Source organism: Heliconius melpomene, chromosome 12, assembly GCF_056956725.1.
Source record: "Heliconius melpomene rosina isolate 202511_hmr_F chromosome 12, ASM5695672v1, whole genome shotgun sequence".
In the NCBI taxonomy this organism is placed as follows: domain Eukaryota; kingdom Metazoa; phylum Arthropoda; class Insecta; order Lepidoptera; family Nymphalidae; genus Heliconius; species Heliconius melpomene.
In genome coordinates this window covers 4,137,662-4,249,738 of record NC_140400.1, presented here as the reverse complement: position 1 = coordinate 4,249,738, position 112,077 = coordinate 4,137,662, and the positions used below count along the sequence as shown (strand labels likewise).

The 112,077-nt window shown below is 32.9% G+C and overlaps 8 protein-coding genes across 14 annotated transcripts; 4 read left to right on the top strand and 4 right to left on the bottom strand.

Annotated features, from left to right (window-relative positions):
• Nucleotides 1–718: 718 nt before the first annotated feature.
• iav (transient receptor potential cation channel subfamily V iav) lies at nucleotides 719–11,381 on the bottom strand. Of its 2 annotated transcripts, XM_085194350.1 has the most exons (24): nucleotides 11,234–11,381; nucleotides 11,002–11,156; nucleotides 10,588–10,728; nucleotides 10,413–10,494; nucleotides 10,229–10,324; nucleotides 8,910–9,127; nucleotides 8,502–8,727; nucleotides 8,083–8,198; nucleotides 7,759–8,007; nucleotides 7,444–7,595; nucleotides 6,977–7,107; nucleotides 6,654–6,739; nucleotides 6,263–6,424; nucleotides 5,720–5,908; nucleotides 5,346–5,461; nucleotides 5,002–5,117; nucleotides 4,565–4,846; nucleotides 4,011–4,156; nucleotides 3,548–3,680; nucleotides 3,284–3,380; nucleotides 2,926–3,009; nucleotides 2,315–2,418; nucleotides 1,496–1,595; nucleotides 719–1,023 (listed from the first exon to the last, which is right to left on the bottom strand). In XM_085194350.1, the coding sequence occupies exons 1-24, from the start codon at nucleotides 11,364–11,366 to the stop codon at nucleotides 870–872; spliced, it is 3,468 nt and encodes a 1,155-aa protein (XP_085050476.1). In that variant the 5' UTR covers nucleotides 11,367–11,381; the 3' UTR covers nucleotides 719–869. The 2 variants fall into 2 exon arrangements, 1 of the variants encoding a protein (XP_085050476.1); XR_014878547.1 differs by lacking the exon at nucleotides 3,284–3,380.
• A 407-nt stretch (nucleotides 11,382–11,788) lies between these two features.
• LOC146533490 (uncharacterized) lies at nucleotides 11,789–15,058 on the top strand. Its single transcript, XM_085194346.1, has 2 exons — nucleotides 11,789–12,008; nucleotides 13,033–15,058. The coding sequence occupies exon 2, from the start codon at nucleotides 13,201–13,203 to the stop codon at nucleotides 14,563–14,565; it is 1,365 nt and encodes a 454-aa protein (XP_085050472.1). The 5' UTR covers nucleotides 11,789–12,008; nucleotides 13,033–13,200; the 3' UTR covers nucleotides 14,566–15,058.
• Nucleotides 15,059–16,691: 1,633 nt separating this feature from the next.
• On the top strand, nucleotides 16,692–38,952 carry LOC146533489 (uncharacterized). Of its 4 annotated transcripts, none has more exons than XM_085194338.1 (11): nucleotides 16,692–16,869; nucleotides 18,552–18,884; nucleotides 18,964–19,222; nucleotides 25,920–26,262; nucleotides 26,498–26,654; nucleotides 26,886–27,031; nucleotides 27,421–27,588; nucleotides 32,743–32,824; nucleotides 33,427–33,472; nucleotides 33,798–34,688; nucleotides 34,974–38,952. In XM_085194338.1, exons 2-11 carry the CDS (start codon nucleotides 18,612–18,614, stop codon nucleotides 38,777–38,779), a joined length of 6,171 nt encoding a protein of 2,056 aa, XP_085050464.1. In that variant the 5' UTR covers nucleotides 16,692–16,869; nucleotides 18,552–18,611; the 3' UTR covers nucleotides 38,780–38,952. The 4 variants fall into 4 exon arrangements, with proteins under 4 accessions (XP_085050464.1, XP_085050466.1, XP_085050467.1 ...); XM_085194339.1 differs by lacking the exon at nucleotides 16,692–16,869 and adding an exon at nucleotides 22,453–22,612 and having other exon boundaries at nucleotides 18,643–18,884; XM_085194340.1 differs by lacking the exons at nucleotides 18,552–18,884; nucleotides 18,964–19,222 and adding an exon at nucleotides 22,453–22,612 and having other exon boundaries at nucleotides 16,695–16,869.
• A 4,258-nt stretch (nucleotides 38,953–43,210) lies between these two features.
• On the bottom strand, nucleotides 43,211–45,295 carry PheRS-m (Phenylalanyl-tRNA synthetase, mitochondrial). Its single transcript, XM_085194347.1, has 3 exons — nucleotides 44,609–45,295; nucleotides 43,630–44,274; nucleotides 43,211–43,400 (listed from the first exon to the last, which is right to left on the bottom strand). The coding sequence occupies exons 1-3, from the start codon at nucleotides 45,119–45,121 to the stop codon at nucleotides 43,233–43,235; spliced, it is 1,326 nt and encodes a 441-aa protein (XP_085050473.1). The 5' UTR covers nucleotides 45,122–45,295; the 3' UTR covers nucleotides 43,211–43,232.
• Nucleotides 45,296–45,545: 250 nt separating this feature from the next.
• On the top strand, nucleotides 45,546–48,771 carry EndoG (endonuclease G, mitochondrial). Its single transcript, XM_085194349.1, has 6 exons — nucleotides 45,546–45,903; nucleotides 46,084–46,286; nucleotides 46,639–46,762; nucleotides 47,199–47,311; nucleotides 47,554–47,734; nucleotides 48,536–48,771. Exons 1-6 carry the CDS (start codon nucleotides 45,694–45,696, stop codon nucleotides 48,629–48,631), a joined length of 927 nt encoding a protein of 308 aa, XP_085050475.1. The 5' UTR covers nucleotides 45,546–45,693; the 3' UTR covers nucleotides 48,632–48,771.
• A 442-nt stretch (nucleotides 48,772–49,213) lies between these two features.
• On the bottom strand, nucleotides 49,214–52,334 carry eIF2alpha (eukaryotic translation initiation factor 2 subunit alpha). Its single transcript, XM_085194348.1, has 7 exons — nucleotides 52,180–52,334; nucleotides 51,851–52,088; nucleotides 51,547–51,775; nucleotides 50,918–51,150; nucleotides 50,646–50,761; nucleotides 50,025–50,136; nucleotides 49,214–49,364 (listed from the first exon to the last, which is right to left on the bottom strand). Exons 2-7 carry the CDS (start codon nucleotides 52,086–52,088, stop codon nucleotides 49,294–49,296), a joined length of 999 nt encoding a protein of 332 aa, XP_085050474.1. The 5' UTR covers nucleotides 52,180–52,334; the 3' UTR covers nucleotides 49,214–49,293.
• Nucleotides 52,335–52,803: 469 nt separating this feature from the next.
• LOC146533485 (uncharacterized) lies at nucleotides 52,804–77,083 on the top strand. Of its 3 annotated transcripts, none has more exons than XM_085194343.1 (23): nucleotides 61,305–61,329; nucleotides 67,781–67,839; nucleotides 68,264–68,468; nucleotides 68,750–68,942; nucleotides 69,534–69,611; nucleotides 70,081–70,167; nucleotides 70,406–70,480; nucleotides 71,038–71,073; nucleotides 71,333–71,386; nucleotides 71,658–71,720; nucleotides 71,991–72,086; nucleotides 72,202–72,280; nucleotides 72,391–72,452; nucleotides 72,814–72,913; nucleotides 73,084–73,172; nucleotides 73,405–73,512; nucleotides 73,793–73,906; nucleotides 74,300–74,416; nucleotides 74,515–74,569; nucleotides 75,523–75,621; nucleotides 75,836–76,003; nucleotides 76,184–76,246; nucleotides 76,540–77,083. In XM_085194343.1, the coding sequence occupies exons 1-23, from the start codon at nucleotides 61,325–61,327 to the stop codon at nucleotides 76,641–76,643; spliced, it is 2,109 nt and encodes a 702-aa protein (XP_085050469.1). In that variant the 5' UTR covers nucleotides 61,305–61,324; the 3' UTR covers nucleotides 76,644–77,083. The 3 variants fall into 3 exon arrangements, with proteins under 3 accessions (XP_085050470.1, XP_085050469.1, XP_085050468.1); XM_085194342.1 differs by lacking the exon at nucleotides 61,305–61,329 and adding an exon at nucleotides 65,319–65,472; XM_085194344.1 differs by lacking the exons at nucleotides 67,781–67,839; nucleotides 68,264–68,468; nucleotides 68,750–68,942; ... (17 more) ...; nucleotides 76,184–76,246; nucleotides 76,540–77,083 and adding exons at nucleotides 52,804–52,890; nucleotides 52,975–53,088; nucleotides 53,466–53,625; ... (10 more) ...; nucleotides 60,529–60,669; nucleotides 61,755–62,021 and having other exon boundaries at nucleotides 61,204–61,329.
• A 319-nt stretch (nucleotides 77,084–77,402) lies between these two features.
• Nucleotides 77,403–108,864, bottom strand: LOC146533484 (E3 ubiquitin-protein ligase RNF123-like). The gene is given in 35 exon segments (XM_085195333.1): nucleotides 77,403–77,697; nucleotides 78,489–78,681; nucleotides 79,111–79,219; nucleotides 80,411–80,581; nucleotides 83,052–83,237; nucleotides 84,198–84,337; nucleotides 84,692–84,765; nucleotides 88,798–88,935; nucleotides 90,790–90,952; nucleotides 91,606–91,735; nucleotides 92,086–92,158; nucleotides 93,300–93,397; nucleotides 94,312–94,461; nucleotides 95,036–95,127; nucleotides 95,543–95,642; nucleotides 95,966–96,113; nucleotides 96,438–96,543; nucleotides 96,804–96,892; nucleotides 97,491–97,598; nucleotides 98,344–98,453; nucleotides 98,750–98,869; nucleotides 99,120–99,232; nucleotides 99,356–99,409; nucleotides 99,840–99,958; nucleotides 100,446–100,555; nucleotides 100,750–100,902; nucleotides 101,218–101,400; nucleotides 102,226–102,363; nucleotides 103,025–103,175; nucleotides 103,668–103,793; nucleotides 105,410–105,603; nucleotides 107,373–107,515; nucleotides 107,980–108,049; nucleotides 108,276–108,387; nucleotides 108,710–108,864. Coding segments are annotated over 35 exon segments (4,392 nt in total). The 5' UTR covers nucleotides 108,841–108,864; the 3' UTR covers nucleotides 77,403–77,600.
• Between the last annotated feature and the right edge of the window lie 3,213 nt (nucleotides 108,865–112,077).

The window sequence follows — 112,077 nt, the reverse complement described above, 5'->3', positions numbered from 1 at the left end:
GGTGACAGAAGCTATAATATATAAAAAGCATGTTTGCTAAAAGAAGTTTGAGTCGATACTCGGAATGCCGATCGAGGACTATTGAGAGAATGCATAAGTATATGACAGCGGCGACACGAGGTATTGGTAAGTTCCGAATGACAGAGAACTTGAAACTGTTTGGTCACAATAAAAATAATTAAATATTCGAATGAGAGACGAATATTATTAAGTTATTAAAGTCTGTTTAATATTTATTTATTATATGCATAATTTTATTTTGACCAAAATTAGAACTATTAAATAATAACTAACATAAAAATAAATTGAGAATATTCAATATGGCGTTTTAAGTACTTATATTTTAAACAAGATTTAAAATAATAAATTGCATTCTATATATTTAAATAAATACAAAATTTAGAACGGTTATAAATTTAGCGCCATTTAAAACCACAGATAATTATTTTCTTAAGTTGCAAATATACAATCGGAGATATTAATTGAAAACACTAAATATTCATAATATAACATTAAGCATTAAAAATAACCAATGTCTAATTTATTTGGTAAAGTTTCAATTGCTTAGTGAAGGTATTTACTTTACTAAACTTAATTTCAGAAAAAAGCTATTTCACCTATATATTTTTTTCTTCATCTTTCATTTATTTCTTTAATTTGTGCTAAACAATGATATTTATTTCTCTACGCCGAATAAACGAAGATCTCAAATAAAAAATGCCAAATAAAACGTAGTTTTATTTATATATTATTATTATGAGATTACATGCGAACAAATTGTGTGTAAATATTAAAAAATGTGTGAATATATCACATAAACTATATAATATAGAAAACATTTTTTCTTCTACGATAAAAGTTTACTTAAATTAATATTTTTGTAATGAACCGTCTTCTGCCTCGCGCGAAGATACTGACATTGAGGAGCTGCTGGAAGATCTTATCAATTTCGATAGTTGAGATAAGGATGCTGTAGCCCAGGGCACTAATGGGCTGCCAGTCTCTACTAAAACTGGGGAAACTCTAAAATGAACAAATGTGCAAGTTAAAAACGCATATTAAATTATACACATTGTAAATTCATATTGGTTTACTAAGATAAATTAAACAGGATTTGAACCCGCATTCTCTTGAACAAGCATTATAGATGCTTGCTTAATAGTCAAATGGTGATCATTTTCTTTAAATTTATAGAAATAAAATTATATAAACTTTAAATTTCACTACGGAAATATGACCGCCAATTTGTTCATTTTCTAATTTCGTAGTATGAATCATGTATCAAAAATTAAATACCTTCATCATCAATACAATTACAAAAATGTTGCCATATGGTGAAAATTTGTACTAAAACTTATTCATATATAAAATATGAATAAAATTGTGCAATGCATAAATGGTAAAGCACCAAACAAATGAATAAAATTAAACATATATATATAGGTATGTGTTCTTTTTTAACATTTAATTGCATAAAGTAAATTAAAAGTTGAACCTATTGCGACGAGGTCTAGCAGTTTTTGGTCGTTTCCTCTTTTCCATTGATTTCCGAATTGGTGGTGCGCTTTCTACTTCTCCGCCGCTTCCTGGGCCTTCTTCATGGAATTAAAATTTTATTATTTAAAAATATATATATTAAAACTGTTTATAATTCGTAAATTAACGCCATGTTCATTTGTTATACATAAATAGTTTTAAATTTGCATGCAATTATAGTTTACGTTAATTTGTTTTTACTAACTTATAACCTGTTATTTTTATTTACGTTAACTGTTACATTTATTTGCTTTCATAGGATTTTAATAATAATTTTTCAAAAACCATAACGGATTTTAAATCTCTTCACTATTATTACAAATATTTGTAAATTGTTAACATTTAAAATATGTTTTTTTTTAGAAGTACTTAGAAATTTGTCATCTCGAAATGAGCATTAATTTTTTAAGACAATTACACTGGGGGCAAATACATTTTTACATATTTATGAAATATGTTTTAATCAGAATGAACTTGAGACCAGTCGTGGCGCAGGGTCACAAAGTGTTGATCCCCACTCGAGGAAATTAAAATAGTATTTTAGATTAATATTTTATTAAGGTAAAGCGCGGCGTTGAGTTCCGCCACTCACCACGCAATGCCTCCAGAATTCGACGGAAAGTGGGGATCGGAGTGTCTTAATACTAGGTTCCCTCAACCTACCCTGCTGTGTCCGGGATATGGCGTGAAACTGTTTTAATTTTTTTTAGAATGAAATTATTTTCTAAAAGAAAATAAATCCAGAAATTATAAATTGAGATAGAAAAATGATTCTTACCAACAAAGAAAAGGGAGTGTTCAACCTGTGCTTGCCCTGTTGCATGTTGGATACACAGTGGTCTAGCTGCCCGCATTCTGTTGTCGCGCCGTCCGTCGTTAGCACTAAAATAAGTCATAAATATTAGTTTGAACTGAACTTAATATCTACTTACAATTAATATTATATTTTGCAAACACTACTAGTACCTACTACTAAAATATAAAATAATATAAGCATTCTCGCTCTGGTAAAAACAAAATGCATCTTTGAGTTTAACTACTCGACCCGTACCCGTATCTCTAAAATTGGGCGTGGGGAATTGGGGAACGGAGTGTTTCATCATTAGGGTTCCTTATAGTATATGCGGGATACAGTGATAATTAACAACATGTTTATCATATCGTATCTTAGAGGTTTACTTCTGGTGACCTTTGAAAACACAGTACCTAAGTATCAATGATACTCGAGAAAGGTCACGTAAAAAGCATGATGTCACCACGCATCAGCGGTTGATGACAGTAGTCGAGACTAGCGTTTCGCACGCCGTTCTCTCTGTCTACCACGCTAGGGAACCTAAAAATTTTTTATCGTAAATATAATAATTATAAAAAAAGTGTAAAATGACTTACGAGCTATTTCCAGAACTAAAATTATCCTCCAGAGGAACATCGCTTTCAACTGCACTGCTCTCAGAAGCAACCAAGTACATGGATCTGTAAATAATTAACATTACATTATTAGATATCATTCAATATGTATCTTGGTGAACGACTAAATGAGATGTTGTGGTTTCGGTGCCCTCTTGGTGACACATGAGAAAGTAAGATAAAAAGCGCGGCGTTTAGTTCCACATTTATGCAATTTAATAAGCAATATCTCAAAGTCTGAAAACGAAGTGGCTGATGTTCTCTATGACTATGTCTTACTCTTATGCAATATTGGAATAACCACAAAGGCAAAAAATATATATTAGGTATGATAATTAACCTGGCAGGCACGTAAAGATGAGGTGGTGGGGGTGGTGCACGTCGCGATGCAGAGCGTGCTCTCCGAGCTCGCGCCGCTCTGCCCAGCACCACTGTGTCTATAACACATACTTAATATAATTTAATATGCCATTTTCACATTCAGATTTAATGGAAAGTATAGATTCCAATTTTTTATATTAATTTCATAATACAAATTTATTATGATACTTATTTTTTCTTTAAAACTTTTATCTAAAAACCTTAGGAATAGTAAGTTTCTTACCTGGTACAGGATCGCTGTCGGTGTGCTCTTGCCGCTCTCGCCGCCACGAGTCCGGCGGTGGGACGTCAGCGGCCACACCAAACAATCCGGACACAGCACCCGCTACCACTAAACGTGCTGACTTGGCTACCGTCTTAGTAAAAAAATAAAGTTAAATTTATGAAATAGAATTTTTAATAATAAATATTTTGCAGCTTATAATAAATATTCTTTATGTCCTCATTCGCGTTCAATATCAAATACCTATATCAAATCTAATTAAAATTTGTAACAAAGACGAAAAAAAAAACTGAAATTAAAGTCGTGTGTAGCTTCATCTATAATATACAGATTTTAATATTATATAGGTAAGTATCTACTTAGGTAGTATTTCTTTGAACTTAAATTCAAAAATTAATTATAAAAATCTCAATTGGTAAATTGTGGTAACATCCTAAGCGAAAAAAATCAAAAGTTAACTCACCGATACATTTATATCAATTTCTGGTACATCGTTTAGGTCAGCTGCCTGTTCTGCTAATCTCTTCACTTCGGGACTATCCGGACCAAGCGTCTGTTCAACCGTGACGAGCTCATGAAGATAATCCCTATATATTTTATCGATGATTTCTATAAAATGAACAATAATTATTATAGAAAATTGGAAATGTAGGCGACACGATAAATGAAATATATATTCATAAAATATTTAAAAAAAAAACAAAATAAACAGCTTTACGCTATTTCCTACATTGCAGATGTCAAATAGGGGAGGGTATTGTTAAAACACTCTATTCTTTCAGTCCACACACTTCTTCTTCCACACTTTCCGTCCAATTTTCGAGACTCAATGTCTCGATGTGTTGAGTGGCTGAGAGAAGTAGCGTTGAGCACCTCCAGTGGAAATTGAATCCACTTTCCACGTTTATAGACGTAGTCTCACTGCACCACGACGGCCGAAAACATGATTGTATAAATTACAAGCACATTTTTTAAATATAAGCAATGAATTAAGTATATCGACAGTGATATTATTACCTAGAGGCTTAACATTTTGTGTTCTTTGAAAGTCTTGCGACGACAAACTGATACCTAAAACATCAATATTCTGTGATGGTGGAATAAGAACGTTATCTCCAGTCATTTTGACTTGTCCTGATATTGGAACATTCTGTGGTAATCTAACTTCTAAGTCAGTTTTAGTAGTTGTTAGAAGATTTGGTGAAGCTTGATTTAGTGTCTGATTCTGTGTTGATAGGACCTTTGGTGTTTGTCCGTTCACGAGTAAATCTGGAGTTGGTTGTTTTTTAGTCTCTGTTGCTAAAGAAAAACAAAAAGAACATTAACTAAATCAATCATTAATTCATGATCTATGGTAATGGGTAATATATTTAAACTAGTATCTATAGGTAATTAATTTCAAAATTTTAATACTCGATAGAATATGTGCATGATTTTCATGTTAAACTACTTACTTTTAGTGAGATCAAGATCGTGTGTAAAGGCCATAACATTGAGAGCAGATGACAGCGCCGGCCCAACTCCCGCACTAGGGCCCTCTGTTGCCACTAGTTCAGGAGGAGGTACACAGCTATAATGTGAAAGACAGTTTTAATAATTCTTTTCAAATTAAACAATTCTTCTAAACATTTTCAATATACCTAAATATATATGTAAATGTAAATAAAGTGGTTATCTGTAAACATCGAGGTCATAAAAAAACATTGATGAAAAATTGCATACTTTTTATATACAACTTCTATATATAGCTTTAAATATAAATATGTAATATATGTTTACAGGTAAATTCTTCACTTACGGCAGAGGTGCTTTTGTGGGCGTAGAAATGGACACGCGTCCCCACATGAGGCGTCGCAGCTCTTCCCCACTTATACCACGTTTGCGCAATTCTGTAATGGTCACTTTTCCTACACGCTACAAATATTTATATGAGAATTAATAATGGTAGTGGTTTAAATATCAATCGAAAACAACTACTCATTTATCGAAGAAAACAACATTTATTTATTTCCTTTACTAGGATAAATTTAAATTTTAAAAATTTAAGAGAATTTGAAATACATTGTACTCACAATACAAATTAGAACGTTAAATCGATAAATTCAATACGTTAAAAGTGAATGTGTAGAAAAACACAAAAATAAATATCTCCAAAAAACATTTTACACTTACCTTCCAATTAGAGAGTGCTCCTTTCCTTTGCTTCGCCCTGGTCTTAGCCTTACTCTTGATTACCATTACCCCACGTTGCTCATATCGAGGGTCATCAGAGGGTCCGAGGCCTATAGAATACTCTTGGAGGTATCTGTGTGCGTCTTCCTGGGACACTGATCTTTCTAATGACACTACAATTTTGGCCCACTAAAATATTTATAATCAAAGTAAAAGTTAATAGTTGTCATAACAATGGTTTTTGGTTAGTGATTTATCACTATAATTTTTTTTTTTAATTTATTATCTATGTGGGTATCTTGTCTAGTAGGTACCCCACGGTTTTATATCTATATAAATATTATACCTAGTGACAATTAAATGTTTATCACTTCTTTAATTTTTTTAATACATTCCGAATTAAAATTTTGATGTAGGTAAGTTAAGGTACATTGATATTGTAAAATCTCATTAATAAAAAGAAACTACCTCCTCTGCATATCCTGCTATGTGCGGGATAGAACGTGAAGCTAATTTATTTTATTTATTTGATTATTCTTGTACCTGTTTCACCCATTCCTTTTCAGATTGTTCGATGACATGAGCGTACGTGTTGCCCATCATAGCTATCAACATGTTCAACAGCAATATGGGGACAAACACCATGAACAGTGCGAACACCGTCTTTGCAAGATTCGGATATGTTGTTTGCCCTAAATCTGAGTACTGTAACAAATTGTTAATTTTAAATGTCATGTCATTTTAAATGTCATGCACAACAGAGTAGACAGAGGAAACCTGGAAAAATGGGGAACGGAGTGTTAAGACACTTTCCGCCGAATTCTGGAGGCATTGCGAGTTAGTCACGGAAATCAACGCCGCGCTTTCCCTCGACACCAGAGCTAAGAAATGAAAATATAATGAAAACAATATAAATGTTTAAGTGAATACTTACACTGTAATCTCCCAAAGTAATTTGAAACAGAGCCATCCATGTGCTGTAATAGCTAGAGTATAAAGTTGACTGTACGTTTGGAAACCCTGTAAAAATATATCTACCTATAAAATCTAAATATAAAAAACTAATTAAAAAAATCAGCTTCACGCTGTATCCCGCACACAGCAGGGTAGACAGAGGGCATCTAGTGTTAAGACACTCCGATCCCCACTTTCCACCGAATTCTGGAGTTCTGAGTGGCCTCGTCACCAGAGCGAATAATGAAAATATAAATATAAATAAATAATAATAAAAAATAATATAATCATTATTGGTATTACCTTTGTATAAAAAGTAAAATGACTGTGAGAATCCAAAGAGTACGATGCAGTATATAATACCGAAAGTAAACATATCGCCAGTAATCATGCTGTATATCATCGTTACAAAGGGGCCAGTTAATTTTACTGCCCTGAAAACAAAATATATTTTTGTCGAGTATAGTGTGTTTGTCTTCACCAATTTAAATGATAGCACGGTTTTAACTACTCTATAATAACCTAATACACGAAAGAGAAATACTTTTTAGAGAACATATAACAATTTGGACGTATCGGGATATGAACCCGCGCCTCTTGGAAATCGTCCAAGCGCTCTGACCACTAATTCCTTCCTCATCCACCTGTATAATATACTTTTGTTTATTCTTTCGGTATAGGTATACCTAACGAAATAACTAATAAAAAAAGAAAGAAAGAAAAAAGTATAAAGAGCCATAATACTTAAATGTTAAGGACTAATGCCTTACCCAGCAAAGAACATGAGCAAAAACCAAGAACCTGGTAGCAAAAATATTAAAATTCCTTCTTCGAGCGACGTCTGTGTGCTCAAACGCGCTGGAATACACGCGAGGAGCAAAATGTTCGAAGCGAGGAATATAAATTTTGCAGGTTCGTGGATCTAAAATGAACATAATTAATTATATAATATACAGATGCAAAAACATTTAAGTAATTTTGATATCAAGCTATAGTTTTCGGTACTTTAATGAATTTTAAACTTAAATCTATAATTTAATATTTAGTAATTAAATGGAAAACACAGGGAAATCCTATGAGCTTACCAACTGCTTAATATAAGCAATGACTCCTTGATTTTTAATTTCATCCCCTTGCTGCAATATAATATAGCACAATGTACTTATTATGGTGCCCAATTCCGTAGATAATCGTATACCACTCCTTGCATCATCCACTTCGAGGCCCCAGTTAGGGTGAGCGTCTGCCTCCAAGCTACTATGCCGTAGGTATACGGATACAGAGAGTAACAGAAGATGAAGCATGAGTATAAGAAGACGCTTCAGGAATTTAGTCTGAAAATTATGAATGCAAATATCATGTGGATTGTGTGTTTGAAATAAATAGATATGTAATAAAGAAAAGCATACCCTTGCAAATGTTTTCCATTTCTCTTCCAGCAACCTTTGTATGATACCTCCATCTAACATGTTCAAATGTTCTTGTTTTGTTCCATTCAGAATAATAAATAGCGCAGAATTCCAATCTGGTGAATATTTTAAATATTAGTAAAATATGGTAGGTATATCACCATGTTTTGTCTATGTACCTAATTACTAAAAGAAGAATGAAGTAAAATATTGAAATATGATTGATATATTAAATATGGTACAGTAAGTATGTACATATTCAAATACTAGAGATTTCCAGCACGGTCGACGAGTCCTAGCCACCCTGCCGTTAGACTTCCTGAACTTTTGCATATTATAATATTATTATATTACTGTAGGGAAGAAAGTAATCAAATGTAAGAAAAATCCATCTACGAACTGCACAATTTAAAACTTACTAGTTCGACCGTCTGGTAACAACGTGTCTAAAGCATTCAAAGGATACGCCGAGCAAGTAATATTAGAGTATCTCCAGAATTCTCTAGACGACAGCTCCAACATTTCTCTAAAAACTGAGGCTCTACCCAGCTGACATGCTAACGTCAGGGGTGTGAAGCCAGCCTTATTTTGCCTGCCATTGCTCGCTGGTAGCTTAGGATGTCGGAGAGCATACCCAAACATATCCTTAAAACAAAAACTAAACCATATACTTACTTATGTATATTTTAAAAGTTATGTTTAATACAAATAGGAGTTAAGTACGTTAGTAAATATAGATATATAAATAGTTTCGTTATTTATCTTCAAGGGATTAGGGAAACTACAGAGAAAAGAAAAAATATATAATACTTTCCTAATGAACCTACCAATTTATCGCACACTACAACCATATGAAGTATCATATTTCCAAAAGAATCTTGAGCATCGGGATCTGCTCCAGAATCGAGAAGTAGATTATACACCGCCTCATTAGCACAACAGGCGGCCCAAGCTAACGGATATTCTCCCAAATACGCAAGACCTTCGTAATTTGTCTGTCGAGCAGGAGGCACTCGCTGTTGGTCCCTTGGGAGAAAAAAGCTCCCTAAACAAAAACATAGTAATTAATAAAATAATATGATTATATGATACATTACAATTCAACACATAGGTGCAGTGAGTTACATTGAAATTATTAACATGATATAATATAGCCTATATTCTCCTTCCAGAAATGCACTATCAAATACTAAATGAACCTAGTTATTAGGTTCATTTTTGGACTAATGAAGTTTGATCACATCAGTCAGCATCGCGTTAGGCTTCAGTGGCTTTCTGTAAAAGACCGACGGAATCTCCACACTGTCACGCTGCTCTACTCTATCCTTTTTCATCCTGATACTCCTATTTACCTTAAGGAGCGCTTTTCCTTCCTAGGCTCCAATTCCCGTCCTCCGCTCACCCTCCGCTCGAAAAGTGACAATGTTTTAGAAACACCATTGTGCCATACCCACTGTTACAGCAAATCGTTTACTGTTGAAGCAGTAAAATTGTGGAACGCGTTACCACGAAATATTAGGCAATCTACCTCTATAAACATTTTTAAAAAAGAGTCAAAAATTATTATCTTGGCATGGAGAGTAGTAACTAATGTGTCCTAATTTATTTTCCTTTTATTTATTTATTTACGTATATCATCAGTGTATGTACCTATAATATTTCTTACGTATATAATCAGTGTATGTGTAAGAATTTGTGTATGTTTGTGTGTATATGTATGTATGTATATATATGTGTATGTATGTGTGTGTGTATGTATGTATATATTGTATAATTTATTTATTTATTTTATTTCTTTGTTTTCTTATTTATTTATTTAGTTATTTTTCGCGTCACTTTGCACCGCATTATGCCCGCACTTTTAATTATATCCTTCCGGAATTTGGTTGCCTGGAAGAGATCACTTGTAGTGATAAGGCCGCCTTTGTGCATTTTGTTTTAAGTATTTATTGTATTGTATCTTTTTAAGTGTGCAATAAAGATTTTTATCTATCTATCTATCTATCTAAATGAACTTGTCCATTCGCACCAATAGTTCATGAGATTAGCGCGTTCAACTAAATAAACTTTTCAGCTATATTTTATTAGTATCAAGTTTACATATAGATAAAAGTATTTGAAATTTAAAAATACGAAGAAATTATACCGATGGCTTTTTGACTGACATCTGCTCCAGCCTCGACTAAATCTTGGACCAATTCATTGTTACTGTATGCTATGGCTAAATGCAAAGAACTTGCGCCTGGAATCAAAAAATAATAATAAAAAACGTTAGTACGATCTGATTCCACTATTTTATTATTTTAAATATACATATATATTTCACATACCAAGATATTCTTCACCTTCGACAACATCTAGTGACAGTTTTGGAAAACACTTCACAAGAGTCCTTGCTAGACGAGTGTGGATCTAAAATAAATATAAGTAAATACTATACAATCCAAAATCCAACCCATAAAAATATTATATAGATAACATATACATTTATTGATATAAATTTACCTTTGTATCACAAATGATAAGAACGTGTAACAAGGATTCCCCGAGTGCACCGCGATACGTCATTTGCCAGCAAGCAGTATGATCTTCCCATTTCGCTAGAGGATCATGAGGGGATAGCGATGCTTCTATGGGAAGAACTACCTAAAAGTAAGTCCATATTATCATGTACCTAATATAGGTTTTTTATTTCCCTCATTATATTGCTATAATGAATAGTAGGTACTATTTATTACTACTGACTGGTTTTGTATTTTCATTTCCTCGCAAAAGCAAAGCGCGCCGTTGAGTTCCGTTAACGTAATTCTATTAACGTTAATACGTTCTCCTTTAACACTACTTTCTACTCTAAACACTAGGTTCCCAGGTTCCCTCTGCCTATCGTGCAATGTGCGTGAAGCTAAGAAAAATATCTACCTGTTCTTGGTCCCTAAATTTCCATCGCAAATATTCAGCCCTGTTAATAACACGACCTCGACCTCCTGCATACATATATGCTGAAAATTCTTCTCGTATTAATTTTTCCGCTGATGCCATACCACCTTTTGTATATGTTTCTAGCAATAATCCTCCTAAAATTGTACACATATAATGGTCATACTGATGATACCGAAATTGTTTTTTTAATTTTTAAGCTTTTCTTTTGTACCTTTTTTATAATCTGCTAACTTATAAAGTACAGTATGATCTTCGCTACTTGGTTGTGAAATAACTCTGTCAAGCACTGAACCAACAGCCTGTACGCCTGATGCTGAACAGAGCTTGCCTAATGCTTCACCCATTTCAATAAAATAAGTTCTGAAATAAATTCGTTTTCTTAATAAAGCATTACCAACGATATTATATTATAGTAGGGACCCGCTCGCGGCTTCACCTGCCTGAAATACACAATTATTTGTTTACGAATTTAAACTACCGTCGTATTCTAATAACATTATAATTTTAAATGCAATATACGTATACTATATATTATATACGAAAAAAATAAAATATTTCAGACAGCGATCCAAAGTCCAAGCATATGCTAACTTGGTAATATACCAGTATCATATCTAAAATCACGTTAAATTCGTGTGAAAATAATGGGTATACTGCTGTAATTCTCTAGAATCATACAGTATGACATTAAAATAAAATAAAAAAAATATATATTGCATAATTTTTATCCTGTCTTAGAAATATTATCTGTTCAAATTTAATTGACGTTTTATTTGCTAATTTGTTTTGACATTTAATGTAAAGGGAAAAATATTTCAATTGTCAAAACCTATATATTTTTTAATATAACAAAGAACTGTAAAGAACTGAATTGATTATAAAATTGAAAGCCATGTTATTGGAAAATATCAATAATTGGCTTTATATTTCCTAACTATACGGCTGAATAGTATATTTATAATATGACAAATATAAATTTTGTAAACGTGAGTAATCAAATTTTGTAATCAAAATAAGTTTATTTTAGTAATTAGTCAAAAATGTTTATATTTCCATTTCTACGCTGTGCTGAAAAAAACGAGCCAAAGCGCGGCGTTGGCGTTCTGCTACTCAACACACAATCCCTCCAGAATTCGGCTGAAAGTGGGGAACAGTCCCTCTAGGTGCCCTCTGCCTACCCTGCTATGTGCGGGATACAGCGTGAAGCTGATATGATAGTCATTAATATAAGCGGATTATACAGCAAAATATTATACAATTAAAACAAAATATCAAATAACACTTACTTTCAACACTACTAGGACATCCTTCTAAAAGATAATAACAATTGTAATTGTATTATTAAAAATATATTTTTCTTTATACAATTTTTCTTATTGGTCTTAAGAGTAATTCAATGTAGGCCACAATTAGAAATTAGGACACTATCATTTCTATGTAATTTGTAAAACATTTTAAATTTAGTGCAGGCTTATTGCGGTATATTTTTGTTAACATATGCAAAATAATCAAGTATATTACATCATAAACAAATAATTTGTTTTAGCCTTATATTATAATTGTTAAATAGATCTGTTGCTATAGTAACAACCTTGGATACTAGTATGATGGGGGATATTTAGAAATTACTTGACATTTATTGTTACACAGCTTAGGTAGTTTGTAAGTCTATGGTTTATTGTTAGCTTCACTCTGTATCTCATATATAGCATGTTAGGCAGAGGGAACCTTGTGTTAGGACACTGTTAGTACTACTTAATTTACAAGACTGCATATTTATTAGTATAATTCAAAGCAAAGTTTTGTCTTGTTACCAGAGATCAGAGAGATTCTTTAAAATCATTTTTAAACTATAAAAAATATTTTTTATTGTCAACATGTTTTATGTCTTTTAGACATAAACGGTTTTATGTCTTTTGTAAGAAATTGGCATAAAATAATTATCAGGTACATAAATTAAAACTTATTAAAATTAACATCTTTTTAATATTAACTCTCAATTTTTTTAAGATTGTGGGTGGACAACATACATCCTTTATGTATATACAATATGAAAAACAATTAACATATCACATACAAGATTATTGAAATTGAAATATAATAACAATTATATGAACAAAAAGAAAAACAAATTGTTAAAGAAGTCTTCTCTTAATAATAAAACACATCCACTTTGAAATGGGACAATCATATAAAAATAGTAACGATATGCCTCAATGTGTTTCAAATGTAAATAAGAAAACTGAGTACCATAATGATATAATTCCTGAAGATTCACAGATCTTTCAAAATGTTGTAATATTCATGGAAAACAGAACAAGTAAATTGCTTGATATATACAATGTTGATGAAAATGGAACTGTAGAAGAAAATTTTCGTTTTGATTTTTTAAAAGGTCATTTAAAACGGCTGCAGGAGATCTGTAGATGCAAGCCAATAATTCAAGTCCCTTACTGCTGCTGGTATAATAGAACAAAAATTATAAGCAGTGTTTGGGCTAAAAATATACATGGACTACAAAAATATTTGCATGTTGCCCATGTTTGCCCAAAAGATGACTGTTTATGCTGTTGCAAAGGAACAAACTTATTTAATAGTCCCCAAATAAGTAAAGATGTAACGTCAGTATTAAATAGTACTATTAATAATGAAGATATAAAAGATAAAAACGATTCACTAAATAAGGCTCAATCTGAAATATCATCAGGGTTTCAGCAACAGAACAAAAAGGTATCAAAAAAAATGGAAAACTTTAAAGGAACTTTGACCACAGAAAGTGATGATGATATTATTTCACTAATTGAAGTTGAGAATGCAGAAACACTGCAATGTTTTAAACGAAATGTATCTGATAGCGACGCTCCCTTTATTATATCGGATGTAAGAAGTTTAAAAGAAAATGATAATAATAAATTATCGCCATTGGAAACTGTGGTGGGATCTTCAAGCAAAAATTTTAATAAAAATATATATCTAACAATAAAATGCTTGCAAGTGCCTGGACTATGCGTTACTATAGACAATTTAACAATATGGCTAGCCGAAAGTATTATCAACAAAACTCCTTTTATAGATTTTTATATGCAAAATAAAAAACTTTTGGCAACACCAAATACAGACTTAAAAGTAACAGTAAAGGAAATGGCTATATTTGTACAAATATTGAAGAAAGTGGAAGATGAAATAAAAGATATTGTGGCATCTGAAACAAAAGTCAATCTTGTCATACAGAAAATGGAATCGTCTAATTTAAATGGCAGCGGCGTAGATGTGTTTCAAAACGAATTTCTTTCTTTTGTCAATAATCAACATTTAGATACAGTTAGTCAAGACATTTTTTGTGGCAAAGTGAAAGAAAAAAATAATTTTTCTATTTTAACATCTGGAGACTTACGAGAACCTGTTGATGTAGTGAAAGAAGACTGTAGTAGTAGTTTATTACCACCAACATCATGTGAACAAATTGAACCGACTGCTAAAGATGAGATTTTTAAAAATTTCCGTAAAGATATTCCTGTTCAGCGTACAATTTTTTTTAACTGAAATTTATAGTTTTAAACTAGATGTAAGGTTATTATTTTTTAAAATTTTTGATTTATTGTTTTTAGTGCTATGTTTTTTTTTTGTTTTTGAAGTCTTTGAAGCTAAAGAAATTATGGTTATTGTAACAATTATTATGAACACTTTAAATATACATACATATAAATACATACTTACATTTACATACACCTATACACCAAAGCATACTAATTCTAATATCTAAATATAATATAAGGTATATATAAATATACTTATACACCTAAACAATAAGAATGCTATAGGTATAGTTATATAATGCTAGGTAATATTTAGTTCTTTAATTAAATATTTTTAAAGAACACTTAAATGACATAATTGATTTATTATTAATTTATTAAAAAAATAATAATAAATTACTTAAGAGCTAAAATGAAAAATATTGTTGTTTGTAAATATTTTGCACATGTACTCTTTTGACTGTGATTAGAAAATATAACGCCGTACATTTACATAAGTATTTGTGTGTGTTTTTTTTATTTCACGCTGTATCCTGCACATAGTATAGTAGGCAGAAGGAATTTGAGATTCTAGTTGTAAAACACTCCGGTTCCATTAAGACGCTTCTCTTCCGCCGAATTCTTTAGGCGTTGCGTGTTGAGTCGAGGAACTCAACGCCGCGCTTTGCTGCGAAACAAGAGCAAAGAAATGAAAATATTAAATATTTCATTGCTCCGAGTGAGAATCGAACCCAAAGCCTGTCGCCTTTACTACCTTAATAGAATAGAGTGAAAAAATGGTCTTGTTTTTTTCATTATTTTAAATAATTACATATATTTTCAATACATAAATTATAGTTATTATAAATTATAATAGTAAATGTTGATTATAATAATAAATTATTAATTTATTATAATACTTTACAATCTTGGAAGGAATATTAGGTTTATCTTTACTAAAGTTACATAGTTCTTCCATTGATACAATTTCTTTGCATATCAAAGAAATTGTATCTAAGAAAGTTGGTACCTTCCATTTATCATTTTGTGCTAAAAATAAAATATTGATACGCCTTATATACATCTGTTTCTATTTTCTATGTTAATATTTTTAAAAAGAATATTCGAAAGTGTTTCGATAAAATATTACGCAAGTTTAACATTTCGTCAAGCAATTCAACAAAGTGTTGACTCCTACTATGAAAACGTTACTCACTTAAGTAAATGTTGATTGTAATTTGGAACATAGTTTTGTTTCAGGTTCAAGCTGTATACTGCATATAGCAGAGTTGAAGAAACCTAGTGTAAAGACACTCCGGTCCCCATTTTCCAACGAATTCTGGAGGTATTGCATATGGAGAGGCGGACTCATACTGTAATTTATGCAAGGGCGAGTGCCTGGTGATCTGTAAAACATACCTAGTACATACCAAGTCTCTCACATTAGCTTTTCACTGTTCGCCAAATCTCTTTGTTAAATGTATATTCATAAAGACGAGATGAAAATAAGGATTTATTATTATTATCAATTGTTTTAATGTTCATTGTTATAATTTGTAGAATATTTTTGGCCTCAAATTAATTCAGTGAGAGTGATTCAGTGAGTTGACGCATGTCCAACAAGTAGTGGATGAATTGGTCACGGTTATATGACATTTTGATGAAAAAAAACAGAAAATATATATAATTTAATTAGTTTTAGCAAAACTGAATTTAAGAATAAACCAAAAATAATATTAGTAAGGCGTATTTAAATAATTTAGTATTCAAAAGTGAAACGTAAATATCTACCATAGCGAAAACTAATAGTAATAAGGTATCGATAACTTAAAAATACCGACGTTATGTCAAGGTCGTTTCGATAAACCAAAGGATTTTTCATTATATTGATAATAAAAATATTAATTACTAATAAAATAACATTAATTTCTAAACTTTAAATAAATATATACAAACAAATTAACGTAATTATAACAAAACTTGTTTCAACAACAAAATCGCCGTCTACGCTGAAAGCGGTCCGAGTTCAAAATAACAAGTAAATCGATGAGGCACTATCACCTCGACATTCCGCATACTAGCAACAAGAGTGAGCAGGGCAAAAGAAATCTTCCGTCTCACTCGCGCGTTTCCTTCGGGTTGCGACTTGCGCCCCATCTGCTGCCAAAGAGCGTTCTTTCGCCATTTTGTTTTATAACGTCACAGTGTACACGACTCCGCGAGTATTTTGTGATGATTAACATTTTCTGTGATAGTTGCTTGTTTAATATAGTGTTGTTTAGTGTAAAGTGAGTTAAAAACATACGCACGTTTGAAGTGAAACGGAATATAGGTAATCATTTTTATAAAGTCGTGTGGTACTTGTATTTCCGAATCATGTCACTGTTACTTGAGCGTTCGTTGTGTGCAGACGTGGTGATGTCGTAATGAAAATGTTAAATCATTTTGTTATTTCCTTTTTTTTCTTAAATATTAAATATGAGGTTTTCATTAATATTATAATAAGAAAGTATTAAATTAAATAATTTTATAAAACGAAAGCGTCCGACAACTGCCACGAGTCATTTAATTCTGAAACTTAACCGACTGCGTTTGGAAATTTAAAAGACTTTAAATCATGAATATAAAGAAATCTCATTTTAATACTAAATAAATGTCAACTCAATACTCAAAAGCGGAAGTATTAGAATTTTATATACTGCTTATTTATATTTAATGTAAACATTTGAATATAATTAATATCTTTTAATTCTTAGTTATAAGGTATCTCTTTACACAAAATTAAACTTGTTCCTTTGGATATTGTAACTTTTAAGTACCTCTATTAAATTTCAATTATTCCATTTATTACTATTTTCTTTTTAACTTATTGTCTTTTTTAAGGCAACATTTGTATATTTTCATTATATTTTGTAAACGGAACTGCCTTCGTGAAAAAGATATATTTTACATCTGTATAGATAATAGATATAGTAAAATTGCTGTCTGTACATTAAATATAGATAAAAAAACTATCATTGGGGGTACTTACAAACGTAAACGTTCTCAAATAATAATTTTGTCTGCGTGTTTGTGCACTTTAATCTCAGAAACGGCTAAACTTAAATATAGTTGTCACTATTATATTTTGGTAAAGTTTGCTTAACATTTAGTGATTATTTTACTGGAATCTGTTTGTAAATACAAAGTTATCTTATATATAACTAGCCGAACTGGGCGGCTTCGCCCGCTTGTACATACGAATATTTATTAAATATGTTTATGAAATTATTTTCTATTTAGGGGGGAATTATAAAAAAACACGACGTGAAACACGTGTTCAATTAAATATTTTTATGAGTCTCAATTTCAAATTTTATAAAAATCGGTGCCAATTTAAAAAAAATCATACAAACTTTCAATCCCTATTTCATCCCTTTAATTTACTAGAACTTTGCTACCTTAACATTATGAAAATAAACGTCTGACCATAAAGAATTCGGTGGAAAGTGGGGAACGGAATGTCTTAACACAGAGTTCCCTCTACCTACCCGGCTGTGTGCAGGAAACAGCGTGAAGCTGATTTAAATTTGATTTGATTTTTATTTATGACCAACTATGTCATCTGCCTTCCTTGCTATTTGTGGAATGAAGAAAAAAATATAAATAAAAAAAAATGTTTAATAAAACATATATTTTTTCATACAGCAGCATATAACCGCTTATCGAACTGGGAATAACAACAATTGTAACTGGAAACAATATAATACAATACATATATTTTTCATACTCCATTTTCATCCACATCGATCGATAATTTGTGTTTGTTTTTTGTTATTTAAGCACTCTCTTTGAGAGTAATAAATGCGCATGCACGTTGATGCCACTCAGGAAGAGTATTTTCGAGAAACTACTTAAACATATTTTTTGGCAGAATAAGGCTTTACACGATTTTTTGTATAAACACATCCCACATATGTATACAAATTAAAAAACTAGAAATAAATATAGTTTTATAAATTTCCTTTTAAAAAGCCAGCACTATCATGGCACTGCTGGGACGTACCTAACACCCCGCTAAACTCTAATATAGTGATGTGTATATGGAGTACGGACGCTATTCAAGGTTTTTCAAAAGCATTATATTTGGTCAACGGCATGGCATATAATAAGTCAACAAAAACGCATCGTAAGTTCTATAAAAAATGCGCAGTGCCCTTGTGTCATAACACAACTACTAAAACCCCACAAAAACTATTTATATATGTGCCAATTCAAAAAGAAAGACGAAATGAATGGTTTCAAGTTGCGGGTTTTGACAAACCACCAACATCGAAAAATGTTTGTTATTGTGAAGATCATTTTGATGTAAGTACTATGTTGATGTAAATCTTTGACTATATAATCGATGTGTTATTTTGTTTAACGTCACACTTTATTATTTCAGATGCCAAATGACATGAGAAATTTTACGGAATATGACATAAAGGGTTCAGTGTCTCATATACGGATGAATCTAGATTGCGTACCTTCTAAATTCGACTGTCAACTCAACAGAAAATGTTTATCGGACTTGAATAGACCTTCGACTGAGAAAAGACAAGGAAAATCTTTGATTGGAGATTGCGTAAAAGATGAAGATCAAAATCAGGACTTAGTAGGCCAAAGATGTGAAGAAGACAATGAAGTGCCTAATGGGTGTTCAGGTACTAAGAAAATACCCATTTTTTTTGTTTATTCTTAACTGGACCAGTTAAAAGAGTATGAATAAAATATACACATTACACAACTAAAAAAGATGGTTTCCAACTAGTTTCTTACTCTTTTTTTACTCTTTTGCTCGTAATAAAACGGAACACAAGCTTTTATGATCATATAAATTGTGTACAATGAGGTTATGAGTTGATAGTTAAAATTTAAAAGATAAATTTTATTTTCTCCTTTTTAGAGCGTTTAAATATGATTTTTTGCTTATTCTAAAAGTGATTTTTTGCTTATAATTTATTTTTTACTTTTTAGTTACCACTGGCTAGGTTTCTCACACTAGATGTCACATTATTTTTCTAATTATTCGCGGCAAGCCCTTTCATTTGATACCCGTATTGCAGATGTGCATAAATAATAACTATTCCGCCATCTTAGATGTTCCACCATATTGGATTTAGAAAAACGTCACATTATTTTTCGAGTTACTCTCAACGAGTCCTTTCAATAGATATCCATATTGTAGAAGTAGGCTAAAAATAAGTATTCGGCTATCTTGAATGATTCGCCATATTAGATTTAGAATAATGTCACATCATTTTTCCAGTTGCTCTCAAGAGTCCCTTTCATTTGATACCCATAATGTACAAGTGCATCAAAAATAACTATTCTGTTACTTTGAATGGTCCGCCATATTGGATTTAGAATGACTTCACATATTTTATCATGCATTGTCACCCAAATTAAACGTGTATACAAAATTTCAGCTCAATCGGTTGAAGATATCTACTTCAAAACTGAGCTCATATTTCACCCGAAGCCACATACATACATTGCAAGTTAAATAAAAGCTTTTAATAACAAGCATTTAAAAATAAATAATCTACTCGTATATAATATAAAAAACCAGTAAAAATATTTTGTCTGTACTATTAGTATTTGTGACTGAAATGGATAGAGAGAAACTTAAATATAGTATTAGAAAGCAAATTTTTTTTTAAATTTCTGGTCTGTCTGTCTGTCTGTATGTATGATCACGCTAATCTCTGAAAGTACTGAACAGATTTATTTAAAACTTTCACCAATTGCTTTGTTTTAACTCAACTTAACATCTAAAGTTTGTTTCATTAAAATCGGTTCATTAAAAAAAGTTATCGACATTTAAATGAACTCAAGGCATGAGTTTGCCTGCAAATATATAGCAATCCATATCTATACTTATACTTATAATAAATCTGTATTTGTTTGTAATTAATCTATATTTTTAGCCGACTTTCAAAACAAGGAGGAAGTTTTCAACTAATTATTTTCGATTCATTTATTCGCGTAATTATTATGGATTCGAATTCGATATTGGATTATTCGATTCGATTTGGGTATTTTTTGTGATATGCAATCATTACAGTTATTTTACAAAAAATATCCTTACCCAAATCAATAATTTAACATTTAAGACTGTTTCTGAACGAGTACAGTAATTTATTCATTGACATCAACACATTTGACTGTCAGTCAATTCTGTTTAATAAATGAATCATCATGTAGTTCAAGAGGGCGAAGCCGCGGGCGGGTCGCTAGTAGTAGTTATATAAAAGGACATGTTCCCAATGACAGGTAAGACGCATGCACAGCCGTAACCGCTGATGGTAGAAACGTGATATTTGGACAGATGTTTATTTTCGTAATCTGAACATCACTAAGAAGGGCTTTTGAAAAATTATAACCCTGAAGGAGTGAAATAGGGGGTTGAAAGTTTGTATGGGAAAAATTGTAAATCGGCACCGTTTTTCATAAAATTTGAAATATCGACTGTTAAAATTATATCAGTGAACATGTGTTTCGTGGTTGTTTAGAATTCACCTCTAAGGGTGCAAATAAGCAGGCGAAGCTGCGCGCGTTCACTAGTTTCCTATATTAGGCTAAGCGGGTCTAATTTAATGCGATAAACGAATATTTCGGTAAGAAAAAATATATATAAATTTTAATTAAATAAATCAAATCAAAATCTCAGCTTCACACTGTATCCCGCACCCCTACTGTTAAGACAGTCCGTTCCTGACTTTCTGCCGAATTCTGGAGGCATTGCGTGTTGAGTGGAAGAACTCAACACCGCGCTTTGCCTCGACACCAGAGCAAAGAAATGGAAATATAAACGTAAATAAATATTTCATTTCCTCAAGTGGGGATCGAACCCACAACCGTCGCGTTACAGTCACACCTTGTGCCGCTGCGCCACGACGGCTTCATTAATTACTAAAATATTATACAAACCATATAAAATTTAATTATAAAAACTCAGGATTAAATAAAAAGGAGTTGAGGCCAGCCGTGCTCAGCTTAGACCTCGCGGTCTGCACCTATTTACATACATATAATATGTACTTACGAATCTATAATAGTAAAATACTTAAATACTTACTTGTTGTCTATAACGTAAAACTTCCGATCTGATTTCATTTTGTTTAATTCTTTAAACATAAAATGCTGATGAAAAAAAAACAAAATGTTGCACAAAGTAGAGTAGTAGTAGTATCTCGTATCTATCAGTAGAATCTCGATTATCCGAATTAATCTCTTGAGAAAATTCTCGAAAACCGCGGTCAGCACTGATTGACATGGCTCTAATAGAAAGTCTAATTGTCGACCGTCACTGACCGACATGGCCTGAACAGGAAGATGCATATTTTTTCTTGGCATTGAACGTAATTTATTATAAACGTTGATTTTCGTTAATATGTACTTGTTGCTTTTAACAGATATATAGCAATTTTGTGCTACATATGCACAAAACTACCTTTTATTTATAGATCGGATTATCTGGATTTTCGATTATCCGAATGACCAACGACAATAATTAGTACGGTTGATCGAGTTTCTACTGTATTATCACCGCTGGCGACTTACTATTAACCGAAGCGTTGTAAAATTACACCACATGTGTTAAGTTAAAGCGGCAAGTTGATATATCGGTAAAATCCAAATTACTAGATATTTTTGGCAAAAACTAGTGTATTTTTAACATGTTTAAAGTGCTGTGCCACACTCAGTAAAGAAAAATACTTATTAAGAAGTGTATTTGTTTACAAATGCAAAAGTGCAAAAGAACAACATAATTATTTAGTTCATATTTCTTTGATTAGATTCTTTCTTTACGTTTAGTTCGTAGTTTGAATTTTTTCGCTTAAACTTAATTCTCTTTATTTATTTAATCGATTGTTTCAATGTTTTCTAGAAAATGCCTTCGAAACGAAAATCAGACCTTTCGAGAAAAACTCGAAATGCTATAAGCAAGCAACTAAGTAGGTCTAAAAAATTGGAGGAAGAGCGAAAAGTGATGCTAAATGAAATAAGAGCTAACCTCATCAAAAATCTTGCATCAAAAACACCTTCATGTGAGTCTAAGTTTTGAATACAGCGTGCCCTTACAGCGGCTACTCGCTTTCAAGAGAGTATCGGGAAATGTGAATTGGAGTTATCACCTGACCTAGAGCGCCATGCCCTTTTACGCGAGTCTGAGGCTTTCACTGAAAGGGGGTGGCGTTTATGTTAGTAAAGAATTCTGCCATCGACTTTGTGTTCCAAAAGAACATCCAGGAAAAACGAATCTATACACTGACATAAAACGCCTCACACTTTAACGTGAATCCTCTTGTTTCTCAGGGAGTCAGAGATTGTGATGTACGCACCCGGATGAACGATGCACGTTACTTAACATTCGAAAAGGAAAAAACAGATTTACAGATTTGACTAGTAAAAACAGTGAGCAGAACAGCGCTATTCTCGCCGAAAAACTTGTAGGGCTCGATAACCGCCGCCACGGTTGGGCGAGTCAACAAAATAACAACTGGCTAGGCTGATGAGTCCTTCGTACATAGTGTTGCAAAATTATTCTGCATTTCTGTCTATAAAGAAAACTAAGAATTGTCTAAGGCCTGTGTGAGTCGTATGTCAGAAATCTGTAGTTTTTGTAATGCTCTGGAATAGAGGAAAGAGGCAATGGTATAGCAGAAAGGCACTTGGTACAGTACGAGACACCACCACTGCCGGTGCAGATTTAGTGGCAACTATCTCTCACAGTTACCACACCGATCTACCCTACGAGGACGTTTACATATAATACAAGCACAATATTAGAAATCGAGATTTTCATGTCTATCTATAGTAATATAATAAAGCGGAAGAGTTTGTTTGTTTGTTTGTTTGAACGCTAAGATCTCTGGATCTACTGGTCCGATTTACATTGTTTTTGTTTTGTATGAAAGCTGCATTCTTCAGAAGTGTTACAGGCTATATAACATTACATTACACATATAAACTAATATATTTTAAAGTACTTTCTAATTTGACATGCAATTTATTCTGCCATGTTAATAACAACCGTCGCGTCGCTACGCAACCGTTACCGCGACATTTTGATATTCATCCTTATGAAGTTTGATAATCCTTATGAAAATAAATGTAACAGTCACTTTTAGCATATTATATAGATGTAATTATAGTTTGCTGTATAACATTCTAATAAATAATTAAAGAGATGTCACTGATTCGCAATGACCTAGCCTTCGGGCGGCATAGTATGAGTATGACCGACGCGAAAATATTCTTATAGTTCAAGCAGGCGTAGCCGCGTCCGGGTCCACTAGTACTTATAATAAATCTGTATTTTTTTTTAATTAATCTGTACTCTTAATCGACTTTCAAAACAAGGAGGAGCTTTTCAATTAATTAGTTTCGATTCGATATTCGATTCATTTATTCGCTTAATTATTATGGATTCGATTTCGATATTGGATTATTCGATTCGAATTGGGTATTTTTTGTGATATGCAATCATTACAGTTATTTTACAAAGAATATTATAAATCCTTACCCAAATCAATAATTTAATATTTAAGGCTGTTTCTGAACGAGTACAGTAAATTCTTCATTGAAATCAGCACATTTGACTGTCAGTCAATTCTGTTTAATAAATGAATCATCATGTAGTTCAAGCGGGCGAAGCCGCGGGAGGGTCGCTAGTAGTTATATAAAAGGACATGTTCCCACTGACTGAGGTAAGACGCATGCACAGCCGTAACCGCTGATGGTAGAAACGTGAAATTTGGACAGATGTTTATTTTCGTAATCTGGACATCCATTAAGAAGGGCTTTTGAAAAATTATAACCCTGAAGGAGTGAAATAGGGGGTTGAAAGTTTGTATGGAAAAAATTGTAAATCGGCACCGTTTTTCATAAAATTTGAAATTTCGACTGTTAAAATTATTTCAGTGAACATGTGTTTCGTGGTTTTTTAGAATTCACCCCTAAGGGTGTAAATAAGCAGGCGAAGCTGCGCGCGTTCACTAGTTTTCTATATTAGGCTTTTCTATATAAACGAATATTTCGGTAAGAAAAAAAAATATATAAATTTTAATTAAATAAATTAAATCAAAATCTCAGCTTCACACTGTATCCCGCACACCTACTGTTAAGACACTCCGTTCCTGACTTTCTACCGAATTCTGGAGCCATTGCGTGTTGAGTGGCAGAACTCAACGCCGCGCTTTGCCTCGACACCAGAGCAAAGAAATGGAAATATAAACGTAAATAAATATTTCATTTCCTCAAGTGGGGATCGAATCCACAACCGTCGCGTTACAGTCACACCTTGTGCCTGCGCGGCCCGACGGCTTCACTAGTTACTAAAATATTATTCGAAACCATATAAAATTTAATTATAAAAACTCAGGATTAAATAAAAAGGAGTTGAGGCCAGTCGTGCTCAGCTTAGACCTCGCAGTCTGCACCTATTTACATACATATAATATATACTTACGAATCTATAATAGTAAAATACTTAAATACTTGTTGTCTATAACGTAAAACTTCCGATCTGATTTCATTTTTTTAAATTCTTTAAACATAAAATGCTGATGAAAAAAAAAACAAAATGTTGCACAAAGTACCTACAGTAGAACCTCGATTATCCGAATTAATTTCTTGAGAAAACTCTCGAAAACCGCGGTCAGCACTGAGTACGTAATCGCGACAATTGCTTGCAACACATTATTGAAGCTCAGTGTGTCTGTCATGGAGAACGTACGTACACAAGGTACCTAAAACAGTCAGATACGAAAGTCAAAAATTTGATCGGCGACATCAATTACGAAACGGAATTACGAAAATAGATAAGAAATAGAATTTTTGTGAATAACAAAAGTATGATAACGTAGGAAGGAAATCGCTAAGTTGCTAGATCACTCCCTAACTGCAGTATGCAGTCTTGGAACTTTTCTGCTGACCTTTGCAGTAGTACTGGTTAGATGATAAAGCAACTCGACAATCAAGAGACCGCATTTAGCAGTACCTACCAGTTGTACTATTATTTCGGCACTTAAACTTAAAAATTTTACTTCACAATGGCGCAATGTTGATTATACGTTATTGAGAGTGGGTGTGACGCTACATAGATATACTTGCAAACTAAACTGCTAAACCAACCAAAGTTGAGGGATTTCCATACTTTAGGTATTTGTTAAGTCGAGCGACGGTATATGAAATTTTCACTTGACATAGTAGTCGTGTTAGATGAAAACTGTATTCCAAAATTATCATTTTTATCAATCGTTTTAATTTAATCAGGAGGTACTGATGCGTGAGCCTCGGGCAATTAGATGTTAATTATTTGCATACTAGGTTTATTTGTTAAATATTTTGCAGATAAACTTATAGCTTCTAGAATGATGGAGGTAATAGATTTGGATTGTGATGATACTGTTTCTGGTAATAATGAAATTCAAAGTGGAATTAATACAAAAGAAAGTAATGTAAGCTCAACGTCAACATGCAATGCGGACATAGACACTGAAACGACATATAAAGAAAACACTGAAGATAAACAAGCTAATTTAACGCCTGGAACTAGTTCTAGTCTAGACTTAGATAAATTTAAAAGAAGGTTGATCAGAGTCATTGCCAGATCGTTGGTGATTGAGAAAAAACCAGAAAATACATTTTGGACAGAACTGAAGAAAGTCACTTCGTGTGATTGTCGATTACTATGGTAAATATATTTTTTTATTATTTTTATTTTTAAAACCCATAACACAAAATAGTTGTCTACAATACGAACAATATCTACAAGATTCTTATTTATATGCACCCGACACGCAATGTCTCTAACAACAACAACCTATTATCTAGCTCTGCGAGCTGAAGCGTGAATTAACATTTTTTTATCTATAATGTACCCGGCAATGATCATTGATTTGTTTATATCAATTTTTGTACAATTTTAGGACTCGCATGCGAGCTGTCACCATAAAGAAACTTAAAAGACTATTCGCGGTTGAAGATAAGGCACAGAATATAACTAAAATCGCCCGGCTCTCCGTAACAGACTGGCTATTGATCGATCTCGTTTTGGTGCATGAAAAAGTGGATGTTATTGGCCAGGTAAGCATTATAATTATATGTAGAACCAACTAGTTGTGGGTTCGTTCCCCACTCGAGGAGATGAAATATTTATTTACATTTATATTTTCATTTCTTTGCTCTGGTGTCGAGTATATGTATCCTCCAGAATTCGGCAGAAAGTGGGGAACGGCGTGTCACCACACTAGGTTCCCTTTGCCTACCTGAATAAGCTGATCTAATTTATTTAGTATTTTATTTTTATTAATACAGGATGATGAAGATAATAGTAAAGACAAAAATGAACCCAAGACTTTAGAATATTTATTCAAATTAGTTTTGAAGCATAATACAGAAAAGTTCAGCGGCGACAAATTAACTGAAGCCTGGTATAACGCCGCGAACGATTATAATAAACGGTAAGTTTTTTCTTTAATATTAATTAGCTTCACGCTGTATCCCGTTTATAGCAATGTAGGCAGAGGGGACCTGTTAAGTGGCGGAACTCTACGTCTTAACTCTAAACTGTTGAATCATGTTAAATTGTTTTTAGGTATGTTTGTAATATTTTACCTTATAAATATGCTGCTTCCGTAAAAGGAGCGCAGGCGCTTACTTCCTGTATATACCTTGATTCATGCTCTTTCCCTTAAAACCGGATAGGTGGCGATAGTCGGTTAATGGGGTAACACATATTTTGTTCGTGTATTTAACATATTTCCTTTCTATACCTAACTACAGGACGACAATGTCATTAAAAGGATCAGCCTATTTTATACTCTAGTTTCTATTAATATATAATTTTTAGTGGTCGCTTCTGTTCACCAATGCTGCTTCAGCGTCGGTGGTATCAATTGAAAGAGCTGGTTTGGTACAATTTCTACAATTTCTGGTTCTCATACCGCGGAGATATAAGGAACTTGCAAAGCGCCGGACGTTTCAAGCCGACTCCGCTTCAAATGGAAATAATAAAATAGTGAGTGTATATGTTTATATTGTAGAGTTTTTATCATATCCTTGTAAGTTTAAAAAAATAGTACAAGTTTTACATAACAATAAAACTTGTATTATTGTGGAGAGACGATGCACAGCATCTGTGAGAGGGCGCTGTATACTTCCCTTTGATTATCCAATGATTTTCACTTCCGGTTGCTGTCTTCGACCAATCAGCGATCGCCGGAAGTCACGTGGTCTCAGGTGGTAGGGCGCCGGAACGTATAATAGGCGACACTACGCTTCTTACCTCATAGCAGATTCTCACCAGGAGCCTTAAAATGATGCTGTGCATCGTCTCTCCACAATAATACAAGTTTTATTGTTATGTAAAACTTGTACTATTATTTGGGATGTGACGATGCACAGCATCTGTGAGAGACGTGTTTATAACTCCTGGTGACCACGCACGACGCTATGTGATCTAAATCAGAATGATTGTATAAACTGATTCTGATACATTCAGATAAATTGATCTGTAAAACCACAAAAAACATGAGTAACATTGTTTTATTTATAAGCAAATTGTTAATTGCTTAATTTTTTAATTCAATTAATAATCGCTCTGCCGGAAGCTGAGCCAAAATAATCTAACTTCAATTATTAGATTTACTTATAATTTGCATACAAACAAATTTTAAAAGATGATCCGTAACTCGCTGATAAGCATGGGTAGGAAAGGAAGCTCGCATAACCGTCTAAATAATAAAGCTAGACGTGCTCACTTCTTTTGATAATAATTTAATAACCTGTTTATATAAGTATTGATTATTATTCATGAAGCCCTTGCGTAGCCTCACCTCTAAGTTACACAACAAAATTGTTACCTTTTGTAGCCTGTTTCCGGTGGTCTAGCTAGTTTCTTAATGTAGAACCTAGAAAAACATTTTTCTTAGGATGACACCACCGTCTCTAGAGCGTAATTTTCGACAGGTCACCTGTTTCACCAAAATATTTCTAAACGAAATATGATGTTAGAAGTACGAGCAGGATCGAAATGACAATGAAAATGTCGTCCGGTCTATTGGAAACCATCTCCAGCTCAGACAGCGGGTCGTAGATAGAACCGGCAACCAACTCCATACTTCCTTTTTTTAACAACTATAATAAATTTATAGTAAGTAGACGCGTTCTAGAGTGGACACCACGCCTTGGCAAGCGTAATTAAAGACCGTCTTCCCGATAGATGGGGTGACAATGTCCGCAAGGTGGCGGCAACGGCCGGATGCAGAGAGCCGAAGATAGAGCCCAGCGGCGCGCCATTGGAGAGGCCCACGTCCAGCAGTGGACGAGGACAGGCTGATGATCATGATGATGAAGTAGTTACCCAAGTTAAAAATTACCTTGTAATTGATGCCATTAGTATAACATATTTATAACACTAGAGTATTCAATAGAATGCTCTATAAAATATTATGTACTTAGCCCAATAATATATTCTTATACTGGTCAAACCTTTGAACGCATTTGTAAAATTTAAGACTTGATTTCATTATCACATACTTTGAGTATTACAACTTCACAAAAGCATCAATGAATGCTTACCCGATCCGCAACCAGACCGACAATTCATGATATGAATGTCCTATCTGCTACTTAGGTACAGTTTTGAAGCAAACTGTACTTGATATACGATGCGTTAGAAAATGTGAGTTTATGAGCTCATTAGTTTTTCAACAAAATTCAGGCCGACTAATGATTATATCATTCTTCGAAGTGTAATAAAGGTTATTGATACTACTATACATTTACATATAAAGGTATCAATTTTATAATATTTCAATTATCGCTTCTTAGCTGTATTTTAGAACTACAATAGTTCACTCTCTTAAATTCGCTTTTAGGAGCAACTTCACAGTGTCAAAATATACGATTTAAATACAGATGCACTCAATTTAAACGTCCGACTTTCCCGGACTTAATGATGTCGTAGACACCAACATGCTCTCTGCCATATTGGAGTTGTGACTACGTGTATACCTCGCTAGCCAGGTTCAGTTTATGTAAAACTCATGGCAATATGCGGCGGAATATCTACGTTACGCACGTGGATATCGCCAAGGTATATATTATGTGACTACCTTTACACAGCCCTCATGTCCCATGAAGACGATTATTTTCATTAGCTTTCCCCAGCTTTGGAACCAAAGTTACAAAAAAACAAATGAAACTTCTTGATAGTCTTTTTGCAATATTATTGTGTATTATACTTTGTCGTATCCAACAACTTAGTAATAAAAGGTTGTCGTCTGTAATTCTCGCATTTCATATTTTGTCATATCTAACAACTTCAGTAATAAGCCGCTCAACTGGCGACTTTAATTTGGTCTTGATTTGCCTTCTGAATTATTTAGCTGCCTTCTTTTCCTCCTTCTCCTGCTTCTTACTCTTGCTAGATGCAAATTTTACTTCTTTTTCCAAATACTAACATCAGTCGCCGTCGCATTTTCTAGCTGGATTCTTTTCTTCTAGATGGATTATAGATTTCTTCCACTACATCAGCTTCAATTCTGATGGCTACTCGAATGCACCACAGGGATGTACGGTATCTATTATATAGTACGTCAGCTATAAAATACTTTTGCCGCGGCACTCGCGGGGATGTGCACTCACTTGCACGAGGGTAATGCCAAATTAGCCCAAAAAAACTTTCGGCGACTTTTTATAATACTTGAACCCGCTATTTTAGTCAGTTTTTTAATTTAGTTTTGACACATTGCTTCTTTTTATCCATTACTCAACCATCCATATCCTATTGGTTTGCTTTATCAGTTGTAGAACGTGAGTCGAACTATTTTCTATCCTTGCTTTCTCGAACCGCTTGAAAATTCTTATTGGATAAAGCCAGAGACGATATGGAGAATGCTCATTATTAAGTCGAAAAGAGTTTTCAGAGCCCCCAAACCATCTACACCCGTTTCCGATATACCCATAGGCAGCCTCCGTATTTCTTAACACCATGTATACAGGAAGATACGGTTACATTTAAATAAAATTTTTAACAATCATGCAACACCCTTGTACTAAGTTCTGGGCTTGTGTTACCCGTCGGCGGGTTCTCACTCCATACTTCCGATATCCGGTATGCACTGATACTTGACAATTGCTAATGTATAATTAAACGTGCTAGAGTTTCATACTCAACGCATGCTTCTCAATTTTTGATGCATGTACGGTTGACGAAGGTCTAACTGCTTCAAATAATCTTGGAAAAGGATTATTGGTGGCATGGAGGTAAATGGCTAGATGCATTCCCGCGATTAAACCGGGAAGGGCCTACGGAGCCCAAACCATCAGCCACTGCCTCCGATACGCTCAGAGGCAGCCTCCTTATAACTGCCCCCCTCCCGTACAATTGAGAGCATTAAAATAGTACCGAGCTTTTTTAAATTCTAATGTACGGATAAATGCACTTTAAATAGTTGGACATACCTTATGTCAAGTAATAGCCCGAGTCCCTCTTAAGGCAACTAATATAAGGTGACTGGCTAGAACTTTTGCCGAAGAGGCCATACAGAAGATCCCGTGATTGCTAAATACTATGGAGCCCATTGCTAAATGTTATGACGTTCACAGCGATGGCAGTAACCATGAATAAGCAGCAAATCCACAATTCTTTTATCCTCACTCCTCCAGGATTGAGAAAATGAACCTCCGATATTCCGTGTTTGAAACACTTTTCCTGCCAGGAGGCTTTGAAATTGTCTTCGAATCCTTGTGTCTAATTCTTCCGAGTGTTCGCCTGCAATTGTCAAAAGAAGCCAAAAGAAAGTCCCACGCAGATTTATCCATTGTTATTCGTTAACTCGCTTAGGATACGCTCCCAGCGATTATAACATTTCAACAACGTTAGTAATTATCCTATTACACATAAATAAAAAAGATTTATCTAAAAATAGACATACTTATATATGTCGCAGAATAAGGTGGTTGGGACCGGAGCTTGTTCCGATCACATTTCTGATTGTCATCGATCGGTGTCACGTCAGAGTGACAGGCAACGCCATCTGGTTTTGACAACTGGCAACTATCAAATAATCCGCTTCCCTGATATATATGAGGAGAACAGAATTTTTTATATATTTGATAACTCGCTCAGGATACGCTCCTAACGAATTTATCGTATTTAAACGAAGGTAGTATATTAATGGATCATACAACTAAGTAAACTCGGTGAAAACCGATTTATTTAGTAAACTCCGTTTACATCGCATGACATTATGCCGAGAGCGTTAAACAAGCGATGAGTCCTCTTGCTTTTTGCAATGCCCGTTAGTTGAATAAAATTGGGCCATAACTGCTGAAAATCTGAGATATAACCTTATTGTAGGTTATAACACAGCCGTGTTCGGTAAGCTCAGAATCCACTACAGTATTGGTATATATAATACCAAGCAATAGAACAGTATTACATGCATGTAGAAACTTGTTACACAAGAGATTCAAATGACTCACCCGTTGTCCATTTTGTTACCTTTGAATTTCACAAAAGCAAATTCTCTTGATGAGGATGAACATCTTTGCTGGAGGCCTTCCCAGGAGTAGGCCCGATATAGAAATCCGGTTCACGATGTGAAGAAATTCCACCTCCAACACTACACTTACCACAGCACTTTCACTTTTAAACGATGTTACTCTAATGGGAAATAACGACGCTATGAGGTAAGAAGCGTAGTGTCGCCTATTATACGTTCCGGCGCCCTACCACCTGAGACCACGTGACTTCCGGCGATCGCTGATTGGTCGAAGACAGCAACCGGAAGTGAAAATCATTGGATAATCAAAGGGAAGTATACAGCGCCCTCTCACAGATGCTGTGCATCGTCACATCCCAAATAATATAACATTTTTCGCATCGTTCTTAGAAATTGTTATGTAAGTATTATCGTTTCCAAATATTTTAAGCCAGGCTGCATCCTATATGCATGTTGAGTGGCGTAACTTAACACTGCGCTTTGTCTAGCCATAACAACGATGCGACAACAATTAATTCCAACAATTAAAGTGGGGAACGGACCACCATCCAACGCAGTTACAGTCGACGCTGTCCCACTGCGCCATAGTGGCCTTATTAAATAACTAATTAATTACCTAATATTAATCTATGGTTAATTATATGAATTTGTTTTTGTTATAGTTTTAATAAAATAGTAACAGAGCAATTTCAAACATGGGAAGAATTGATAGAACAAAAAAAAGTTGTCCTGCTTGAGGAATTTGTAAGTATCTCAACACTAAAATAAATATGAGATAACACATACACTCATAAATTATTTATCATATTAAATAATCGCTAATATATATTATTTGATTAAAAATATATTTATTCGATTTAAAAAAAATACAAAATACGGGAAAACAATACTATTATATGAGGAAAAAATTAAAAACAACTATTTTAATGTTTAAATAAAATCATGGGTAATTTGAAGCTTCAAGTGCGTACGTTACTGTTTTCATTTCTGACTGGGAGTCGCACCCAATACTACTGCGCCATACGGCTTCTAAATTATTTTTCTCATTACATATCAAAGAAATTGTTCAATATATTTTATAATTACGAGTATATGGTAACAAAAAAATCTATTGTTTCAGATTTTATTTGTTTTTTTGCCATATTTCTGCTTAAGATTATTTATTTCTTGTAAGAATAGTTTCATGAAACCATAATATATTACACTAAAAAAACAATTTGTTAGGTGACTATAAACTGAGTTAGGTTTTCATTGACAAATAAAATAAAGGGGAGATATTAGAAACATTTGTACTGAGTAAGATCAACTTGAAGTGCCATTTAATGTTTTTTTCATATTTTTTACAGGAACGTTATGAGCTAGCACTAAAGAAAGGAACTAATACTGGTCAAGGTAATTTTTTATTTAATTGGGTGATATATTCATTGTAGCACAAAAGTACTTGTATATAGGCTCTTTCTTTTAGTTTACATAAAAAATATAAATTTGATAAATAATTCGTCTCGTTTCGGAGACATGGTGGTACTTAACTTCGCACTTTGTTTTGACAACCAGGGCCGGAAAACGAAAATTACTTATTCCCTGAGTTAGGATAGAACTGACACACGTCGCGATCATAATCGCCGGATTATTTGCCATTGCGGTGGGAATACATAAATTATAATTCTTAGTTATATAGTATAACTCGTAAGTTATATAGTGTAATGTATACTTGCAGAAAATGAACCAGACCTAGTAGTCATAGAGCCTCATGTAGACACTATTGACTTAAGACTTGAACCGGATTCTGATAGTGACAGTGCTAATGCCACTAACGAGGTAGATAAGACAACAGAAAATTCGAAAATAAATTTATCTATTGTCAAAAATGAAACAATAGAGGAAATAAGCGATGGAGACGATGTAAGTATGTTGGAAGCTGTGGATATACCATTGAAATCTTTAAAACTATCTAATGTTACAATAAATGAAAATAATGATACAAATTACACAAAAAATGACAATGTTGTTAATATTAATGATAATACAACAATAAGTAAAAGTGACGAAATGATAAGTGATAGTGATGAAGAGACTATTGATCATGATGATGAAGACGCAGTAATATTAGATGATTCGAATGATACGACAACATCACTTGAGACTAAACATGCATTTAAAGAAGAAGCCGAAGGCAGTAACTCAACAGAGTATAAAAAAAATATTATATTAGATGTAGATGTAAATAAAAGTAATGAAAAAAATTATAATTATATAAATTCAGCAGGAAATAGTTATCATTACAACATAGCATCACAAAAAATCACAAATATTAGTGGTCTTAAATCTCATCAAAATAAAGAAGAACGTGTTATCCACGATATTAAAGATATTAAAACGGATGAAATAACGAAATTGCATCAAGATACGGCAGATATTACAAACGTACAAGGATTATTAACAAATTTAATATCCGATATTAAGAAAGAAACATCGAATTTACCAGAAAAACAAAATATTAATATTTTGTATGACGTTACTAGCAACTTAGGTGTTTATATGAATGGACTCGAATTAGAAGATGATGGCATTGAATATTTTGAAGAAGACGACGACGATGATGCAACAGGTATTTCGAAGTTTTATATATAATTTTTTTTAATATACCGTATATAGCGGAGTAAGCAGAGGGATCTTGGTGTTAAAAAGCTCACTCCTATAATTTATAGATATTGCCTGTCAAGTCAAAGTCAATGCCGCTCTAAGTCTAGCTCTAGCTCTAATAGAGATGCAATGAAAATAGTTCATTCTGTTTTCCAAAAATCGTTGCGTTTTCAATCAGTGTTGTATTTAAAATATCAGAATTTATACTCATAATAAAAGTGTTAATAATCATTTTGTGTTTCTGTTTCAGTAATGATTGATAATACAGAAAATAAGGTTGAAGAAAATTGTACAACCAATAAAAAAGATCCCCCCAAAATTGACCTCAAACTCTTGCTTCAAACTGTAGTATACACGAAAAGGCTTAACGATATGGACGTATTTCGTTTCATAGACTATAAATCAGTTAAAGATGCTCGTATAATAAATGAAGCTATTATAGAAAGTATACCAGTTCATAAAAAATCATTTAAAATGGAAGATATTTCAGAGTGTGAAAATAGTTGCAAAAGTTACATGTCAGATGCCGATGCTTCAAATGATGATGAGTTTCGAGAAAGAATCAATTATAAAAGTTGGTACTTTAAAAAACCTAAAATATCAACATATAATCCGATACAACTTTGCAAAAATCCAGATTTTAATACACGTTTGAAGAGACTGACTGCGGGTTTTTTTAGTTCCGAGAGGAATAGACGATTGCTTAAAGAGTGTAAGCCGTTGACTATAGACATTTATAAATCGTTTGAAACGAAGCTCACTAACAATAGTTTAATGCTCGATGGATTTTCTTCACAGACAATTAAAAAAGAAATTATTGAACCTGTTCCCGAACCTGTGGGTCCGACCGTATTGCCAACTGAGAGACTAGTTAGCATAGAAAATGTATTAGATTCTTCTAAGCAATGTATCCCAAAAATGTGTGACATACCAAACCAAAATATTGAAGTTGATCCGCAGATTGTAGGAAGAAATAAAATAATTAGCTTACCAGATATAGATCAAATTCGACGAGCCAATGAAAAGCTTCTAATTGCGGAAGTAACTCCTATACAGGTTTCCAGCACGACCAGTAAGCCGCCTGTAGAAATACTTCAACACACTGCAAATATACAAAGCATAAAAGAACAAGAGCGTCGAAATAAAAAAAATAATAAAATTCATAATATCGAACGAAGTTTACCACGAAATAATAATATTATTAACGTAGATATCCCACAACCGAGCGTAGCACAGAAAGGTTACAATATTCTGATGTTAGAACCCGAAACTGAACGTATGGACTTAGAAATCGAAACCTCTATAGAATCCCAACCTTCTGGTTTAAAAGTAAAGAAACGTAAAGGAATTTCGAAGACACCACCGGTAAAACCTAAACTCCATAAAAATTCAAGAAGAATTGCTGAATTTGTTCAAAAAGGAATTCCAACTGACAGACTATTAGCATTAGATACAATAGAAAGAATATTAGGTATTTGTCAATATAACGTAGATCCTATAAAACACGCAGAGATGACAATGAAAAATAAGACACAAAAATTAAGAAAAAATTTTCTTAAGAAAACAAATTCCTGTAAGCAAAATAAGAAAAATGATATGGAAACTGGTGACGTGCAAGACATATCTATCGAAAACAATGAAGATATTGTCGCAAAGGAAATTTCTGAGAAAGTAACAGACAATAAATGTATTGATAGGACGCCAATTGTGGCAGGAGGAAACGCGATGGAAAATATGAATGAATTTACAAATAATAATAACGGAAGAAAAAGGAGAAAGCGAAAAAATAAAAAACTTCCGCAAACAATTTATTGTTGCTGGGCTCGTGAGAAAACGTTGTCGCTTTCAAAGCCACATCAACGCTTAGTCAGTGCCCATACGTGCTCTTTACCATTATGCTCATGTTGCTGTAGAGATGATTATGTAAAAGCGCTTCGTAAATTACACGCTCGACGACAAAACTCACTCTCAGTAAATAATGAAAGGAGTGGCAAAGAGCAATCATGCGAACTACCAAAAATCATTGTTGAGAAAGTCTCACGGGGAATTAATACTGACGATAATCCAGAATATGCACTAAATTTACTGGAAGCTAGCAAAACTCCTTTCGATGCAGATGCAAATAAAAATCTACCCGAACAGACCTTAATTCAACAAAAATATTATCTTTCTTCTGAGACTTCTGTACAGACATTGGACAAGGTATCACAAGTTCAAGAAATGCAAACAAAAGACATGCATGTGGATATGAAAAGTGGTCTAAATCCTATAATTATGAGCGTACAAAGCTTATCCCATACGCAACCTGTAGTACTAGAGGATGTAAAACAAATAAATAATAATGAAACAAAAAATCCTTCATCAGTACAAGTTAAAACGAATTTACTATTTTCTGAAGGTCCATGCTATCTGACACCACCTAAGGAACAAAAAACAAACGTACCAGAACGTCTTTCACAACTTACTGTGATAGTTCCTGACAGTAAAGCTTTTCTTCTCAATAAAAAGCTACAAAAAAGTCCAAAACCTATATCCTTAGGTAAAAATAAAATTCTGTTGTGCTCGAAGGGGTCAAAAGAGGAAGCTGAAAAGCAAATAAGTGAACCAATTCCTCCTCAAATTGTAATGTTAAATAATGATAGTCAAACATCACTGGAAGGCGTAAATTTAATGTTACCACCAAGTCAGTTGGCACTTGCTGTTAGCCCAGCAAATGTAGATCCACAAAATTTAAATAGTATATCAACGACAAACTCAGTTCCAGAGCAAGAAAATACCATTAATATTTCGAACTCAACCGTTGCAAGTTGTAATCTTCGCCAAAATGTAAACAATGAAAATACTAACCCAGATAACATTGAATCGGTTGAAAAAGTCGAATACGTAAGTGATAAAAACACAGAAGATATGGCTACATCAACCGATTCCGATACATTAACTCAAAGTAAATTTGCTGTTGATATTAACATAAAACATAGAGGAAGAGTGACAGAGAGCTCCGAGTTTGATAAAACTCATACCATTGTTTCACCAACAAAGTTAAAAACAATAGAAAATGATAAAACTTCCAAGCAACTTGAATCTATTCCACATAAGATCACAGATGGTTCGGCTAAAAAAACTATATTATCAGATTTAATGGAAATGTCGGGTATATCCTTAGAAGACATAACTATAAATAGTGAAAGTACTGAATTAGAGGGGAATGGGGCAGGAGTAAGTAATAATAATACGACAGAAGAAGAAATATCACATATTTCTCCTAATCCAGATCTTTCAGCTACTATAAACACAAATTTAAATATGGTTACTAGTGATCAGTTCGGAACCTTGAGTGTAGATCTAAACGTGGTATCTTCTCTTTATGATCTAAAAGAAGGTTGCGATAAAAATAAGCAGTTTTATAAACTGAATATTGAAACTGGAGAAATTGTTCCCATAAACGTTAGCATCAAAAAGCACACTAAGCCAAAACACAAGCCAATACTCCACAACACTGTGATCGACTTAACTGACGACGGCGAAAAAGAAGAAGAGACTACTTCCGATTCTCCGCCAGATGAACCGAAACAGTCACAAGTAGTGAGACCTCTTAAATTGTATAGAGCTGTACATCCAACGTTATTAAGAGCAAGCGGCAAAAGTATACTGAGAAATCCTGTAATAAGTAAAGAGGGACTATCGCAAAAGAAAAAAATAGCATTAAATATGATTCTAGATCGAAAACGAAAAGAGCAAATAAAAGAGGTGAAAATGAAAGGTATCAAAAGCGTTGTGAAGTGTTACACAAGTGCCAAAATAATAAATGATTTAACGATTAGCGATTCGGATGACGAGCCGTTGGCTTTTAAAGCTAAGAGAAAGAAAAATGATGGTGACGATGATAATAATGAAGATAAAAGTCGAGATGAAAATAGAAGCGAGGTAATAGAGTCTTTGGGAGCATCGGCTAGTGCTACCAATACTAATGAACCTGAAGTAAACTTAAAGAACCCTGTACTGGAGCCAGTCGTATTTAATGATAGCTCCGACGAGGATTGTATACTCGGTGTTTGATAAATAATTTGGTGTAAAAGATGTTTACTTAAAATTTATTTAAGGGCATATTTTCGGAATATAGTTTAAAGTATTGAAATATCCCGCTTAGTTTTAAGTAGTAAAACATTGAATGTTTGACTTGTTATTTATAATTGAGACATTTTCCTATAAATAAAATAACTTAGTAAGTAGATTTTTTTTATTCATTAATTTATATTTTTATATAACGGGTTTAATTGTGATAAGAACATGTACTTTATGTGAATAATACAATTTTTCTATTACTTTTTTTTTGCTATAGGAGAGTAGTAAATGATATACTTAAGACATTTTCATTTTTTTAAGGATTACTTAAATAAATTTCCCATTGAAATATACTAATGTTATAGACTGAGATCCGACCGTTGAATCCTGCATATACGAGTTTTCTTAATTAAACCTATATTAATGAATAATACATGATTAGTAGAACAGATTACACCTGGGTTGCCAGGAAGAATCCTGCCGCAATCACCTTTAATTACATTTTTTCGTAACTCATTTTTGGAGAAAATTGCACCCATACGTTTTTTATATGAATCGCACATCATTTGAAAAATAATCGCATAAGGAATAGGAAAATTAAGGGTTGCCAGCTCTCAGTCTGCCGCAAATCTAGGGTTGCCTGGTTTAAACATGTCACTAAATGTTAATAATTTGCAGTCATGTGTTTTTTTAATGAATTATATATCAAATTAAAGCTTATTTTTTTCTGAACACTATAAAACAGGGTTGCCTTGAAAATTCCTGCCGCAAACAGGGGTTGCCAGCGTTTGAAATATTTTATTCCGGTTCCGTTTGACTATGAGAATAGACGATGAAATGCGCGGTCTGCCTTATGTTTTAAAGTAAAATATTATACAATAGAAGGTCAATCTTAAAATCAATGTTTATTCTAATTGTTCACCTGTTAAATGATGATTTGATTTATATTAAGTACACGCAGAAAACTATTTAAAGATGAAATCATTCTTATTTCTCAAGTAAAATAATGAATCTATAATATTGAGTCTTTGCAAAATCTATTTTCTAAATACTAATATTTATTTATTAATTTAAATGACCATTTTGAAACAATTAAATTATCTAATTAAATAAATGTTTACAAATATCGATCTACTATAAACTATTAATATACATACATATACATCATGTTCCCTTAATATAATGAAGGGTGACCTTATTGTGGATATTTTTTTTATTAATTATATTGAAAAATACATTTCAATGAACTCTCTCTCTCTCTCTCTCTCTCTTTCTTCGTCCTCTACTTGTTTGATTTGACAACGCTTGCCGCAATTTTTTTTTTCTCACGCAATTTTTAATAATTTGCATAGGAAAGAAATATATATAATAGAATTATAATAAACAAAACTAAGTTAGCAAAATAAATTCGAAGAAAATCCGACAGTAATGCCGACTAAAAAACGCTATTTACGGTTTATGACCAAGAGTCGGCAAATATCAATTAGTTGGCTATTTTTTACTATAGATAAACATTTTGCGGCGCGATACAAAGCAAACCAAATGCAATAAAATTATTTTCGAAAAAGTATTGTTTCTAAATGCAATGAAAGTGCAGATGGTCAAATGAGTTGTTTTTGAGCATATTACTTACTTACCTTTCGTTTTGGAGTAAAGACGTTTTTACTTGACAAAAATGAAGACGTGTTTTTTGTGCGGCAGGAGTAAAAATGTGATAGAATTTAACAAGGAATCTCTCCAAAAGTGTAAAATCATGTTATTGTTTCGCCAAAAAATGAATTTTAAATACAGTGACATTTTTTTAAATAATGACACAATGCACAGTTATCATTTACAGTGTTACAAAAAGTTCATTGTTTTCAAACAAAAATATAAAGAAATATTTTTAATTATTTTCTAATGCAAAACGTAAGTATACCTTAATGTTTAATATTATATAGTTTAATAAAATGTAGACAATTGTGGCCGTGGGAGTTGCCTCAGTTTTGATTACACTAAGTTAGGGACGTGAGTGAGTGATTACGCTTTATTATAATAATAATAAGAACAATTCTTTCAGACCTAAATGCCTTAAAAACTATCAGCATAGACAGACAAGTTCTTGCTAGCGACATTTTTTTATCTATATTTTAATAGTTTTTATTAGTTGAATAGTTTTCATTTACTTTCCAAAAACCTAAATATTCGTACCAAAAAGATGGGCGCCATAGTTCTTTCTACGGATACGGACGGCGTTGTCAAATCAAACAAGCAGAAGGCGAAGAGAGAGAGATTGTTTATTGAAATATAATTTTCCTTATTTTCTTAATTAATAAAAAAAATATCCGCGATAATTGTCACCTCTCATTATATTAAGGAAACATGTTGTAATTAATACCTTATAGTAGATCGATATTTGTAAACATTTATTTAATTAGATAATTTAATTGTTTCAAAATGGTCATTTAAATTAATAAATAAATATTAGTATTTAGAAAATAGATTTTGCAAAGACTCAATATTATAGATTCATTATTTTACTTGAGAAATAAGAATGATTTCATCTTTAAATAGTTTTCTGCGTGTACTTAATATAAATCAAATCATCATTTAACAGGTGAACAATTAGAATAAACATTGATTTTAAGATTGACCTTCTATTGTATAATATTTTACTTTAAAACATAAGGCAGACCGCGCATTTCATCGTCTATTCTCATAGTCAAACGGAACCGGAATAAAATATTTCAAACGCTGGCAACCCCTGTTTGCGGCAGGAATTTTCAAGGCAACCCTGTTTTATAGTGTTCAGAAAAAAATAAGCTTTAATTTGATATATAATTCATTAAAAAAACACATGACTGCAAATTATTAACATTTAGTGACATGTTTAAACCAGGCAACCCTAGACTTGCGGCAGACTGAGAGCTGGCAACCCTTAATTTTCCTATTCCTTATGCGATTATTTTTCAAATGATGTGCGATTCATATAAAAAACGTATGGGTGCAATTTTCTCCAAAAATGAGTTACGAAAAAATGTAATTAAAGGTGATTGCGGCAGGATTCTTCCTGGCAACCCAGGTGTAATCTGTTCTACTAATCATGTATTATTCATTAATATAGGTTTAATTAAGAAAACTCGTATATGCAGGATTCAACGGTCGGATCTCAGTCTATTACAGATGATGACTTAAGTAAATGTCTTAATTATTGGTATATTCTAATATAATGTCTCCATGTTATTACTCATGAATGTTGTCTTGACTCCTAGGCAAGAAACTCGAATTTGAGTAGGAATATAATATAAACATAAATTTTACATATAAATACATATATACTATCAATTTATTAAAACGGGAAACTACTTAATGAGCATCCCTCTTTGAAATGCCACTTCCACTGTATGATGCGAACTCCTTTCCCTTACCTTACCAAATTTTAAATGATCCTCATCCCGCATAAAGCATGTTAGGCGGAGTGAACCTGGGAACCTAATGTTAAGATATTACGTTCCCATTAAGGTACTTCTGTTCTCATAAATATTGTACAAACTAGTTACTAACTTATACATGCTCATGTAATTATGTAAATACATATTTTTTATTTGTACAAAAAGTATTGTATTTATGTTAGTTTAATTAATGGATCTTTTTGATGTTATTGTTTTTTTGTTTTATTTCAAATACATGATTGATTCACATTCCGCGTTTTTGCTTGATTCATAAATTTTGGCTGGATATTTTTTATATATTTTTTTATTGAATCTCAATTCGTCTGAGGTCGACGCAATTATAGATTAGGCAAAAAAGAATATTCTTTTATAAAACAATGATCTATACTTCTACAAATTTCAAATAGATAAACAATAACCCTTAATTTCTCTGTCCATCCCACAAAATTAATATATATTTTTTTTAATATTAAAAAAAAAGTTAAATTAAATTAATTAAAAAAAGTTAAATACAATTAAATAAATTACTTTGTTGAAAATAGTTTAAATTTATTATTTAAGATGGCGTGGCGCAGCGGTACAAGGGTGTGACTGTAACGCGACGGTTGAGGGTTCAAGTTCCACTCGAGGATATGAAATATTTATTTACATTTATATTTTCATTTCTTCGCTCTAGTGTCAAAGTAAAGGGCGGCATTGTGTTCCACTCAATACGCAATGCATCCAGAATTCGGCGGAAAGTGGGAAATGGAGTGTTAAAACTAGATTCCATCTGCCGACCTTGCTGTGTGCAGGATACATAGTGAAGCTCATTTTTATGTTTTTATACAAAATAACTTCTTCGTGTTAAATATTGATTAAAATATATTATGTAATATGTATACTCATCAAAATATCACAATTAATAAGATTGAGTTTCTTAGGCCTTAACGCAAGATTTTTATTTTGTTTCCCTACTATGTGCTAAACAAAAATGCATGCATTTAAAGAGCAGTAATTTTAAAATTATAATTTATTTATCTAATAACAACATTAAATGCTTTTGTAGCTGCCTCTTCAATTTCCTTGTGTATATTGTTAACTTCAGCCTGTGTAAGGGTCCTCTCTAAATGCCTGTACACTATACTGTAGCAAAGACTGTGTTTCTTTGTCTTAGGGTGAATAAACTTATCTTTTAATTTTACCTGGAAAATAAAATGTCAAAAGTTCGTTTATTAATTTCATCATGACTATTTTGGACATAGTTAAATAAATAACAATGTATGATGTAGTCATGGATGGATGTCCAATTTATTTTTAATTCTTGTCCTTTCTTAGTTAGTTACTAATCAGTAATGGTAACATTACATTTTAATTAACTAATTACAATCACACTTCAAAAAATGTTAAATTGGAAGAATGTTTTGTGCTTACCTGTTCAATTATATCTTCACCAATATCTCTAACCAAATCATAAAAATCATTATTCAAGAATGTATCAATAGTCATAGTTGGTGGGAGCCAAAAAGACAAGTCATTTGTACACTGAGGATAAACAGATATAGGTTTGTACGTTATTTTAGCATTCAAATCTTTATTTTGAAATTGATTTAAAAAGCCTGAATCACTGCTCCATATTAATCTTATATCTGGGATTTTATATAATGCCATGGCTAATCTTTCCAATCCTAATCCAAAGGCGTAAGCTATACTGTTATTAGGTCCCACATTAGCAAGAATTTCGTTTCTTACAATTCCACAGCCCAAAACTTCCAACCAATCATTCTCATAATATATTTCTAGCTCCCAAGAAGGATGGGTGAAAGGAAAATAAGCATCCACCCATCTGTATTTAATATTCTCCCCAAATAATACTTGGACCATGCCTAATAGGTGATTTTTTAACTGCGTTTCCATTAATTTGGTGGCCTCTAATGTATGACAACTTTGTTTTGTAGGATCAGATATCGAATTCACAAATGTATGTGGGTTTTTTGGATTGAAAGTTGGTTCAAATATATCTAAATCTGGATGATTTTCAAATAGTTGTTCTTTCCTTTGAGATCTTACTGCATCTATCTGAAAAAATAAATACATAAAAATTAAAACCATCATGGAAAAATACCTCAACTGTAAATGTTATAGCTGATTTTCCTTCAGAGAAATGAATTCCATTTCCTCATTTTGGTAGGAAGATAAAAAAAATGGAGAACGAAATGGTTGACACTAGGGTCCCACTGCCTACCCTGCTTTATATGGGATATGTATGAAGCTTAAAACTGTATTTACCTACATATTAAATTTCTTCACATTATTTTAATGTCATTAGGCTACATTAGTGTTTTTAGCTTTTAGGTTAACAGAAAGGAAACAAGTATTTTTTATAAATATAGTCATGCACAAAATTACCTACTTGATGAAACACAGGAAAGTGTGTAGAATCAATTTCATCTCTCCTATATACATCTCCAATCATAAGGAAGTTATCTAAACCAGCTCTCAATAGCTCAGTTTGATGGGCTGTCATATGCGCCCGAAGTAATGTCGTATTATTTATATAATAACAGTCTGATTTAGCTCTGCTCGGATGGTCCTCTGGTATTAATAAATCATCAAAGTTTTGCTGAACCGTAACTATAGGTGACAAATTATCGTAAACACTAAACGTTGGGTTACCTCTGTGAGTAAACGATGAGTAAAAATAATTTACTATTCGCTGCCTCACGAGCGATAGAGGGTTGTCTTTTTTCAAATGTAAATTACGGTTTAAGTACGATATTATTTTTGGTGTTACATTACTATATTCGTCTGTAGGGTAATCCTTGTCGTGTATCCGGCATGTGTTACATGTTTTTGGAGCTGTACTATAATTATTTTTGAGAAAAAGTGTCGAGTATAGGCGATTTGTTCTTAATAGCAATCTCATAATTGGACTTTTTGTTATTGCTGTATATTATTTTATTATTTCTGACGCTTTATCAGAATATATTAATGAATATAATAATAAACTCACTATAAAATGTTAAAACCTTTCGCAATGCTCACAGAACACATTTACTCAATGCTTGACTTATATTATATTTCATAGCTTGACATTCATGATTCAATTTTAACAGCTGATTGTCATTCTTTGATTCTTATAATATTGCATTTTTTTTAATATTCCTTATATTTTAATATAAACGATAAAAAAACAAATAATACATAACGAGAATGCTTCATTTAATTAAAAAAATATAATAATGATTAATTCAAATTTTATTTGAAATCGAGTAATAATTTAATTTTTTAATGTCACTTCAAAAGTGATCTTGCTACAACAAAAAAATAAAGGTCACGTCAAAAATCAACACCAATGAGTAAATGTGTTCTGTGGTCAGCACAATACCTACTCAAATATGTTTTTAAATTTTAGCCGCTTGTGGTGTTATCTAATTGAAATTTCTAACCTATAATGTATTAAAATGTACAAATTTAACTATATATAATTAAAGTAAAATGATTTCTAAGCGTATATTACATATAGCACAGTTGAGTGCTGTAGGGCTGGTAGGCTATTATATAGGACAAAAGGATGTATTCAATGAAAATAAAGAAGTTTCAGTAGTTATCAATGGAAAGAAATTAACTTCTGTGCCTGGTTTACCAATTTATGGTACAGTTTCAGCGGCTACACCATTTGTTGAAGGAGGCACAGCAAAAGACAGAGTATGTTTATTTGAAGAATCCTATACTATTCTTTATTTTTATTATAAATTATTAGTTTATAACTATTTCGCAATGTGTATTTATATGTATTTATGCAATTTGTATTTATTATTGAGTAAAATACTTTTATAATTTAATTTGTAATTCTAGAATATCTTAAAGTTTGTTTTATATTTATAGGTATCACAGATAATGAAATATGGATTTCCAAGTTTAGACAATGTGCGGTCCTACGATGACTACGTATTGTCTTATGATCGTAGAAATAAAGTACCAAATTGGGTATTTGAACATATCACTAAAGAACATATTATGAAAAATGACTCAGTTGATAGAAGCAAATGTGACTTTAAGCCAGATGAAAGCATACATCCATTTTTTAGGTAATTATTCAAATTAGTAGTAAAGCAGCTCCACTCTTCATAGCATAAACAGAGAGAACTTTGGGTAAAGCAAGAGAAACAAGAGAATAGAGAGTTTGTTCTATGCATTCTGTCAAAATTGTAGGCATTGCAAACTGAATAGTGGAAAAGAGAACCATTCCTTTATTAGAGTGTGGAATGTGGAATGGAATGGAATGTGCATGTGGTCACTCACTGTGCTATGATGCCTTATCATCAGGACATAGATAATGTAGTATTTAATAAATTATTAAATAAGTCTTAATAGTATATTTTCTAAATTCGACTGTATTTATTGAGTATAGATATAAATATTTTGAATAAATTATTATAGATCTCAAAACACTGATTACAAAGGATCTGGTTTTGACCGCGGTCATATGGCAGCAGCAGGCAACCATCGTCTTGCTCAGTCTCATGTGGATCAGACATTCTTTCTTACTAACATGGCTCCACAGGTAAGCTATATAAGAATATATAGCTTTATTATATTATATCTACTTTGCACTATCTCTAACGTATGGTTTCCCTCTTGTGGTCAAATGGAAGAAACTATGAGTTGTGTGTGACAACACATTCTAATTTTAAGCGTCTGAAGTAAATATGACTGACTACAAGAATGTTCTTTGAAATCATAATAATTAATATGTAATATAGCTTATAGCTTTATTACAAACAAAATATCAATTCAAATTAATAGTCCTTGATATAGGCCTAGCTTTACAATTTTTAGAAAATATGGGTGTTTCACAATAAATAATACTTAAATTGTTTCTAAATGAAAGTACAAAGTACTGTAAACTGCCACTGTCTTGTCTTTGTCTAAACAAAAGGAAATTTCAAATTAGAAGTAATTTTTTAGAGAATATAATTTTATCAGTAAATTCTTTTAAGGTTGGTGATGGATTTAACAGACATGCATGGAATCGCTTAGAGAAACATGTGAGGAAGTTAACAAAAGTATATAACAATGTATATTGTTGTACTGGTCCTTTATATCTACCCAGGTAATTATTGTTATTTTCTAGTATGTTTTTAACTTTTATATACTTATCCAGGTTTTTTAAATTTTAGCCTTAATTGTGGATGTTTTTTAAAGTTTACAATTTTCTACTACCCAAAGAATATAGCTCAGAATGATCATTGAGGACATGTATGGTATTAGCACTCCAGGCTACATGGTAATTTTTCGAACAGTCGGATTTTTATAGATTTAATAAAAAATATATATTTTAATCAAAATTTTCAGAAGAGAACCAGATGGCAAGTCTTATATTAAATATCAAGTCATAGGTGCTAATACGGTGGCGGTACCAACACATTTCTACAAAGTAATTGTGGCGGAAGCCCCAGATGGTTCTTTGGACATGGAGGCTTATGTCATGCCCAACCAGAAAATACCTGATGAGACGCCGGTTTCTTCTTTTATGGTAAATATATATATTTTTATCTTCACACTGTATATCACACATAGCAGAATAGGCAGTGGATATCTGGGAACCTAGTGTTAAAAATACCGTACCTATTAAGACACTTCCATTTCCCCGTTTTCCGCCGAATTTTCGAGGCAGTGCTTGTTGAGTGGTGGAACTCAACGCCGTAGTTTGCTAGTTACCAGAGTGAGGAAATGAAAATATTTAATTTCTTCGGCTGTCGTCGTGTTTACAGTCGCACTCGCTTGTGCCCCTGCGCCACGACCAGTTGAGTAGGGAGCTTAACTCGCGCCCGCGACCCCCAGACGTACCCACATAATTTCATACGTAAATTAATAAATGAATAAAGTCTTAGGCTCAAGCATAGCTTTAAATGAATGGGTCCTTACATAATTAAATCAAATGAATATTATGTATTTGATTAAATACATATAAAATAGTTTTACGGACCATTCGGCGCCCCTTTGTGAGTAGCGAGTAGCGCCCGGGGCATGATGCCCCCCCTCCCCTCTGCTCACTACGCCTCTGGCCACGACGGCCTCGAAGCGGCACGATATATGAGGTAAAGTATAAGTAATAGTTAATTAATATTTATTTAAATTTATATTGCCATTTCTTCCCTCTGGTGTCGAGGCAATGCGCGGTGGTGAGTTCTATCACTCAACACGCAATGCCTCCAGAATTCGGAACAAGGTGGGGAATGTAGGGTCTTAACACAAGATTCCCTCTGCCTACCCTGCTGTGTGTGGGATACACTGAGAAGGTTATTTATTTATATATTATTTACGCATTTCCCAGGTTCCTCCAGAAACTATTGAGAGAGCAGCGGGTCTCTTATTCTTTGACAAAATACACAGAAGTAAACTGAACAGAATAAATGGAAAAAAAGTGTAATGTTGCATGATAGACATACACATTAGTGCAATTTTATATTTTAAAGACATGTATAAATGATTATACTACCTACATATTATTTAATTTAATTCATATTGTATAGATTAGTTATATTATAATGTTATAAAGACACAATATGATATTTTGTTTTATTTTGCATTTACTTTTATTTTTTCTTTCATTGTGTATGTAGGATCTGTCAAGGGATAAGTAACTTTGTTCTTAATATTTTGTTTTGAGTTTTTAACATGAAAGTTAATGCTAAAAGACTGAGAATCCCAGGGCCTTCAGACCTATGTCATTTCAGTAAAGCTGAAATTTTGAGGATTAATGGTTTAATATGTAGTTAAGATTGTATGCATACTTACTAACTCGAAAATGGGGCCAACTCAATTACGTTATACTAGCATATTTTATTTTACATATATTATGTACGGATTATTTCAAGACCACATATAAGTACCCAGACCAGTCCGATATTTCAATCATCCTCCCAGACCGGAATGTACCTTTATTTGGCGCTACTTCACAAATCAAGGAACAAATCTCATATATTTTTTACTATTTATTAAAATATATATATATATTTTTAGTTGTTTTTTATTTTTGTGGTAAAAGTCATATACATAGTATTATATCATGGCTATAGAGTATATAATGTATCAGTTCTCATCATCCTCATCGGAGGCACCATTTTGTTGCGGTTCTTCATCCATGCCAGCATCACCCATACCTGGGTAAAAAAATTAAAATGTATAAACAATTGATTTATATCACGGGAATGAATTGTTTTCTCTTCCTTGCTTTTTACAGACAAATATATGGGTAAATCGCGGCGTTAAGTTCCACCTCAACCAGCTATGTCTTGCTAAAGTGATCACTCACTGAACTAACATATAAATCTAAATTTACACAGAACTAATACTGAATTCTGAATTTTGGATGTGAATGTTTCTTTCCAATAATTTATATAAAATTTCTGTTTAATATAAAATATTGGAAATTGTTAATAATAGTATTCATCATGTTTATAATCATAATTTGCTTCACATTATAATATATACTAATTAAAAAATATATAACCACAACTTGAATTAAATTCACCATGTTGTGGTTTGTGAAAGGCACAGTTTTTTGGGTGACACAGAATCAAATGCCTCAGATTTTTCTGCATACAAATAAGTATAGGCCAATGTTACCCCGCGAACCCGAACACAACACTTTAATACAGTAGAGCACAACATTAAATTTCATTTACATTATATATTACACACAGTGACACTGAACTCTATTCAATGATACCCATCCAATATTATGCAGATGAATGTACATGCGCACACGCACACAAACTTTATAAAGTATTTGTTGGACTGTATAAAACACACAATATTACCTTGATCCTCATCCTCCTCTGCCGAGTCTCCAGCGACTTCGGCGTTCTCAGCCTCCGCACGCTCCATTTGCCGAGCCAGTTCTGCTTCATCAGTCGCTGTTACCACTTTAGGCTAAAAATTATAAAAATCTAATTTTTTCAATATAATTTATAATGTGAATAAAATGATACTACAAGTTTGAAGTATGAAGCAAAACTGATTTTATTTTCTTCATACCCTACACTACAATTATTAAACATCAATGTCAATTTAGGTTCACAATGTTACTAACATAAATAATATAATAATATATCTTTCCCCCATATTGGTATGGGTATGTTGGTTGGATGGTTGGTATACATCTTGAAATAATCATTACAAGACACTCAAACATTGAAGAATTTAAATAAAACTTTACATAGCTAATTTAAATCAGAATAACATATAGCCTACAATTTATGCCAAGATTTAGTATAATTTGGCTACATATAAAATTAACAATAAGTTTGAGCAGACAAAGCAGATTAGTACTATTCAATTTCATGAAATAACTATTTTTGATGAAATAGAAAAAAATATTATGTGCCAAGCAAATTCTTCAGTTTTATAATATTTGTATAGAAATGTTAAGTTGTACTCACAGCCATTTGCACATTGAAAACGCCTCCAGCATCTGTAATTGTATCTTTAATCTTATCAATGGCATCTTGTAAAGCCTTAAGACCATCTGCTTTCTCAGGAGTTGAAGTTGTCATTACTGAAATAAATAATTTCTAAGTGGCTTAAAATACACTAAAAGTATTTAAATATTTTTCTTTTCCTCAAGTAGGGATTGAACCTACAATCTGTCACAATATTGTAGCATGCCTGTGCAACACAACTTAAATAATTAATAATATACAACATCACTCACCATATAAAGGTGGAGCAATCAAGTTAATTTTGATTGGCATTTCAGGAGTAGATAAAGAAAGCCCAGACTTCAACGCTGCCTTTACTGCATCAATGCCTTCGTATCCGTAACATGCACATTCAATGTCAGCACGAATTTTCACTGCTTGTGAAGTTAGCTTTCTCTTGATGTTGGCAAGGAGTACTTCTTTAGTGTTTTCATCTAAGCCACATTCATTGAGCACTGAGGGGTCTCTGTAAAGTTAGTTTTTGATTAACTGTTATGACATTTGGGCTGCTATGACTGAGTGGAACTGTGTTTGAGTAAGCTCAGTGGTTGTGGGGTTCAATCTCCACTTAAATGAATGATATTTAAATTATATTCATTTTTCCATTCTGGTAAACAAAATGTCATGTGTGGGGATGATGGATCTCTACTATGACATTGCAGTGACACAATATAAAATCTTCCTAAAACTATATAGAAAGTAGTAACAGAGATAACTATTAATCTTGTTTGCCTAATAATCTAAAAATGTGTTATTTATGTTATTATAAATCATTTTGAAATTTTGATATTCCTAAAAATGTTTAATATTTTACCCCCAGAACTTAATCTTAAATAATTACAAAATAATATGAATCACGTACACAGCTGCTTGTTTAAAGAAATCATAAGCTGATGCCTTTTTCTTGTACTTCTCTTCAAAATGCCAAGCTGTCTGTTTGTACAATTCCTCTAATTGTTCTGAGCTTTGATAATTCAGAAGTTCAGCTACATGCCTAAGGATGGAGTTAACTGCTTTAGCTTTAGCGTATCTTTCCGTACATTTATCTATATCTTCTGCTGAGACACGACGTTTTGATAGATCTATGTAACCTATGATAAGAAAAAATATTTAACAAAATCGTCTAATGTAAACAATTACAAAGAAAATTCTGTTGTTACCATTACCTTTTTCTTTATCCACTCTTATTACGACTACTGGCTCAGTTTTGCCGACTCTAATCAATTTGTTGATAGATCTAATACGTCTTCTCGACAACTCGGAAAGCAATATCATGCCCTCTATGTTATTATATTCTAGTAAATGGACGTAAGCACCCATTTCAGCGATGGACCGTACATTTACCATAACTACATCTTCCACCTCAGGATATTTCTCTTGATAAAACCGACACGACAACGGCATCTGTAAAATTAAAATTCATAACCTATTTGTTTTTAAAATACTATTATAATTAATTATGACTTTTCTATATTATATAGAATAATGTACATACCTTTATATGTGTTTTTATTTATTCTACCGAAATATTATTAATAAGAAACAATGTTTAAAACAATGATGAAATAATCAAGTTGTTCACGTTGAACGCTACCTACTTGACAGTTGACAGAGCTACTTGCATTGCATAGATACTATTATATGACATATGCTCTTTGGTCAAACGTCAATATCATTTATGAAGGTTAGTAGATCGAGATGAGTTTATTATATTTTGTACTCAAATGGCAATGGATAAATTAAATGAGTAATTTCGGCATAGTGCGGTCACGTACAGTAAATATTGATTTTAATACACTTATTTCCATAAATTAAGAACTGAACTGTATACTATATTAACAAACTGTACTTTAAGCTAATATTTAATTTAAAAAAAAAGGAAATGCCCGAAATGAATAAAAAAAAGGAAATAATTAATAAAAAGAAAAATGTAAGTCATGAAAAGGTAAATAAAATAAACTAACAAAATTTGCAAATCAACGAAGAGGTACGAGATATATAGGTAATGAATATTGAAAACTAAACAGTTTTGGAATATTACTTAATAAATTTATCAACAGTTTTTTATTTCAAGCATTTGTTGTTTGGCAAAAACGGACTCACGCTTGACGAGTTTGTACAAGCGTGTGAGCGTAACATAATAAGCTTAAGTTCATTTTCCCGCCATTTTCTGTTTTCTCTGGCGAGTGGCTGATTTTAAAACCAAGTCTGAATACTTTATTTTTCTATATATAGTTTATTTTTCTTATTAAACACTTGGATTGTTTATAGTATTTTTTATCTTTTATAGCGAAAATGGAGGAAATAAAAAAAAATGCTAGTAGGGAAAGAATAATTGAGAAAGCAGAGAAGCTTGGAGAAACAGTTTCAAGGCAGGCAACAAAAATTATAAAATTAAAGGCAGGTATATTTTTAAATACAAAAATAAATAAAAAAATAACATTTAAAACTAAACATCACGAAAAAGTTGTTAGCAGCGCGTATAAGATATGATAATATATACAATTCTCGAACGTTTTATGCCGTTATGGTTAAAGGGTTTGGTGAAGCGAGTACGAGCCTGAACCCCGTTACTTTGAAATTTTTATATGTATTAAAGAGATATTTTTCTCTCCTTATTATGGGATAAAACTTAAAAAAGAGATAAGTGTGATGAAAAAAAACTTCGCTTATGGTGCATTATTGAATGCCATCATTTTGTTTATGTATCTTCTACGTACAGACACCAATCCGTTACGATTGTATTATAAATAAGATAAATATAATATTTCTTATAGGTAGCACAAGACACGGCATATTGGGATTTAAAAGAAAAATTGCAGCAAGTCGGAGGTAGCCATGAGAGGCTACAACAGAACATGGTGGAATTGCAGATGCAGCATGAAACGATATCTGGGCAATATCAGGACGAATTACGTCGTCGTCCAGAAATTTTAAACAAGTTAGTATATTTTTAAAGAATGTTGTTATATATAATTGGTAATTTAACCGTATTATAACTTAGGTATATTACAATGTTACAACAGATCACGAGGGAGTTATAAAATTCCAAATTATTATATTGGTAATAATGACGTCGTACATTAGTAGCAATCTAATTTGGCGTTTATTAAATGAAATGTTTTCATTTTCTCTTACTTTCTCTGCTCTGTTAACGAGACAAAGGGCGGCGTTGAGTTCCTCCATTCGACACACAATGTCTCCAGAATTCGGCGGAAAGTGCGGAATAAAAGTGTCTTTATGGGTATAGACTTGTGAGCGAGTTAGTTTGTTTCAATAGAGTCAAGCTAAAAAAAATATTAAAAAAATATTAAATACGTCACGCGATTCACGTAGTTGAGTAGTTACAATTTATTTATGTTGGCAATTTAAAAACAAGTAGATATTTCTGTGGGAGGTTTTAACAAATTTCCGCTGCCCAAAGAAAAAATAGTTTAACTATAATTCGCCAAAAGAGAATGCTATTTTTTTACAAATTATTATACGTTTTCTAAAATAGTGTGAAATAGTTAAAAAAATATATAGTTGTAACAATATTTCCTCCTCGTGTATAGAGTAAGCAGTAATCGCGAGTTATGCGACGTGCTCGAGGCCTACGGCAACACGCTGAAGGAGACTCTGCTCAGGTGTAAGGCGGACCACGGCGCGCTGAGTGCCGCGTTCCAGAAGTCGGGCCAGGAGGTGCAGGAACTGACACAGAGGCAGCTGAAGAAAGATGATCAGACACAGCTTTTGATTGATACTTTGCAGGATAAAGGTATGTGTGGTGGTAAGGTAGCTCTCAGATCTCAATTGAGTTTGTGGACATCTAAAATCAGTCCAATCAGTCAAATTGAGATCTGACTAGATCTCAATTAAGTTTGTGGATATCTAAAGTCGTTCTTAACAAATGGCGTTTTATTTTACAACGATAATTTTATTAATTATTTTGTTTGAAAATATCACTTTTTCATTTTTGGCAAAAATGATAAATTTGAGACTAAACATACGAATCAACGTATACATATCAACGAAATACAGGGCGCCACATGATAAGGAAACCCGACTCCGTAGGTAGAACGGGACAAGGAAGAGAATTAAATATATAAACTAAAAAAACACAAACTAACACACTAATACTGTTATACAGTGAGGGTGACTGAAGAGCACAGCGCGCAGCTGCTGCAGCTGTTATCGTCCACGCGCCAGCAAGCGGAAGCGGAGGTCCGCGAGCTGAAGCATAAGCTGGAGACGGTGCTCGGCGACAAGGAACACCTTACCAGCAATGTCATGGAGCTGAAACAGAAACTCGATTTATGCAGTTTTGATATTCAAAAGGTTCTCCTTTTTTTACTTTAATTAGGATTATTACTCTAGTTGTATGTTGTTTTTACTTCTTACATATTATTCTTTTTTGAACGGTCATTCAACACGAAGGAAATATATACAATAGTACGAAAAAAATATAAAAATAGGCAAAATAAAAGTTTGAACGTAGCGTGAGTCGAAACTCTTTTAATTCTATTATGTGATATCGCCAATGATTATGAAGCAATACAAACATTTCGACTAGCTTTAATAAGATAATGTTTTTAAGCAGTAGCTATACTTACAATAAATGCATTGTTTTTTTTTAATATTTTTCTAAGCATTTTATGTATCATAGATGCAAGAAACTATTGCAAATCTACAAAAGGAAAAGAAAGAGCTCTTCCAGGAGTACAATGTACGAAGCGCGGACGCGAATAATACACTTATGAAACAAGCGAATGAGTACGTTTATTAGTTTATGTTATAACACTATTAAATTAAGTCATCGTGGTGCAGTAGGACAACGCTAGAGCGACAATATTGGGTTTCTTAATTGGGATGATAAACTATTTACACTTTTTCGCTCTGGTAAGAAGACAAAGCGGCATTGATACTGACTATTATTAGTATTACCATAAATACTATTTATAAAGCATTGTTACGGAAATAATATAAAAAGAAATAAAAAAATATACAGTTACAGCACCCAACAATTTTTTATGAATACTAGTAGGCTTTTTCATTATTAATTTATTTATTTCATTATTAATTAATTTCGTTATTTAGGTTAAAAAAGGCTACAGAAACAAATGACTCGTTGAAAGTAGCTATAAACAATCAAGAACGAACGATGTGCGAACGGAATAACATCTATCAAGAGAAGTTAGCCAAGCTGGAGGAAGAGAAGGCGATATCTACTGCTGTTATACAAGATTTAAAAGATAATCTGCAGGTACTGCTACAGTCGATGAATCGTGGTCGTCTTGAAGTTCGGCTTACTAAAATTTCCATTCCATTGTTATTTGTTCATATACAGCTAGCATCAGGGCGGCCACGACTCGTTGACCATATTGTAGTTCTTTGTTATTATTTTTACTTCTGTACAATGCAAATTAGGGAAAGTGCATCTTCTTGAAAGAAATCCTAAATAATAAAAGCCTTAAATGCGGGCAAAATTTAGTATTAAAGCCGCTAGTTCTGGTGGCTAAGCCGAATTACAGAGAAAGCTCCTGGACTTCTAATTTTTTGTACGGAACCCTCGGTGGGCGAACCCGACTCGCGGTTGTTTGTATAGGAATCATAATCCTGTGCAGCAAGTGCCCCTTAAAAATCGATTACTACTAAAATATTTTTATATTTTTAATATAAACATTCCCTCGAATCGGATTCAAATACACACTTACTGGTAATATTTCGGAATATGCCCTTTTATACTACGACGATGGGAACATTTAAATATCTAATTTAAAAAAATATTACTCATGGTTTACTTGGTATTTCTTTAGGAAAGTGCCAATATGAATGATTTACAAAAGAACGAAATCGGACGATTAATTAAAGAGAAAGAACATCTGTCAAAAGAAATAAGCCAACAAGAAGTGGTGAGTCCATATAAGACTGAGTAAATAATAAAGTAAATATAATTAACGAAAATAAAGTTGGTTCTCCGAACTAATAAATATTTTAAAATTTTCAGCTTTTACTGTCGTATAAAGAAGACATTAATAAATTGAATGAACAAATATCGACAATTGAAGAAGAAAAACGCGAAATAATCACAAATTTAAACAAAACCACTGAACAATTAAGTGAGAAATTTAAAAATATAGAAGAACTCACCGCTAATACAGATAATTTACAAAAAAAACTGACGGCCATTGAAAATGAACACAAAGTAAATCGGTGAGTATTTTTAAGTTGCTTATGTTAATGAAGAAGAAATATTTTCCGACATATTTTGTTAATTAAATTAATATTAAATAAAATCAATAGTAAGCGAAAGTGTAAAAAAATATACAAGTTTCAAAATATAACCATTTTTCTAAATCAAAAAAAATCGAATTACGCCTTATTTGGCTTTTTACTAAATTATTTAAATTACGTTTCATGCCATGTAAAAAGTATTCAAATTAATAAGTACATATATTAAAAATATACAACAAATGAACGTAGCTCGAGTTGAACCCGCGCCTCTCTCCTTCGGTAGTCAGTTAAAAAAAAAACGTAAGTTGGAATTACGTTACGTTTAAAATTATATACTAGTAGTAGTAGTAGTTGTCGTGTAGTTTTTGTCTTTAATATGGAATAATAGTTTTAATAAAAATGTTATAAATAAAAATATTCAACTTAAAATGGACATTGTGCTGATGAATCATCAGTGGCGTAGCTAGGGGGATGCGAGCAGTGCGGTCGCACCGGGCATCAAAAGGAAAGGGGCATCAAAGTCGTCGATTGTTTTTTTAAAGGTAGCTAATGTCACATTTTAGTGTCTGACACTTGATCTACGTGAGAGTAGAAGACACTTTGTTTTTTTTTTAGACCTTAGACCATTTTAAAGGGCATCAAGTCCCTTAAGCCGCACCGGGCAGCAAATACCCTAGCTACGCCACTATGAATCATTAAGTAAATGAATTAATAATGCACTATGACACTGGTACTCCGTACTATGATAACGTTTGTTCTGAACAAACCTTCTAGTTAATACAAATTCTGCTACGTTCGTTTTTTGTACTAAATTATATATCAACAAAGTATTTAGTAAAAATATTACCTAAATAAATTTAGCGAGTCGTCAGAAGAGCAAATTAAAGATTTGATGAAAGTAATCGAGGCTCGAAATAAAGAATTGGACTCCAAAGCAGGAACTATCACCCACCTTATGTCTGAACTGAAGATCGGTACGGATGTCAGGTAATTTGCTTTTGAAATCTTTAAAGCATATCTGTCATCTATATATATAAAATCGAAAGGTCACTCACTCATCACGAAATCTCAGAAACTACATGTGCTAGGAATCTGAACTTTTGCATAGGAGTTACTTATAGGACGTAGGTGCTCGCTAAGACGGGAATTTGTAATATTTGACTTCTAAGGGGTTGTTTTGGGGGTTGAAAGTTTGTATGAAACTTCGTTACTAATGACATTTGTCTTTGTCATTCGTTACTAAATGCTAGGAGTCTCAAATTTTGCATAGACGTCACTAGGACGTAGCCATGGAGACAGAAATTAATAATAACATAGTTCACGCGGGTGAAACCGCGAGCGGGCCGCTAGTATATCATATATATGACTTCAAAATTATAAAATCTTTGTAAAATTATTTTTCACTTTTTAGTTCGTTGTTAGAAGTTGATTTTTCTTTTTGTTAAAAATTAATTTCTAATTGAGGTCAGTCGTGGCGCAGGAGCACAAAGTGTGCTGCAAAATCGAATGGTTGCGAGTTCGATTTCTCTTGAATTGAGTGGAAACTCGAGGAAAGGAAACATTTATTTGTGTTTATATTTTCATTTTTTCGCTCTGATGTCGAGGCAAAACGCGGTGTTGAGTTCCGCCACAGTGTATTAGCACGAGGTTCCCTCTGCCTCCCCTGCTGTGCATGAAATTGAGTTTTAATTATTTTAACTGACTCATCGAATTCAAATTTGTGCTTAGGTCTAAACTAGAAACAGCATTGCAGAAGGTTCAGAAGGAGATAGAAATAGAGAGAGATCATGTAAATAAAAACACAATTAAATTCGAAAATGAAATTCAAGTAAGTTATTATGTTAATTTTATCTTATAACTAACAACTCCAACGTGGTTAAACTTATAAACATAAAATAAATAAATCAGCTTCACGCTGTTCCCCCGCACACAGCAGGCAGAAGGAACCTAATGTTAAGACACTCCGTTTCCCGCTCTGCCGAATTCTCGAGGCATTACATGTCGAGTGGCAGAGCTCAACGCCGCGCTTTGCCTCGACACCAGAGCGAAGACATGGAAATATAAACGTAAATAAGTATTCTACTTGCTCGAGTGGGGATCGAACCTACAACCGTCGCGTTACAGTCACACCCTTGTGCCGCTGCACCACGACGGCCTCAAACTTATTGTTATATTTTATCCAAATTATACATTAATTGTAGCTTATACATTCTTATTATTCTAATGTATAAGATATATAAGAGGAAAATATCCATCTGTCCTTACTCACATAGGAATCATTTACTGAAAACATATGTAATAGTAACAAATATTTTAGTGTTATTTGATTGTTTTAGTGTAAAGAAGAGGAGTTATCTAAGCAGATGACAATTATTTTGGATATGAAGAACGAAAAGGTATATACTGTCCAGCTTCAGCTGGAGAGTGGATCAGATTTTCGTTGATGCACATTCGTTGTGCAATAGTACAGCCTAAATTAATGGTTGTGGGCTCGATTCCTGCTTGGGGAAATGATTGTATTTAAATGGATTTCCTTTCCCTCCTCTGTTTTACAAAGCGTCAGTGTGTCTTAACACTAGGTTCTATACACTGCGTGCTTCACGCTTTGAATTAAAAAAAAATCGTGTGGCACTCCGTTCTCCCTGACTACCCCGCTAGGGATACAGCGTGAAGCTATACTAAAGCTAAAGCTAAGCTAAGCTATACTTGATAACAAAATAAAAAATCCAAAATCTAGGACCGTCTCCAAAAGAAGATCCAAGATATGCAGAATAAAATAGACAATATACAAATTGAACTAACAAGACCTCCTAAGCGCGCGCTCGCGCCGATGTTGCAGGCGGATCTGGATGACAATGCCGTCACACCCCCACATGAGGTATTTTTCATATTTAGATTTATTATTTTTTACTGAAAGCAAAACCCAATACAGCAATTTCCGACCACATTTAAATATAAATATAGTATCGAACAAACAACTGTCGTATGTGTATGTGTCGCCATGTTTCTTATTGTGAAAGATGGTGGTTTGTTTATATTTCTAGTTCAAGAAGCTGTTATACGCGCGAAAGGTGAAAAATAAAAAAATATAATATCATTATAATACAATGTTTCTGTAAGCACCACTTTAAATGAAACCACAGTTAATAATAATAATAATAATCTCTTTATTTCACACCATAATACATACAGTTGTAACTACTCTATAAAAAATGTGTGTTTTTTCCCAATATTGTAAGAGGGTCGGTGTCTGTACTTGGAAGATATTTTAAAAAAATGTTATTGGGAACCTTTATTAACGTAATAGAACCCAAAACAATATTTTTTAAAATTTTTATCTGTTTGTCTATCTATGGGTTTGTTATCGCTAATCTCAGAATCGACACTTAATATATTTTTATAACTATAGGTCAACAAAAGGAAATTAGTTCGTAGACATTTCGTTTCTCTCGCATCGCCAAATTTTAGAGATATTGCATTTTGAGCGCAGAACTCAACGCTGCGGAAATGGAAATAATTCATTCCCTCCATTGATCACACAACTGTTGCGTTTACAGCCAGACGCTGAACCGCTACACCATGACGGCCCCTCTTTTTAATAAATAATATTAAATTATACTTTTTCATGCAGAGATTCATACCATGTTCGCCTATTATACAAAAAAACGTGGAGCAGCGACAAGCAGCGTCAGCAGCGCCGCGCAATGACTCCAAGATCGAAGATGTGTTGTTTAATTTATTCAGTGACAGCAGTGCGGATAAAACACTTGATGTAAGGATGTTGGTGTTTTTTTTACTTTATACCTCATTGGTAGTCCTATACTGAATACGTGGTGGTTATTAGTTCAATTTTATTTTAAAAACTTTGTATTTTCCTCGGTCAGATCGGATATGGCACATTGTATGCTATGTTACTAAATTAAGTGTCTTGACACTAATTTCTCTCTACTTAGAGTATGGACGACGAGTAGTGGTCGTTCTGAAGTTAGCTGTAGATGATTGCGTATATTTGATTTTAAAAGTTTTTCTTATACCTTTTTCCTTGTTATAAGATGATAATTTCATGTATATTGATTCATTTTGTTAATATCTTTGTATCATAAGGTAAAAAATATTCTTCTATCGGGGAATGAATACTGTACCCATTACTGTATACATTAGTGACAACCAAAGCGCGACGTTCACTCAATACGCCGCGTCTCGAATGTCGGTGCATAGGGAACGTGACCATTTATGGGTCGGCATCTTATTTAAGTTTCAGTATCGTTGTTAAGATCGATCTCAAAGTTATCTAATACGTCCCCAGGCGACAGAGGTGAACCGTCGCTTCGTGGCGATTTCGCGCGGCGAGCCCGTCTCGCCGCTGCCGCTGCGCATGCTCAAGCGCCGCGGCGCCGGGCCCCTGCGCGCCAACAAACGCACGCGAAATGATGTAAGCATGTCTTATATTTTATTATTGCAAACGCGATATAGGTGGGTTCCATTTCCAATAGGGGAAAATTTTGTTTGATTTTCTCGCTCTGGTGACAAAAACACTATATTTTCTGAGTCTACCCTAGGATATATGTACGGATATCAGAGTGAAATAATCGTTCCGTTTATGACACCATAGTATGGCACCCGGGGCATAATACTGATACCAGTGGCGTAATGAGGGCCCCTTTCCCCCCCATTCACTACTCCACTGGTATCAGTATTATGTGACATAATATTTGAAAATATTTTTGAATGATTAATAGTTTTGGAATAATACTTACTTAACAATTAAAACATAACGTGTGTAAATAACACTTAAATTATCTGTTCTTAAGTACTTTTAGTGTAAGCGTTTTCCATAGTTTCTAGGTTTTGTTGCAGGATGCCATGTCACAGCCTCAAATAAAAAATATTATCAATAAAGGACCCAGATTCTTCAAGAACAAACATTCTGAAAACAAAACACAGAATAATAAATAACTTTAAAATTTTTGATTCACTCGCTAAAAACTTTGCTTATTTATTATAATTTTTTACTTTAATTACGTTGATTTTCGTAAAGTTTCAAGTGCTTTCTTATGTTCCTTTTTGTTTGAAGAGATGTTTTCTTTCTTATTATAAATTGACTTCATAGAAAATAAAAAATAAAAAGCTAATTTGAAAAATGTTTCATTTGTTATTTTTTTGATCAGTTAAATGAAAAAAACAAAAATTTATATTTGCTAGCGGCCCACTCGTAGTTTCGCCCGCATAATAGATACCTATAATTCCATTCCATTATTATACTGCATTTGCCACATATTTTTTTACAATTTTGAGAAAGTGCAAGCACACAGTGCTTGATAATTATTATTGTGTTTATTTATTTTCCATTTCAATTCCAATATATTTAACACCTTTTCTTTTTCGGGGAATGATTGCCCAAGGGGGGCCATCATGCCCCGGGCGCCGCTCATAAAGGGGCGCGAAATAATCCGCAAAACTATTAAAACATACAGTGCCAGTTTTAGCACTACCGGCGCCCTGGGCGAAGTTTTTTCGGCGCCCACTAATTCAATAATATACAAAAAAGGTACAACGAAATAACCATCTATTTAAAAACCCTCCTCGGTTAGAAAATTCGGCAGCAGGTAACAGGTCAAACAGTTCTCCAGAAGACTCCCCGTAATCCGTAATCATCACTTTGTTTTTTTTTTAGCTCTTAGACCATTTTAAAGGGGCATCAAAGTCGACGATCACTTTGTTTTTTTCTTTTTAGACCTTAGACCATTTTAAAGGGCATCAAGTCCCCTAAGCCGCACCGGGCAGCAATTACCCTAGCTACGCCACTGCAGCGAGGAGACATCTTTGCGCAAAGCGCCCTAAACGGGCGTCTACGGCGCCCTTTTTATCCGGCGCCCCTGGGCGGTTGCCCAGCCTCGCCCTACCCTAACGCCGCTACTGAAAACATACATATGAAATTATATTGTGTTCGCCTAGGGGGCGCTGTAAAAGTATTTTGCCTCGGGCGCGAGATAGGCTCGCTACGCCACTGTGTGTGGAGAAGGCTAAAGATTTTTTATCTTTGATTGATTGATTGATTTCTCGAAATATGGCGTTTCGAGCGTGCCAGATGAGCACAATTCATTTCGCTTTTTTATCTTTATTCCAACATTTTATTTTGACATTACGTGACAAATGCTGACAGCTGTCATTGTAATATACATCTATAGGTAAAGTATGGATCTACTAATGTTCCTTGCAGGTACGTTGGAAACGCCTTAAATTAAGAACTAACTGAACTATGTTCCTTGCTACTTATTACAATTAGATTGTTTGACTTAACAAAATGTCAGTGACATCAAAATTCAAACAGATTATATATAATATTGTTAACGTACTCGTGTAAAAGTGGGTAGATTTAGGTGAAATAGACTATAAAAGCAGTTATTATGTCAAACGCGGGCAGTTGCTTGTAGGCGATGGTCCTGATTGGAAGGTATCTAGTGTAGAGTATTATTATTGAGTGATACATGTCACTTATTGCAGCTACGTGGAACCTGTGTCCGAGTACCTACGTTGGAAACATTTAGACGATATGTGTTTTTATAGTGTTTTTTTTTAAAAACGCTAACTGCTTCCGATTTCGAACAATAAAATATAAATTTATATTTTTTATACTGTATAAAAATATTAAATTCAAATTAATCATTCGTTTCACAACTGTAACGGAATTTATGAAATATTTTTAGTAAAAACATCTTTGCTCAGTTCGGTATAATACCCATATTATAATTATAAAATCATGAACTATTTAATTATTTTTTTTTTAATAAAGACACAAAAATATTTGTAAATTGGTTCGTGTTGATTCATCCATTCCTCTAGGGATAGATATTAATTACATATGATGACATTAATTACTCTTTTATCTCGATCTGCAAATGCATTCCTTTGAAGTTCGCGCCATTCTTGTTCATTCATGTTTCCGGAACATGTAATATATCACTTATTTAAATTAAAACCAATTTGTATTGTTGATATTATGATTATAAATGTCTGTCTTTATTTTACTCAGAAACAAGCAAATAAACCATTTTTATATTAATTGATGTCAATAATAATTATTACACGGTACAGAGGTAAACAATTTTGACTAACTACGTAAATATTTTTTGCTTTTATCTATGTACATACATACATTTTTTTTTTCGTCAAGAATTTAACATTTACAGTGTTATAAATAACAGGACAGAAATAAAAGTGTCATCATTGGATCAATTTGATAAGTCTTATTGCAATTAAAATTGTAATAAAATCCTTCATGCGGATCAAGATTACAAAGTGAACATAAGAGTCTTCCTACAGCCTACAGTTACAGTACAGTCATACATATTATATTTAAGCTTGATAGGCTTGTCGTCTATTATTGTTATGCTACGTTTATATTATTTTAACATAGGAACGAATTTTATTTATATTTTTTGTCAAACGTAACTGTCGCATAAGAGGTCGTCGTAGCGCATTGTCACAGCGATAACGTTAACGCGAAGCGAAGAGGATTTAACTTTTAATCTCCGGTGGTGCCTTGAAATTTAAGCGCTAAATGGGTAGCAATCCTAGGTTTCCACTACATTCTTGGTATATTTGAAATAATGTCCTGGAAGAGGATATAAATTTTCCAACTGTATTTAAATTATAAATTTATTTTCTAACGAAGGTTTCTTTATCTTTTTGTTACCATTCGATTATCCCTTTGTGGCCTTTGTGTGGAATAGTGGATTATGAACTGTTAGTGGGAAACTGTAATAGCTATTACTCTGCCTAAATGTAATGATGACATATGTAGTTAGAAAGGAAACATATATAAAATTTAAATATACAAGGAATTGTTATTAAGTTTTATTATCTGAAGTTCAATAATATACCTAATAGTCCTAGTTCCCAGAGCCTCCAGTCCTATCTAGTATATCTATGTCTGGGAAGATGATAAAGCCATCGGTATTGATTTGGGTGGTTATGAGGGGGTCTGTAAGTAATATATTTAAAATTAAAGCTTGATAGCTTGATAGTTAACATCATTTGCCTCGTCATAGGACGTCTGACAGGAGTGAAGGCCCACGTAAAGGGTCTGGTAATAATAAATATACACGTTTTATATTATTCTTAAAAACATATTTAAAAACGAGCGTTTCTACTTTCACGTAGCTGGAAGTGTACCTTAAGTTGGCGCTATCTCTGAAAGGAATACATATTAGACTATTAATCTTGAAAATTTCAACTTTGCTAAAATGACGTAGGTCTGGGGGCCCTGGGACCTCAGTCTCTAACTCTTTTGTCAATAAATAAATGTACTTCTAAATAGTGCACCATATTGCTACATCTCCAGTGGACAGGCGGTCATAAAAAAGGCCGTCAGACGAAATTAATTGATATATATCATTGTGCGTCAACAAATCTCGGAACGTTGATTAGCCAGTTATTGAGCATACCAACACACGACTCGGTACATAATGGTGATGCCATAAGATAAAATGTTTTTTTAAAAAATAAATATACATAAGTTTATATCACTTTCTCTATAAATCTCTAGGTTTTATTTAACAATGAATATTTTTGGGTAAGTTGTATTTAAAATTTTAATTTAAAATATACATTTTTATTGTGATTTTCAAAAATTAATTATAATTTACGCTTATTATATATGTTGTTACACAACACTATGCTGTTATTTTAAACTGTACTTTAAATTAATTGTAAATAGTGTTATTTTTTATTATTTTAATATTTTTTCGTTATATAATTTTATATAATTTTGCACTATTATCTTTGACATGATGAGGCCAGTCGTGGTGCAGGAGCACAAATGTGAGACTCATTGTGGGTTCGATCTCCACTCGAGGAAATGAAATATTTATTTAAATTTATATTCTCATGTCTTCGCTCTGGTGTTCATACAAAAGCGCGGCGTTTAGTTCTGCCACTTAATATTGCAGTGCCTCCAGAATTCAACGGAAAATGGGGACCGGAGCATCTTAACACTATGTTCCCTATACCTCCCGTGCTGTGGGCGGGATGCAGCGTGTAGATGATTTAATTTAATTTTTTACATTAAAGTGAGACTTTAACTTATTTTAGTACTACTATAAATATAAACAAAATGGAAAACATAAAAAAAATGTAACTCGTACATGGAAGGTATTTGAAAAAATTGATTATTAAGGGTTTACAAAGTAATAGGACTTATTGAAATTTTTACAAATATGCTTTTGTTTGAATCGGTTCCTAAAAAAATATATGATGTGGAAGAAGTCGCGAGCACAGCTACAGACTTAATAAATTCTAACATTTAATGTTACTTAAAATAAAAGCTAATTGAAGTTACTCAGTGGAGCAGTTAGTGGCTTTTTAAATTTGTCAAATGACATTACTAAATTGTAATTAATTGTTTCTAAAACGACAGAGGTCGTAAAATTTTAATTACTGTAGGCCAAAAAATCACGATGACTTCAGATTTTATAATTCCACAGATTAAGTAGAAGTAGAATAGTAGCTTTTTTTTTATAAAATTGTTATTGCATCTAAATTTTTGCTGCGCAAATGTGGTTGAATATTAAAATATTATTAATAAAATATTTAATATTTACCCACATACCTACCTAATAAATTTCCATTAATAATTTACTTGTTAAAACCCGATTTAATATTTACCTCCATTAAATATTTTATTAATACCATATTTCTATAATTTGGACCCGATTGTCTTTTTAAAATATTGTTACCAAGATCATAATATTCTATTAGAGTATTTAGTATAAAGTAGAGTATTTAGTATGGTGTAGCATAGCAACAAATACACATGCACAACATAGCTGTGTGAAGGCAAAATGTTAGAATGGAAGATTAAAAAATAATTTAAAAAAAATTGCGAATCAGCCTAATGTAAAATAACTTGAAGGTCACAAGAAATAGGACATGCAATGGTATCCTGGATGTCAATTGATCATTGACCTATGTACTGCTATCGAGATTTGATGTCCCACAGAATTGGCCCGCGAGGTCTCATTGATTCGCATTGATTGCCACCATTGCCTAGTATAGGCGGATCTGTCAATTGTTTTTTTTAATTATCTTTTATTGACGTCGAATTGGGGCTTTTGGGGCGGATGTGTGCTATTCAATTGTTTTTGTTTTTGTGGTTTTTTAGGTTTTTTTTCGTATTAGTTTACCTGTTAGAAATGTTAATTTATTTTGTTTGGTACAGTTGAAATCTGGGGACCTTTCGCATGGGTTTAAAATGTTTATAACAAAATTTATCACAAATAAATCTCATATTGGTCAATATTTCTTCTTGGTTGGTTGGTTTGCTTGGTTATTTTATGACATGTTGTGGGTTCAATTCCCACTCGAGGAAAGGAAATATTTAATACTTTTATTTCCTCGCTCTGGTAGCGAGGCTAAGCTCGGCGTCGGCCTTCGCCACTCAACATGCAATTCCTCTAGATTCGGCGGAAAGTGGAGTACGGAAGCCTCTTAATCGAAACTGATTGTTTTAATACGGATAATAGGATACAAAGTGAAGCTAAAAAAAATAACTTGATGGAATATTTAAATGATCATGCAAAGAATGTAACCCAGTTGTTATGAGGTCAGTGGGCCCTCACAGTTCAATTAGTATATCGTCTGTGAGAAAATGTCTCTATTAGTCATTATAGCTAGATGTAGGCTAATTTTTTAACGCACTGACGTTTACGAACGTTTCATTTTATTAGAATTTTTATTAAACAATATGAGACAATAACATTATGAGTTGTTGATTAGTTAAACATTAGTTGATTAGTTAAATAATAGCTTCAAATATTCTATGACGATTTACCAGAATATCTTTAAAACCTTTTTACCTTTTTAATGGTATATTTTTTTTATAGGGTATTTTACGTAGTGTCCGTTGTAACACTGGCTATTTCTGCCAATGGAGATCCGATAGGTATGAGCAAATTAAATTATAATACTTGTATTTACTAACAATTTCACATATAAATACTCAATTTCAAAAACGACAAAAAAGTGTTAGTAGAGGGCAGTCAGGAGTACCTCAACAATCTACATATATAATTGAACTAGTAATTTCGTGTAAAAAAATTTTTGAATATGGTCATTACTTAAAAAAAATAATCTAATAAAAATGAGTATTTTTTTCACATTTTGAGGAAATTGCCACATTTCGCTCTCAAACGATTCCTAACATTTAAGATGTAATGTTAGATCAAGGTTGCGTTAGGAGGAGGAGGTCCGACTTGAGTAGGAAACGAATCTGCCTTAGCAGTCACTTATATCTAGATTCATTGGACACTAGTTTATTTTTAAAATTTTATAACATTTTAAATTACTTATATGATGAATATTTTCAGAAAACACAACAACATTGTCTCCATTGTTGGCATCTCCATGTTCTGTCCTTGGTATAGGAGATGTCGATTTTCAAATGGTAGATCTAATAGCGATATATAGGCTAGATAGACCAGACACCACAGGTGTGACGTTAGTCCAGGGTTCACAAGACTTGCAGAAGGCGTACAGGATTGGAGATGGCTCCAATTTGACTTTACCTTTAAGGTAATAACTATTAAAAATATTTATATTACCTATTACAATACCAAAAAAAACTCATTATTTTTTACCGTAACACGATGAAAGCGTTTGGAACAGATTTGCTTGGAAACAATTTGGATCAAAGCAGCTGGTAATCCTGTCACGTTCAAATTTTAGTATTTCTGTCAGCAGCATAGGCATACCAGGGTAGGCAGAGGGAACCTAGTGATAAAACACTCAGTTCCCCACGAGCCCATCCTTTTGTTGATTCTCCGAATTTTAATATATGTAATTTTTTATTTTAGGAGAATATTCCCCAACGGATTACCAGATCAGTTCAGTATAATCAGCACGTTCAATGCAAACAATCAACGCCGGCCGTGGAGTTTGATCCGCGTTCGGTCGCAAACACTTCTGTTCTCGTTGACTTTGCTACCCAATGTTAAGAGGCTGGCTGTATTTGTGCAAGGGTCGCGGGTACTATTCTCATCTCCCGAGGTGAGCATGTTTTTATGTACATATTATGTGATTATTTATTGTTCTTCAAAAAAAATATATTGTTTCTATTTTGGTTTCACGCATTTCTTACGGCAGCAGGGTAAAAGAGAAAGCGTGATCATAAGATGTTTTTTTTGTTCACTTTTTATCTAAACAATATGATGGTAAAACTATTATATTTTTTAAACTTAATACTCCATCAAAGAAGATCGAATCCTCAAGTATATAGTTGACTCTTTTAAACTGAACTATAATGGTAAATTCAGATGACTGGAATGTATGTACCAACCAAAGCAAAAGTAATACACCTTAGTTTTTAGCTTTAAGCTATAACCCTAGCGGGGAGAACCCAACCTAGCCAGAGAGAGCAGAGTGCCAAACACTACGGTCTCTGCATACCTCTTTCGCCTCGTCCACTTTCATCAACCTTCATATATGCCGTCCCCATGGAGGCAGTGCTTTTTACTTGACCTACCTTTAGTATCATCGAGAGTGTGTTTTCGATGTCTCCCTCTTCCCTCTTCCCTCTTACCGCTTATTCTTTTTATTATTCTATAATATTATTAAATTTTAACTGTTTTAACATTCCAGCTGTTCAGGCCGGGCTGGCATAAGATTCACGTAGCAATTACTAATGATACTGTCCACGCAGCGGTGGATTGCGTCGAGGTAAGGATATGGTCCAAGTTATCAGGTTTATCGTACTTATTTTAAAGGCGCTAATAATATAAAATATAAAATTATGTAAGTTTCACTTGATTATTTTCTAAAGGAATAAGCAATAAAGTCCATTTAATTTATCATTCTTTGAATAAGTTTTTCTTTAAATACTGTTATTCAGTTTTCCTTAAATATAATTATAGTACATACTAATTTTAAAATGTACATTTTGTCTTGTCGAAATTTCGGGAGATTTTTTGTATAAAGTTTATGTTATGCTACTCAGGAACACAAAAGAGATTGCTCCTATGATGAGAGTGGAAGATGTTTAATTAAAAAAAAAAAAAATGTGTTAAAATAAGATAAAAAATTTAATTTAAAATTAAAAAAATTTAAAATTTAAAATTTTAATATAGGTGTACATCGATAGGTAACTTTGTTATACCATATAAAGAATGTAATATTGTTTTTCTTACAGCTACAACCGGAAAATATAAGCCCACATGATTTCAGTAACGCTACCTCGATTACTATAGTTACCAACGACGATGGCACACCTGCACCGGTAAGGTTTATGCAGAATTTACAGTATGTTTTGACTCGAGGAAATTAAATTTTAAATATTTCTTTGCTCTGGTAGCGAGTGCTTCCACTTAATACGCAATGCTTCCAGAATTCGGCGGAAAATAGGGAACGGAGTGTCTTAACACTAGATTACCTCTACCTACTCTGCTTGTGCGGGATACAGGGTGAAAGTGATAAAAAATATTTATAATTTTATGTGTAATTATTACAATTTTCAGATAGACCTGCAATGGTTGTCTTTGAGCTGCACTCGATACAACTTAACAGAAGATAACTGCGAGGAAATAGCCAATGTGAGTACACGCCTCGTCGATACATCTATAAAAATAGATCTGTTTAAATTTTCGATTATTTTTTAATTTGAAATCTAAATAATTGTAATTTAGCTTTCAAAATAAAAAAAAAACTATTTCATTTGATTTTAACACGTTCTCCCCTATTTATTGGGCATTTAGAATTATTGCGGTTTCAATAGTGAAACTCTGGTATTTACATACATCGTCCGTAAATAATAACAGAAAACAAAAAAAAAATGAATTAGCTTTGCGTTTTTCCCCATAGCAAGGAACATAGAGTGGCGGAATTTGACGCCACGTTTTGTCTACCAGAACGGGGAAAATAATATAAACATAGTAATTACCTAATCGGGTCGAACCCAGCTGGCATGGCATTTAAAGACAGGCTCCTATTGTACGCGTAAAATTCATAGGTAGTGGGTTCGAGTGGAAATCGAATCGGAATCGTGAAAATTCGGCGGAAATTGGAGAACAGAGTACTCCAGTAACTAGGTCCCCTCTGCCTATCTTGTATGTCAGATTCAGAGTGAAGTTAAGAAACATTTATATTTCAGGATGTACCAGAACTATTAATTGCAACTTCTCCTCCGGTATGTATATATTTTTTTATTTAACGAAACGCTAATTTAAGTTAAGTCAAAAATATTCTATTTATTATTAATATTCTATTAGAATTTAACCACAGTATTGGCATGAATGCTAAAAATTAGATATTTGTCTTGCATTTATTCCTAATTTTATTGTAAATGAAATGGTTTAATTTTTTTTCTCAATATATATTAATTGAGCTTTCTATATATACTGTATTTATATTTTATTATATTTGTGTGTTTATGTTTACTTTTGTAGTTGTTGCCTGGAAGTCAAGTTGTGGAACCAGTATGTAATCAAACATGTCCGCCGGTGAGTTTCACATTGTACACTTATTATACGTCATTTTATATAATTTAATTTTCTATGGATTTTAATCTTTTGCTATAAACAAGCTACTTATTACCTTTTCATATCTAAAATATTGTACTAAGTCTATACTTCTAGTTCTATAACTTAGTGTAGAATTACATTTTAAAAATGTTAAAATAAGTTATTTTTCATTCAAATAGAAAAAAATGGTTATGCCGTACAACATAAATCACTAAGGAACGTATTATGAGGCCTTATCTCAATATTTCAGGGTCCCGAGGGCAAAGCGGGGGAGAAAGGCGAACCGGGACCGAGAGGGTATACTGGATTACCAGTGAGTTAACATTTGTAAATGAATAAAATATATTAGGTTAAAGTAATTCTTACATAAAAAATATTGAAGTAAGGATTCGATAATAATTTGCTCTTGTTTTGTTATATTATTATTTATAAGTACGTATTTCTCAGCATTTTCTTATGTAGGAGAAAAAAACGAAAAAGTGGCAAAACTAAAAAAGTATTCAAAAGATAAAATATTATAAGATAAAATATATAATTGTATTTATTTAATAATTTATTTTCTATATTACTTATATTTCTAAAGGGAATACGTGGTAATAGCGGACCTCCTGGTTTGGATGGCCCTGTGGGCCCAAAAGGAGAAAAGGGGGAAAGAGGACTACCTGGTAACGCGAGTAATGTAAGTATTTTGTACAATAAATACGTAGAAAAACACACACATATATATATATATATATATATATTGGGACTGGGACTACGTCGTATTTATTGGGATAAATTCGTTTTTATTCAAGGTGACTTTAGTATCGGGTGCTCCGGGGGCGCCAGGAAGGCGTGGGGAAAAAGGGGAGAAAGGTGATCAGGGGTTCAAAGGTATAATATATTTCAAATATTGTCGGCTTATTGATATTTTATTTACTTTTATTAATTAGTAATTTAAAATGTTTTAAAAGTAAATTATGATGTGAATATTTATTTTTTAGGAGCTCCTGGAGAAACTGGTTTAGTTGGGCTAGCAGGACTTCCTGGTGTAGATGGAAAAGACGTAAGAGCTTTTGTTTTAGGACTTACTTACTAGGAGGAAAAGAAATGCTATATCCCGCATAAAATAGAGTAGACAGAGGGACCTAGTGCTAAGACACTCCGCTCCCTACTTTCTGCTGAATTATCGGAGCATTGCTTTATAGTTTCAGAACTCAACGTCGCATTTTGTTTTGTGATTAGAACAAAGAATTGAAAATATTGAATAATTCAATCCCCCCTAGTGGGCATCGAACCCACAACCTATACCTGTATTTTATACACACATGATATACTAAGCTAAACTATCTTTATTGATATAAAATTTTTAAAATGTTAAGATTATTGTGAATGTTGAAATTGATATTTATCTGTATTTTTAAAAGGGAAAACCTGGGCCGCCAGGGCCTGCGGGGCCTCGTGGAGAACCCGGTCCTACTGGTCCCCCAGGACCAGCTTCAAATGTAAATTTTCCTTTAACTCAAGGTAATTGCCATTATTAATATTGTTGTAATAATTTATGTTTTTCACATTTCTAATATACTCGTACACAATTTTGTTTTTATCTGAAAGCAACAAAATTTAATCCATTTATAACATTTATAAATTAAATGAGTTAGTAAGAAACTGGTATATTGAGATCTTAAAACATGTAGGTGCCAAAGGTGATAAAGGTAGTCCAGGTTTATCGGGGAGAGATGGAGAACCCGGACAGAGAGGACCTCCTGGTAATACCGGCCTTGCTGTAAGTATTTCTTAAATTAAATATTTATTACACCACCTTTCGCCAATCGTCGTTCATTGCAATACAATGAATATAGACTTGACTGAACTTAACGCCGCGTTTTATCAAATATGTAAAAACCCTAACCCAAATCCTGGTCATGAGTAGACACATTAGACTACCCTAAATGTTACCTTTCAAAATTATCTATAATATTTATTTAACTACTTACATTTATTCTTTTTATTTTAAGGGGATTCCCGGTCTTCAAGGTCCTCCAGGTCTACCAGGTATAACAGGAGAGAGAGGACTACCAGGCGTACAAGGAACACCAGGTGAAAGAGGCCCAGAAGGACCTCAAGTAATAATTAAATTTATTTAATGCCGAATAAATTTTAAATTTTCTTGACATAATTAATTTCTTCTATTTGCAAAAAAATATATATATTGTAATAAAATATTTTAGAAGTTGTTGTTATTAATAAATACAGTTAAATATATTTTTCATAATTTGTATTTTTTTATATATATAGATTGAAACTTTATTTGCTTAATCTATATCTATTATGCTTTTTTATGATTATAACAAAATTCCTTCCTTTCCTTTCCTTAGGTAATAACAATCATAAAATTTCTTGTAGGGTCCTGAGGGTCAAAGGGGATTTGCAGGGCCGCCCGGCCCCCCCGGTACATCAACTAGTGCATCTAGTATTAGTGTACCAGGTCCAGCAGGCCCACCAGGTGAGAGAGGACAAGTGAGTAAACTAATTAAAAAACAAAATTATTTAAAAATCTGGTATAAACTTCTATATTATTTATTAAAATATTCAATGAGGCTATCGTTTCACCTTGGCACAGCGTATGGCTGTAAAAGCGATTATTTTTCTCTAGCATTATTTAATATTTTCATTTCGAAACTTTGGTAACAGGATAAAGCGCGACATTGAGTCCCGCCATTCAACGTGATATGTCTCCAAAATATCAGTGGAAAATAAAGAACAGAGTGTTTCCTCTGCCTACCCTGGTCTTTGTAGGAAAGAGCGTGAAGCTAAAACAAGATATTGTGTTAATAACTTAGAATATAACTTTATAATCTATTACGGTGAAACCGTCAGTTTTTATATATAATTTACACATATATTTCACAGAAAGGAGAAGCGGGAATATCGGGTTTTCCCGGTAAAGATGGTTTGGATGGGTTACCGGGGCCCCCAGGACAGAGGGGACCACCTGGGATATCGGCACCTAGTAGTTTTATAACCCAGGTAATATTATTTAAATTTACTGTATACGATATAATATTTGAATTTAATAGACGTAAATCCTTAAATATTTAATATTCAATTGCATTTCATTATTTCAGTCGCCATCTTTAACTGAAAATGACGTAAGAAATATTTGTGAAGACTTAATACGAGGTAAGATTTTAAAATATTCAATCTATATTTAGTAAAATTTTCAATTACCAATTTACGTGTTTACGTATTTTTTGTAGGCTTTGAACTCTAAATGTTTAAATTTGTAGTGTTGAACCAATACCTTTTAAATTACGTATTTGCATTTATACTTCAAATTCATTTAAGTAAAGGTCAAATTCATTTTTTCATAAGTTTGTAGTGGAAATATGCCAATTAGATGTGTTGTTTAGTTTTTGAAATGATATTGTTTTAATATATCTAAAATCTTTCTATTATAATATTTCATCGTAATTTCTTTGTCATTCATGTAAAACTATGTATAGGTACGACTGGTTCATGATATATATTTAGAAAATATACCATAACGTCCAAATTCCTAATGAAAAATACTAATATACTTTATATTTTAGTGAAAGAAATTGCATTAAAATTAAACCAATGATATTGGTGAAGGTCAAGAAAGTAAAAATAAAGCTAGAAGGTTCTTAAGAAAACACAAGTATATTTTACACTCGTAAGTGATTTAGGAAGATCCAATATAAAACTCGGCTCAAGTTAGATTTTATTTTAGCACTAAACTTTGTGAAAAGGAAACTTTTTAATAGAATCTCTTGTGATCCATTCGTTTCTTTTGTAACAAGTGCTCCGTAATTGAATGTCTGAGATTATAGTAGTTCTGAAGGCGAAACCAACTGATATAAAGCTATTCATATAAATAAAGCGTTGTAAATGTTGTGAGAAATAAGATTTCTTTCACATTGTATTGTACCTACAATAAAACGCTTTCACATAGATACAATATTAATAATTGTAGTGTTAAGTTACAGTTTAGTAACTATACGTGCAATTAAAAGTTAAAAGGGAGTATTATCATTACAACTTGTTTCATAATAAGGAAGAAAAACGTGAATAATTAAAAAAATATATCAACACTAATAAAATGTATATTACAGAACGATTCCAAGAGTTAGCTGCTAATTTAATAATACCTACTGTGGAACCAATCATTAAAAGGGGAGCTCCAGGCAGGCCTGGACCACCGGGCACTCCGGGTTAGTATTTATTCTAGACTTGAAATTGGTTTTTACATTTATAGAAAATAATAAATATTACTAGTTAACTTAACATTATATTTTAAATTTATTAATTAATACTTTGTTGTTTTACTTTGTTCAAATACCAATAGTGTCATAAATATAAAATTCTTTGAAATACGAGACGACAATATTAATAGTCTCAGAGATATAAAAAAATCTACAATTTCAGGCACACCAGGTGAACCAGGTGCAATGGGTTTAAGGGGTTATCCAGGGGAGACTGGAGAACCAGGAAGGCCGGGAAGTGAAGGGCTAAGAGGAGATAAGGGGGATAAGGGAGAGAGGGGCCCAGATGGTATAGGTATACCAGGACCAGAAGGTCCAGGAGGAAGACCAGGTCTGATATAGTTTTTCAAAACTTTAAACTATAGTAGAAAAAAAGGAAAAATAACCTGACTGAAATGCGATTCTCGTGGCATATTTTTTAAAAATGTTAATAAAATCTGTTGTGGTTGTAAATATAATTAATAATTAATATTTTGTACTTGTAAGTAAACATATGTTTGCGTACTTGCAGGACCAACGGGCCCACCAGGACCTGAAGGAAGGACTGGAGATCGAGGAGATCCTGGACGAGAAGGTAAACAAATAATTGTACTACAGCTTAAGCAATAAATAAATATGATACTAAGTAATAAGAACAAAAATAGTTGCTTCCAAATTATCTGCATATTAAAACAATTGTTTTAAATACAATAAAATCACTGTTCAACAATAACATAGAATGAAAATTACAACTAAGTAAGCAAATTTATTGTTTACATTCAAAGTATGTATCAAAATACCATTTTTTTGAGTTTGAAAAATAACTCATTTTTTATATTTTTTTCATTGTTTGTTAATTGTATTTCAAAAGCATGTTTTTTTTACTAGGTCCAATAGGTCCACGAGGTGTTCAAGGTCCTCGCGGTACATGCGAGTGCCCGACTGTCGCCTATTATGCTTACTCACCGATGGGCAACAATAAAGGCCCTTAATGTGTTCATTATTTAAGTAAGGTTATAATTCGAAATTTTGATTTCTCAATAAATATTTACGTATATACAATCAATGATATATTTAAATTTTTCTAGAAGTAAATATTATTTTACATATGTATGTCGTTCAAAAAAATTGCAGATTTTATTTTACACAACCTAAAATTGTAAATTGTAAAAGATCTACTCACTTTAACTTTTAAATATATAGGTAATTTAGTTGATTTTGATATATTATATAGGTATAACATTACCAATTTCCCCTTTCAGTTATATATATGTACCTACCATAAATCGTTCTTTTAAAAATTATTATTTTTAAGTTTAATTAAACTTAATTTACTAATTACAGTTTAATTTACTCCAGTAAAAAGATTTAATAAACTTAGTATTTTTCTCAAAATGATTGTACTTAAAAAAATAAAATAAATATAAAACAACACGTTTTCTTTTATTTTTTATTCCTTTTTAAAAATATCAGTTTTAGTACCGTAAAATATAGGGTTACGTAAAAAGGTAGTTAATATATATGTATGTAGTTTTTTTGGTATGTTCATTTGATAATTCAATAGTAACTAACAATATTTTGAATTCCGCTACAAATAATAATATACGGCTACCGCAATCATCAATTACGACTCGCTCTAAATTGACTTTGTAATATAATCTGGATTCGGCTTTGAACAAACAAACATGTTCATGTAAACGTTATTTTTTATAGACATATCCACTTTTATCTTTTTAAAATATAACACAAAATACAACCAATACATAATATTTATTTACAAAATAAATAAAATTAACAAATTCAATCCTCCATAACAAATAAAATTCAATTCAATAAATAAACAAACCAATACTGAGAGTATATTAAAAAAAGCCACAATACTTTATTTCTACTATTCATTTCAATTCACCCACCGAATGCGAGCAACGAGGACACACCATTACTCACAATTAGGTGGAGACAGGTTCAATTTCCCGCATTGTGTCAATGTCGGCTTTGCAAAAGAAACATTGCTTACTATTCAATAGGTGTTGCATTATGCACGCTCTGGAAGAAAATAAAATATTAAAGTTTATAAATTTAAAATGTGTTAATAGATTGAGGCGATCATGGCGCAGTGTGATAGCGTTTCACTCTTAACAGTGGTTGCGAGTTCGATTACCATTTGGAAAAAATATTATATTAATTTATTTTCATTTCTCCGTTCTAGTAGATTATATTGGAGTTTCTGGAGAACCAAATAACTCTTCAAGCTTTTAATATTAGTTTTACGTCGTCATCGTCCAGTGAGATTCGAAATCGAAATGATCGTTTAGTCACATATTTGGCAATTTTGCTGCAAGTAGTTTGTAGTTTTAAATAAAACATAAATTTTAAAAGAATCTTATTTTAGATTCAAAGAGTTTTCGATATAATTTCTAAGCTTAACAATAGTATATAATCTAGGCACGGCTAGTCGATCTCGATGCCCACACCGATAAAGATGAATAAAATACCAGCATGAATAGGCTATAAAGCGCAAACTCTCCATGGACTTGAATAAATAATGTTAGAAAATGTTTCGCTTCTTTCAAAGAAAAATGAATATATATTTTATTAAACACTACAAGTTTTTGTGAAGTAACAAAAGGAAAATATACTTATAATATCTCTAAGCCTTACGCTTTATCTCACACAGAAATCTAGTTTTAAGACCACTCCGTTCGAATTAAGGCATTTCGGTCCCCCAGTTTCTGGTGAATTCGGGAGGCATTGCGTGGTGGAATTCAAAGCTGTGCTTTGCCTTAACCCTAGAGTGAGGAAATAAAATTCTAGTAACAAAGATTTCAAGATTTTACCTGCAAGAGTGATGTCCACAAGGCACAAACGCGGTGTCCGCGGGCCTCGCATAGCAGATAGTGCACAGCAGGTCCGACTGCGCGCCGCTGGAGCCCGGCGACCGCGACCGCAGTATCGCCTCGCGCGCCTGGCGCAGCCTCTCCACTACGGCCTCTAGAGCCCTGAGCTCGTCTAGTGTCACGTCTTCTGGGACTGTACACGGATTTTTAACGGTCAGGTTAAATTTTAGCATTTCATTTTCTCCTATTTTATAATTTAGTATATTAATATATTGTTTACCACTTTTCTTAAAAAAGTATATACATACATAGAGACTATCTCTGAATTTTTCGTAATCTGCACCAACTTCACGAAAATTGGACGAACAACTTTGTATATAATTAAAATAAATCTGTAGGTGACTCACACTAACCTATTCTCATAGATTTATTAACATCATTTCGAATAAATGAAAATATCAATTATTTAATTTCCTTGAGTGGAAATCGAATCCACAACCTGCCGTGCTTACAGTTTCACGCTAGTGCACCTGCACCACGACTGGGCTTCAAATCTATAATGCATACCTATAAATTAACAAACAAAAAAAAAGAAATGAAAGTAAGTATAACAAAAACTAACAGTCATAAAACGAAAAGTGTTTCTTCTTATCCTTCTCCAGCATGAACTGGAGTCCGTCGATGCGGAACAATGGTTCGCTCACTATGAAGTTACTCACTTTACTTAAATGCTGAAAACAAAAAAATATATTATTTGTAGGTATTTATGTATTGACAGACTACACGCAACCGAGACGTAGAAAACTGAAATTTAGCATTAAAATTCCTAAGTGTGTGTATGGAAGGAATATAGAGAATTCCGTACCATGCACGTACATATCCGACACTATGGGGAAGAAAAAAAATCATCCCCACTATACATGTAGGGAAGGAATTTAAAACAATTGAATTTTACTACGATTTTTTATTTTTATTTTACCACTTTGTTAACGTGCCAAGCTACAAGTTTCTGGTAATTCCAATAGTTATTGAGCTATGCTATACAGACGGACCGACATGGCTAAATGGAAAGACTTCCGTATTGAACACATTCCGGAATTCTAAAACACCTACACCTTGTAGTCGAAGGCAAACGAAAATTTACCTAAAAGTAAGGAGTTACATAAATGTATAGATATAAATATTAAAAAGTCATCTTAAAATAAAGAACTATCTTTCTATAGTTGTAGTATTAAATGATGTTCAAATAATGTTTATGCTATACAAGTACCAAGTTATTTAAAGAATCAAAACAATATTTCCTTTTATATATTATCTATAAATATTGAGGCCAGCCGTGGTGCATTGGCACAAGTGTGTAACTGCGACTGCGACTGTAAATGCGACAGGTTGTGGGTTTGATTCCCACTCGAGGTAATGAAATATTTAATATTTTAATTTCCTTGCTCTGGTAATGAGGCAAAGCGCGATGTTGACTCTTCCGCAACTCGACATCGGAGTATCTTAGCACAAGGTTTCCACGTTCCTTCAGCTTACCCTTATGAGTGCGGGATATAGAGCGAAGATAAAATATTCTATGAATAACACGGTTTTATTTTTGTGTATAAAACCCAAACGTGATATATTTATTGAAAGCAAAAACAATTTATTTTTAGGTTATAGTTATTCACCGCGATCACCAAACAAAGTCCGTTGTGCAAATATATGGAACAATATTTCACACGTTGCTATATTTGGTATAGATTTTTGTTATTCTTTGAAAGAAAATTGAATTTATAAACCATATAAAAAAAACCTTTGCTGTATTGCTCTCTGAATTCATTGATTCCCAGGGCAAGAAAATGGAAATTATTTATTTTCCGAGTGGTAATCAAGCCCACAAGCATCACCTCTATCACCATACATATTTATTTTAAAATAACCTCATCAGACAACTTGGGATCTATCATCCTAATCAAGCACCCAGCTACGGGTGCCAGTGCTACGTAGTAGTGCACCCGGTCGGTGTCCGGCAGCCCTCTTGATACTAGTCTACTGAAACCAGCCCCGCCACCGCCTTTGACGCATATTCGAGATACCACTGCCAGCAGTATCTGGAAGGAAAAATAAGAAGAATAACATGTGTGCAATCGCATATTTTACTCTAAGTGATAAGAATAATAATTTGATACAATTTAGATAGCTGACATAACAGGCGCTCAGAAAATATATATAAGTTAGAACGTTCGCGAAACACGAATCCGCGCCTCCTGGAAGCTGTCCAAAATAATGACCACTGCCAGTCATTCCAGCATTTGATTTGGTTAAATAAAAAAAAAGTCTTTTTATAATGGCTTAAGAATGAATTAAGACACCTTTCAGAAATGGGAGTAACATCCCATTCAGACGATACATAGATTTTTGCCCCATTGTAGAAGTTAAAGATCGAGATAATTATAATTAAAGAGTTATAGAACAAGGATCATTGAAAGATTGGTTTTAAATAAAATTTACAACGTATGAGGTTGTTGTGACATAAAGGGAGGACTTTTACTGTAAAAGCAATGGTTGGGGGTTCCATCCCTACGAGGAACCCTCATCCCTTCGTTCTCCACTTTTCGTTGAATTTTTCAAGGCATGGCGTGTTGAGCGGCGGTACTTAATGCCGGGCTTACGGCTTGGTGCCACAGCAAACAAATGAAAATAAATAAATAATATTAATTAATTCCTTCGAGTGGGGATCGAACCCACAACTTACTGTCACTACTCTGCCCCTGCGCCACTATACTGCTAATAAAAGGCCGACAGAAGCAACTATAGGCTGTGCCAAAAGATTAAAACAAATATGGCTAAGCTACGGCCAGTAATTCGACTGAGTTGGGTTCCAATGGCAAGTGGAAATCACCCGTTATCTGATACCTTCAGGCATTGTCCTGATAAAATTGGGTTCTTTTTTCAGGGTAAATTGATTCCGGCCGGCATTTTGGACGAAATTTCCTTAATCAAATGCTGTGTTATCAAAAGTCATTCATTGTCTTCTGTTTTATTTTTATTAAAAAGAAGAATTATGCAATAGTTGTGTAAATAGTAAAATTATAAATTCTTAAAAAACATAAATCTTTACCTAGCGTTCAGACACTCCATTCTCCTTTCCCATTTCCCCCATATAAATTTAAATTAATAACATATTAAATATTTCTGCAATAACAACAAAGAAAACAAATCTCCCAATAAATTTCAGTAGTACAATTAACGGTAAAACAAAAAGAACGCTACCTACGTGATCGAGGAACGTTCCTGCGCCAACAGATTAAAGTAAATAAGTCCAGCAAAACGACTGGACCGCCCGAGATCAATGGCGCGTGAAAACGTTCCTTTGTTTTACGTTGATTCACAATACGAAGAAGAAGAAGAATACGAGATTTCGAGTATTCGTATTATATAGTGGAAATGAATTACGAAATATTGCTTTTGAATTAATGACGATGGCATTGTGTTTAATGAAAATAATTTTTCTTAATTATTTTCAATGCAATTCTTTATTTTCTTTTGTATTTTTTAAAGTTTATAATTAAAAACCGTTTTTTAATTATATGTTCAGAGAAATTTTCAAATAAAAGATGCTCATATTGATTGTATATACGTATGTAATAAATATAGCTATTTGTGTATCAATATATTTAATATTTTTATACTTAAATATTATTTATATTTTATAGAAGTAGACAAAAAATTTAGTTATATAAATATTTGTACTACATTATCTTCTTTATTTCAAATATATAGGTTCCAGAATTCGGCGCAAAGTTGGGAACGGATAAGTCCTAGAGAGAGAGGAGTGTCTTAACACTAGGTTCTCAAATTTTCCTCTGCCTACCATACTATGTGCCGGATACAGCGGGAACTTACCAAAATGCATGAATTTAACAATTTTATAAATTTACCCATGTTAAATACTATTGAGATCAAATTCACAAGCTTGTCATTCAACTAAGTGTGAAGCAGGAACGAGAGCACTGGTCAACTAAATCTTTTGTTATCTGATTCTGTGTGGACCATTCGATAGGTATATTGTGCTGAGCCGTACTTTTCGAGTAAACGACACTATTATAAGAAATAAAACAACTTTTTTGAATCGTGTGGAGTTCAATTGAACGATATGAAATGCTGTGCGAAGCATAATTCGTATTTTATTTGTAAATCTCTCTCTCTTTTTATAATCTTATCCTCAATAGTCGAATATAATCTTTATTTAATATTATAAAGCTGAAGAATTCATTTCGTTGAATTACATGGTCTTGAACTAATTTCGTTAAGTACTTGGTCGAATTGAAAAAATATTTTTATGATAGCGTATTTATAGAGGAAGGCTCCAAATACACAGTTTTATTTTGGAGAGAATGCTGTATCCAGCATAAAGCAGGATAGGCAGAGAGAACCTAGTGTACCCACATTCCGTAACCAAATTTCGAGACATTGCGTATTAAATGGTGGAAATCAAACTTTCTTTTATTTAACTATTCTCATTTAACTACGGGTGTAGAAAAGACGTACTTAGATAAAAGTTAGTAAATATTTATGTACCTGACAAGTTCTCCCCAATAGCAGCTCGTTCTGATTGTCACTGGCCTCGGACTTCGTTAGTACTTCTGGCACTAGAGCCAACGTCATCTCCAAAGCTCTAGCCAGCCCGTGGTAGAGGTCGAAGCACGTGGCGCAGAGTTTAATTTGCCGTGGTTCCAGATGAGCGTCCACTTGGACTCTGTCCATCTGACATAGACGTTATATAAAAACTATATGCTATTACTTATATTAATAATATGTTTATATTACAGAGGCCAGTCGTAGCATAAGTGCACAAGCATGTGATTGTAAGCGAGACAGGTTTGGGGTTCGATTCCCACTTGAGGAAATTAAACATTTGATATCTTCATTTCTTCGCTCTGGTGTGAAGATGAAGCGTGGTGTTGAGTTTCACAATTCAACACGCAATGCCTTCAGAATTCTGTCTGACTGTCTTAACTTAACAATAGCCTCACTCCGCCTACCCTGCTACAAGTGAAAGCTGAAAAAGAATTAAATAACAAATTGATTTATTATATGATTTAAAAAAAAGATATAAGTAGCTACTTTTAGTGTCTTGTAGTAGATAAGAATAGATAAATTTGAAGAGTAAAATTTTATCATTCAATTACAATTTTTAATCCAAAATATAAAAATTGGCTATTATAAAAGTTTAAGCCAACAAGCAGAAATTTTCACAACTTTTCGATACAAACTATGAGGTAACGTCGAAAATATTGACTCTTGGATAAAGTGACTTTTGATGAAGAGAACTTGCTCGGCATGTTAAATCTGCTGTCTAGTTAAAATCGAGTCTAGATACAATGTTCGAAGTTACAGAAGTTACAGGCGAAGTTTTAAACGGATCAGTTACGTTACATTACACTGGATAGAACAACGTCGTCATGGCAACGTAGTTAGGATATCTAGGATATATGTATGTAAAATGCATTTTATATAAATATTATGAGTTTAATTTATGCATTGACATTTTTTTTAGCAGGGTAGTCAGAGAACCTACGAACCTTCCGTTCCCTATTTACTCCTGAATTCTGTATCAGTCTCTTGACAAGGTTATCTTTGTCTGTCTTTGTCTCTTTCTCTACCTTAATAGTACAAATATATATTGTATGCATATATATATATTATAATAAGAGTAACAATTACCTCTTGCATCATGGTAAAAAATTCAGAGAAGGCCCAATTGAGCTGACTCAGCAACGAGTTCAGATATAAAGCGGCTTCCTTTGGATGAGCCTCCAAATACTCTTTAATGCGATTTTGTATTACTTCTGATGGACACGGACCTATCGATTTTATTATAAGTAAGAAAAATGAATATAACGTTATATTTATTATATGTATGTTATATCGTAGAGCATTTGAAAATTAAAATATTTTCATCCGTGATTTGGCTGTAGACGTAAAGTCTAATAAATATTTTAAATCAAAATATGTGCTATTCTCGTGTCATTAGTCTTTATTAGGCCATTAAACATATCAGTAGTATCAGTCTTACAGAAAACTATTACCTTTTAAGATCCCTCCCTGATCCCCCGTCCCCCCTCCTTTATTAAAGTAATACGTGAAGATCAAAAAAGATTCCTTATAATTTTACTATTTTGGGTACGACGGTACGTAGAATATATGGAGATATTTACCAAAGCATTGGCTCATGAGGCCGGCGTCAACTTTAGCTCCTAGATTGTTTACAGTCGGCTCTCTGTCGCCGTACCTGTAGAACAAACTACTTTGAATATTAACATTTATGGAATAACATTTATGATATAAGTACACTTTTTATTTCTTCGCTCTGTTGAGTCCCGCCACTTAACACACAATGCCTTCAGAATTCTGCGGAACATGGGGTACGGAGTGTTTTAGCACTAGATTCACTCTGCCTACCCTGCTGTGTGTGAGATACAGCGACGCTTTATATAAATGAAGAAATCCGATATTTTAGTGCTACTACACTACTATCGAGCCATACTTTATACATCAGGTATTCAGTTTATTCAGTGCCTCTACATATTATGTAGTATTATGTCTAATATTATATAAACCGTATTCATGGAGTAAGTGCAGCATGAATACATACGAGTATAGGGATAAATTGTCCATAGAACAATTTTCAACACATTTGGGTAGACTATATGAAGGAGCAACGCGGTACTGACGGTAGCGTCAATAGGAAACTTCTAAATTTTATTATATGAAATTAGTCCTATAGGCATCGTCATAAAATATTGCACAATTCATGAAATAAATAATTTTCCTCATCATTTAACAATGTGGCTTTATTCATATATACGTACTAGCGGACGCGCGCAGCTTCGCTTGCGTATTTAAGGATGAATTCTAATAACCCATGAAACATGTGTTCAATGAAATATTTTTAAGAGTCTGAATTTCAAATTTTATAAAAATCGGTGGCAATTTAAAGATTTTTCTATACAAACTTTCAACCCCTTATTTGCACCCTTAGGGGGTAAATTCTAGAAAACCATGAAACATATGTTCAATTAAATATTTTTAAGAGTCTAAATATCAAATTTTATAAAAATCGGCGGCGATTTAAGAATTTTCCCATACAAACTTTCAACCCCTTATTTGCACCCTTAGGGAGAGAATTCTAGAAAACGATGAAACACGTATTCAATTAAATATTATTAAAAATCTAAATTTCAAATTTTATAAAAATCGGTGCCGATTTAAATTTTTTTCCATACAAACTTTGAACCCCTATTTCACCCCTTTAGGGTTAAAATTTTTCTAAATCCCTTCTTAGTGGATGTCCAGATTACGAAAGTAAACATCTGTCCAAATTTTACGTTTCTACCCTCAGCGGTTACGGCTGTGCGTGCGTCTTACCTCAGTCAGTGAGGACAAGTCCTTTTATATATATAGATATCGGAACTTCCGATATCAGTTCCGAATAACTCACATAGGTAGGTCTTTCAATCAGCTTTAAGTAACGTCTTTACCAACTTAAATTTACCTGAAAAACTTATAATTATTATTATGGAAGTTGGAGTTCTTAACACTGCTTTTTTCATCTTCCTTGTTATGGAGGAAAAAGCGTGAAGTCGTTTTTTTCACTTTTTTTATCTTTAAGACATTTTAATCAATAAAGAAGTGATACTATCACATAATATAACATACATTATTTAATATAATACATATAGCAACTCCACATTTCTACCTGACTTCTTTACGAACCATTAACTGTGACCTAGTAAGAGAAACTAAAACTAACTTTTGGCCTTAGTTTTCTTAACTAAAACATATATTACGTAAGTTTGCACCAGGTTAGCTGGAGCTGTTATTCTATCACGTTTCGCCAGCATTATGTAAGGGACCGGCAATTTGCTGTCGGTGGACAAATAGTTCTTTCTTGTGTCGCGTTAAAATAAGCTTTTTCAATTTGATTTTTTTTCCTTTCGCCATATATTAAAGAATAAACTAATTCTGTTTTCTCGCTCGATCCTTCTTAGAGTTCTATATTCAATTCTTTTGAAATGAAAAAGTGCGAATAGCAAGAATTATCCGTTTTTTTAATTAAAGATTTTAGTTAGATTAAACTAGTATTCCATGGATCCACCATATTTATAGGGATAGAGCAGTGCTCTAACTTGGTACAAATGTAAGTTCAAGGAAAAAGGGGGTTCCCTTTTTTTAAAATAATTCTTACTTTTACTGTTCGAGCTTCTCTCTCTACTGACACAAAATTTAAAATAATCCAACTAATTACCGCCTTTGAAATACTCGTACGTTTTAAAAATTAACCAATCTTTTAATAGATTGTTGAAGAACCTGAAGGTTGAGAGATTGGGAAATGTCAGATTTCTCGATAGTGACTGTTTTCCTTTTTTTTTGTCAAATAATAATTTAGTAATACTTTTGACTATGTGTGAAGTTTATATACGAATTCGCTGTTTTAAATAACTTCAACTAACTAACAAAATTTCCACTAAATTAAAGTTTATGTGTAAATCAATAGCGACTACTTTATTATTTAATATTTAACAAGCAATACCGACATTCGTTTTCGGTAATTTGGAGTTTAGTGGTCTATAATTTATTTTGTTTTCGTCGTAGTAGTTAATATACTATACCAGGTGCTGAATTCACAATAATTATAAGCATTTGATGAAATTCTGACAAATTAATCGATATTATGCTATTTTGTATATAATCATTTAAGCTTAGAATAAAATGATTTCGTAGAGAATAAACCTAACCTAATTTACATATATTATAATTTTGTAGTCTTATGAGCTTCCTATATCTTATAAAACAAAGTCGCTTTTCGTGTCTGTCTGTTGTTTCTAACTCTTCTTCTTCTAAACCACCCAACGGATTTTGTTGCGGTTTTCACCATTAGGTCGAGTATTTTTCGTAGAAGGTTTATATATAGTTTATTATTTGTACATTCTTATGTAAATTAACATAAATACGATAAATATGAATAAAGTCCTACCCGTTGAGACACTTTCGTGCATGCGCTGCTTTAATGGTAAGTACTACATGAAAATAATGTACTGGAGTATTGTTCCTCTTAATAAGATCTACAAAAAAGTCCGCGATGGCATATTCGTGTCTTTTAAGAATAACGTGTAGTGATCATATTTCTGTCTAAAAGTTGTAATTTCAATATATTTTTTATTGTGAGGGATATTTTCCATAATGGTATTAATCCTTATCCTTTAAAATACTTTATTAAATTTCTACGTTAAACGAAGATAAAATTTGCTTTTACACTATTTCGAAATTGCGAATAGTTTTACAGAAAAACGCATTTAATTGTTGACACATCTCGCCGTTGACACATCAGCTGTATGTTACTCAAGTTTCACTTATCCCTTACTCTCAGCATATAAATAAGTATATTAGTTACGTTGGCCATTTAATGTAGATCAAAACTGTCTTTTACTGTTTTTTATTTTAATAAGTACTTTAGAAGTTGTTACAATATAAAAAAATCCTTGCTGCGAAACGGCTCGCCTCGACGTTTTGCTTATACAAGCGCGTCCGCCGCGCCCGCCTGCCTTACACGCATCGGTGGTTCAGTGGTAGAATACTCGCCTGCCACGCGGGCGGCCCGGGTTCGATTCCCGCTCGATGCATTCTATTTAATTTTCCTCACAGGCAGCCATGTAGTGCTTGCTTTTCATCAGGGACAGAATACCCTTTTCAGCATTAACCACAAGCTCGAATAAAAAAACCCGCCTGCCTTTATAGCAACGAAGATTTAGATGCGTTTGCACGTATTGGATAATTGGAGTTGAATATATTATTTCAGCGCGATATATTTGGTTTCATATTTTTTGTAGTACTTATTAGTAGGTAGACTTTTGTTTATAATTTCTTCCGTTTAAAAATAGCCATTTAACTATCTAAAAATAGTCATTTAAATATATTTTAATAAGTACTTGAAAAGATTAGTAGCACAGATTTAAAATTACGGTACCTACTAAAAAATCCTTGCTGTGTAAAACAATTGGAAAATCCTTATTGAAACTACGAAAATGCGGGTTGCTTAGGGTTTAATTAATTTTCACATTATCTGAAGTGCTTTGCAAACATACATTATATGAATAATACAGTAGTAAAAGCGGGCGAAGCCGCAAGGGGGTCGCTAGTTAAAATATAAACAAGAAAAAGTACCTATATTGTAAATTGAAAATAGTCTTTAGTTTTTAATTCGTCCTATTTAGTTTATAACCAATTATTTTTTAAAATTCTAAATTGTAGAAATAAATTTTACCTTGCTGCCAAATGTGGCCATTGCCGGTGTCGGAAGCCGAACCCTGAACCGTGCCAGAAGCGTACCAACACCCAGTTGGACTGTGCCCATGCGCGATTCTGATATGGACGTACCAATTCTTGTACCATCGACATTTGCCTAAAGATGGACAAATTTAATTTTATATAATATGCCATAATATTTTTTATATAAATGATGATTCCATATTTAATATTTTATTAATGTTAGTTGAATAGATACTATATATGTAGTGGTTTGCTGCTTTATAGAAATTTATGTTTTATATAAAGCATAGATGCTTACATACTACTTAAAGCTTAAACTAGAGCTTAAAACTTTCCCAATGACTCTAACACCAACGACTGAGTATAAACCTGATGGTTATGTCTCTACAAAAAGAAATAATTGTAATTATTTGAAATTGTTTTGTTGAATTCCGCCATTCCGCCAATATGCAATATCTCGAAAACTTGGCTGTGCGTGGAGAACGGAGAATCTTACACCAGGTTCCCTCTGCCCTGCTATAGGTGAAACTGAATAGGCGGGAAATTGAAGGCAAAATATATTCAAATCATATTTTTAAATTTGACTCCAAAATAATCACATGTATTACACAAAGTTCTTTACCGATTTACTGCGCCACAGCTATTTCAACCCTAAGGCCATTTAAGGGCTGTAATAATTTGCGAAGTAATACGAGTAGGTACCCTTTGTAAAATCAACGTAGCAAACTTCAGTAGGCCGCCATTATTGGCCGATTTCAAAATGTTTGCAAAAGGTTTAATTAAATAACAGTTTGTTCTTTGAATTGAACTTTCTTGTTTAAATTATGAGTTTATTAACATTTCGAGTTTATATTTTAATGAAGAGACTTTAATCTATTTGAATATAAATTGCTTCCTTCAAATGTGTGACAATAAAATTGTTATAATATATAGCATTATACATACAATCCACATTAATTAACATATTGATAGTATAGGTGTAAAGTGGGAGAATTAAGTTTTAGACATCGTTGTTCTTGGTAATATAAAGGAATGATTTATTTTATTGGTACCAACGATACATCGGATGAAAGTTGAAATTATGAGAATACAATGTGTGTAAAAGAATTGATATTTTATTTAGTTATTTTTTTTAATTGGCATATACAAAACTCAGCTTAAACCTCGTAGACTTACCTCTAATAAGAGGATGGAAAATATTTGAAGTTTTAGAAAATGCAGAAGATCTATCAACATAGAAAATATACAATTCAGTATTTATTTAAAAAAGATATGAAAATGGAAGATATTTGAGAAGTTTCATAGCTTAAACAAATAATATGCGGGTTTGCATTTCATCCGCTGTGCAAAGTGCGATGCATGTTTGTTATTTTGCACTTGTTTACTTTATCTGGTGAGTGGGTTTGCTGAATGTACCTATGAGGGTACATTCTGGAATTGCTATGAAAATACAATATGCGTATTTGTTTTGATGTAGTTTAAATGTTTATTTCCATTAGAATTTTTAAAATGTCTTTTTAGCGCAATTGGATAGTCTATTTTCCTCCAACTTTTAAAAATATTTTGCGTTCGTGTCTCTTTGTTTAAGTTACTAGACTCATTTGGTACTCCTCACAATGGAGGAAGTATGGATACTAAAACAACTTACTTAACATATTTATGATTGGATGATAAATTAATTTAGTACAGATAATAAATATAAAATTTAAAAAAAAATCAATATTAATACTATTTAGTTGAAATGGAGGCTGATGGCATATTTATATTTACAATAGGAAAAACATCTTAATTACAATGTCATATTTACCTATTTCTGGTTAAGGCCCAGTAGGAGAAAAAAAAACACTTAATCATTATTTATATTAGCAGAAAGGAACGGAGTGTCTTAACACTAGGTTCCCTCTGTCGGTCTCCCTACCCTGCTGTGTGCGGGATACAGCGTGAAGCTGATTATTTTTTTAATTTTTATTGTTTTAGTATTACTTACTGTTTCAAAGGCACTCGTTCAATAGCCCGCATAGTGGTTGGTTGTGTGGCAAACGACGCTAAAGTCTGCACTAAAGATTCTCTAGTACTAGCCAGGACGATGCGGGAGTCCGCGAATTCGGCGCAGAGGAAAGTTGCACAGGAAACTACAAGTTCTTCCCAATCTGAATGAAAATTAAATAAATTATATAAGGATGGAATAGATATGAACACAGAAATTTGCTTTACATTCCTCAGGATATATGAGATATGTATGAATTCTTTAAGAACTAACTGAATATTTATAATAAAAACTGTATATAAGTTTTTGTGGGTATTTAGGAACGAATTATACACGAGTCAACCTAGTCTAACATTGTTGTAACACATGGTTTAAATAAAAGATAATAAATATTAAACAAGTGCCCGACGGCATGTGGGCCTATGGTAGATTTACGACTCCGAGAGAAAGTCTTTTAAAAGCATTACGAGAACCCTGCTGCACATGTTGGGGCACATGAACATTTGGATGTCGATGACAATAGGCTCGCTGATTTCCGACTTCGAGAAAATTTCATATAATAACTCCATGAGAAACAAAGCATCGTGGGAAACGAGCCACAGGGGTGGGGACACCCGAATTTGTATTAAAGCCGACCAACCTTAGGGATAAGGCGATTCCACTACCAGCACTCTTATAGTTAAGAACTAGTTTTAATTAAAATTGTATTTTATTATAATAAAATAGTTTTATATACAAAAGTTTAAGATATTTTTACTCACGTACAATATATATTTATTACTAAAAAGGAAATTATAGATAAAATCATTTTTTTACCTGGTACTTGTTGTACCGGTACAGTAGGATGCATATAAAGCCTCAAAGTGTTGCATAGTTCGAGCATGGCGTCCACGTGGTATTCCGGCACGAAGGCGAAGAGGGATTCTGTGAACTCTGGACCACTGTTCTGTGCTATGAGATAATATTATATTGTTTAGATGTACGCTGTGTCCCCCATATAGCAGGATAGGTTAGTGGAATCTAGTTCAAACACCAACTGTGTAACATATTTTTTTAAAATGAAAAAAAAACAGGCCCTATAGCTAAGAATATAATAAAGAGAAACACTATGCAAGTAAACTATTAAAATAGTTGTATAATCGATATACAAATTAAATAAATTTAAATTTAATAGAAATATTTACAATTATGTATAATTGATAAATTATATACTTAAACTTTACACCGTTCTTTTGGAAATTTTATTAGTTAGTGGATAAAAATATAATATATAGTATAATACGAGTGTATAATTGCTAGAAAATTCTAACCAATTTGTGTGTTTGAAAGAGCGCGTGGTGTGGCCGCCCTCGACGTCGGTGTTTGAGGACTGTGAACAATTTAATAACTTGGGATAATTTTAAAAGTTCAAAATTTGCACTAGCCCGTAGTAGCTCTTAGAATTCCTGTCTCCAAAGGTTGTTTATAAGAGATTGCTATCAGCAGTAACACCTTTGCACGTTCTGGATTTATTTTAATATCCTTTATTTTCCTGTAACAGCTTTGTGTGAAATAAATATTATATATTTCTATCTATTTACTTTCCGTCCAATATTATAGGCCTTGAGTGCTTTTTGAATGGCCTAACTTAAGACCACGCCCTGTTTATAGAAGCGGGGATATAAAAAAATAATGTAATCATTCCCCGAAAGGGGATCGAACCCTCAACTAACGCGTATACTGTGCCATGACAGCTTAAATACAATTGTTGCACTTCATTTAAATCATTATATTCCATAATTATATATTTTGTAAATATATTATGTAAATATATTAATGTGGATGATAAAATACATAATATCTAAGTTTGTAAAAATTGGAAAATCAAACTTATCGCCACTCTCCCTAATAATTAAACACCTTACGAAATGCAAGATAAATAAGCACGTACGTAATATACGTGCATAGTCTTAGTAGAGGTCACTGTATAAATTATTTGCTCTGGTTGCTATCCATTACTCTGTGCAAGCTTAATACTAGCCAATATATATTATTTAAATCTAATCTTCGTTATATTTATTCAGTCTTTCCAACGACGGGAAAAATTGCGCATTCATTGGTATTAAACGACGGCTTCGTTCGAACTTCTCTCGCATTTTTAGCAGTAATGATTTAGATAAATAAGGTTTAATTTTTCATGTACTTATACAATCAATTGAACTATATTTTTTATATTATATGATAATTATATATAAAATAAATGTATATATTACGTTGCGGTTTTGCTTCCCACTCGAGGAAAATAAATATTTAATAATTTTCATTTACGTGCTTTTGTAACGAGGCAAAGCGCAACGTCAACACGCAATGCCTCCAGAATTCCACTGGAAATGGGAAAAGGAAGAATTTTAATGAAAAAAGAATGTCTGAACACTTGGTTCCTAGGTTCCCTCTTTCTAAAATTTTTTTTAATAAATATTATGTACGATTTATGTTTGTGTGAATGAATAATAATTAAATTTTCATCTCACCTTAGATCGGAGCTGGAGGTGTATTCCAATTGAAGTGATGCATAGCTGTGAAAAGTTAGTATTGAGCTCTTGCCAGGTAATATCTCTCTACTTGCAGCCTAAATAATAATTATAGTATCATTTTATAATATTTATAAATAAATAATACTAATACTAGAACTAAATAATACTAATGCAGCGAGAACCTAATATCCAGACACTTCTTTTCCGTCCACACAGAGACATTGTGTGCTGAATGGCGTAACTCAACGCCGCCCAACATGCAAGGTAATGTTTATTACATTAGAGTGCGAAAACGTACTCTCTATTTTTAAATTTATTTAGACCTTATACAGTATAGATCCACGGCCAAGTGATACTTGACAACGATACGGAAATGACATTTCAATTTTATTGTTTCACATTTTATTGATTACGGAATGGAAAAAAAATTCTCCAAGCAAATATTGAACAATGGGAATGAAAAGTGGATACTTTGGGCAAGTAGAGTTCTCCACTTCTCATTACAAAATGGATTCTTGACATAAAAAAGTATATTCAGAAAATAAAAAAAAAACTGTACGCACATAATGGAAATTAAGTAGATACTAAATACAAAGAAGCAGCTTCACGCTTTTCGTAGAGAGGACTCTACCTATCCCGCTTAGGGGAAAAGCCTTGTATAGGGACACTCCGTTCTACTCTCTCCATTCAAATTCGAGACTTTGCATGTTGAGGAAATTATAATAAATTGTCCGAGCGAAAATCGAATCTGCGACCGTTTATAGTCGAACGCTGTAACGCTATTTACGTACTTCATTTACAGTTGGCAAAATATACTCTAAAACTTCTGTATTATGGGATCACTTCAATTGGGATTTAAAACTATGATAGTTACCCCTCAATCCAACAAGTTCCAACTGTATCTCATTATGGCTTATACAATTACAAAAAAACACAAACAAAATAAAGACAATGTTTAGACTATTTCTAATAATATTATCGTAAAATAAAAAAATCACAGTAATATTACGTGAACATGTTTAGCATATTCAGAGTCGGAAGCAACACGCAGAGAGTAGAGAGTTCCTGTGAATTGTTTCGTTAGTTCTAATTGTCGTTGCGGCGTCCATATCGCACCCATCACCCACGCCATTTGTAACGCACTTGTTTGCAATTTCTCCTGTTATATAATAGTAATTTAATATAGTTATTATACCAATGATCCAAATGTGGCTTATTAAAAAGCATTACAAGTTATTTTAGGTACTTCACGCTGTATCCCGCACATAGCAAAGTAAGCAAAGGGAACCTGGAAACCTGGTTTTAAGTTCCTTCTGTTCCTCATTTTCCGCAAAACACAGGAGGCATTGCACGCTTTGCCTCGTTACCAGAGAGATGAAATGAAAATATTAAATATTTAATTTTCTTGTGACGTATAAGCTATATTTATGTAAAGTTTCATCTAAATCTGTTCATATTTTTTCGTGAAAGTAGAACAAGCATCCTTCTTCACGAATTTTAATGCATCATACTTTATTCATCTTGCATATCAAAGTAGACATAGAGAACGTAACGCTTGTACTTTTCATCACCTTTCATTGTCTGTTGAGTGGCCGAACTCAAATTCGCCCATTTTATCACCAAAGTTGGGAAATGCTTATTAAAATAAATATAAAAATAAATGATTTAATTTAATTAATTTAAAAAAAAAACAAATTAAATTGATAGTGTACAAAAATATGTATTACACTCACTAAATAAACACTTTGGGATCGTTCCAGTTCTGTCAAAATATTTAATGTAAGCTTATATTTCGTGTCTTGGTCGCTAAGGCCTTTTGTATCACCTGTGATCGATTTAATATCATAAGTATATTTATAATATTACAAAAAAACTGGTTAAGTGCGAGTCGGACTCGGTCACCAAGGCTTTGTATCCATACCAGGATTGTATGTTAATGGGAACTATAACTTAAAAAAAATCGACAAAGTTAAGTTTGCCCATATACATTATTAATTTAAGCTGGACACATCTACGCGATTTCAAGATAAATGGTCATCGCATAAGGATGTTTTTACCTTTTGAGGTACGGAACCCTAAAAACGACTTATCATTTTCAGACTCTCATCAGTTTGTCTTTGTCTTGGATATCATTTTATATCTGAAGCGGGTACAGTAGTACTTAAATATGTTTTTTTATATTAAAATGATATATTTCATGTAAAAATTAATAAAAATCGATAATTATTTACTCTAAATACCTGTAATCAAATGAATTTCATTGTACACGGTAAAAATTCTTTGTTCTATATCATGGAGACAATCGGCCATGTCCAATTGATTATCTCGAATTTCGCAAAGCTAAAAATAAAAAAAGAAATGCATTAATTATTAAATCAAAAGCAACTTATTATTTAAAAATATATACTTTTAACACGTTCTAAGGTTAATGTAAAATGACTTCATACAAGCAATTTTTCAAACATTGTCAACATTTATTAATAGACCTTTTATGGTGGAAAACGGTTTCATTTTCCACCCCAATTCGACAAGATATTGTATTGACATGGACTAACTAAGCGCTGCCATTTTTTGGTCTTGGTCAAGTGAAAATAATTAATTTCTCCAAGCGGATATTGAACCCGTTGCAGTCACGCCAGTCTAGAATAGCAAACAATAATAACCTTTTCAGTATATTTAACAGCCGCACCATGATATAAAGCGAGTAAACCATCAACAAGACGCATGTACGCCGCTCTGGTGTCCACGGAGCCCGCCCCCGGCATCATAGACCGTGTTCCTTTGAGCGCTAGTGCAGTTTCACCGGCTGTTCTATAGTTCATACTATAAATAAATGCATTAAATTACTTTAGGACAACTCACGTATTGCTAGCCGTATTTTAAGTAAAACTAAATAATTTAAAGAACATGATGATACAAGTATTTTTTGCAGAACTTCCCGTTCCATTAGATCTATGTATAACTAAATATTGATTTTAAAATAATATTTTCAATAATTTTCATTTAATATACGAAATACATATAAATAAGCAATATTTTATTAAAAAGAGAACAAGCAAGTAATGAGACCTACTACGTCTGGGACAATATAAAAGTATTTACTAGCATTTGCTTCGAGAAGCTTTTGTTTGGTACCTGTCAGCAATTTGAGGCATTGGTTGATGCAAGAATCTTGCCATGGACGATATGACTTGTGGCAGCGTCGCCAGGCCCGGGGACACTCCGGCCATGTCACTCACTCCTATGAAGTTATTTTTTATAGGGAGATATGAAATAATATGATTTTTTAACTATGTGTAAAGATTCTTGTATTATTGTGTAAAATCTTTTTAACGTCTTCCTTTGAAACCGAGAAATTGTATAAAAACCTACAAAATTTTAAGGACAGAAAAAAGAAACATAGATAAGGAAATACCATAAAGATAAATTATAAAGCCTAAACTAAACCTATAAAACTAAAAATGGGCAATATAAAAAAAATATAAGTACTTATATATTCACCAGTATCAATTCCACCTCCTCTGTTGTAATTCGGTTCAAAACTCAGTACATATGGGTTGTCTTCTCCAAGGACATTGATTAAATCTTGCCTGCGTTTTGGAGAAATTAATTGAAGTCGTGAGTCGTGATTCAGGATCACAAACGTAAGACGGTAAATGCGATAGGTTACAGGTTCGATTCTTAATTTTTCATTTCTTCGCCTATGGTGTCGAGAAAAACAAGCAGCATTGAGTATCGAATTGGGCGGAAAGTGGAGAGCGGAGTCTTTCATCATTTGAGCCCCTCTGTCTACTCACATGTCTATCTACATATGGGATATAGCGTGAAAAAAAGAAGAAAAAAGCGATGTCATTGACAAAGCAACTAATTACTATGTTCTCTTAGGCAGTGATCACTTTTTTTCAGCTTAACGCGGAAAGTAAGCATAGACAACCTAATGTAGTAAGTAGCAGTGTAGCAAGACCTTTTTCTATTTTTCGTACGAATTTAAATTATTGCATGTCGAGTGGCGTAACTCAACGCTGTGCTATTTCCCCGACACCATTTTTTCAGTTAATTTTAACCAGCCAGGTGCTGTGGTAAGACGCTACGACGATATCAAATTAATGGTTACACATACAAAACAAGAAACGTTGCTAAAGTAAAAATGGAATCAACAAGTTCTACGAGCGTAGCATCTCTACGAACCGTAGCGTTCTGACGAGAAACGGTAAAACGCCTCCGAGACGATCGACGTTGTAGAAATCTAGATCTCCATTTATAAACGTTCTTGTTGGTATGTGGGGGGGCATATGTCTGAAAATATTATAAAGTGTAACTTTTATAATGTGTATAATTATATTATACAAATATTATTAGTATATTTGTAATATTATACACATATTATTAGAACTTTTTTGGTGGAACAAAGACTTTTTTTTTAAGTAGTATCACTAGTAGTAGTATTATAGGTATTTCATACAATCTCTCGAAAAATAACATTATATTTAAATTATTTAAGAACAAAATTAAATTATCTCTAAATAAACATAAAAATCCGTTTAAATTTTTATACGTTTTCTTAATAAGTAACATCAGCACAACAATCAACAAAAACAAAGACATTTCAGCCTTCAGTTCTATAGAAACAAAAAGTCTTTATGAACCAAAAATTAAGCAGCTTACAGGATCTGTGACAAGCAAACAAAAAACAATCTTTAATAAGGTTAGAATGTAAGCACATAAAATTACAGAAAACAAGAGAATCTATACTTTGGATATCAAGATAATTATAAAATAGGCAAATGTAATTCATGAAGTTATTTGCTTACGGGCAATAAATATAAGTAATGTTGTAAATGTCATGGTTATGGGTTCGATCCAGTGCGGCGTTAAGTTACGCAACTCTTAACACGCAATGTCCAGATGGAAAGCGGAGTAGGAAGTATCTTGACACTTGATTAAAATACACTTGGAATAAAAATAGTATAATATGATTAAAATACACATGGAATAATATAATAATAAAGCTTGTTTTTTTATGTGAAGAAAAATATCTTACGGTATATCTTGTAAAGGAGTCTCGTTCCACAATTTAAGTACTATTGTCAGGAGCCGCGCGTGGCAACACCAAGATATTGCCGGCGAGTTTCTCGAAATGTTGAATAGCCTCTGTAAATTATTTGTTAGAAAGAAATCATATTTACAAAAACAAAACACCTTTGTGCGTGACGACGGCGAGTGACGGAAATGAACGACTCGCTTTGTTCTCCAGAACGGGGAAAATTGAAATAATTTAGATAATATTTACATTTATTCCCTACTAATCAATTATTTATTTATCAATTATTTATATAATCAATTATTTTGTTTTCTTTGAAGTATGAAATGGTAATTGGATTTCATATACGCAATAGGCGCGTGCTTGTAATATGTTATTTTTAATTATCTTTTCCTTTAGCACTCACCATATCTAAAATGCAGTTGTCCATTATGTATCTTCTGAACTTTTCTAAGAAGATCTTCCTCGTGGACGGCACCATGTTTGTTCCATCCGAGTTATCCAAGAGCATTAAGAGAAACTCCAACTAAATGCAAAAATTATTTATTAATTTGGTAGTTCTGTTGAGACTAAAAGACAATAGTCCTATAACCACAAAAAATTCTACACAAAAACCTCAACATCCATCAGGTTCTTGATCTTTTGAAATGTTAAGGATATCTTTTACTAAAACTTTTACTTATTTTTATGTTAATGGAATACTATTGATGCATGACTAGAACAATTTATTTTTATTATCTAAATATAACTTAAATTTAATAATAGTAAAAACTTACCTGAATTTGTTCAAGAGGTGCAACAGCCTTTGTAATTTTAGTACAATCTTCTTTATATTGGGCTTCGATATATGACTCATCAACAATGACAGGCGTCAATTTACTTGTTTTATCTATAAATTGTTATTTTTTTTATAAACATTATATTTATTAATATTTAAAAATATATTTACATATTCTATTGACTTTTTAAAAATAATAAAAATAAAATTTAGACTGCTTTGAATAGTACTTACTGGGTCCGCGTTGCAATAATGGACTATTCTTAAGCGTGCCCTTTTCGGCCATTTCTACAAGCAAATAGAATTGTTTATTTATTATAAAATATGTTTCAATCCATACAAATCACGGCATCATGGTCTCTCCAAGCCACGAGAGACGACTCAAAAGACCTATTATACTACTACTTGCAAATAATTTCTTAGCTCACGCTGTATCCTGCACACAGCAGGGTAGACAGAAGAAACCTGGCACCTTGTTTAATACAAGTTCGTTCTCATTAAGACACTGCTGAACCCCACTTTCCACCAAATTCTGGAGACAGTGCGTGATGAGTAACGGGACCCAAAGCCGCGCTTTGCCTCGTTACCAGAGCGAGTAAAATGAAAATTTTAAATATTTAATTTCTTCAAGTGGGAATCAAACCTACAACCTGTCACGTTTACTGTCGCACTCTTTCCCCTACCCTACGCCGTAGAAATGATGATAATTGAAACTGACCAGCGATCCTCGGATCCGTTTCGCCTTGCACCGATGTGGGGCGCTGCCACCACGGCTTACGTATAACTGTCTTCAACACACTTTCATCTGGACATTTGATATGCAAGAAGTTGTCAAACCTATACAAATTGCAGGGAATCTTATTTTTCAGACTTCCTATACGTTTTAATGTATTTTTTTTTTTTAAATACGATTATAGGGTTCGTAGTTTACGTTGGAATTTTGTTGTTAATACATATATCTAATAACTGATTCATTATAAATTGGCAAAATTGCTTGGCATATTGCCGCTACCGCGCATAATAGTGTAGACAGAGAGAATTTGGGAACTTAATTACTCACCACATTGTGGGGAACCTCACGGGAACTCAGCGTCGCGCTTTCTCTCGTTACCAAAGCCAGCAAATAAAAATATGAAATATTTCATTCCCCCTAGTGGGAATCGAAACTACAACCATGGTGTTACAATCGCACGCTTATGTCGCTGCGATACGATCGATTTAGCTAATTATTTTTTAATAACGCAGAAAATCTCTCTCTCTAAACCCTTTGCTACGCGTAAAGTGTCTAGCAGTAAATTAGTCTAATAAATCAAAAATGACTAACGTTATTTTATTGAAGAACACGTATTTAACGAGGTGGTGACGAGTCTCTCGATGCTGCATCAGTCCACATATCACATATAATACTTCTATTTGCTGAGTAAAACTCATATCCTGATTAGTGAAAAAATATATTTAGTCCACAAATTTATTTCATTTAAATATATTCTAAAACAGTAATTCTTTATAAATAAGTATGTCACAGTATCGTATTACATGACGACCTCAATATTATATATTGAACTGATAACCTCCTTTATTGGAGTCGGTTAAAAAGCAGAAAGCGGAGAAAACATACAACCACTGACCGGTGAAACCAAATCATATAGCAGATATTGCCTGACAACACAATGCTCTAACACATCACACAGGGCTGCTTCTTCCAGAAAGGTCCAGAGCAAATCTAATAATGTACAGAGACGAGGCTGAGGTTGAGCCAGAAATTTTTGTGCCAGGCCACGCTGAAAAATTTATATTTAAAATTATTATATTTATATTTGTGTTGAGCCAGTAATTAGGTCGTTTATTTTCAATATCAAATCAAATCACGCCGTATCCCGCACACAGTAAACTTAGTGTTAAAGCACTCCGTTGCGCGTTGTCTACTTTCCGCCGAATTCTGAAAGCATTGCGTGTTGTTTGACGGAACTCAACGCCGCGCTTTGCCTTGACACCATAGCGAAGAAATGAACACCCTAAAAATAAAATATATAAATTAGTTAAATTTATTAATGTAAAGAATAATAAAACAGTGTATCTGTTTTATTTATACTTACAAAATTTTGATCCTTCGCTTTTTGATAGAAATCTACGGCTGCTTGGTCCACATGTAGAGCTCGAGAGCTCAAGCCAAGAGCCCCCCTAAATCTTGGGAGCAGTTCTGATATTACTATGTAAGACAAGCGTAGTACAGAGCCCAATTCTGACACCACTAGACGTGTTAGTGACATTAGAAACGCCTAGAAATATCAAATATGTAAATTATTTTTTCCGCTCTATCCCGCCACTAGCAGGGAAGACAGAAGGAACCTAGTGTTAAGACACTCCATTTCACATTTTTCGTTTTTTTCGAGTCACTCGAGGCACAATGCCTCTAGAATTTAGCTTCCGCCGCTGGTGAAGAACGAAATGTCTTAACACTATTTTCCCTCTGCCTTCCTTGCTGTGTACGGGAAATGACGTAGCGTGAAGCGACTTTTGGTCTTAGCTTAGAAGTCTTTAGTATATACAATATACATTACAACAACTACAACTTTGAACATTTGAAGCTATTACAAAGCTAATCTTCTTATAGATCTTTGTCAAAATGTTTAAGTTAAACTCAAAACACACTAGAACACAGTTTGCTTTATCTACAAACTATAGTTTATAATAGAAATGGATATAATATTAAACTTTATATTGATATATATATCAGATCAGCTTCACACTGTCCCCTGCACACAGCAGGATAGGCAGAGGGAACCTAGTGTTAAGTGAGTAATAACTTAACTTAAAACTAGAATCTTAAAAGGAATTTCGGAAAATCTAGTCCCATGGGACTAAAATTGCGGCCAAAAGTTTATATAAAAGGCGGTCACCTTCAAAAATAGGAACTTATCATATGAAATTTTGGCTATAAATAATTAAAATATTATTATCTCATTGTAAAAATGAACGAGGAAAAGTCTGGGATACCTTGTGTCTCTGTAAATGATCGGAATATTTTTTTTTACGAGTTTAATTTTTAATAGCAAAAACTGTTTTGTTATTTAGTTATACATATATATATATATATATATCACCTTTTTCGACATTTTCTTCATTTCCGCGTTTTGTGAGTCCGCAATATTGTGTGGTGATGCACGAGGGGTGTATACTGAATCCGTGCTGTGTATTCGGAGAGCTACTTCCATTTCCGCTTTAGAGGAATCGGATTTGGTCTGTATTTAATAAAAAAGATTGCAATATTTTTAAAAATATTTTAGTAATAACCAATACTAAACACCAACGCAGCGCAGTGGAACAGCATCTGACTGTAATCGCGATAGATGGGGATTCGACCCTCCTTTACGAGATCTTACGAGATCTCTTAGTTAAATAAATATATAATGCTTCGTTACTTGCTTTTAGTTGCTTTCTCTACTAAAATATATTATACATAATGTTGAAGGGCAACCATATGCCCATTTTGTTCGACCAGACGGGAGAAACGTAATTTTTCTAAATATAAATATTTCGTAATAAAGTTCAAATCCATGACCTTTTCACGTAGACACGTTCCATGTTTACTTTACAGGGGCGATTATTTATTTTATTTATGAAATTAATCTTATAAATGCATAATAATAACATATATTTTATATATAAAACCTACCTATATAAAAAATGAAAATATATAAAATAACTGCTTCACGCATTTTCCCGCATTGCCTGGTGGGCAGAGATAACTTAGTAGTTAAGATATTATGTTACCCACTTTCCCCCTAACCATTCCCCCGGGAGAGAATCAAACATGCAACACCGTTACAGTCAAATGCTGTTCCACTGCACCAACAACGACTTCAAAAAATATTTTGTTATTAGAAATAAAATAGAAATCACCTTACTACTTTTAGCTGCGACAGGCGGTTTAAGATTAGTTAATCTATTCAATTCATCCATGAGGGCTTCTAAAGATTTAAATAAGATCGTAGCTCTAGCGCACTCGTGGTATGGAGGGGCTTGTAATGGTGTGAATCCATCTATGGGAAAGCTGTATAGGCAGGTTAGGACCAAAGCATTATTCGGCTTAGGAAACTTGGAGTCTTATCTCTAATTTACATCATGTAATATACCGAAAAATGGTAAATATGTTTTTTTTTATTTAAATCATAAAATAGATCCCTGTAATTCCACTCGAAGAAAAATGTTCAATATACGGTAAATAAGAGGTAAATTAAATTCTTAATTATATATTCATACGGGATATCGCTAAACCATTTTTTTTATAAAAATTACTTTTACAAAAAAAATAGTTTTTCGTAAACTTGTTTGTAATTTGCAAAATCCATAATAATTATAGTAGATGTAGGTATACATCGTTAAAAAATAAAAATTGGTTCGTTAACATTGCTGAAAGATTTGCACTCTAGAAATAGATTTCAAAACAATAATAATAAAAAATACATTATATTCACTGTGAAATATTGAAACTTTTAACTAAATAATAATTTTAAATTATATAAATAAGATAAGCAATACTAACATGAACGGTACGTGACCGAAATTCGCATACAAATGTTCCTGCATCGCCAACGAGACCGCCGGAAAGTAGGCGAGGCCCGAGCCGTGGGTCACCTTATCGAAGGCCATGCCGAGAGATGTGCCGTTTCTGTAATGCATTACTATATTATATAACTATAACTAAACCATAATAATAATATATATTATAAAGTTTTATCTAAATATGTTTGTTGTGTCTTAGAGTGGAGACCCCGTACGAAACCCTGCCAGATGGGCCGACGACATAAAGAGGTTGGCGGGTAGCGGATGGGTCCGAAAAGCTGAGCATCGAGTGTGGTGGCGAGTTGGGGAAGGCCTATGTCCAACAGTGGACAAAAGATGGCTGTTGATGATGATGATAATGATGATGTTCAGTAGTGTTTGCTTGAGTGTGGAACGATCATCCATTCTCGCAAAGTTTCAGAGCTATCTATACATAATTATGATATAATAAAATTGTAACCGATCGCTGTCATGTATATTTGAGCAAATCTATTATTGAGGGCATGTACTCGTACCAATGTAACAAAACTTAAAACATTTATTTATTTTTCGTCTGTTTGTCTGCACATTCGTTCACGCTTATCATAGAAACGGTATTTTGTAAACAATCTTTACAAAATTTACCAAATGTATGTATCTAGTTATTAGCACTAATAGACAAAGTTATACAAGAAGATTCAAAGATTACTATAATGTCGTTAAATATATATTAATATGTTTAGCCCCCAAGAAGGCTTTAATTTAACTAACAGGACAAAAATACTGAATTAAAATGTTTTAACAACTTTTGATAACCAAGCTACAGTGGCGCAGCTTGTTTGGGAATATTCAAAAGAACGCACGAGTTTAAATCTAGTTCAAATTCAAATAAAATTAACCAGCTATTCAAACTATCCAACTAGAACGAGTGAAGTTTAATTTTTCGAAAGACTGAGTTACAGGCAATAATTGCTCCATTGTACCCCGTTCCCCTCATGTTGTGTGGCGGAACTGAACACCGTGATTTCGACACCAGAACGAAGAAATTAAAATATAAAACATTTCATTTCCTCGAATGGGAATCGAATCCACAACCTGCGCAACGACTGGCTCCCTGATGGTTCCATGGTGCTCGTATAATGTATGTTTATCATTCCGTTTATTTTACCTTTGTTGATTTGTTTTCACTTTTGTAATTAACGATCGAATATTTGCGCACGAGTTTATGATGCGTGAAACTAAGTTCGTTAGACTAAATAAACATCGCGCGCATAGAAAATCTTGTCACCAACAACCAAAACTTCGCATATTTTAATGTTATCTTTCTTTATAATAAATCACAGTATATATTTAATATATAAAGTAATAGGTAACACTACACTACTAAAATAGTAAATATATCTGTATATTTACTTTTGCATAATATACCCACTATTAAATTCTAAATTTAGACCGGTGAACAGATAATCTATAAAAATTCTTATATTTTAATGTAATTATAATTACAAATATACGAACTAGGCCTAACTCGATAAATTATGTTTCTTATTAAAATTATACACTATAAAGAAATATAAGCTTTTACTTGCAGCTTCGACCTTATGGTCAAAAGGACATAAGAGAATTCGAAGTAGTAGTTTTTGAGATTAGCGCATTCAGCCAAACAAACTATTAGCTTAAATAATAAAAAATTTAGCTATTAGCTTAAATAATATTAGTATAAATATACATATAACAATATACCTATAATATTCCAACGTTCCTTTATCCATGTCGAGGCATGAACCTATGACATCACCAGGCATCCAAGCCTGCCCGTACTGGCACGTCGCCACGTTCCACTTCCTGACTCTACCGCCGTCGAAAGCGTAGGAGTGAGCCGTGTCCCCTACCCCTGTGTCCATTGAGAAGGTGCAGGACGATGTGCACCAACCGATCTGTGGATTTAGATAAAATTTTAGTCTTAACAATAATTTTGATATTACATTTTAAATTTTACAATATATATATATATATATATATATATATATATTATTTTAATTTAAATTAAAAGCTATAAAAAAAATATTAGTATATCAAAATATATAGATACGTATTTATATAAACGTAATATAAGCGATATTGAGGTCATAGTGGCGCAGTGGCACAAGCGTATCAATGTAAAAGCGACGGTTGTGGATTCACGTTCCACTTGGTGAAATGAATTATTTTTTATTTATTTTCTCATTTCCTCGATCTGGTAACAAGGCAAAGCGCGGCGTTGTGTTCCGCCACTCAACACGCAATGCCTCATTCGGCGGAAAGTGGGATCGGAGTGTTTTAACACTACATTTTCTCTGCATATTCTTCTAGTGTGAAGCTGTATAATATAAAAGAAATCAATAAAGTCCTACAAATAGCAGGCAATTAACAAGTAGTCAAGTATCCCATATATAAATGTCGCGGACAGAATCACAAATGGAACAGTCGAGTCAAACCCGATCACTATCCAATTAGGGCGCTTTCACTCAATCAGACCTTGCCCCTGAAATGCGCTTATACGGGCATTAGAGAAGGACATTTGGCGTTGTTTATTTTTTAATATTTTTTTATATATAATGAATTCAATGCTAATGTATATTTATCCTGACATCAGGGTCGGCAAAGGGAGCCTAGACATAAGACACTGCGCTATCTATTTTCCTGGACTTTGCCTGGATACCAAAGCGAAGAAATGAAAATATTAGTTGAGCGAAGCGAGTGGAGTGCTCTACTGGAGACTTTTTACACTCTTTGTTGAAAAAATTCTAAAAATTCAAAAATTAATTTCTCGCTTCGCTCAACATGTGAACACTGCCAAGATCGAGCGAGCGAGTCAAAATTGAGGTCCGGTTCGCGCCCCAAGTTATTTTATTTCCTCAAGTGGGAATGAAACCCACAAACTGCCCCTGCGTTACGACTGGCCCCTAAGCAGATTTTATATTATTAATAAAATATATACTAAACACAAAAAAAACTAGTGTCCTATTTTTTAAAGCGAAATTTAATTAAAAACAGCTCAGCTCACCGTTTTAACATAAAATAAACAGTTTATATGAAAATTCAATGTCATCACACAGAGATCGGCATTAAGTAAGTTAATATAGCGTACCTTTGAACCAATTACCTGCATAATTAAGTGCCAAGCCACTTCCAAGCCGTGTCTCTACTTAACATCACACGCTCGCCTTTGAAAGCTTTCAACGGAAAATCTAATAATTTTCTATGCGATCGTCAAAAGAAATTACTTTAATATTCCGTCTGGTAAGACCTTGAAAAGAACCTTGTAATTTTAAAATCGGCGATTTCATATATAAATAATGAAAGTAATTTATATAGTTACGCAGACTTTTATATTTGTCAATTACTTGCACAAGAAGTGCGTAGGTCCTCATATCTTAAGAACTACTGAACCGCTTTTGATGAAACGAGGATCATCTCGTTATAATTATATTTTCGGAAAAAAATGAGAACTAAGTGTTTTTAAGATTTAACAATAATCAAATCATATAAGTTTAACTGACAAGCTTCTTGTTTGAAGACGATTTTTTACGGCTAAAATATAATTGCCTGCTCTGCTAGAAAAAGAGCAGTACTGAGCCCCACCAATCAACGTATAGTGTTTTCACTACGTCTAACACGGGTTAAAATATTAAACTATAAAATAAAAATATATAAAGTTATTTACTTGCATTATACCCTTAGTACCCAGCTGTACTTCATACATCCACTTTCCCGCATACACGCAAGCGGTGGCACGTATCGTTGCGAAGCTAGACAATCCCTGCACACTCACTCGCTCGTCGCCAACTAGGACTAGTCTTCCAGTTCCTGGACAGAATGGACTATAAAATTCTTAAAAATATAATAAAAAAAGATAATTTTAATTATTTTTTAGTTTAGGTTAAAATTATAATGTATTCTATGAATAACTAAATATCTTAATTTCCATAAAATTAAGATTATTTCAAATTGTAATATGTCTCAAATGGTATTGTAATTCATTTTAATAGCCTCTAATAATATTGTAATAGTCTTAAGGAATCATTATAATATCAATCAATATTATTGCAATAGATGTTTGGCAAATCTAATTACTGATAGTGCCTCAATAGATCTATTATTTATAGAATCACTTAAATGGGAAACAGGTTAGTTTTAGGTTTTTCAGCTTCATGCTCTATCACACATAGCAAGGTAGGCAGGGTAGACTTAGGGTAAGTGGGAACCTAATGTTAAGTCAGACAGACACGTCGAATTCTATATAAACAAAAGCTTTAAAAATATATCCTTACCGGTTGTAGCATCAAAGACTACGATTCTAGGTCCGACACGTCCAGGTCTGTCATCCAACGAATCAGCATTCTGTTAAATTACTTTAAAATAAATAATAATGTTATTGTGTTAACAAATATGTCTTCGTGGCAAATGGGACAGCATCTGGTCTGGTAGTGGATTCGTTTCCCACAGAATTTCAGAGAACGAAGAATATTGGTTTTCTTCACCCTATGCACGCTTTATCCTGCCACCTGTATATTATTTATAGGATGTGAAGCTAAAAAAATATTTATGAAAAAAATATTTCAAATACCTCAGACGTTATTGGGCCGTGTTTCTTCATAGACTTTGGTTTATGACTGGCCACTTTACTGTCTAGAATTTTCGATAGATTCTCTTTTATGTGAGTGACGTACTTAGTCCTCCTGAAAGGAATATACGAAGATCAGATAAAGGCATACTGATAAACTGTTATTTTTTTTGTTTAGGTTAAGCTTCTGCCTGTATCCCACATATAGCAGAGTAGGCAGAGGGAACCTGGGAATCTAGTGTTACCACGTTCTCAATAAGATTCTTCCGTCCATTTAACACATGTTGCAGGTTTGACGGATCCTTTCACCGCACCTTATCTCTTATCTATTTGGATCTATCCAAATCAGCAGGGGTAAAGAAAAATATTTTTTTATAAATATTTAATTAAGAATTGAACCCACAATCAACTATGCCAGAATGGTGATGATTACTTACTGATTATGTTTATCACTATTATCCTTCATAACCAACTCGCTGCCAAAAACCTTGCGTATCATGTCATGGACCTCCCCCTTCTCTGCTGAACTACTGCATATGCCGAACATCGAGCGGAGAACGTTCAGCATAGCCGTTTTAGGTAGTTTAGTGAAATTTTCCTGCGAATGATACATAATAATTAAAATATATGTTATCTATCCCCATGCTTTGACTTTTTTTCAGCTTCTCGCTGTATCTCACACAAAGTAGAGTAGAAAGAGGGAGCCTTATATTAAGACACTTCCTACTTCCCACTTTTCACTGAATTCTGAAGAACAGCTTTGCCAGATTTTGTCTCGGGAAAAAGCGGGACTTTTCTCTGGAATTTTTAAAGTAATTAACAAAGAATTAAAAAGCGGCTCCGCTCGGGACATTCAAATTTTGGGCTAATAATCGGGACTTCTGGCAACACTAGTGACAAAACTTAACGTTACGCTTTGCGAAAGAATAAAAATATTCAATATTTAATTTCCTCACAAGAATCTGCTTAATTCACAGCAGAAAAATCTTATTTTTAATTAGGCAGCTTTTAGTTTATTTAGTTGGACTGATCGTACTTAAAATCTTTTGCATTGGCAAGTAATAAGAAACGTACATAAATATATTTCATAAAGAGAATGTTTCAATAAATTTCAGCACAAATAATTATCCTAACCCAATTTTGGTATAATTATAAACTTAAGAAAATAATAACTTAGTAACTCACTTGATTATAATTAAAGAATTATAATATTATACGTGTTTACCAAAATAAATATAAAACAAAACAAATATAAAACAAATTTTAATTAATGATACTCTGTAAGAGCTTCAAAAATAAACTTTCACATAGAAAAAATGGAGACGTCACATGTAAAATTATTAAAATGTCTATAATGACGTTAGTTTTTTTTAATTACAACGATTGCAAAGACCACAGATAACGATTTAAAAGTCGCCTAAATTCCTGGCCGGCTATTTTTTTTTTTAATTCTTGAACCATTGTGTGTTGAGTGGCAGAACTCAACGTCGCACTTTACCTCATTGCCAGAGGGAGGAAATACAAATATTAAATATGTCATTACCCTGAGAGTGAATTGAACCCATACTCGTTGCGTTTGCAATCGCGTGCTTGAGCTCTCCGCCACGAGGGCTTCCTTTAAATTAAATTCTTTAATATTGCTTGTGTATTAAAAATATACTTCAAGTTAATAATTATATTTGTTTACTACAAATAAATAAAAAAAACAGCTACCCAACCAACGATAAGAAAATGAAAGTAGTTTTATTCGTGACAATAATTCTTACGTGGCGTCCCATTTACATCGAAAGGTATAATAAGTTTTCTGAAATAGACTTTTTTTATCTGAAACCGCGTTTCAGGGCTACAAAGGTCATTCTTTTTCGCTTGTAAACAGGTCCGTTCATAAATTTTAATAGCGCGTGAAATAAGCGAGCGTGGTGCCCAGTTTATTTGGGAAAATCCTGTAAGCTAAGAGACTTTTGGCTTAGAGACCATAAATGAGTTTTTTTAACCGACTTTTATAAAAGGAGGAGGTTCTCAATTCGACTGTACTTTTTATATTTGTTTGAACTTTCGACTGGGCCGATGTTGATGATTATTTTTTTATTTGAACGCTGGTGCTTCCCGTGTGGTCCTATTTTAATTTGGTCCAGTTCTTACAATCCCATTCTGATTTTCTCATAATCATATGAGTCTTAAATTTGCACAGTTCAATTCCCACTAGGGATTTGGAATTTTATAGGCTACTATATTTTCAAATAATGTTTGTAAAAAAATCCTATTCCATACTTAGGATAGAAATAAAATTAACGTAACGGGATCTCAAACCGCTCTTGGAAACCATCCAAACACTGACCACTAAGTCAAAAGTTCTCGTTGAGTTATAACAAAATTCTTTATACTATTACAACTTATTTATGTTACCTACTTCGTACATAACTCTAATTCTTACAAATATTCGAGTAAATAAATAATAAAAAGTTTATAGGTGTAAACGTCGATTCTTCGGCCTTTTGAGTTTAGCGTAAAGCGGAGTGTCTTAACATTAGGCCTCGTCTGCCTAGTGTAAGCTTAATTTTTATTATTCTTTGAAATATTAAGCGGATTACATAAACGTAATTTAAATCGAAGTACTAATGCCATTCGTTTTCTTCTAAAAATGAGCTCCCTGAGGGTAGGCCTTTTTTACTTATTTAAATTTAAGACTTAAAAGTGAAAGAGAAGATTGTAAATATAATTTAAGTTAAGTAACGATAATAATATAATAACCCGATTTAACCTAAATATATAAGTTAAGAAAAACAACGGAACGTTCTCAACATCGTTATAATTCATGGAAAGGATAATAATTTTGTTTGTACACCAGACAACCGGTAAACAAACCGCGTAAACAACAATACTTTATGTAATAAAATTTGTTTACTTCCATTCTTTATTGCCACGTTTATTATATAATGTTAAATTTATTTGTATTATTTTATTTTTCGAGACAAGTAAAATCGAAGCCAGCTTGTCCTGTAGGTGAGCAAAGAAAGATCAAAGAGTCTGCTACAAACTCAACAGAAAGAAAGATAAATAAATTATTTAAAAAAAGGAAACTGATATATTAAATAAAATTAAGAAGAATTAAGAAACCATAAATAAACTGCTAATATATAAAATAAAACATTATCTTCAACTAATATATCGTAAATTAGCAAAAGAACTAGAACATGGCGTCTACCACTACCGACCGCAAATCACTAATTAAACCCACATTACATGAGCTCCGTACATCCCACTTGTCAATAGTAGAGATCGTTTTACCAGCTAAATGAGAATTTGATATAACTAGAAAACTTTTAGTTTAAAATATATATTGTTAGATATAAAAAGGAAATTTATGTTAATGACAACTTGAAATTTAAACTTGAAATTCCTATGGGAATTTAAGGGGGGAAAAAACCTTAAAAAAAGTATCGTACGTACCGTAACGTAGGGGATTGAATGATTTGACTCATTTGACAACTTTAATAACATTCAAAACATTACCATATATTACAGTTGTAGATAACGAATCTGGGTTCAATTCCCATTCAGTAAAATTAATAACGTTCATTTCCAGTTTAGTAAGAAGACATAGCACGGCGTTAAGTTGTGCCATTTAATATGCAATATATCGAAAAAATGTACAAATGAAATTATTAACAAAAATATAATGAAACGAATCACAAATAAAACTTCTTAATTGATGACGCTACTTCAGGGACCGGGTTCTAATACAAACTGTAATTAAAACGCCGTTAGGAAGCGCCGCTGCCAAGTGGGAGTTATTTTGCAAATT

What these genes read in the sequence shown, in the direction of transcription:
- LOC146533485 (XM_085194342.1), top strand. An exon ending in TACTATTCTCATCTCCCGAG is followed by an intron (nt 68,943 to 69,533) that starts GTGAGCATGTTT and finishes TTAACATTCCAG; the next exon opens with CTGTTCAGGCCGGGCTGGCA. An exon ending in TTGTGAAGACTTAATACGAG is followed by an intron (nt 74,570 to 75,522) that starts GTAAGATTTTAA and finishes TGTATATTACAG; the next exon opens with AACGATTCCAAGAGTTAGCT.
- EndoG (XM_085194349.1), top strand. Translation starts at nt 45,694, where the DNA reads ATGATTTCTAAGCGTATATTACATATAGCACAGTTGAGTGCTGTAGGG. An exon ending in AGCATACATCCATTTTTTAG is followed by an intron (nt 46,287 to 46,638) that starts GTAATTATTCAA and finishes AAATTATTATAG; the next exon opens with ATCTCAAAACACTGATTACA. An exon ending in TTACTAACATGGCTCCACAG is followed by an intron (nt 46,763 to 47,198) that starts GTAAGCTATATA and finishes AATTCTTTTAAG; the next exon opens with GTTGGTGATGGATTTAACAG.
- PheRS-m (XM_085194347.1), bottom strand. Translation starts at nt 45,121, where the DNA reads ATGAGATTGCTATTAAGAACAAATCGCCTATACTCGACACTTTTTCTC. An exon ending in ACTTTCCTGTGTTTCATCAA is followed by an intron (nt 44,275 to 44,608) that starts GTAGGTAATTTT and finishes TTATTTTTTCAG; the next exon opens with ATAGATGCAGTAAGATCTCA. An exon ending in GTGAAGATATAATTGAACAG is followed by an intron (nt 43,401 to 43,629) that starts GTAAGCACAAAA and finishes TTTATTTTCCAG; the next exon opens with GTAAAATTAAAAGATAAGTT.
- LOC146533489 (XM_085194338.1), top strand. Translation starts at nt 18,612, where the DNA reads ATGTGTATATGGAGTACGGACGCTATTCAAGGTTTTTCAAAAGCATTA. An exon ending in AAGTGGATGTTATTGGCCAG is followed by an intron (nt 26,655 to 26,885) that starts GTAAGCATTATA and finishes TTATTAATACAG; the next exon opens with GATGATGAAGATAATAGTAA. An exon ending in AGGAACTAATACTGGTCAAG is followed by an intron (nt 33,473 to 33,797) that starts GTAATTTTTTAT and finishes GTATACTTGCAG; the next exon opens with AAAATGAACCAGACCTAGTA.
- eIF2alpha (XM_085194348.1), bottom strand. Translation starts at nt 52,088, where the DNA reads ATGCCGTTGTCGTGTCGGTTTTATCAAGAGAAATATCCTGAGGTGGAA. An exon ending in AAGAGTGGATAAAGAAAAAG is followed by an intron (nt 51,776 to 51,850) that starts GTAATGGTAACA and finishes TTCTTATCATAG; the next exon opens with GTTACATAGATCTATCAAAA. An exon ending in TTTTCAATGTGCAAATGGCT is followed by an intron (nt 50,137 to 50,645) that starts GTGAGTACAACT and finishes TATAATTTTTAG; the next exon opens with CCTAAAGTGGTAACAGCGAC.
- LOC146533490 (XM_085194346.1), top strand. Translation starts at nt 13,201, where the DNA reads ATGGGACAATCATATAAAAATAGTAACGATATGCCTCAATGTGTTTCA.
- iav (XM_085194350.1), bottom strand. Translation starts at nt 11,366, where the DNA reads ATGGGTGAAGCATTAGGCAAGCTCTGTTCAGCATCAGGCGTACAGGCT. An exon ending in TTGCTTATATTAAGCAGTTG is followed by an intron (nt 7,596 to 7,758) that starts GTAAGCTCATAG and finishes TGTTCATTTTAG; the next exon opens with ATCCACGAACCTGCAAAATT. An exon ending in GAGCACTCTCTAATTGGAAG is followed by an intron (nt 5,462 to 5,719) that starts GTAAGTGTAAAA and finishes AAATATTTGTAG; the next exon opens with CGTGTAGGAAAAGTGACCAT.